Raw genomic sequence first — 143,330 nt, forward strand, 5'->3', positions numbered from 1 at the left:
CCACAGGGAGAAAAGCCTCGCCCAGACACACGCTGAGATGTAAATAAGGAGGAGACTTGAAGGCATCTCGTGGTTTCAGTGAACACCCAGCTGGTGGCTCCTCGGCCCCTGTGGATGGGCCCCCCCAAGCCCAGGCTGCTCCGGGCCCTGGTGAGGTCTCCCACGACAGTACGGGTACGGGCGTGAGGGGCAGGGTCTCTGGAGAGACAAGGGCCCTCAGGATGGCCTGTGACCTGCAGGGACTTGGGCCCCATGACTCGGGGCTCACAAAGCCACCGAGGGTTCTGGGGGTCATACCTGTCCCAAGCCAGCCCTTCACATCGGGGTCCTAACGGGAACGACGGTGTCCACGGGTCCGAGTCTCAGGTGAGGATTTTGGTGGCCACAACGCTGGGCTCCGAGCTCCGCTCTGCAGGGCCAGCGCTCAGCGGGCAGGTGACATGCAACAGCACCTGTGGATGAGGGTGGATCCACGGGAAACATGGCCACGAATAACCACACGTGTCACTGCACACACGTGTGCCTGTACCTGTGGAACACATTCACGGAGATAGAGTTCTGATGGACACGCCAAACCTTCGTCCCTTGAGAAGGGAGGGATTTCGTATTGCCTGCTCAGCCTGACCCAAGTGGAACATGGTCGCTCGGGGAGTTTTATGAGAAAAGCTGGGCATCTTTTCATTTAAGGGCGACTTCTACTTCCTTCTCGTGAGCTGTCTGTCACGTCCTTTGCCTCCTTTTCCTCATTGACCTATTGGTCTCTTTATTATTGACTTAAATAACAAAGAAACTCCTGTTTCTGGTATGAGTTACAAATATTTTTTACAGCTTATCTTTATCTTCTGACTGGCTTATGGTGATGGTTTAGTTCCATGCATTTTTATTCTTATGTCATCTTTTTGTTCATATCATTATGGCTTCTGGGTTTTGTGCTATATTTAGGCCTTCCATACAACATAAAAAACCCTCCTGTGGTTTCTTTCAGTACACGTCTGTTTCTCTTCTTTAGCATTTAGATCATTGATCTGTCTGGAATTAACTCTGATGAAGTATAGGGCCAGCTTTATACTTTTCCAAGATGTTTGTCTACATAACATCACTACAGGAAAATCATGTTCCCCCAACGATTTAAACACTTTTATCATAAATTACATGTATTCTTGGGTCTGTTTCTGGACTTCCTAATTATCCGTTTGCCAGTAACATAGAGTTTAAAATATAACTTCAAAATGTGTTTTAATATCTGATAGAACTAATTCCTCTATTATTTGTTTTTTCTCTTAGATTTGTCCTATTTTTATTTTTTCACACAAGTTTAGATTTAACCTGTCTAGTTAAAGAGTTAACATTTTAGTTGGGGTTGCACTATGTGTACAGACTAACTTTGCAGAAACTGGCATCTTTACGATACGCCCTCTCACCCAAGTGCACGCGTGCTGGCCCCTGTCCCAGCGTGTGCGGTTCCCCAGAGGTGCTGTACAGTTTGCTTGCTGTAGAACTTTCATATTTCTTCCTAACCACATTGTTATATAGTTTATCTTTTTTTTGATGCTGTGATAAATGAAGCCTTTTCTTCTATCATATCTCCTAGTGGTTCTTGTTTCCTGACAGGAAGCCTGCTGATTACTTTGCCAAATTCTCTTATATTTTTGTACATATTTTTCAGCTGCTTCTCTAGGGTTTTCCAGATATACAATGAAATAACCTGTAAGTAATCATCACTTTATCTCATCCTTTCCCATTTTTGTACTTTCTTTCTCTTGACTAAACTGCATGGGCCAGAACCACCAAAACTGTGTGAAGGGGCTGTGGGATTGTGAGGGTCTGTCTTCTTCCCAGTGTTTCCAGGGTTCCCCAGGATGTGAGCTTTCAGGCTGAGACAGCACTGATAATGTTAAAGACGTATTCATCAATTTCTGTTTTATTAGGAGCATTTTAAAAGCTGAGAGTGGATGTTGAATTTCATCCAATGTTTGTCAGCATCTATAGAGACATTTTTATCTTTTGCTCTACTAGATGGTGGTTTATATCAAAAGACCTAGTATTGACCCATTCTTACTTCACTGGAAAAAAAACACTTAGTCCCTTATTAGTATATAATCTTTTTAACACACTGCTGGATTCTGTTTGCTAATTACTTACTTAGGATTTTCACACCTGCTTATACATTAGTTGATAGTTTTCGTTTTTGCTGATCTCTTTGGTGTCAATGTTATGTTTGCTTTCTTTCTACATCTGCGATGGCTTAATGTTGGAACAGACAGGGTAAATGGCACAGAGGGAAATCAGTATTTTCCACCCTTTACCCAAGTAACCTGGAAATGGGTCTTTTATGTGCATCTGTTGGAAATTAAAAGATACTTGAGATATTATGAAGAAATTCCTATTTTAAAAAGCCGTTGAGATAATAAAGTCTAATAGGAGTTTTGCTTTCGGTAAAATTCCAAGTTTGACTTGCTCTTAAGGCCATTTGGTGCCCAGCAATGTTTGCTGGTTAATTTGGAAGCTGAAGGCCAGATTTTAATTTTATTTAAATAACACTATTTTATGCTCACAAGTGCAATGGTGAACAGCCAGGAAAATGTAACTTAATAAGCAGCCAAGCACCTGCTTTCTTGTTTCCAGGAAGCAAGGAGGACCTGCCTGCGGTCGAGCACTGGGCGGGTGACTGGAGATTGAAGGGAGCCTGGCAGGAGGTGGCTGGGGGGCCCGGCTGGGGGCCCGGCTAGCGTGCAGACGGTTAACTCCGGTGGGCAGTGCGATGCGGAAGGCTGAGGGCTACTGCCGAGCTTGGGGGGCCGTGCTGATGAAGTGACCGCGGGGACCAAGACCCTCCTGGTGACACGCAGCCCCTGGGTCTGAGGGAAGTCACGTCCTAGAGCCACAAATGAACCTTCACAGCAGATTTTGTGAAATTCTGGGGGTGCTGCAGCCATGGCAGCCGGGGGCTCTGTGTGCGGGGCGGGCATCTCAGGAGAGGCTTGGGTGGGTGAGTCTGGCCACGAAGGGCTGACTCCGCCCCAGAAGTGGCTTCCTATACCGCATGGAATCGCTCGGGTCCCTGGCTTCCCAGTGACTCCCTGGAGACCATGAGATGCCTCAGGTCTTGCCTGGGCATCCACTCCTGCCCAAGCCCAGGGTCTGGCTGACAAAGCGCTGAGGGGGCCCCAGAAACCCTGGAGTAGGTCCCGTGCTGCCCTCCTGCCTGGTCCCAGCTCTGGGTGGTTCCACCAACTTGGAGAATACGGAGGGCGGCCTGGCGCCCTTGTTTCTGGGAGGAACTGCCATGCTCTGCCCTCTCCTGATAAACCTGGGGGTGGGCCCTGCATGTGCAGCTCACCGGCCTGTGAGGCCTCCTCGTGCAGGTCTGCGTGGTGCCCGGTGGAAGCGCCTCGGACACACACGCCCGTCCTGACCGAGAGCAGCAGCCCAAGGTCACAGCCAGACCTGGGAGCTGGTCTCCCCGACAAGAACCAGCGGGAGAAACAGAATCTACTTTGTATCCCTCAGTTCTCAAAAAAGCAAGTAACTGTAAGCAGATGGGGCAGGGGGTCCCTGGAGGAAGAACCAGGCACGGCTTTCTTGACGTGAGAAGCCATTTTTGGCGTGATCTGAACCTGGACACAGTCCGAGTTATTCTGCTTGCCTTTGAACAGGTCTCAGCAGTCAATGACCTTAACGGAGGTGGGGAACGCAGGAACAAAGGAAAAGCAGTCAAGAAGCAATAGATCAGCGATAAGACAGAGTCCCAGCTCCTCCCCAAGGGATGTACACCGCGGCCCGAGCTATTCTGCGGGAACTAGGGACGTACACCGCGGTCCGAGCTATTCTGCGGGAGCTAGGGACGTACACCGCGGTCCGAGCTATTCTGCGGGAACTAGGGACGTACACCGCGGCCCGAGCTATTCTGCGGGAACTAGGGACGTACACCGCAGTCCGAGCTATTCTGCAGGAACTAAGTCCCCCACCCAGGAGGACGAAGAGTGGTGCTGCTGGCCCTCCCAGCTTCAATCAACTAAAGCTCGGGCTGTGTCCACCTTTGCCCAATTCTGTGTTGAATTCTCTTCTGCTCAAGCCCCCTCATGAAGATGCGGGTACCCTAAGCTTAAAACATCCCCAATATCGCTGCTTTGGGAAATATCCCTGGCGCTCTCCTTACTTGCTACAAGTAATAAATCCTTCCTTCTCCCGCGCTGGGCTTGGTTGTGTCTTCTGGCTTGACGCTCACCGAGAGGGGAACCCAGTTTTGGGGTAACACAGCAAAGGTCTGGCTTTGCCCTAGACCCCTCCTAGCCCCCCGCTGGGGGGCTCCAGTCTCACCACCTGACACCTCGGTGGAGAGGAGGCTGTGACCGGCCCGCTCCCTTCAGCAGCTCTCAACCCCAGTCGGAAACACGGACTCTCTAGGAGGCTCCGCAGCTGCGCCCCCTGCAAGGAGCCCCCTGGTGCTGCCGGGAGGGACGTGGATCCCACAACAGGGCCCACGAAACGGTCCTGCTAACAGCTGACGAAAGCCCACCCATTTGTCCCATTAAACCAGCTCCCCAAACTGCGTGGGTGGACGGACGTTCCCTGGCCGAGGGACAGTGTCCCAGCCAGTTGGAGCTCTCCCGTGCGGGCAGAGACTCAGCCCTCAGACACCAGCCTGAAATTTGGGGAAGGGTCCATTCTGGAGCCAGGCGCCAGGTGAACAGAAATCCACGGCCACCCAGCTCTCAGATTGGCCAGCTCTACTTCCAACCGTATGTGCTCTGAACTGGGGGGAGAGGGCCAGGCCAGAGGTGGAGGGAGCGCTGAGGGAGGGGCTGGAGGGCCGGGAGGAAGGAAGACCCGACCCCTCCCCAGCCCCATTCCAGAGCACAGATAAAAAGTGAAATCTGACGAGGGAGTGTTTGTGTTGCCACGGTAACGGGGACACTTCAGCAACTCGGAGCAGATGGTCAGTGAGCGACAGGCAGCATGTGCCCCGTAAGCCCCGCCGCGGGCACAGATGGAGGGTGGGCAGGGCGCTCGCCCGGTCCCCTGACGTCTCCTTCCCTGCCCTCCCCCTTGTGCTGCGTCACGGAGATTAGCGCGTGTGTGTGCAGCTGGGCTTCAGTCAGCCGAGTGGGACGCGGACGACCAGGGGCCCAGAGGCTGGTGAGCAGCCCTGCCAGCCCTGGGCTGTGCCTGTGGCTTTTACAGGAGCAGCACACTTCCCTGTGGGGTGGAGGAGAATTAAACATCTCCTTCAGCGTCTTCAGGGACGGGGTGGGGCAGAGACAGGTCCTCGTGGAGACTTTGGGGACTCAAGGGCGGGAAGCATGTGGTCACGCTGCCTGGCCACCGGCCAGTGTGTGACCCTGCGATTCTGCGTCTTGTGCTGTTTGTAAATATTCACCGCATTTGGTTTGACCCCCTTTGTGGGAGGTTTAAGCATCAGCCTCCAGCCCGGCCGACGGGAGAAGACCCCTGCACATGCCACACTTTCCTCTGTTCTAGTTGCATTTGAACGTGTCCTGTGGCCCCTATAAGTCGGACACTCCCTTTTCCTCGGGCTGCCCGACTCAGAATGAGCTTTGTATGGACAGGACGAGAGTAAATTCCTATCTGGACCCTGGGGACAGAGTCTCCCACACAAATGTCACGTCAGTACATCTGCCCACAGAACAGCTGCGTCAACCTACGTGCTTCCCCGCTGTCCCCAGGCTCCCACACCTCCATCCACGCCTCCTCCAGGCTGTCCTGCATTAGCTTTTGGCCATCTTGTTTCTGATGCTTTTTTTAATGCATTAAATTCTAACCCGTATCTCTTCCCACTTTCCCTTTCCAGAGGTGCTGAAGTTGTCCTTTCAGGGAAAACAACACAAAAACAGTTTTGTTGCCAATGATGAAATCTGAAATTTCAAGCAGAAATCAGAGTTGGGAGCCCTGTGTGAGCCACAGCCGCCGGAGGGCGTGCACATGGAAGAGCTCTCAGATGGGGCTGCGGGCGACAGCAGCAAGGGTGACTCTCGTACAAGGAAACATGCCAGCGTTTGGAAGGCCGCAGAACTCAGAGCGCCAGTATTTTCCACATGACCAAGCAGGGTACACAACTGTGCGCCCAGAGTGCAGGGCAGACCAAGGCCCGTCACACACGCTGGGCCGGAGTTACTGAAGCGCTTTCAGATTCCACGGCAGTTGCCTTCAGAGAACTCCTGCCTGTGGCGTTTGGGAGGACTTCCAGGAAGCCTGTCCACACCGTCTCTGAAAGGCCACCAAAGGCCTCCTGCTCTCGAGCCACAGGCTTGGGGCTGGTCCTCCTTTTCCCTCAGACGAATGGCGCACTGCTGCAGACGGTCCGCTGTCTTTCCTAAAACTGGACACGAAATGGATTTGCAAAAGTGCAAAAGAATGCTGCTCTTCTCACTAATTTGGGGGAAATGTTATTTTTAAATGAATTAATAAATACACATTTAAGGTTTTTTATCATTTTTAATTTTCAATGCAGTAACCTAGAGTCCTCAATAGTTTCTAGGTATAAAAGGGGTCTAAGACCAGTAAGAACGAGAACTGTTCCTAAGAGGATGAAAAGCACATTTTCTACGGTCTCTGTGTACTTGCTAGGGCCCACCAAAGCCTGGGAGTCTACTGTGATGATCTGCTGCTCCTCTAGCGAAACCCTTCAGTATCCAACATAACAAGGTGATTTTCCTGACATCTGTCCACACAAGCTCAGAAATATTCAGTTTGACAATCAGCTCATTATAATGTGCTGTGAACGTTTTCATGAGGGCCAGGGACTGAACCTCGCTACATACCATCCGGGATTAAAACGATTTTAATCCAGCTTTAAGACTTGGAAATGTCCAACTGTTAGAAGGAAATATGCTGAAACCCAGAATATCAGAAAAGAGCAAAGGAAGAGGATTTCTAAGGTGGGGGGGGGGGGAGAGCATGACTCTTTGGGAAAACCTTTTCAGAAAGAAATAAAATTCTGTAACCTTAAATTGGTGACTCATGCTGAGTCATGATTCCTTCAGCCACTGCAATACTGTCTTCTCAGAAGTGGATTGCTCTGAGACCAACGCCAAAGGTATGAGACAATTTCCTCCTTTCGAGTTGACCGCATCCCCCTCGCCCGGGCACACGGTGACCTGTCACTGCCCTGCTGCCTGGGACAGGAAGGCTGGGGTGACACCAGATGTGTATCAGTGGCTCAGACTATTTCAATATCTCTTCACACGTGACAGGCTTTTATCTTGGCCTGGATCCGAAGTTAAGGGCTGTGGCTTGAACATTCGATTCAACAGACAGGCTGGTGGCTTAATTTAATCGAATTATCTGCTTTTCCTGAATTTTAACAGCTACATGGATCAAGAAAAGGGAGAGTATATCTCACGCCATTTTACACAAACTTATGAGTTAGCTGCTAACGCAAAGGACTGACAGGCTGGAGAGGCTGAATCAAACCACAAAACAGATCTTGGACAGTGTTTTACTCTTGGTGCCAGGTTTGCCTCAAAGAAAATGGGTTTAGGAGACGACGAAACTGTAAAACAGCCAGCGAGAAAACCTACAGCCCATCGAACCTTCCTGGAAGAGGTTTCCCCCGGATGCTCAGCTTTACTAACATTCAGTGGCTCTAGTGGAGACAAGTGTCCAGGTGTGAAGCCGTGACCAGTGGGCCTCGCTCCCTCCTGCCCTCAAGTCACTGCCTGCCGGACCCCCTTGCCCTCCAGCTCTGACCTCCGGGCAGAGGTGGGCGCTGACCTGGGTGCCCGCGGGGGCCTGGTCGTCGGCACCAGCACACGTTTCCCCCGCAACTCCCTGCGTGTCCTGTGGGCGCTGACCTGGCTCCCCAGGAGAGAGGCTTTCCGGGAAAACCACAGAGATGCGAAGACCAGTCTGGTTTGGAGAGGCTGCTGCTTCTCCTTCTTTTTAGTTCAGAAAACTTGCCGAAAAGAGAAGGCTGAAGTCAACTTCAGTTTTTACCCAACCTCTAATAATGCCAGCTTCCGCCACCCACCTTCTCATTCAGAACGGTGACCACCCTGCAGACCCGCGCTGCTTCCGCACAAGGCGGGCTCGGTTGGGCCGGGGACAGTGAGGGGAGGCACGAGCCGTGGCCTTCGGTGCCACCGGAGACCGTGAACGAGTAGCTTTTCTAACCACACAGGACCTCGACGCGAGGGAACGTTTGCCAACTGTTGGCCGGTTCACCTCCGTGGATGGGGTCTCACCGTCAGTCTGCAGAGCCGGCTCCAGCCCTTCTTGACGCTTCACAAGGAGCTCCCAGAACATCTGGGAGACGGGAGTCACGGAAGAAGCCACGAGTCAGCTTCTGCTACACTAACAGGGAGGCAGCCGGCTCGGCCACGGGTTACATTGGCATCAAACAGGAGGAAGTTATGAGCATCAGGCCCTGCGGGGCCCCCCGAACGCAGCATCTGCGCGCAGGCCGGGTCCCCTCTCCCCGCACGGAACTGCGGCTTCCCCAGAGCACGGCATTCAGGGTCCCTCTTTCCACCAAGGGACGCAGTTCGTGGTCTGACAACATCATGGTCCGCAAGCCTGCTCTTCCCCAAGCCGGCAGGACAGTGGGGTGAGGAATTCACTGGGCACTAAGCCAGGCCGACACTGAAGACCGGCGAGGATGTCCAGTCACCTGTGTGTCGCCAGCCGAAGCTTCAACACCACGTACAAAACACAGACCCGCCTCACACATGTGCTTTGTTTCCCTTTTGCAAAAATTTTTTTCTTTTTTGTGAGTCAGGAGATAGTGGTGCCTGCTTATTTCTTTTTCTTCCTAAGTTGTGGCAGGTGCCTGAAAGAGCTCGAAATTTTAAACCAGAAGTTCAAAGGATGGAAAACAATGAACATAACCAAATGCTGGGTGCTGAAACCTGAAACAAAAATCAGATTTATAAAATCCAACTAATGAGTACTTGAGAAAAGTACACTTTGTCTCAGACGAAAACAGCGTCCCTGCCGTGCTGTGCTCCTCCACGGGACCACACACACGTTGCTGCTGCAGAAGTTCCCACAGCACAGTTCAGGCAGGAGCCCTCCTGAAACCCGGTCCCCCAGAAGCTCTACCAGTTCGGGGGAGCAGCGAAGGGGGGACTCCCAGCCTGGTACCGAGGGGCGCGAGGCACAGGATGGACCCACCGCACCACAGCTGCAGGGGTGGGTGGGCGCCCGGGGCAGGGTCCCCAAGCCCCGCTCCCCTCAAGGCTCCGCTCCCCCTTGCGCCGCCACCGCAGGCCCTGCAGGAGGCTCAGCCGCCACTGTCCCGGCGAAGCCCTCCTCCAGCACAGGCTACGGCAGCCCATGGAGAGCTACTGGGGCTGTGATGCTGACAGTATCTGCGTCATAATTTAGCTTCCTTTCATCTACATCACGTCTTAGACTGAAGGCTGTGTTAAGGAAGCGCTGTGAGCGTAAGGAACCTAATGCGAGTCGGCACGAATTTAAGTAACATGAGAAGAGCAACAAATCAGCACAGAAACCACTTCTTTCCTTTTAGGGAGTACGTGTGACTTACACTTGAAGATGAGGACACCAGGGCCACAAAGTAGGAGGAGGCCAGGCAGAGCCAGGACCAGACCGTGCTGTCGCCACGGTAACCTCATGGGAGTCGTCTGCTACCTACGAGGCCTGGGTTAGAGCCCCAGGGCCTTTCCAGCTCTAGAACTTTAACTACAGGTCCAAATGAAAAACAGAAGCAAAGAAGTCAGTCATGTTTTCTCATTAGTAACAGACTAATCATTTATATTTGGCATAAACCACAAACTGGTATCACAGATCACCGTTATGACATGAAGAGAGATGGCAAACCCAACCAGACCATCGGTACAGCTGCAGGTTTCCCTGTGGGCCTTGTGGCTAGTGCTGAGGAACAGAGCACATGGAGTGCGGCCCTGGTGCCCCCGTCCCGGATGGGTCACGGCTTTTCCCTGGTTCTTGCATGTGTCTCCTTTGATGATGAGGTCTGGCTAATTCCTAGGAGCAAAATGGTCACCACAAACCAGTCATTTCCACTCACCAGTGGAAAACTCTTAACTCCTGACAAAATGGCCTTTTGGACAAATTTAAACAAGGAATCAAAACCTAAAAGCTGTACCATGGACACATCAATGCATTTTACAAGGATCCTTGTACGTCAGAGGCCTGGGCCCACCACTGTGAGAAAGTAACTTTCTGTGAAATCGTGTTTTGAACTCAAGGACAGCTACATGAAGACACGTGTGTGCGCCGGGCTGTGTGCAAACGAAGCAGGAGCTGCAGCCACGCGCTCGGGACACACATCGAGGCCTCTGCTGTGCGGCCGACCCGAGGACTCCTGCAGCGCGGCCGAGTTCTCCACTCCCTGTTCTCTCCCACGAGCGTCTCTGCATTTACACTCACTGTTAGGGCGATACTTGTATTCGGGGTGAAGCTGCAGTGGTGGTTCTGGGCGACATGTCGCAGGTGGTTTTCCGTGAGTGTCTTCAGCTCCGCCTTGTCTTCCTGGCTCCCTTCTCTACCCGCTGCCTGTGAAATGCACAAAGGGAACGGAGTTTAAAACACACACCACGTCCCATGTACGTCTTGGACTGGGTGCCAGTAACGTGTGAAACAGTGTATTTTATGATGTGTCTTGACTGTAGATAAGCCAGAGGCACTATGTTCAATGTCCAAGTTTTAAAACAATTCTCTCTCCAATGGTGACAGCGTTCTGTCCCACCCAGCGGGCAGGCGTTGGCTGGACTGCGGGAACACAAGTGACTGCGTGAGTCTCCGTGGCAACCGCATCTTCTGAGCCAGCCCGCTCTCCCTGCCGGGACAGGAGACAGCCTCCTAAGCTGGAGGGCCTGGGTGGGCGGGGGGTGAGCGGGCAAGGAGGGGTGTGTCAGCTGCAGTTCCCTCCACAGGGAGCACCACACCTGAGGCCGTGTGTGTCGGCATGGGTGCGGTGCTGCCTGGACGTGGAGGAGGGTCTAGGAGAAGCCGAAGGACCCCCTGCCCCTGGGGCGCCCCCTCGCTGAGTGTGGCCCTGGAGGCCCACGATGGGTCTCCTGATCTGACGCCACCAACCATGTGCTTCTTCCGTGTGACCCCTGCTGTCCTCAGGGCTCAACATCATCCTTATTTTGTGGGTCACTCCTGCCTCGGTGATGCTGGAAGGTGCCAGCCCCTCTCCTCTGAAACGCTCCTCCCCGCGACCCAGGGCACTTGCACCCGACTCCTCCTGCCCCCTCCGGCAGCTCTCCCTCAACCTCCCCTTTCTCCGTGGTCTGTGGGTGCTGGTGCCCCAGGTGCTATTCCTAGTTCTCTACAAATGTGCTCGCCGTGTGTGCCTGCATCTGTGTGCGTGTGTGCCATCAGCGTCTCAAGGGCAACACACCCACAGGTTACTGCTGTTCTCCCCATGCTTCCAAGTCAACGGTACTGAAATCTTAACCCAACACAAGTCAGAAACCTGGGGGTTATTCCAAGGCCCCTCACCCTGCTTCCAAAGGTCACGCAGAGCTTCAGATTTTCTCAACTACATCATCCCTTCTGTACCTCCAGAAGAAAACTAGAGGTCTTTGCTCTAAGGAAAGTGACCAACCCGAGGTAAGAGAGCGAAGGATTCCAGCGTCAGGGCTTCCATGAGGGTCCCATGACTGAGGAGATGGCGGGCGGAAGCCCCGCCAGGCACAGACTTCCAATCCCCTTTTTAATGCCTGACTCTTCAACAAGAGCAGACACTCAAGAATCACCTGGCATCTGAGAAAAAAAAACTAAAGTAAAAACAGAAACCAAAACAAACATACAGAAAAAGAAACTTGGAAGGACAGTCTATGAAGGAAGAGAAACAAAATAAGACAAACCTACAGGTGTAATTAATCTCAGATGTGAGAGAAAACGTGCAGTCTTGACACAAAGAAGAAAATGTGATAAAAATTAAGTATGCTGAGCTTTCAGAATTTAAAAACAGCAAAATTAAAACATTAATAGAAAGGATGGAAAATAAAGTTTAGGAAATTTCCCACAAAGTAGAGTAAAAAGACAAAAAGATATTAGGAGGAAAATATAAGATAATTTATAGGACTCAGAATACAGTGTCTAACCTCTGAGACAAATAGCTGAGAGCAGAGAAAATGAAAGGAAGAAGTCATCACAGAATCATTTGAGAAAAGTTTTCCGGATCTGAAAGACGTGAATTAGCTTCATGTCACCGTCCACTCGGCAGGTGGGGCGCGCTGGAGATGGGCTGGCTTCCCCCACCGCTCTGAGCAGGGGCTCCTTGGAAGCTCTTGCTGGTGGTCAGGTGTGTGCCAAGAAGCTGGGCTGGGTGCTGGACCTCCCCGACTTGGGGCCCTTCAGGATGGCCAGGCCTAAGGCCTTTCCTTAGAAGCTCACCCACACCGACCTCCTTAGAGAGTGAAGGACACACCTTCCTCACCACAGGCCAGAGACAGACCCAGTGTGTAGAGGTTGTTAAATTAATTAAACAAAGAGGCCATCAGACTGACTTGGCTCCAAGGCCTTAGCAGCCTAAGTAAGCAAACCGAAACTGTAACCCTGAAATGCCTTGAAATGAAGGAATCAAAACCTAAGGACAACCCATCACAAGCAGCCAGAGAGGCTACGAGCTCCAGCCAGTCAGAAAGCTCCCGGCCTTGCTTCGCCTCTCTCTGGACAAGGTTCCCCTCAGCTCTTATTGGCGACGCCTCCAAACAGATTCTGCTTTGGTGCAGCCCAATTTGAATTGATTTTTTTCCTCAAATAAACTCTTAAAAATTTAATATGCTTTAGTTTGTCTTTTAACAAAGTGAAAGAGAGTTAAGTTAGCAAAGAAAAGACATGGAAAGTTGAAGCAAATGCGGCAAAATCTTGATAATGAAGTATCTGGAACATCCGTTCTGAAGCTGAAGCTTCCATTACTGCAAAACAATGGAAAGAATGGCACCTGCTAACCAGGGCATAAAGGTGGATGAAAAGAGGGAGGTGAAGAGCTGAGGACAGGCTGCGGGCCGTGGAGGGAACGGAGGATGTAACCGAGTCACTCACGAAGGAGGCAGACGCCTTCACACCCAGCTTCCTTCCTCTGAAAACCTCGGAGACGGAAACAAAACCTCAGCAGCGCGTGAGCGGCACTTTAGAAGCTTGAGAGCAGCCTCCACAATAAAGCTGAAGGTCAGAGGTGACCTGATGCCGTCGCACTGCTGTCTGTTGAGGCCAGTTTTAGCTGCCAGACACGTCTTCCTATTTCTTTGTATGCCTTGTGACTTTCCATTGAAAACTGGACATTTAAACCTTATACTGTGGTAATTCTGGAAATCAGATCCTCCTCATCTCCTGGTGTTTGCTGTTTGTTGTTGCCGTCTCTGTGCTGGGGACCAGCCTGAGTGGGACACGTAAGGCCTGCTCACATCTTTTCTGAGCCTGCACCCTTCCCTGGCCATGTGTGGCGGCTTTCTAAATTCCCCTGTATATATGCTTGTTTTTGAATGTCCTAACCCTTAAACGTCTGGCTTCCAAAAGAGCACAAAGGGAAAAAAGAGGAAACAAAAGCCCCACAGGGGTTGCTCCTTTAAATACTGTGGGGTTGAGACAGTGGCGGCCAGCGCCTGTCCCTCAGCAATCAAGAAGCCTGATGTGTGGCCCAGGACCTCACTGCCCATCCTGGCTCCAGCAAGCTGCACTAGGAACGTGGGCATGGCTGTCTGCCGAGGGCCTGGAGGATGGGCAGCCAGAAGGGATGGATGGAAATTAATCACGACTAACCAAGCCAAGCCTCCCCTGGAAGCTGCAAGCCTTCAGACTCCAGAGTTCCAGAACAGCTCCTTCCGACAGGTTCTGCCAGCACAGCTGCTGTCTAGGTAGATGGGCCCTGGAGCCTCCTACTCCACCATCTTCCCTGACATCACTCTCTTCCCATCAATTTTTGAATGCAGTACTTTTATTATTATTTCTAAAAGTAATTTTGATTTTGATTTCCTCAGTAAAAATTTAGAACGGTGGATTAATTTCCAAGTGGGAAGATTTCTGCTTTTTATCCTTCTGTTGTTGATTTCTTAAGTTATTTTCTTATGGACAGAAAATATGTCTTATGTGATTTCTGCTTTTCACTAAATTGGTTGAGATTTACTTTGGAACCTGTAATACCCAGTTAGATTTTTTAACTGTCCATTTATTTTTGAAAATAATATAAATAAAGAGGGCATATATTGTTCTGTATATTTCTATTACAGTAAACTTGTTAATGAAGTTACTCAAATGTATATCATACCTTTGTCTACCTGATCTGTTTCTCTCTGAGAGAGAGATGTATTAAATATACTCTTATTGGGTCTATTTCTCCTTGTATGTTGCTTATAATTTTGATTTATATCAGGTGCATAAAGGGTATGACAGATTTTCCTCTATCATTTTCTTTCTTCCCCGCTTTCTTTCCTCTAGAGTGTACCCCTACATTTTACAAACATACATAAACTTACATTTTTCTAAAAACAGCTAGATTTATTCAAAACCTATTCTCTAAGCAAGATAAACAATTTAATCTGCCTTTACTTTTCACTTTAAAACAAAAAAAAATTTATTTATTTATTTGTTTATTTATTTTTGGCTGTGTTGGGTCTTCGTTGCTGGGCGTGGGCTTTCTCTAGCTGTGGCGAGCTGGGGCTACTCTTCATTGCGGAGCGGGGGCTACTCTTCATTGCGGTGCGTGGGCTTCTCATTGCGGTGGCTTCTCTTGTTGCGGAGCACGGGCTCTAGGTGCATGGGCTTCAGCAGTTGTGGGATGCGGGCTCAGTAGCTGTGGCGCACGGGCTCAGCTGCTCTGCGGCATGTGGGAATCTTCCCAGACCAGGGCTCAAACCCATGTCCCTTGCATTGGCAGGCTGATTCTTAACCACTGCGCCACCAGGGAAGCCCCTATTTTTCATCTTATGCCCCAGAAACACTCATAAGTTTCCTTATAATACCCTGAGATTTCAGTCTCCAATTGTTTTTGCTTATTTATTTTTTACAGTTAATAATTATAGAGCAATAACTATACATTTTACTGTTTTTTTTGTTCAACACTTTCTTATATCCCATGCATTCCTGTTAGCTGAAGTGCTCATTTTGCTAGAGCATATCCACTTTCTTTTGGAAAAGATCTGTTGGTCAAAATTTTACAATTCCTGAAAGTGTATTAATTTTTTGCTCTGATGCTACAATGCTAATTTGGCTGACTATAGGAGTCTGGGCTCAAAATTATTTTTCTCCAAAGGAAAGCAAAGAAATGACGTGATTGCCGGAGAGAAAGTAGATTACAAAGGGTTTCTGCAAAATGGGAGGAATGACCAGGGGGTGTAGCGGACGCTTCGGGAGCCGGGCGGTGGGGAGAGGCTGTGGCGGAGCAATGCCGCTGACCAGGTGACGGGGACTTGAGGGCACAGCTGAAGAGAATCGTGGGCAGCTCAGCCACAGGAGGAGATGAAAAAGCAGATATTCCCTCTGTTATTCTGGATTTGTCTATTTCTCCTGGCATTTGCTTATACAATTTAAATTTGATAATGCGTTGATGCTCGAAAGAGGGCAAATGTGGCTGTAGGAATGTACAGAAAGCAGAGTTGTCGGCCGTGACTGAGGTCGGGGAGAGTGCTGGAAAACTAAGCAGGGAGGAGAGGTGAAACGTGTGACGGTGGGACAGAGTGGAGGCTGACTTCCCTGAGGTCGGCGAGCGTGAGTGTTAAGGTGGGGCTGGTAAGGTTGACTGTGGGTTTTTCTCTAGCCACAATACAAATGCAAAGGATTGGATTTAACCGAAGTTTGCAGTTTTACCACATAAACATAGTAAAATGAGAGAGGCAAAGCAGTCAAGAATAGATACAAGAAAGTCACTTTGATTACTGACCATGGAACGTAAACAGGGAGGGGACACAGCAGAGAAGGAACGTGAGGACCAGTGAAGGGGGCTGGACCAGTGGACTGGGGTCCTGATCTGACCAAAGGACCACCCAGATCTAGAGGCAGGGAGCTGTGTGGCTGGCAGTAGGTGTTTAAAACTGATGTTATTTTTTTAGTGACCACAGAAGGGACCCAGAGCAGACTTCTCTCCTTCCCCTGAACTCTCTGAGGCACTGGAACTTTGTACCACCAGAGGCCTCTTGTGCCTGTCTGCCTCCTCAGAGAGTCCAGATAAATTGGGGAGATCGGTTCAAGATGGTGGAATAGAAGGAGGTGCACTTACTCCCTCTTGCGAGAGCACCAGAATCACAACTAACTGCTGAACAATCATCGACAGGAAGACACTGGAACTCACCAAAAAAGATACCCCACATCCAAAGACAAAGGAGAAGCCGCAATGAGGTGGTAGGAGGGGCGCAATCACAATAAAATCAAATCCCGTAAATGCTGGGTGGGTGACTCACAAACTGGAGAACACTTATACCACAGAAGTCCACCCACTGGAGTGAAGGTTCTGAGCCCCACGTCAGGCTTCCCAACCTGGGGGTCTGGCAACGGGAGGAGGAATTCCTAGGGAATCAGACTTTGAAGGCTAGCGGGATTTGACTGCAGGACTTCGACAGGACTGGGGGAAACAGAGACTCCACTCTTGGAGGGCACACACAAAGTAGTGTGCACACTGGGACCCAGGGGAAGGAGCAGTGACCCCACAGGCGACTGAACCAGACCTACCTGCTAGTGTCGGAGGGTCTCCTGCAGAGGAGGGGGGTGGCTGTGGCTCACCACGGGGACAAGGACACTGGCAGCAGAAGTTCTGGGAAGTACTCCTTGGCGTGAGCCCTCCCAGAGTCGCCATTAGCCCCACCAAAGAGCCTGGTAGGCTCCAGTGTTGGGTCGCCTCAGGCCAAACAACCAACAGGGAGGGAACCTGGCCCCATCCATCAGCAGACAAGCGAATTAAAGTTTTACTGAGCTCTGCCCACCAGAGCAACACCCAGCTCTACCCACGACGAGTCCCTCCCATCAGGAAACTTGCACAAGCCTCTTAGATAGCCTCATCTACCAGAGGGCAGACAGCAGAAGCAAGAAGAACTACAATTCTGCAGCCTGTGGAACGAAAACCACATTCACAGAAAGACAGACAAAATGAAAAGGCAGAGGACTATGTACCAGATGGAGGAACAAGATAAAACCCCAGAAAAACAACTAAATGAAGTGGAGATAGGCAACCTTCCAGAAAAGGAATTCAGAATAATGATAGTGAAGATGATCCAGGACCTCGGAAAAAGAATGGAGGCAAAGATCGAGAAGATGCAAGAAATGTTCAACAAAGACCTAGAAGAATGAAAGAACAAACACCTAGAAGAATTAAAGAACAAACAAATAGAGATGAACAATACAACAACTGAAATGAAAAATACACTAGAAGGAATCAACAGCAGAATAACTGAGGCAGAAGAACGGATAAGAGACCTGGAAGACAGAATGGTGGAATTAACTACCGTAGAACAGATTAAAGAAAAAAGAATGAAAAGAAATGAAGACAGCTTAAGAGACTTCTGGGACAACATGAAACGCAGCAACATTCGCATTACAGGGGTCCCAGAAGGAGAAGAGAGAGAGAAAGGACCCGAGAAAATATTTGAAGAGATGATAGTCAAAAACTTCCCTAACATGGGAAAGGAAATAGCCACCCAAGTTCAGGAAGCACAGAGAGTTGCAGGCAGGATAAACCCAAGGAGAAACACGCCAAGACACATAGTAATCAAACTGACAAAAATTAAAGACAAAGAAAAACTATTAAAAGCAACAAGGGATAAATGACAAATAACATACAAGGGAACTCCCATAAGGTTAACAGCTGATTCCTCAGCAGAAACTCTACAAGCTGGAAGGGAGTGACACAATATATTTAAATGATGAAAGGAAGAACCTACAACCAAGATTACTCTACCTGGCAAGGATCTCATTCAGATTCGATGGAGAAATCAAAAACTTTACAGACAAGCAAAAGCTAAGAGAATTCAGCACCACCAAACCAGCTCTACAACAAATGCTGAAGGAACTTCTCTAAGTGGGAAACACAAGAGAAGAAAAGGACCTACAAAAACAAACCCAAAATAATTAAGAAAATGGAAATAGGAACCTACATATTGATAATTACCTTAAACGTGAATGGATTAAATGCTCCAACCAAAAGACACAAGCTTGCTGAATGGATATAAAAACAAGACCCATATATATGCTGTCTACAAGAGACCCACTTCAGACCTAGGGACACATACAGACTGAAAGTGAGGGGATGGAAAAAGATATTCCATGCAAATGGAAATCAAAAGAAAGCTGGAGTGGCAATACTCATATCAGATAACATAGACTTTAAAATACAGAATGTTACAAGAGACAAGGAAGGACACTACATAATGATCCAGGGATCAATCCAAGAAGAAGATATAACAATTATAAATATATATGCACCCAACATAGGAGCACCTCAATACATAAGGCAAATGCTAACAGCTATAAAAGAGGAAATCGACAGTAACACAATAATAGTGGGGGACTTTAACACCTCACTTACATCAATGGACAGATCATCCAGACAGAAAATTAATAAGGAAACACAAGCTTTAAGTGACACAACAGAACAGATAGATTTAATTGATATTTATAGGACATTCCATCCGAAAACAGCAGATTACACTTTCTTCTCAAGTGCACACGGAACATTCTCCAGGACAGATCACATCTTGGGTCACAAATCAAGCCTTGGTAAATTTAAGAAAATTGAAATCATACCAAGCATCTTTTCTGACCAACAATGCTGTGAGATTAGAAATCAATTACAGGGAAAAATACGTAAAAAACACAAACACACGGAGGCTAAACAATACTTTACTAAATAACCAAGAGATCACTGAAGAAATCAAAAAATACCTAGAGACAAATGACAACGAAAACACGACAGTCCAAAACCTATGGGATGCAGCAAAAGCAGTTCTCGGAGGGAAGTTTATACCAATACAATCCTACCTCAAGAAACAAGAAAAATCTCAAATAGACAATGTAACCTTACACCTAAGGCAATTAGAGAAAGAAGAAGAACAACAAAAAAACTCCTGCAAAGTTAGCAGAAGGAAAGAAATCATAAAGATCAGAGCAGAAATAAATGATATAGAAACAAAGAAAACAACAGCAAAGATCAATAAAACTAAAATCTGGTTCTTTGAGAAGATAAACAAAATTGATAAACCTTTAGCCAGACTCATCAAGAAAAAGAGGCAGAAGACTCAAATCAATAAAATTGGAAATGAAAAAGGAGAAGTTACAATGGACACTGCAGAAATACAAAGCATCCTAAGAGACTACTACAAGCAACTCTATGCCAATAAAATGGACAACCTGGAAGAAATGGACAAATTCTTAGAAAGGTATAACCTTCCAAGACTGAACCAGGAAGAAACAGAAAATATGAACAGACCAATCACAAGTAATAAAATTGAAACTGTGATTACAAATCTTCCAACAAACAAAAGTCCAGGACCAGATGGCTTCACAGGTGAATTCCATCAAACATTCAGAGAAGAGCTAACACCCATCCTTCTCAAACTCTTCCAAAACACTGCAGAGGAAGGGACACTCCCAAACTCATTCTACAAGGCCACCATCACCTTGATACCAGAACCAGACAGAGACACCACAAAAAAAGAAAATTACAGACCAATATCACTGATGAATGTAGATGCAAAAATCCTCAACAAAATACTAGCAAACAGAATCCAACAACACATTAAAAGGATCATACACCGTGATCAAGTGGGATTTATCCTAGGGATGCAAGGACTCTTCAATATAAGCAAATCAATCAATGTGATTCACCACATTAACAAATTGAAGAATAAAAACCATACGATCATCTCAATAGATGCAGAAAAGGGTTCTGACAAAATTCAACACCATTTATGAATAAAACTCTCCAGAAAGTGGGCATAGAGGGAATCTACCTCAACATAATAAAGGCCATATATGACAAGCCCACAGCAAACATCACTCTCAACCGTGAAAAACTGAAAGCACTTTCTCTAAGATCAGGAACAAGACAAGGATGTCCACTCTCGCCACTATTCAACATAGTTTTGGAAGTCCTAGCCACGGCAATCAGAGAAGAAAAAGAAATAAAAGGAATCCAAATTGGAAGTAAAACTGTCACTGTTTGCAGATGACATGATACTACACATAGAGAACCCTAAAGATGCTACCGGAAAACTACTAGAGCTAATCAGTGAATTTGGTAAAGTTGCAGGATACAAAATTAACTCACAGAAATCTCTTGAATTCCTATACACTAACAATGAAAGATCAGAAAGAGAAATTAAGGAAACAATCCCATTCACCATGGTAACAAAAAGAATAAAATAGCTAGCAATAAACCTACCTAAGGAGGTAAAAGACTTGTACTCAGAAAACTATAAGACACTGATGAAAGAAATCAAAGATGACACAAACAGTTGGAGATATATACCATGTTCTTCAATTGGAAGAATCAATATTGTGAAAATGACTATACTACCCAAAGCAATCTACAGATTCAATGCAATCCTGATCAAATTACCAATGGCATTTTTTACAGAACTAGAAGAAAAAAATCTTAAAATTTGTATGCAGACACAAAAGACCCCGAATAGCCAAAGCAATCTTGAGGGAAAAAAATGGAGCTGGAGGAATCAGACTCCCTGACTTCACACTACACTACAAAGATACAGTAATCAAGACAATATGGTACTGGCACAAAAACAGAAATATAGATCAACGGAACAGGAGAGAAAGCCCAGAGATAAACCCATGCACCTATGGTCAACTAATCTATGACAAAGGAAGCAGGGATCTACAATGGAGAAAAGACAGTCTCTTCAATAAGTGGTGCTGGGAAAACTGGACAGCTACATGTAAAAGAATGAAATTAGAACACTCCTTAACACCATACACAAAAATAAACTCAAAATGGATTAAAGACCTAAATGTAAGACCGGACACTATAAAACTCTTAGAGGAAAACATAGGAAGAACACCCTTCGGCATAAATCATAGCAAGATCTTTTTTGACCCACCTCCTAGAGTAATGGAAATAGAAACAAAAATAAACAAATGGGACCTAATGAAACTTCAAAGCTTTTGCACAGCAAAGGAAACTATAAACAAGATGAAAAGACAACCCTCAGAATGGGAGAAAATATTTGCAAATAAATCAACGGACAAAGGATTAATCTGCAAAATATATAAAGAGCTCACGCAGCTCTATATTAAAAAAACACAACCCAATCAAAAAATGGGCAGAAGACCTAAATAGACATCTCTCTAAAGAAGAGATACAGATGGTCAAGAAGCACATGAAAAGCTGCTCAACATCACTAATTATTAGAGAAATGCAAACCAAAACTACAATGAGGTATCACCTCACACCAGTTAGAATGGACATCATCAGAAAATCTACAAACAACAAATGCTGGAGAGGCTGTGGAGAAAAGGAAACCCTCTTGCACTGTTGGTGGGAATGTAAATTGATACAGCCACTATGGAGAACAGTATGGAGGCTCCTCATAAAACTAAAAATAGAATCACCATATGATCCAGCAATCCCACTACTGGGCATATACCCGGAGGAAACCATAGTTCAAAAGGACACATGCACCCCAATGTTCACTGCAGCACTATTTACAATAGCCAGGACATGGAAGCAACCTAAATGCCCACCGACAGACAAATGGATAAAGAAGACGTGGTACATATACACAATGGAATATTACTCAGCCATAAAAAGGAACGAAACTGGGTCATTTGTAGAGACGTGGATGGATCTAGAGACTGCCATACAGAGTGAAGTCAGTCAGAAAGAGACCAACAAATATCGTATATTAACACATATATGTGGAATCTAGAAAAATGGTACAGATGAACTGGTTTGCAAGGCAGAAACAGAGACACAGATGTACAGAACAAACGTATGGACGCCAAGGGGGGAAAGTGGTGGGGGGGTGGTGGTGGTGGGACGAATTGGGAGATTGGGATTGACATGTACACAGCAGTATGTATAAAATGGATAACTAATGAGAACCCGCTCCATAAACAATAAATAATAAATAAAAATAAAATAAAACTGAAGTTATGAAGGGGTTGAGCTGTTGGTAATGAGAAGGCCACGGTGGAAGACAAGACCACTGAAAGGGGCGTCAAGGGACTAACATTACGCTATTGGAAGGACTATCGAGTCCAAGGCTGTTCAAATTATTCCAAGAGTCATGCTGGAAAGAGTGAGCTGGGAGCCCGAATCTTGAAGAGTGTGAAGTACAACAGGAAGCGTGGTGGTGGGGTGGATGACATGAGATTTAAAGTTCATTGTTTTTATGGAGAAGGGAAATAGTCTGTGTGGGAGATTCTGTTTTCCAAAAATGGCCACAACACTACTTCTGGTCTCCTATGCTCTTCCAGAACCCTACTCCTTTCCCATCAAGAGGAAAGTCTACTTCATGTCCACCTGAATTTGTACAGGCCTTTCTGGTTACCTTTTTGGACAGAATATGGCAGAAGAGCTGATGCATGACTTGTGAGGTTAGGTTATAAAAGTCGACATGGCTTCTGCCTTGTTCTCTAGCTCTTGGGGTACTTGTCTTTGGTAGGCAATTGCCATGCTGGGAAGAAGCCCAAACCAGCCCCCACGGACCAGTGGAGAGGCTCATGTGGAGAGAAACTGAGGCCCCCAGTCAAGAGCCAGCATCAGCAGGACATGTGAGTGAATGAGCTTCTGTATAACGTCATGTCTTCAGCTGAGGTCAAAGACACGGTGGAGCTGAGACAAGCTGCCTGAATTCCTGACTCGGAGCCTGTGAGCATTTGACATGGACGTTCCATACCACTAAGTGTTGGGATAATTTGTTAGGTATAAAAATAAAAGACACATTTTTCATTTTCACCAAGAACTTTATTGCACAATATATTCACCCTTTAGTTCCACTGCCTTCTGCCATTTTTCAGGCAACTTCGTAATTCCATCTTCCCAAAACTTTTTATCTTTTTTCGAGCAAAGAACTGTTCCAGGTGTCTCTTACAGTCTTCCAGGGAATGGGAATTTTTTCCATTAAGAGAACTTTGTAAAGACCAAAATAAATGGAAATCCGGAAGTGCAATGTCTGGTGAATACAGCGGATGAATCAGAACTTCCCAGCCAAGCTGTAACAGTTTTTGCCTGGTCATCAAAGAAACATTGCGGTCTTGCATCATCCTGATGGAAGATTATGCATTTTCTGTTGACTAATTCTGGATGATTTTCATTGAGGGCCGCTTTCAGTTGGTCTAATTGGGAGCAGTACTTGCTGGAATTGTTTGGTTTTCCAGAAGGAGCTCATTACAGAGGACTCCCTTCCAGTCCCACCATATACACAACATCACCTTCTTTGGATGAAGACCGGCCTTTGGTGTGGTTGGTGGCGGTTCATTTCCCTTGCCCCACGATCTCTTCCGTTCCACATTATTGTACAGTATCCACTTTTCATCGCCTGTCAAAATTTGTTTTAAAAACAGAACGTTTTCGTTACATTTCAGTAGAGAATCACATGTGGAAATACGGTCAAGAAGGTTTTTTTTCGCTTATCTTATGTGGGACCCAAACATCAAAGCGATTCACATAACCAAGGTGGTGCAAATGATTTTCAGTGCTTGAGCTGGATATTTTGAGTATGTCCGCTATCTCCGGCATGGAGTAACGTTGATTGTTCTCAATGAATGTCTCGATTTGATCGCTACCAACTTCAACGGGTCTACATGACTGTGGAGCGTCATCCAGTGAGAAATCTCCAGCACGAAACTTCACAAACCACTTTTGGCACGTTCTATCAATCAATCACAGCACCTTCTCCATACACTGCACAAATCTTTTTTTGCGTTTTAGTTGCGTTTTTACCTTTCTTGAAATAATGAAGCATAACATGCTGAAAATGTTGTTTTTTTCCTCCCATCTTCAATGTTGAAAGGGCTACATAAAAATTCACCAATTTGGATAAGTTTTTTAAAGAATGCATGCTGATATGACAGCTGTCATAGTACAGTCTAACAAAGTTGTTCTGAATGAAGTTAAAGACAACTAAGCGCTACTAGAGCCATCTTATGGAAAAAACCGAAGGAACTTTTTGGCCAACACAACAATAGTGCTAGTCATTACCAGAGCAGTCCGGAAGCAGGCATGAGGACCACAATGGTACAGGGGAAACAGCTACCTTAAGGGAATGCCAGGTTTTCTGTTAGAGCAGGAGGTGAAGGGACAGCCAAAGAGGCTGTTGCAGGTCAAGGGATTTTGCTGTTTATTTATGTGGAGTTTCAGAAGCTATGGTGAAAGGTAAAGCATGGAGAGGGGATGGAGGCTTGGACTACAGTGGCAGCAGTGGGCACCATGTAGAAGAGTGTAAATTCAGGACATCTCTCTTCCTGACGGATTGGTTGTGAGGACGCAGGGAAATGGAGAAATCAAGGATGACTCCTAGGTATGCAGGTGACTGAGGATTTCCAACATAAGGAAGCCAGGAATAAGGACAGGGAAAAAATATTTGCCACATATTCTTCAGCAAAGGTTTAATACCCATAATATATAAACGGGTCCTACAAATCAATATTAAAAATTCAGCCAAGAAAAATCTGGCCAAGGATCCTATTTATTCTGTGAATAAATTGTTCACAAAAATAAATACTAAGGGCCAATAACTGTATGAAAATAGTAAGTGTTGTAAAAATACTAATATCCAGAGAAATGCAAACTAAATCAATGAAATACCCTTTTTGACCATGTGTAAAAATTAAAAAGACTGAAGATCAATGAGAGGTGTGGCTGTCAACATACTCATATACCAGCGGGAACGGATCCATGAGAGGTGGGTGGAAGTGGTACCACGGTTTCAGAAGGCAATTTGACAATATCCAGCAATTCTATTTCTACCAGTTTGTGCTAGTTGGTGGTTCAAATCCTATATACCATATATGTATCCAATGAGGAGTTCTAGCCAATAGAACAATGAATAAAGAAAAAATTTCTGTATCTTTGGGTCCCTTTCAAATTAATATTTTCCCTGATTATAAAAACATTTTTTCAAACAATAGAGAAATACAAGAAATGAAAAGTCTCTTGTAATTTCATCCCCACCTCAAAGATAACCACTGTCAAGCAGTCTGATGCTTATACATGACTGTTTTACATACATCTGCATTGTAAGCCATGTGTATATATATATATATATATATATATATATATATATATATAAAATTTGATAAAGTATACCTTGTGTAATGATTACCACAGTCAATCCAATTAACATTACCATCATTTCACATAGTTATCATTTGTATGTGTGTGGTGGGGTGTGTGAGAACTCTTAGGACCTATTAGCAAATTTCAAGTATATATTATGTTATTATTAACATGGTTACCATGCTATACATTAGACCTCTAGAACTTATTCATCTTATAACTGAAAGTTTGTACATTTTGATGTACATCTCCCCATTTCCCCAACTCTCCAGCCCCTGGCAACCACCATTCTACTCTCTTAAGTTCAACTTCTTTAGATTTCACATATAAGTGATATCATGCAACATTTGTCTTTTTGTGTCTGGCTTATTTCACTTAGCATAATGGCCTACAAGTTCATTCACACTGCCACAAATGACAGAATTTCCTTCTTTTTTATGGCTGAATAGTATTCCTTTTGTATACATACCATAATTTCTTTATCCATTCATTCGTCAATGGACACTTATGTTGTTTCCATAGCTTGGCTCTTGTGAATAATGCTGAAATGAACACTGGAGTGTAGATGTCTCTTTGAGATATTCATTTAGTTTCCTTTGGATATAGATACCTAGAACTGGGACTGCTGGATCATACGGTAGTTCTATTTTTAATTTTTTGAGAAACCTCTACACTGTTTTCCACAGTGGCTGCACCATTTTACATTCCCACTAACAGTGCACAAGGATTCCCTTTTCTCCACATCTTCACCGACACGTGTTGTCTCTTGTCTTTTTGATGACAGACATTCTGACAGTTGTAAGGTGATAATCTCATTGTGGTTTTGATCTGCATTTTCCTGATGATTAGTGATACTGAGCATCTTTTCATGTACCTGTTGCCCATTTGTATGTCTTCTTTGAAGAAATGTCTATTCAGTTCCTTTGCTCATTTTTCAATTGCGTTATCTGCTTTTTTGCTATTGAGTTATAAGGGTTCCTTATATATTTTGCATATTAACCCCTTATCATACATGGTTTGCAAATAGTTTCTCCTATTCTGTTGCCTTTTCATTTTTTCCATTATTTCCTCTGCTGTGCAGAAGCTTTTGTTTGATGTACTCCCACTTGTTTATTCTCACTTTTGTTGCCTGTGCTTTTGGTGTCATATCCAAAAACAATCACTGCCAAGATGAATGTCAAGATTATTCCCTATATTTTCTTCTAAGAGTTTTAAAATTTTAGGCCTTATATTTAAGTCCTTAATCCATTTTGAGTTGATTTTTGTGTATGGTGTAAGAATAAGGGTCCAATTTCATTATTTTGCATGTGGATATCCAGTTTTCCCAACATCATTTATTAAAGAGACTATTTTTTCCCCTTGTGTATTCTTGGAGCTCTTGTCAAATATTAGTTGATCATGTATGAGGGTTTATTTCTGGGCTTCTCTATTCTGTTCTACTGACCTATATGTCTGCTTTTACACTGAAACTGTAGTTTTGGCTACTTTAGCTTTGTAATATAGTTTGAAATCAGGAAATGTGATTCTCCAAGCTTTATTCTTCTTTCTCAATACTGCTTTGGCAATTTGGGGTATCTTGTGGTTCCATGCAAATTTTAGGATTGTTTGTTCTGTTTTTGTAAAAATGCTATTGGAATTTTGGTAGGGATTGAACTGAATCTGTAAATCACTTTGGGTAGAATGGACATTTTAACAACATTAATTCTTCTAGTCCATGAACATGGGATACCTTTCCATTTATTTGTGTCCTCTTCAATTTCTTTCATCATTGTTTTATAGTTTTCAGTATACAGATCTTCCACCTCCTGGTTAAATTTATCTCTAAGTACTTTATTTTTTTTGATGCTATTATAAATAGGATTGTTTTCTTAACTCCTTTTTTGGATACTCTGTTGTTAGCGTACAGAAATGCAACTGATTTTTGTATCTTGATTTTATATCCTACAACTTTACTAAATTCATTTATTAGTCATAACAGTTTTTTGGCAGAGTCTTTAAGAATTTCTATATAAGAGATCATGACATCTGCAAACAGATTTTACCTCTTCCTTTCTGATGTAGATGTCTTTTATTTCTTTTTCTTGCCTAATTGCTCTGGCTAGAATTTCCAGCACTACGCTGAACAGAAGTAGTGAGAGTGGGCACCCTCGTCTTGTTCCCAGTCTTAGAGGAAAAGCTTTCAACCTTTCACCATTCACTATGTATGACGTTAAGCTGTGGGTCTGTCATATGTGGCCTTTATTATGTTGAGGTACATTCCCTCTATACTTAATTTACTGAATGTTTTTATCATGAAAGGATGTTAAAAGATACATATGTAAATAAATATAAATGTATAAATGTAAATATATAAGGAAAATATTAACAAAACTAAAGGGAAAAACAGACAGCTATATAATAATAGTATAGGACTTCAATGCCCTGCTTTCAACAATGGGTAGATCATCCAGAAAGAAAATCAGTAACACTGAACTTGAACTACACTTTAGATCAGATGGACCTAACAGACATATACAGAACATTCCATCCAACAGCAGAATACACAGTATTCTCAGGTATAAACAGAACATTCTCCAGGACAGATCATATGTCAGTCCACAAAACAAGTCTTAAAAATTTAAGAAGACTGATATTACATCAAGTATATTTTCTGATAACAATGGTATGAAACTAGAAATCAATAAGAGGAGGAAAACTGGAAAATTCACAGATATGTGGAAATTAACACATTCTTGAACAACCAGTAGGTCAAGGAAGAAATCAAAAAGAAAACCAAAAGGTATCTTCAGGCAAACAAAAATGAAAATACAACATGCAAAAACTTAAGGGATGCAATAAAAGCTGTTCTAAGAGTGACGTTTATAGCAATAAACCCTTACATTAAAAAAAAGAAAAATATCAAATAAACAACATAACTTTACACTTCAAGGAACCAGGAAAAGAACACACTAAGCCCAAAGATAGGAAAAGGAAAGAAATAATAAAAGATTGGAGCAGAAATAAACGAAATAGAGATGAGGAATTCAATAAAAAAGATCTACGAAACTACACTGGTTTTTTGAAAGGATAAACAAAATGAACAGACCTTTAGGTAGACTAACCAAGAGAAAAAGAGAGGTGACTCAAAAAAAATTACGAACAAGAGATGACATATAACTGATACCACAGATATACAAAGAATTGTATAAGTGTTCCTAGTAAGTGACTACTAGGAACAATTATACGATTAGATAACCTGGAAAAAAATGGATACATTCTTAGAAACCTACAACTTACCAAGAGTGTATCATGATGAAATAGAAAATCCGAACAGACAAATCAGTAAGACGAGACTGTGAGTCAGTAATCAAAAACATTCCAACAAAAGCTTGGGACCAGACGGCTTCACTGGTGAATTCTACTAAACATTTAAAAAAGAATTAATGCCAACCCTTCTCAAACTCTTGCAAAAAACGGAAGGGAAAGGAACACTTCCAAACTCATTTTACAAGGACAGCATCATCCTAATACTGAAACCAGACAAGGACACCATAAGAAAAGAAAATCACAGGCCAATATCCCTGATGAATACTGATGCAAAAATCTTCAACAAAGTATTAGCAAACTGAATTCAACAATACATTAAAAAGGTCGTATACCTTGATCAACTGGGATTTATTCCAGGGATGCAAGGATGGTTCAACATTCCCAAATCAATGTGATATACCACATTAACAAAATGAAGACTAAAAATCATATGATTATCTCAATAGATGCAGAAGAAGCAACGGACAAAATTCAACATCCTTTTTCTTCACAAAGATCCCAATATGTTGGATAGTAAAATGTCTTCCAAATAATGAAAGAAATGTGAAATTACATTTCATTATGAGTAATAAATACGTTGTTTTAGTTTCATTTTTAAACTGATATATGGAACTTTCATCAGAAGACTTAACTGCAGAGATAATTTATATAACAACATCAAGATTACAAAAAAAATCACTGCACTGTATTTTCAAATTATACCAGCTCAATGGCTTACTTAAGCTTGCTAAAGGAACACCAATATTTTACTGACAAGTTACAATTTACTTATTATGAAGGGGGAAAATGACATTCATGGAAGTCTACTATTTTAGTCTAAGGAATGACAAATTTATTACAAAGTTACGCAAATAAGCAGCAAAGAAACAAAACTTCTAGAAGCAGCAGTGGTCTCAAATTAGCAAAAATGAAAGGAATAGAATGTTAAAATTTAGATAGGAAACATTCACATGAAAAAAAAGATCTATTTCCAAAGCTGGGAAATAAGGTTGTAGGTCCTACAAGACTGAATGAAAAGAGACTAGACATGCAGATGTCCTTAAGAAGGACCAGCAGGAAGTGGTGAGGATATTTCAAACGTAAGAGATATAAATGTATTAAAACGGCGGGAGACTATATCCCTTTTTGGTCAATACCAGATGGGATTCTAAAACAAGACTAAGTCCGGAACTGTGCACACAGAGCCGTCAGCCAGGGGAAGCGTCAAGTGCAAGGATGCAAACGGGACTGTGATTCATTAGGGCTTCTTTTGTTCGTAACGACGTCAACTGAAGGGCACATCCGACGAGCGCCGGTGAGCATGTCTGACAGTGCTGGGGCTCTCCTGAGTCGTGGCTGTGGCCCAGAAGGGGACTTGGTAGTCACAGCAGCTCCAGGCCAAAGGGAGACAGCTGCTAATGAAGGGCCTGTCTTCTAACCCCTAGATTTTTTTCTATTATCGAAATCTCAGGGGTTGAGTTCAGAACAATCTGGGGCTTAATATTTCAATTTTTGGATTATCTGAAAATTCCTCCATGAAAAGAATTTCTCTGAACTTGGATTCATTTAAGATATTTTTTAACAACAAGAGCCCTGCAGGGCTCACAGATAAAGGGCAACAAATGTACCACTCATTAGCGGCATCATAAATTAGGCTTCCTGCCTGATGCCTGATGTCTGCTGAGAACCCAGGTGTGTCTTCACATGCACAGGCTCTGGGCTTGAGCCTAACCAATGCAAAATGAAAAGGATGACACAACAGAAGCAGACCCATGAGTCTCACGCTGTGTCAAGACTACGCAGTTACCTCTCCCACCAGGAAGGTGAGAAGGAAGCTGGTACCTCTTTCGCTATACAAACACTTCTGAGGACCAACAGAAGATATGGTTGGAAACTTTACTTTTGGTTAGAATTTATAATTAGAAAACAATTCCTGGAAAATGACATAGCTAGTAGACATCACGTCTTCAAAGACAAGATCATCTGGGAAACATCCTCACTATCTAGTGTTAAAGTTAGAAAAAGTGGGATATAATGAGATTCCCACTCATTAAAAGAAACTAACCATACCCACATCACAGATGAAGACACTGGAATGAAGATGTTAACAATGACCGTCTGGGGCCATGCAATCTGTTTGGGGCCATGGAATCAGGCATGATGTCTAAAAATAAGCCAACAAAGGCTTTCTTTATATGATACGAGGGAGAAGACTGACAAGGATGTTTTTCCTCTTTATGTGATGCTGGGTCTAGAAGCCACAGGTCAGCCTCTCCTCAGAGAAGACAGGCACTGTCTGATTACTTCACCCTGAAGGAGGGTGCTGGGTTTTATGGCCGGACTCTGCATCTTTTTCTGTGCACACTTTTTCTGAAGGAAGCAAACTCATCTTGAAACCAAGTTAACTTAGCTCCTTGTTGGGAGGTTTTAACATCTGAATTCTTTTGAAGTTTGGCACTTGATATGAAAGATGTATGTTATAAAGACAGATGTTTTACTTCAATCTTTGATAAAGCTGATTTGTTCTAAAGATATAAGTGGTGGACTTACCCAGAAGATGATTAATATCTTCTCCATTGGTCAGGGTCATACTGTCTACTTCCTGCACCAAATAAATATGAAAACAAAAAATAAGAATCAAATTTCTCTAAAATTCAAACAGAAAAAATGGCACATTTCTAAGTATGTATAAAAGCAACACCTGAGCTGTATTTGGGGCCAGAACTTTATTCTCTTTTCAGTTCTGGCCACCATAATTGTTCCATTAAAGTAGGAAGCAATTAATTAAGAGGCAGCCCTGTGAGTGGAAGGAAGCAGTGTCACACCTGCTCCCCTCAACTCCAGTTCCAACCGTCTGCACTGCGCCTGCACAGTGGCTGCTGCCAGTGAAGTCTGGAAGTGGCCTTTCACGTGGAGACGGCTCGTGGGACACTCTGCTGAGCGCAGAAAGCGCGAGTGGGGTTCCCTCCGCAGCAGAGCCAGGGCTTCCTCGCCCCTGCCCGTGGGGCTGCCGCCCACTTCCCACCGTGCTCACGGGTGATGGGCAGTCTTGTCCCCCACACCCCCAGGAGGGTAGCAGGGGGTCACAGCAGTGGCCAGAATGAGGTTTCCAGGCCCCACCCTTGTTATCACAGACGATTGGAGGCAGCTTTACAACAGCCCAGGCCTCCTAAGAATTACCACAGAGAAGTGAAAATCTGAAGAAATCACAGGCAGATTTGTGGCTACTGACTGTGGAATTTAACACATCATTTCTCACCAACAGCATGGAAGAGGTTAAACCGTTCTCACTTTAGCTGCCGGCTAGCATTTTAAAAGTTCCGAAAGCTTTGATGGTCGCCCCCTTAGTGAGTGGAGGTTCACACCTCTGCTGGTCCAGGGTCCCACCCCTAGCGCACTGGATCGCAGCCCAGAAAGGTCTCACAGGCTTGTGATTCTCACCTCTCTCAGCTGCCTGGGCCCAAATGGAACGGCTTGCCTCTCATCAGGCCAGGGGGCGGCCGTGGGAAACCTCCCAACTTCTGGGCAGTAACTGAATACTCTCATTTTGAGGCATTCTTAGTTCTTCACCAATAGGAAGAATTTTGCCTGTTAACTCTGCCCTGGAAATAGTGACAACTTTCTGCTTGGACTACCTTAGTATCTCCAAAAAATACTAAAACAGGAGTTCAAAAGTAGACAAAACCCAGCAAAAAAATGTGCTGGCCAAGTGAAGGTGACATAATTCAATCATAGCATAAAACTGAAAAAGTGGATTACCTAACCTGAAAAAACACATTCCTGTCCCAATGAAAGACTTTATGTATACATATGTGTGTATGTGTGTGTGTGTGTGTGTGTACGAAACATATTCTATATGGAAACATCTGCAATTAGGAAACATACGTGCACGGCAGTAACATTTTTTGAGCACTCTCCATGTCAGGCAACATGCAAGTGTACACACTCCGGCCGTTTATATGTGTCCTGTCGGAACTTCCACCACCCCACTCCTAAATTCCGAACTCTGATACCAACTCGGCGCTCACCACCTCAATTTGCCTCTGACCTGAGGCCTCCCAGAGGAAGTTTTTCAGCCCCAGCCCTCTGGCACTAGCACCCCTTGACTTTGGTGTGGCTACTGTGGCCCCGACAGAGCAGGGGTTTCCTTCAAAGACCCCTTATCAAACGTATGCACTGGGTCTACAGGGAAAACACCCCCAAGGCACCGGCACCAGCTCGGGAACCACCGACACCTGAAAGATGAGTCGCAGCTGCACCTCTGGCCTCATTCCCTGAGTCGATGGTTCCGTAAGTCCATGTATCGACCTGGGTCCTGTGACCTGCACTTGAGGTCTGGTAGTGAGACCTGTGGGGCCGAGCTCAGGTCACTGGCAGAGGGGGAAGAAGGGGAGAGACAGCACGTTTCCCCAGGGGCCTCTGCTCTGCCAACGTGCCTGAAGCCCGAGACCAGGCGGGAAGACTCAGCAGACACGCACAGGCCTCGCTGGCACGCGTCCTCGACCCCTCTCATCAGCCCAAGGCGGTGGCAACACCTGGCCTTGCGCTCCTGCAGGTGACAACCTTCCACCCTCCTTCCCCAGGCCCAACCACTTCCTTGAGTCATTCCTCCCAGCACCTTAAACCCCGCCAGACCAACGAGGAGCCCCTCGTTCTCCAGTCACCAGCTGCCTGCCAGCCCTCTGGCCCAGTCCCACTGGGACGCTGCCGCCCCCAGCCTCCCAAAGGCCCTCAGCGTCCGGGTGTCCCTGTCCTTTTGCACTGACCTGCTCGCTCTCAGGCTTGCGTCCATCCACTGCTCTCTTCACCGACACAACTCAGCCTGACCTCAACCTCCACAGGGCCCGTCCACACACGTAGGATACGTGAACACGGGCAGCACCTGGGCCTCCGCACGACCAGCAGGGCTCCGGCCGCTCCCCAGGGGGCCAGCTGTCAAGTTACGTGGGGTCTCAAGAGGAAGATTCCTCCCCAGCAGGGAACCAGGGCCGATGGTGAGTACCTACGCTTCCACCCTAAGGAAAGTCACTCTGTTTTTCTAATTTGCACAAGGAGAAATTGCCGGACACTACTCCTGTCTGCCAACAGAATTTGAAGAAACCTCTTTGTTTACAGTAGATCCAAGGAAAACTGTTTCTCCTTCTTCAATGTGAACATGCTCCTGAAATTTCTGCCATCACAAGGAAGTAAGGACGAAGTCAGCATTCACGACCTTTTCTCCGTGGCCCTTGGCCGGCAACCAGAGGAAATTCTGACCAGGTTGAGGGCAACGCCCTGGATAGGACTTGGTGTTTAAGCAACGGCTTCTGGTCTTGTGGTCAAGTGATGGCTGAACCCACACAGGCCAAGCCTGCACAGTCAAGCTTTGCTTTCGTTCCTTCCTTTATTTTATTTTTAAAAAACAGCTTTAACTGAGGTATAATTGACTTTGTTTGCTTTTTGATAGAAAAACAACTCTAATAAAACAGATCAACGTAAAAATATTAAGAGAAACACTAGAGTTAACACCAGGAGAGGAACAAGATCTAAGAAAGGACAACGGTAAGGGCCACCAGAGGCCGAGTCCATTGATACTTTCTCTCCAGCCCTCACCACAGCCTGCAGGAAGAGCCCGGCCCCAGGTCAGAGGTCAGGGAACAGCCCCAGGGGATCTGTGATTTGCTCAGGCTAGGCCTCTGGCAGGTGGTGGACCCAGGGTTTGAGACAGCTTCTGCCTGTCTGGACCCAAGTGAAGTAAGAAAAGAAAGTCTGTAGCGTGTACTATTCTACAGGCTTCAAACTCAAGGACGCACCAGGCCCAACGCCACCCGGCGTGGGGCAACACGAGGCCTGCACCTGATGGTGCGTCCCAAGGACACAGGTCTGCCTCTTACGCACTCTGCAGGGCCACTGTCCCAGCGTGAAAACGCAGCAGCAAAGGACCTCGGGGCTCAGAGCTAGAAGGACACTAGGGGTACCTGGGCTGGACACCCGATGATGAGGCCCGGGGGTGGTGGAGGAGCCGTTAGAGATGGCACGCCCTCTAGAGGACGGCCTGGTGTCGGCCAAGTGCTCCCCCGCAGGCGCCCGAGGTCACGGCCTCTTCCGCCCGGTGCCCGTCTCAACCTGCAGCCTCCCACCCTCGCTCTCCTGACCCATGAGGCCCAGCAGGAGGGAGAGGGCACAGGCCCGAGCCAAAGGGGCGAGAGAAGGTGGCCGTTCACAGCACACCAGGCCCCGACGGGGAGCGCAGGGTGGTGGGGGGAAGGGAGACGGCTGGAGAGGCGCTGGCAGGGGCCTCTCTCCTGGCTTTGGGAGCGGGACTCTGGAGGGAGGGCTGACCCTGGCCACGCCGGGCCAGGCAGCTAAAGATGGCCCCCAGCTCCCCCGCCCTCCGCGCTCTCCTGGGGGCCTGACTCCAGGGGGACCAGCGTCGCACTCGTATCTGGAATGGGGGATCCGGGCCCCCACCCGGCTCCAAGCCCACCACACACCTCGAGGCCCCAGGGCCAGCACCGAGACCCAAACCCAGTGAGAACCGCACGACGTTTCCTCCCTGCTCCGCACTGAAGGCTGCGGGCTCTGGGCACGTGGGTGACAGTCTGCTGACTGACTGCCGCCCCTCCTGGCATCACCCTGCTCAGGACACCAAGGGCGTCTTGTCCGGCCCTCACGAGGGGAGAGCGCGGCCGGGGAAGGCTGCTCCTGCCCCTCCACGGCTGTGGGCCCTGCTGTGGCCTCCTGCGCACGTCCTTGCCCCTCTCCTCGGACCCCTCCTCCTCAGACCCCTCGTGTAACCCAGCAGGTGGTGGGGGGGGGGTGAGCCCCGCCTTGTTCCTTCCAGGCCTCCGCATATCTGTCCAGGTTACTCCTTCTCTCAGAAACACCTTCCCCCTGGTTCCCCTGAGGAAGGCCCATCATTCTCAAGAGTCAGAAGCTGAAATTCGGCCTGTTTCCAAGCAGTCCCACCGCCCAGCTAGAGGGGGATGGGGCTGACGGATGAGTGCCACCGGCAGCGTGTCCCTGTGCACTACGCGGGTGTGACGGGTGGACAGACCCCCACAGGCCCCAGCCGGTGTCTGAGGGGCTGCGCGCTCGGCCCTGAGTCCACAGCACTGCTATCGCCTTCTGATTCCAGGGCGTACACGGACCTGCCTATGGGTTTCTGGGTGCCCTGTCTGCGATTTAGTCAACCTCAGCACCTTCTCACTGTGAGGTCACGGAAAGGAGGTATTTTCCCTGCTCAGTGACACGGCGCTACGCGATCGCTCAGATGACTCAGCTGGCACTGGGGCGAAGTAACCCCGTCCCAACAATGGACCAGGGATTCTAAGAAGATGGAACGTTACTCACTTTGTTCAGCCAGCCCACCTGGAAGCTTCAGGTGACAGTGGGTGGCGTCACTTGTGAGGGCAGAGACTGCAGGTGAAGTGAGCTCAAAGGAACAGCTGCAGCCACTGCGAGTCTAACCCTGGGAAGCTTTCCTCTCCCCTCGGGATGGGCATTTCAGAAACAGTCATCATAAACTTTGGCCTCACGGAACCGTACAACCGACTCCTAACATTAGGTAAGCGCAGATCCTACCAAGAACCAGCGGGAAGAGCTCAGCCCCCCCACAGGCCACCGCGGGCCGAGCGGTCCACACACAGCCTGACGCGGAGTCCACGTGGCCACATCTCCACGACGACCGGCAATGGCCGCTCACAGAAACGATGTCTGGTTAAAGACAAAGACCTCTGTGCGGGGCAACCTGTAAAATCTCCACACATTTCAGAGGTTGCAGAAGTGACAGAAAAAATAAAGGTGTGTTTGTATTTGGAAGGATAAAATTATAAATCTTAGGTAATTCAAAAGTCTATACATCTTGGCTCTCAAAACTGTAAGGGATTTGAATTTAAATACCAATGTGAGGTTTTCTGTGTATTTAAAATGTACATTACAACGTACTAAATTCATCTTTATGCGTTCAAACCAGGTTATCTGTATTACACACATAAGACGCAAAGGATTCATCTTACTTCCCGGATCACACCGTTAAGGCTCTTATGTATAAAAACCAAGTCATAGAACATAAGAAAATGCTTCTACTGGTAGAATGCTACTGTTTGTGTTCTTATTTTATTAGAAGGATGTATGTATATGTAGCCTTTACAAGAGCCTTCTTTTGAGTAAATTACCAAAAACTGGGTCTTGAACAGATGAATAAATTGACAGAAAATGAATAAAGCGGTGAGCAGAGGCAGGCTAGCACCGAGCACGGCAATTACGTCTCTACTTCACTAGGCAAAGCAATTAGATCTATCAGTACATTTATCTGTTTATTTACTTGTAAACATACAACCTATTTCCAAAACAGCTGCGAGGCAGTCTCCGGAACACTGCCGCCACCCCGCCGGCCTCTTACCTGGCCCCTGGTCCCTCCAGTGCTGTCCTTGGCCAGACCGGCTGTACCCAGAGCTCGTCCTGTGGGCGCTGGGTCCCTGTCGGCCCCTCCGCCCTGTGGGGACACGTGATCAGCACGTCAGCAGCTACCAGACGCTGAACTCCAAATGGCAGTCGTGTTTAAGAGTAGAGCAAGGTGACCCTGGACTGGCAGCTGCCAAACTTCTGACATCCTTACCATCACAGGGAAAGCCCCTGAAAAATGCAGATGCTAGGGCCACGGCACCATGGCCGGGTTGGGTCAGGGCTGCACTTAAACCTGTTCCCAGGAGAGTCTGTGTGGGGGACGAGCAGGCTATCTTGCCAGGTCCCTCAAAGCAGGGCAGTAAGTTCTCCTTTCTGCCTCCCCGGGCAGCGGCCCTGGGCAGTGGCCACAGGCCCAGGCCCGCACTGCTGGCCACCAGCACGTGGGGCTCTGGGACACGGTGGGCCTGACCAGGCCGCCCTCTCCTCCCAATCCCCAGCAAACTTCATCGGCACGCAATCGGCTCACTCTAAATTCTTCTCCTAAATTCCTAAACCCTGGCGCCTTCTGTTTGTCTCTACTAGAATTCACTACTAGCAAGTCTAAGTACATATTTAAATGTGATTCTACACACTACCTTGGTACCTCACGCTATTCCATAGAGAAAGGAGGCCAAGCCTGCCCGGCACCAGCCACAGGGGCGAACCAGCGCTCTGAGGACACGGGCAGGCGGCTGCGTGCTGGTCCAGCCCCGCGACCCCCGCCCTCCATGCACACTCTTGCCAGCCGAGGACAGGGAGCAGCCTGAAAGGCACCGGGGCAAGTGTCCACGCACCAGCTCGTCCCAGGAGGAGGCGACAGAGGCTTGGGTGCAGGTGACTGAGGGACGCCGGGCTGGGGCCAAGGGGCTGGGCTCTGCCACTGAGAGCCTGCGCGGTGCTGGCAAGCCACCAGGGCCCAGGGGAGTAAACCACAGAATATCAGGCTGTATTGTGAAGAAAATGATGACATCGAGGACAGAAAAAAGGAGCAGTTTCCAAATCACGTAAATTGACTCATGCTATCTGCTGAAACCGTTTCTTCCATAATCTGGAGTAACTCGACAGGATCACCCAGGTCTGCCATCTTACGGACACTTCACCAGAAAGAGATCACAGAGTTTTCTGTCTGTATTAGGAGCGACTGTACTGCAGCATTAAATTCTGTGAAACCACAGGCTGTCTTAGGGCTTTCAAGAAAACTTGTCACACATACGGTCCTCTTTAAGCCCGAGTGTCGGACTCTGAAATGCAGAAAGAGGTTCAGGCATCCAAATCCCAGTGACTACTGTAGCTGACAGAGCCTGCATCCTGCCATCTGCACGTCCGCAGCCAGCCTGTCACTGCTCTGCTAACAGTCTCACTAGTGACGGGAATCCTGGTACGGCGCTCACAGGGCAGACGGCCTGAGTGACGTGCTGCCAACAGATGTGGGGAACAGGGGACACAGAGAGAACGCTGCCTCTTTCTTCTGCAAGGAATAAACTCTTGCTTTGGGGTCTCAAATGCTGCCTATCTCCAGGCAGCTGGAGAAAGGTACAGGACGGAGAGGGGGCGAGGCCAGGAGGGACTCTGTCACTGTTGGGAGTAGGGAGGGGCCGGAAGCCCCTTTGCACAGCCCTGACCGGCGGGAGCTGGACGCGACCTGAGGCCTCACTGACCTCATGGCACAAAGTCTCTCGGAGTGAAACGTGCAGGGCTGGTGTGAGAACCCAAGACAGTCTGCGGGGGTAGGAATTTGGGGTAATTCTCCATTCCATCGAGAAAAAATGGGGCTGCTACAGTTACAGGTATAGATCCTACCCAAACGAGGACATGAGAACATGACTAAAATGAACTCAACACAGCAAGCTACTGAACAAGATGTCCGACTTCACTGATAAACAAAGAGGCACCCAATCAAGGAGACAGGCTTTTTCATCTATCAAATTAGTCAGAAAAACAAACTTTTAAGTGGTGTCAAGAATGCATGAAACAGAAACTCTTAATCCCACTGGTGAAGGTGTGAAGTGACCATGTGTTTTTAGAAAACAAGTCGGCAACATTTATCTAAAATCCAATTATGTTTGGATCTATAATTCTGTGAACAACGGAACTCTATCCTAAGGAAACAACACACAGAAAAGCATCAAGCATAACGAGAAAAAAAGGAAGCTCGAGGCGGGGGGCTGCGATGCAAAGGCAGCGCGTGTGGCGGTGGGGATTCTGTTCAAGGGGAGCCTGACCACCCTGGCCGCGACCGCGCTGGGAGTCAAGTGCCGGGAGGACAGGGCACACGAGCGTGCAGGGTACCATCATCATGAGACCGAAACCCAGGAAAACATCTGTCAGCCCCAGAGGAGGGTCCTTAACTCTCAGCACATGAACCCTCTGAAAACTCCCTCCTGAGGGGACCAGAACTTAAACCGCACAGCAGCACACTATCGTCTTAATTTTGTTTCTTCTTCCAATTTTAGCAGCCTCTCCTTGCAGCTGCACGTGGCAGTGGGGCCCCTCCCAGGACCGAGAGGCTGGGGCCCACCTGAGTGGTGTGAACGCCAGTGCCGCCGGCTGACGATGGGTCTGTTCTCCTTCATGCAGGCCTTGCACACGACTGACTTCAGGGCATGGAGTCGGGTGAGCCGGGACCTCTGCAAACAGACCAGATGGGGCAGAGCAGCGTCAGACACAGGCAGGCACTCGGGAGGCGCGACCACGTGAGTGAAACTACACGGTATACTGCGCCCAAGGACGCTGCAGCAGCGTGGGCGAGCATGGCTGCAGTTTCCCTTCCACGCTGCAACTCAGCAAGACGCTCTTAGAAACTGATCTTCTCCTGTGTGCCCTGGAAAGGCGACAGTGGCAGCTACACCTTCTCTGTCCTCTGTAGGTTATACAGGCATTTCCAAAAGGGCCCTCAAGTTCCACTGTGACATCTATGGCCCTAACACACCATCATACCTAAAACATCCATGCCGGTAATGTGTTATCACCTCAGCTCCTCCCGGTTGTAAGACAGTAAGTGGAAAGAGCAAGGCCACAGGCAACGGATCGACATGTGACCTTCCCTTCCAGCCTCATCTGTACTATTGCATATTCGATCCTATCTGCCCTAACTTGTTTTAAAGCAGTGAGGGTGAACCTGTAATCATTTTGTACTTGGTCAAGACATTAGGAAGGAAAGGAGGGAGGGGTCCGTGATGGGTGATGTGCAGGCCATGAGCCTGGCCTACTGCTACCTTTCACTGATTCGGTACTAAAGCCACACCTACAGGACATTTTTGTCAGCACTCTGCTTTTGTTGACTGCACAGAATTTTGGCTGCTTCTAAGTTCTGAACACTTACATTCCTATGACTCCCTGGATCGTGTCTGTGCGTGAAGCGGCACTGCCGACACGTCAATAATGTTTTCCATCTGATGTGAAGGCGTGGAGCGCTGTCCTGTCACGGGCCAGTCCGCTCTCGCTGATCACAGGGTCCCGTGGGTATTAACACACGTTCCAAATGAGCTTGGCCGAGGCCCGACTTGGAAATCTTCCAGGACCCGTGTAGCAGTTGTACTTACAAAGCCAGAACAGCAGCCAATGACCCCAACTAAACTGTCAGCCTTCAGGGAATATTTTCAAGTAACAAATCATCACCGCTCCTATCGAATTAGTCTGATGTCTGCGGAGGCAGCTCTGCAGGGAATGTGCATTCTTAATTCAAAAAGGGGAAAAGGAGTGAAAGCACTCGAAAATTTAAAATGTGCAAGACTGGGTGGGACGCTGCTCGCCCGCCTCCTCACAGGTTCTGGCAGAAGCTTCAGCAACGCTGACCCTGAGGCCTGAGGCACAGCCACAACGGAGGAGGCCACCGGCACCAGCAGCCGCACTGTTTTCTGGGTCAGTTTCAAAGCCTGGGACCTGCGGCTCCTCAGAGTGGATTTCTGGGGTCTGATCCTAAAGTACAGTGACCGTGAGGACAGACAGTGCCGCTGACCCTTTTGACCGCCAGCCAAGGACTCTTGAGTTTTCATGATGCATTTGAGCAACTGATTTCAAACCTACTTTTTCTAAACGTAAAGAAAACTGTGAACTCACGTTTTGTTCCACAAGCGCCTCTGCTGTGTACCCTTTCTCAGACTGCAGGTACTTCTGATGAAACAGCTTCCCGTCGAACAAATTCCAGGGCATGAAGTCCGACGTCTTCCAGGGGAAGCCGCAGGCACTGTTGACCAGCACCAGGGTGGTGAGGCCGCGGACCAGGAGGGTACCCAGCTGCACGGCCCTGGGGTCGACGTGGTCGAGCTGTGGAGACACGACGCACAGAGAAGGTGAGGAGGCGCCACTCGTGCAGAGAACCAGAGCCGCTGCGCCCTCGGGGTGCGACCTGCTCTGCACACAGACACCCTTGGAGCTGCAAAGGCCAAAGTTCTGACCTGCCAGGAAGGTGACAGGATCACAGCCTCGGGCCTACTGGGAAACTTTCTTTAAAAGCAAAGGCAAAGGAAGAGAAGCCAAGACAGGGTCATTTTAGACACTGATGAGTCACTGCATTTTTAAAAATCACACTGAGTTCTGTGAACAGTATTAGATATGTTTTACATGAATGTCTATCATTTAAGAATAAAACGGCTTATTACTGCATAGGGTTGATGGTCTGTTACTTCTTACAAATTAAGGTCACACCCATACAAAATATTTATTCTGTTGTCAAACCTCCTTCCTGTTCTTGGACACAGCAGGGGCTCCGCTTGGTGAGAACCTGCAGAGACACCCTTCACCTTCAATCGCTCGTGTTTCTGGAATTTGTGGCCTGTGCTGACCACACACAGTGAACCGACAGCCAGCAACTGTCCACGGGGTTTTGTTAAAAAGGGAAGTTCAACTCAGTCTGTCAGCATCGGGTGGATCTGTGTTGCTCAAAGTAAACAGCAGCGATTTTAAATGTCATTATGAATCTCACATAGTTTATAAAATTGAAGTAAACCAGGAAAAGGGACAGATGTTCATGCCCTTTCTAAGTCAGGTCTCACCTCCCTTATTGAGAGAAGCGTGGTCGTGACCCTCAGGTCTCCCTGCCCGCGCCCTCACCAGGCCATCCGCCCCTCGCCGTCGTCAGCACCTTCCACCGTCTCCCTGTTCTCCATCGCCGAGCCCTTGCCCTGTGCACCCACGCACACGGGGTCCTGTCTGTCTAGAGCTGCACTGTCCACACCAGCAGCTGGGGCCCTGGGCGAGGTTTGAATTTAAGTGCAATAAGATCAAATGCTCCATTTCTCAGAGGCACCACCCTACTTCAAGTGCTCGGGGGCCCGAGTGGCAGTGTCAGTCGGCACCTTCCCGCCTGCCCACCGCTGGACCCTCTCCACCTCCCACATTCCCCTCTTCGCAAAGCGCCCAGCCCCGAGGCTGCACTGCAGGCCGCACGGGTCAGGGCAGGTCTCAACCCCAGGTCAGTGCACCCACCACAGCTGCTCAAGGTCAGGTGAACTGACGCAGAGGCTGCGTATTTTCTGAGTATTGGGGGCAGTTCTCGAATGAAGCACATTTTCCCCTAATGGAGTCAGTTTCTGTTCATCTCTTCGACACCTGTCTGTCTGTTTTAAAGTAAATTTTAAATGAAGTACACCACTCCGCAAAGCACAGATCCTATGTGCGCCATTTGAATTTTCAAACAAACCAGGCAACCAACACCTGGGCCACGAAGCAAATGTCACCAGGGCCACAGAAGCCCCCCTGCCCCTGCCTGTCACACCCACTGTCCCCAGAGGTAGCGCTAACCGACTCCTCAAAGCAGGAACGGGCCTGCTCGCCAGCGAGCTGACGGAACCGGCTCCGGCAGTGAAGCGCACACACGGTCCCCGGCCTCCCCGGGCTGGCGCTGCTGGGGTTTCCCCAGGCCGTCCGCCCCTCCGTGCTGTCACACGCCGCTGTATGCGGGGCTCACTGGGGATGCTCCGAGCCTGCAAACCACTCTGCGGACAACGGGCCTCTTCAAACAGTGAGCCTTTTTCCAGCCCAGGAGCGCATCCTGCCGGCAATGCTTTACGGTTGCCAGTGTGGAGACTTTGCCCAACTGTTGATCCTTCCTAAGTATTTCATATTTCTTCTTTGATGTTAGTGTAAACACAAAAAACGTGGGGGTTATTTTCACTTGTTATTGTTTCTGTAGAATATACCTGGATAGTGTATGTGGACTCTGCACCAGCCCCTGTTAAATTTGCTTAGTAATTCTAATGGTTGCCCTGTAGATCTGGATTTTCCATATACACAATCACGCCACCTGTTGATAATGATAGTTTTATTCTTTTCTTCCAGTGTAAGGGAAGTGGTGAAAGAAGGCACCCCTGACGCACTCCCACCAGAGTGGAAAAACTTCCACTGTTTTACCATCAGGTCTGACTTCTGTTGTAGATACTCTTTATTGGATTAAGGAAGTTCCCTTCCAGTCCTGGTCTGCTGAGACTTTTTACGACAAACAAACAAGTACTGAATTCCACCGAATACTTTCTCTGCATCATGCGTGGTACTAACGAAGGGAATCACACCGGTTTTCAAATGTTAAACCAAGTCTGTATTCCAAAAATAAACTGTTGGTTGTGTTGAAAGAGCAGAAGATTTTCACAGGCTGCAGAATCAAAATCTGAGGCTCTGAGGTTATCTTCCAGCAACAGAGAAAGTCACACAGCAACTCTTCTTCTTCCCCAAAGAATTGGAATTTAGGGAACAAGTCAGTGTGGCAGAAGGCTGACCCTGAATCCGGACTCAGAGTCGCTGGTGAGCATGGACTAATTCCACGTGGCTAAGGTATGGCCTTACCAATAAGAGTCATACATAGAAGTGGCCCGTATTTTGGAAATAGGATTTAAGGCGCTTTGGAATGAAGACAAGGGGGAGCTGAGCCCTGGGCGCTTCCTGCTGAGGCGATGGAGCGTCTAATGGGGACACAGAGACCAGAAAAACCAGCTCTAACGCTGCAAAGCCTCACAGTAAATATTTAACAGTAAACAGCTCAACTGTGTGGTGTTTATATGCTAAGGTATTAGCAGTTATGTATACATGGAGGCCAAAACCCCCAAGTCAGCTGATGCCCTGTTTCAGGCATTGCTTCACCAGAGCGACTGTCCTAAAACTAGGTGGAAATCCAGACACGGCGAGGAGAGCACTGCAGACTCGTTACCACTCGCCAGAAAACAAAACAAAAGCAAACTTTGAGTTTCTCTGGTCTGAAAGGCCGGTTGGACTCAGGAGGTTCTGCCCCTAAGCTCTCTGTGGCTACAGTCAGGCACAACTGTACAACACAAGCCCAAGGAGGCCGCCTGAACCCTGCTGGGCAGGCGCACGAGGAACAGAGGGGCTGGTCCGGCTTTTCCTAACATCCGGCTGCCGCTCAGCCCTCCCGAGTCAGACAGGGGTCCCGCGGCTTCCGTGAGAGCTCGTTAAAGATGGTTTCTGAGGGCAGAGACCACCCAAAACGGGGCCAACCGTCTGCTGAGATCCTCCCCTGGAGGCTTCTCATGTTGCACTGGGTAACTTACCTGTCCCTTCTCTTAATACTTTTCATTCTCAAAAGAAACCTTTTATTTGCTGAAGGACGCTGTCAGGGACACCCACCTAAGCGAGTCATACTGCAACCCCCAGACTCTCCGCCTCCAACAGGGCTGGCACAGGGCTCGAATCCGATACTGATGCTCCCCCGTAGCCCAGCAGCTTCCCCAACTTTACCTTCCAAACCTCCCACCTCTGTCCGGTGCTCCCCCCTGCCGTGAAACGAGACGTGATGCTGCTCAGGGGCCGGGGGCCGGGGGCAGGAGGCCGGGGTCTGGGGGCCGGGGTCTGGGGGCCGGGGGTAGGAGGCCGGGGGCTGGGGGCCGGGGGCAGGAGGCTGGGGGGCCGGGGGCCGGGGGCAGGGGGCCGGGGGCAGGAGGCCCGGGGCCGGGGGCCGGGGGCCGGGGGCAGTAGGCCGGGGGGCCGGGGGCAGGAGGCCGGGGTCCGGCACCTACACGTCAACCGCACAACCACGCGCCAGGTGCCAGACTCAGCTCAAACCCCCAGGACGGGGAGAGACGCGAGCCAACAGGCAGGTGTGTGAACACGCAGGAGACAGGGAGCCAAGCACGTGACTCGTGATGAGTGCGTGGGGGGAGAAGACGGGAACCGGAGGAGCAGGGCTCTGCGTCTGTACGACGGGCGCGGACACTACATGGGAGGCCCTGGAGAGCCACTCTCCTTTAAGCGGAGGCTAACGCGACCGCACCTGTCTGACACACAGATAAGCCTGTGAGAACACAGCAGGGGCAAGCGTGTCAGGCGGGTCACTGCAGGAGGGCTGTCCACACAGTGGGTACTTTAAAAATAGCTGCTGGATTTACATGTAAATAAGTGACATGTGAAGGCTGCGTGGGGAAACCTACCATCTTCTGATCCGACCTTAGAGGGTAAAAGAAATCAGAGGCAGGGTACCATTTAACAAGGCACCCAGCAGTAGTGCATCCAGAAACCTCTTCTTTCTCACGACGCACAGGGGCAGGGCTGGGTTCTGGCGAACACAGGGTCACCATGAGAGACAACAGGTGCTGCCCTGCCCCGAGGGGAACATCGAGGCCTGCGTGGGCAGTCATTACACGGCTCCTGCCCTCAGCAAGCGAGATAAAAATTCCATTTCTCCTGTACACTTTCTTATCCAATGTCGTTTTTACACCACATCTTTAATCCAGGCAAAAGTAAACTGTGTTGAGATGCACCACTAGAATTTAAATGGACGCTTGCAAGGAACAAAAGGGGAAGAGAGTAAAATGAAATAAGTGAGAAACTGGCAAGGGCTGCCTGTCATAGGATTGGGCCAGCTGCAGCACCCTGTAACATCACTAAAATACCCACAATACCCAGTGGAACAACTGCAGGTTTTCTGAACTCACCACACATAGAAACAAAATCTCCACCCAGCCAAAGTCAGTGGCTTTCTCAGGCATGCTGGGTCCGGCAGGACTGATAGGCCTGCCAACCGTAACTTTCTGATCTGCAGCCCCCGAAGGTGCAGGGCACGAGGAGACAGCCTCTGAACACACATGTAACTTACAACTTCATCCTGACCTCCACCTAAGGTTCAGAATGGATGACCACAGATAACAAACAGGAAAAACAATTTCTACTAGAGTGCTTTCTGGCTCACAGAAAGGACCCAAGAACAGAGGAAAGAAGAGAACATGCAGCTTGGTCTGAAGTCAAGTTTTCCTTCACGAAAAACGATGTGACAGAGGAAATACCCATGGGAGCAGCACAGCCCACGTACGGCTGGCAGGGTGAAGCCTGCTTTTCCCACAGTGTTACCACCCGCACTGTCCACTCCAGACCGCCTCCTCGGTCCTGACCCCTCTCCAGACTCAGAGCCACCTGCACACACGCAGACGTCCTATGGCTTCCAAGCTGGACTCACCTCCCCCGCCCCGCCACCTCCTCTCAGGCAGCTCTTGCAGCCTTGAGCGATCCAGTCAGAAGGAAGGCGCGCCAGGGTCCACGACCACCATGAGGTCTGCCATTATGTTTACAAGTACAAAGCCGCAGACAGGGCCCAGGACTGAAAGAATGGTAAAAGGCTGATCTTTACAAAAAATGTAGTAAGGTAATTCTAACCATAATTCCACCCTTCTTCCCATTCTTCCTTAAGGCCTTCAGTCACCTAAGACTTTGTGCCATCAATACATGGGGACAGGAAAGGGTAAAACTGCCAAGTTCCGACCTCTGGCTTTCAAAAGCCTCACCCCCGGAGAACCTGAAAGACCTCCGAGGTGCCCCAGGTGTGAAGAGCCTGGGCAAGAGGAAGGGGCAGGCGCGGGGCAGGAAGGGGAGGGGCCTCGGGTGCGTGGAGCTCAGAGGCCGCAGGGGGACCGCCAGGCAGCCAGCGAGCTCCGCCTCTGGTAGGTGGGGTCTGGGGAAGAAATTCTGTGCAAGGTATCTGAGCTTTGCTGCCCAGCTGATGTGGGAGGTGAGCAGGCTCGGGGGCAGCGGGGCGGGGGAGCCCGGCCCCCACTGGTAGAGCGAGTGGGCACAGTGTCTCGGGGGTGCCCACCTGCTCAACCGCGGGATACATACCACAACCAACGGGATGGGGTTTGTAAAAGAAATCACATTGCTGTAGAAACAGAAAGGTGAAACTGAAATTACATCTGAGGTCCGTTTCTGCTGTAGAAAAACACATTTTATGTGAAAGGCTCTTATTCGTGAAGATAAAAAGGACATCTACCAACACCACAGCGGTTTATACAAACATTAAGCAAACTGACAATTATTTGAGTACATACGACACACAAGGGGGCTCCATGGAACTTATAAACACTCGGCCTGCCCCTTACTCTGCCCCAGGAAGGATGTATTTCAATTCATTTGAACAAATACTAGCTGAGTACCTGCTAAGTTACTCAGAAGCATAGGTACCAGAGAATACACAAAGATGAATAAAGCGGAGTCCCCACTCCTGAAGAAGCCACAAGCCAAGGAGTTTAAGAACAGTCTGAATGACATGAGAAAGGGGACATGTATCCAAGAGCAGCGTTACAGCAAGAGACCCTCGCTGAGAAAAGGAAGAACATGGTTCTGAAGTAGATCCTGCAACACTGGAAACGGGATCACACAGCACCTGTGTAATTGCCCCAAACAGGTAACCAGGAGTAACTACAGGTATTTATGTGTTATTAGCAAGTACAGGTAACCAGGAGTAACTACAGGTATTTATGTGTTATTAGCAAGTACAGGTAACCAGGGGTAACTACAGGTATTTATGTGTTATTAGCAAGTACAGGTAACCAGGAGTAACTACAGGTATTTGCAGAAGGAAAGAAGTCACCTTGGTAGTGAGCGCTGGGTCTTGGTGGGCATGGAAAGCTGGGGTCTGTGGAGGGCCTGCTTCATGGGGGCTGGACTGCAAGACAGGCACCAGGGCAGACAGAATCAGAGGGCCTGGAAGGCCAGCCTACTTGGAAAAGTGCAGATTCTGAGCGTCAAAATCTTTAATCTACCCTGGGGTATGAGTGGCCTGGAAAGGGGAGAACAGAAGCTAGAGACAGTTTCAAAGCCAGAGTGGTGAAGTCTTAATACCTGAATGTAGTAAGAAGCAGTAAGAAGTTGTAACATCTGCTTATGATTCAAGACAAAAACAGGAGAGGGACGAAAACCCAAATGTGAATAGCTCAGATTCTAAAGTTGGGCAGCTGTGAACACTGCCAGGCATGCACACATGGACCCCTCCTCTGACCCTGAGCGTCCGTGCCCACCAACCAGCTCTCAGGTTCACGCCGAGGGCTGCTGGCCAGCTGTCTGGGAAGGGCAGAGAGCATCTATCGCAACCACCTGGTTTTGTGGCTGTGATGTGAACGCGTCCACAGACAACGTGTGAGAGACTGAGCGTGGCTGCGTCGGGGGCGGGCGTGGGGCGGGGGGGGGGGGGGCGGCGGGCTGGGTTTGGCCCTCCCTCGCTCTCTCCTGCCCGAGTGCACACCCTGGGTGTCTGGTGGGGAAGAGATCGACCCTTCTGAACCGTTACGGGCCCGGAGGGCAGGCCAAGATCTCTCCCGACTCTCAAGGAGGCGTCCCACCTGCTCCGTTGCTGCCCTCACACCCACACGTCTTCACTTAACAAGGGCCCCCAGCCCCCTCCCAGGGGCGCAGCCATTCTCCCCGGGCTCCTCTCGCCCGGAGAACCTGTCTGAGCACTGCAGACGGACTCGGGGAGGAGCTGGGACCAGCCCTCACGGCCAGTTCCCTCAAGGGCTCGTCAGCCGCGTTCCCCACTGCCCACCTTGTGGTCTCTTCACAACGCTCGTGCTCACCCGGAGAGACCGCATCTTCTGGACCAAGTACCAGGACCTGTACTGTGATACAAAACACGTGAGACTGGGACTGCTGCCACCGCTGGGCACCGGGCCTTCTGGACTCTGGGTTCCAGGCACCCTGAGCCCTCTCGCTAACCTCTCTTCCCTCCCAAAGTCACTCAACAATATTCTGCCTGGGAAAAGCATTTGAAAGTCATAAGCATGCCAGAGAGAATAAAAATGAGGAAAATATGGAAACCAGGTTTCCTACCCATTTCTTTGCCATCTTGTTTATCTAATTTAATCTGTCTGGAGCACTCATCTCCTATGTTTACATATCAACTTTAAAAAGCCTACTAAAACTTTCAATAGATTCTATTTCTACTATTCACTCATTCATCCAATTTTGAGCTGCCTAATAATGAAAGCATTTTTCTAAATCTCTGAATGTACTTTTACACAGTCCTGTGTTTCTGTGGCTGTTTCAGTGATTTAATCAGCAAAGCATACTATTTTGATGTGCTGTAAGAATGTGATCTCAATACGTCCTCAAAGCACTTTGATTTTTGCCTATGGGACTTAAAGTGATTTAGAAAGTGAGGATTTATCAGCCAGGGCCATGTTACGTAGAGATCTCTCGACGAAGACTCTACACCTGCTTTTCACACACGCTGCGTTTGCTCCCCACTTGAGAGGTGCATGGCTGCTGGGGGGATGACGCGACGCTGGGGAACCCACGTGGAAAAGGAGCTGTGGCCTCTCGATGTGGCTCAGCCCAAGACGCAGGGCTCTGACAGAACTGCCTGTGGCCCCGAGCACTCAGCGCCAAGGCACAGCACTGCCTTCAATACGAAATGCGCTGAGCGCTGGACCTTCGCCCAGCACCCGACAGGAGGCAGAGAGGGCCCAGCCGTGGACCAGCCCCGATCGTCACGTGTCCGGTAAATCTTGAAACACCCTCACCGGGGCGATGAGATGCTATGCTCACAGCAGACCCCTTGCTAATGTGGTACAGCTCGAATTTCAGAACAGAAATTTCCTTTCCACTAACTCTTAGTTCTTTTCCTTTTAATTCCCCAATCAAAAATGACCAAGAGGGCTTCCCTGGTGGTGCAGTGGTTGAGAATCTGCCTGCCAATGCAAGGGACACGGGTTTGAGCCCTGGTCTGGGAAGATTCCACATGCTGCGGAGCAACTAGGCCCGTGAGCCACAACTACTGAGCCTGCACGCCTGGAGCCTGTGCTCCGCAACAACAGAGGCCGTGATAGTGAGAGGCCCGCGCACCGCGATGAAGAGTGGCCCCCGCTTGCTGCAACTAGAGAAAGCCCTCGCACAGAAACGAAGACCCAACACAGCCAAAAATAAATAAATAAATAAAAGTGAAATTCTTAAAAAAAAAAAAAAAAATGACCAAGAACTTTCCAAGGAGCCCTGGTAGTGCCAGGAAAGGTGCCAGCCTGTAAGCTAGGCTTCGGCGTGGCTCAGATAGGTCTCCCCGAGCGCCAGGGGTGGGAGAGGTGAGCCTGGGATGTTCCAGCAGTTGAGGGCCTCCCCCTGGAAGGAGATGGTTTATGGTTTTGTTGGTTTCAGGGACCCAATGCAGCGGAGAGGAACTGACAGGCAAAGAAAGCCCCAGTGTCTCTTTGGCTCATTCCAAAAGAAGAGAGTGAAAGCAAATTTAAACCACGGAGCACCCTGGGGCGGAGCAAAGAGGCTCTGAGAGCACGCAGTCTGGCTGGGACGCCAGGCCTGGGCTCCGCTTGGCTCAGTGACAGTAAGCTTCACAGAGGACTTTACACAACACTCTGGGCACGTGCCCAAGTCTGACAAAACCCTGGGGGTGAGCAAGGCAGCTACGTGCACCCCTTTTACATTCCTGGACAGGCACCCAGGGCGCCCAAGTTAGAGGTACTGCTCACAGGACACAGCAGGAGCCAGGGTTGCTGAGGCCCAGGGCTCCTCCCACCACCGCCCGATGGGCAGCAGCCAGGAAAGGACGGGGGCAAGTGACCACAGGAACACACACATCATGACACGTGACACCTTACCTGTGAGGACTCTCTGGCTGAGGCATCCCTGTCTTAAACGATACAGACAGAAGAATCTAAGAATCCACCCTCCCCCTTTCAAGTCGCTTACGGCGGGGGACTTCACGAGTTACTTATTCGCTATACAATTCAGAATATTACTTAACTGACTCTCCCTGCTAGCCATGCACCTGCATCTCTATCTATACGCATGCACGTGTGTTCACATGGGCTGTACAAACCAAGTACGAAAGGACCACGTGAGCAGACCCCGTCCTCTAGAGCTGTGGGCTGAACGCACACGTGGGCAGTTATGACGCTGACAGGAAAACTAGCAAGTACATATCCCGCATTCAGAGAGGACAGAGCAGCGACTGGAGACGGACTGACAGACGGACGGCCTGGCCCCACCGCGCTCTCAGCACCCAGGAGACCAGTGTCCTTGGTCACTGCCTTCCCTGCTTTTTACAAAGCCTGTCTTTTTTTTTTTTTTAATGCCAAGTAATACTGTTTTTCTTCTTTCTTTTTTTATATTACTGCAGATTAAGGGTTCCTGTATGCTTTGATTTCATATATAGCAGACTTCTATGTCTGTAAATGAACGTGTGTACAGTATATTTATAAAAAATGTGATATAATCTTTACAAATACAGTCTAATCACCTGGATTTTTAATAAACATGTAAATACGCATATCATCTAAAAGCTATACTTGGGCCGCTGGGGCAAGAAAAATAATGCTGGGTAAAAAACTAAGAGAGTATTTTAAAAATTCCCCATGAGCAACGGTGAGCAGGAAGGCCAGGCCCAGTGGCCATGTGGCCCCTTTGCTCCTGTAGAGACCGGGGTCTGGACCAGGGGCTCCTCAGAGTCAGAGCCGAGTCGAAACCTCTCAGCGGGTTAAACACTTCCCACGGTGGCTCTGGCGTCACGTGTGGAGAGCACATGCCAGCCGGTCACGGGACTCAGAGGAACTGGTGGGGAGTGACGGCCGCGCAGGCCCTCTGCGCTGGAAGCAGCCGGGACGGGGCGGCGCCTGGCGTGTCTGGACGCGGCAGTCCGAGCGCGGTGCTCCTGCAGGGCCCCTTCCCGAAGGCCTCCCTCCTCCTAGGAACGGGCATTTCTCACAAAAAAGGGCAGAGGCAAGAACAGAGGCTGGGTGTCAGGAGCCCTGATTCTACTTTGGCTCTACCAGTAACAGATGGGTGGGACCACACATCCGTGTTGACAAAGACCCCACAGCCCTGCGCCCTGACCTGGCAGCAAGCAGTGTGGAGTCCCCTTTATTCTACAAAAGAGGCAAGTTAGGTTCTGCTGTACATTCATGAGAACGTGTTCCAGGTCACAGAGCTCGCCAGGGACATGGCCCCAGATCGCTCTGCTGCCCACAAGGCCTCAAGTTTCCCCACCTGAACAACAAAACAGGATCCAGCATGACCTCCAGCTTCCTTTCTCCCCCTGCCTGGCTGTTTGGTTTTCTTAGGAGGGAAGAGGATAGCAGGTGAGGGCCCAGCTCTGGTGCGAGTGGCCAAGCAGCTGCTGAGGGGACGGGCAGGCTGATGGCAGCAAGAGAGGAGACCAGAAGGAAGGCCGTGTGGCTGCGGCTACAGCCTTGTATTAAGAATTAGTACTAATACCTCAACATTAACTCTTTAAAATTTTATTTTGCAAACAGAGGAACAGCTAACAGCTATTCATACTCAAGAGTAAAAGGTTGAAAGCATTTCCTCTAAGGTCAGGAACAAGGCTGCTTTTATTCAACACAGTCCTGGAAGTCTTAGAGCAATTAGGCAGAAAAAGAAATACAAGGCATCCAGACCAGAAAGGAAGAAGTCAAGCTGTCACCATTTGTGATATAATACCACATGATATTATATGTAGAAAACGCTAAAGACCCCACCAAAAAACCGTTACAACTAATTGAATTCAGTGAGGTTGCAGGATACAAAATCAACACATAGAAATCTGTTGCATTTCTATACAGTAATAGCAAACTATCAGAAAGAGAAATTGAGAAAACAATCCCATTTACAATTGCATCAAAAAGAATATAATACCTAGGAATAAATTTAACCAAGGACGTGAAAGGCCTGTACAATAAAAACTATAACACACTAACGAAAGAAATTAAAGATAACACAAATGGAAAGATATACCATGCTCATGGATTGGAAGAATGAATATTGTTAAAATGACCATACTACCCAAGGCAATCTAGATTCCATGCAATCCAATCAAAATATCAATGGCATTTTTCACAGAAATAGGACAATCCTAAAATTTGTATGGAACAAAAGACCCCAAATAGCCAAAGCCATCTTGAGAAAGAAGAACAAAGCTGGAGGCATAACAATCCCTGACTTCAGACTGTATCTCAAAGCTACAGTAAACAAAAGTTAGTACTGGCACAAAAACAGACACAAAGATCAAGAGAACGGAATAGAGAGCCCAGAAAAAAATCCATACGTAAGTGGTCAACAAAGGAGCCAAGGATATACCATAGGGAAAGGACAGTCTCTACAAGTGATATTGGGAAAACTGGACAGTAACATACAAAACAATGAAACTGTATCTACACCATACACAAAGATCAACTCAAAATGGATTAACGACTTGAACATAAGAGCAGAAACAATAAAACTCCTAGAAAAAAACATAGGCAGTAAGCTCCTTGACATCAGTCTTGGCAATGACTTTTTTGGATTTGACACCCAAAGCACAGGCAGCAAAGCCAAAAATAAACAAGTGAGAATACAGCAAACTAAAATGTTTCTGCAGATTAAAAGATATAAACTACTATGTATAAAATAAATAAGCTACACAGATATATTGTACAACACAGGGAATAAAGTCAATATTTTATAATAACTATAAAAACTATAAATGGAGTATAACCTTTAAAATTGTGAATCATTGTGTTGTATACCTGTAACATATACTATTGTACATCAACTATACCTCAATTAAAAAAAAAAAAAAGAAAAGAAAAGAAGGGAAAAAAAAAAGGAAAAAAAGCTTCTGCACAGCAAAGGAAACCATGAACAAAATGAAAAGGTAACCTACTGAATGGGAGAAATTATTTGCAACTCATATATCTGACAAGGGGTTAATATTCAAAATATATAAATAACTCATACAACTCAACAGCAAAAAAACAAAACAATCTGATTAAAAAATGGGCAGAAGATCTGAATAGACATTTTTCCAAAGAACACATACAGATGGCCAACAGGGATATGAAAAGGTGCTCAACATCACTAATCATCAGGGAAATGCAAATCAAAACCACAATGAGGTATCACCTCATAACTGTTAGAATGGCCATCATCAAAAAGACAAGAAATAACAAATGTTGGAGAGGGTGTGGAGAAAAGGGAACCTTTATGCACCGTTGGCGGGAATGTAAACTGGTGCAGCCACTCTGAAAAACAGCATGGAGGCTCTTAAAAATTAAAAACAGAACTACTATATGATCCAGCAATTCCACTTCTGGGTATTTATCAGAAAAAAATAAAAATACTATCTCGAGGAGATTTGCACCCCTATGTTCACTACAGCACTATTTACAACAGCCAAGACAAGCAAACAACGTAAGTGTCCACCGATGAGTGCAATGGATGAAGAAACTGTTATACACACACACATACATACACACACACAATGGAATATTATTCAGCCGTAAAAAAGAATGAAATCTCGTCATTTGTGACAACGTAGATTGAGGGCATGACACTAAGTGAAATAAATCAGAGGAAGACAAATGACATATGATTTCACTTCTATGTGGAATCTTAAAACAAAACAAAACAAAAACAAACTGACAGACATAGAGAACAGATTGGTGGTTGCCAGAGGTGGGGTAGGAGGTGGGCCAAATGGGTCAAGGGGTTCAGAAGGTAAAAATTTCCAGTTACAAAATACATAAGTCATGGGGAACGTTCCTGTAAAACACCAACCAAATGTAAAGAAGGCTGGCAAGTGTGCCACCCCTTTGGTCAGCTGGGCCATCCTCAGAGGTGTGACAGTCAGTACCTGCAAGTCTGCAAGCTCCATGGTGGTCTTTCCTTCGAGGCACAGGGCCTGCGCAATGAAGGCGTGCAGATCCTCCAGACAGAGGGTGTCCACCTGCGTGGGAGAGAGTGCCAGCGTCAGCCCCAGGAAAACCAGCTCTGACCAAATACAGGCATGGGACACATGCATGTGCACATACACACGTACACACGTACACACACACACACACTGGCAGCAGAAGAGACGTCAGTGGAGGTGAGCAGGGTCTTTTCTCCCACCACCCACAGTCCCTGGTGTGAAAATCTCCACGACACCCAGGGCCAAGCTGGACAGGGGAGCCTGTTACTCACTAGCAAGGCAGAACGCTCCAGAACGCCTGGGGAAAGCCTGAGCTATGACCAAGTCTAAGTTTTGGAGCAACACAGGTCATCAAGTTTTGACACAAATTTCCGGAACTGACAATTCAGGGGTTTGCAGACGGAGAGCACCCACAGCTGGCCTGAGCCAGAGTGGTCAGAGCTGGGATAAACACCCACCCTTGCCAGCCCCAGACGTCAACTGTGCCCTCAGATCCCAGTTTAAAGGAAACCAGCGTACCCCAGATGTGAGTCCCCTCCCATCCTTTGTGGAATCAAAGAGTCTAACCAAAGTGTGAGTGAGAAGCAAGGAGAGACAGAGACATGGAGAAAGCGATGGACCATGGAAAGGAGGAGGGGATGGAGTTCAAAGACGGCGCCAGGCCCGGCCATCGGCAACACCTCTGCACCCTCCTCACAGGGTCACGAGGCTCAGCCACCAAATGCCACACTGGTCCCGTCACTATCCATTTCCATGTTTACTCCAAAATAGTTGTTGCCTTTGTATAAATGACAGCTGTAATTATTTCAGGGAAAAACCAAGAAATCTACAAATGTGCAGCACTCGTGACCAAGAAAAAAGATCCCAATCCACAGAAGCAAGACCAAGCAGAAAGTATTTCTTTTTAAACCCATAAACCCTCACCTCTCTCTGCTTAGACAGGTTTGTTGGCATACAGTTAGTTCTACTTCTTGCCATTAGCAACTTTTGCATAAGGCTGATTTTAAAAGACACAACCTATGAGAAAGGAATAACTCTTTCATGTCATATTTTTTTCAGTTAACCTATTTCATACTCTGCCACCACCTTTGTAATTAACAAATCTATAACATATCAGAGGAGGCAAGAGTCTTAGTAATACCAATTTTTTAGAATTTCGCATAAAGGATATTATTATTATAAAGTATTTGCCCCAGTATGGATTATAAAAAATATGTAAACTTTCTATGATGCAAACTTACACTTCCAGAAAAGCTTCTCAGATAAGCCTCTGATAAAAAATGCTGCTCACTTGGAGGTATGACTCCAAATGAACAAAAGAGAGGGTTTCGTTTCTCTACATGTTCTGTACACTGAACAGTATGTAGTTATCCCATATGGCACATCAAAACATCTAATTTAAGCTTAACTATATAAAAGTACAGTATTTTTTAAAAATTACCTTTTTAGTCTTATTAATCCTGAGAGAACAGTTAACCCCGTGAATAATAACACAGTACAGTACCTTTTGATCTGAGGGACAACGCTGATGCGTCGATTTGTTTTCTAGTTTTAAAAAGTTCCAATTTGAATGTGTCCTTGCAAGTCAAACCAACACTGAGTCTATCTCATGCTGACTTACACTAAAGAGATCTTCACTGAAAAGGTAGTTACTGGTAGAAAGAAGGTAAAAGTAGAAGTTTTCCTCCTGATGCTTGTCTTGCTTCAGGTTTATATAAATATGTGAGATGTAAAGTGACTGTTCTGTGATTTGGGATTTTTTTCCTGCTGCAAGTGGATTTTCATAACTAACAATCACTTGCACAGCTGACAAGAAAGCAGAGCTGTGTCGGGTGACTGTGAATGGGTTCAAGGACCTATCTCTACTGCTGGAAAAAATAATGCAAAACATAGTCCTAGGAGTGCTAACACATGGCATCACTATCCGTATGTTCACATGGAGTATTGAGAAGAAAACCACTGATCTTTCTGGAGGAGAAAACTCAGCTATCGGTCATCTACCACTTCCCAATTCCCTCTATGGGTCCACCTCAGCCACCTGTAGATTCATAAACAATGGACAGAAAATATTAACTGATAATACATGCATGTACATTTAGTAAAAATATAAAAAGAAATATATTTTTACATTTAAATACTAAATAATCCTGCCATCATTTATTGATTTACACTTTGCTGAGTCTGGTGCAAATAAAGGAAAGTTCTACTCAAAACTAAAGTTGATACTGGTGCGTGTGAAACCAATAAAGAAGCAATAAAATCTCTAAGGGTGATTTAACTATATATACCACGTTTGTACAAAATGCAAAATACAGGACTAGCTATAAAATGGCAGAGGACTTTTAGAAAGGAAAAATCAGTATATGATTCCCCTGAAATGTAATTCTACCATAAGTTTCTTAAAGACAATCAATGATTCCTAAAGTGCATTCAGGTTTGAAAAACAGAAACATAATTTTCTATTCCAGACAAATGAAAACTTGATGGTTATGGCAAAGCAGACGCAGACCTATCACCTATGGAGACCAGAGGAGGGGACAGCTGCTGGGGATCAGGAAAGCTGGTGAGAAGGTCTAAATGGCTGAAGAAACAGACACTTGATGGCAAAGGACTTTTACAAACAGTTCAGCTGGGGAAGGGAAGGGGAGATGGAAGGTACTTAAGCCCTTCTTTTGTTGAGGTGTCCCAACGTTATCATGCACATGGAAACTAATAAAAGGCGAATGTTTTCAGTGGCCCTTGTAAGCTCCCTGCATAAACTAACGAACCGCACGAACGAGGACCTGGCGGCGCCTCCCCGCGCGTGGCTGTGGCCTTCTCCACCCCGCGCGTGGCCCAGCTCCGCGGGTGGGGGTAGCTGACAGTGACAACCACCCTGGTGGGCTTTTCTCTGGGCACCTGTGCAGGACACTTCTCACCTTCTACAGCATGCCTGGCCAGTAGCCTCAGGAAGAAGGTGTGACCCCGTTCGCAGGTTGAAAAGCGAACATTTGTTAGATGACTTAGGAAAGTTGAAGTAGTCTCCCCAGAAGCACAGAGCTACCAAGGAAGAGCTGTGACTCTAGCCAGGTCAGCCGGACTGCAGCGCTGGACCTTCTCACCATTACATGAAACCCCACCAACAGGAACCACCACCCACGTAGGGACACGGGAACAGTCCAGAGCCCAAAAAGCTCGGCAAGCGTGAGCAAAGTGCAACAGGGTTCCTGCACGGGTCAGACGCCTCAATCCTCTATCACACTTAGGTGCAGGGCCCACCTCTAAGTCTGGCAGCAGACGGGGCTTCGCAAGTGCACGCCCGCACAGAACCCTCACTGGAGTCCGAGCATTTCGAAGGACTGGAGTTTATGGCACAGACACTGGGCGGAGATGGTGCAGGGGACCAGCCCACGGCTACATCCCAGAGCACCACCCCCCACGAAAGGCAAGGGGTGACAGCAGCGGCTTCGACAGGAAAGGAGGTTACCTGCACAAAGAGGTAGATCAGGAGGCAGCACAACGCTTGAAAGGGGCTCTCGACCACCTGCAGCTCTTCTCGCGAGAAGGAAAGGTCAAAACAGGCCAGGAGTGTGTCCAAGCGCTGGGCCTGTAGTCCTGCCTCTTGGCCCAGCCACAGGAGCTTCAAACTAGGCGTTCCCCCTAGTTAGAGGAAAGTCCATTTACCGTGATTCTTTGCACTAGCAGGTTATAACACGCGTCTGCAGAAATACAATAAAGGAATAAAGGGCACTAACCTCTTCCCTTCCCAGTATCCGTGGGCTTTAAAGTGTAAAGCAACTGGAAATAAACGTGAACAGAACTTCCTGGTTTTAACAAGCGGAAACCCTAAGAGGTCAGCATATACGTATTTCACTGAAACCAGTCTTCTTTTTTCAAATGGCTACGTTGTGGGGGAAGCGGGCTTTCTCCTACCTGCGCTGCGCGCTGTGCTGTCTTAGGGCGTGAGGCACAGCACAGCTGCGATGGGGTGCTTGGCGGAAACACCACCGATCTGCTGTTAGTTTGCTGTTATTTCCCCAGACTAGTGGTTTTCAAACTTCAGTGTGCAAAAGAACCAGCTGCCAAAACTGTACAAAATACATTTCCTGGGGTCTGTATGCAGAAATTCTGCTTTGCTAGGTAAGGTACCTGGGAGTCTGCACTGAACAAACTAGAGACTGGGATAAGCAGGGCATCTGTGAGCCCCATGCTTTGGAAAGCCCATCCCTAGAACTACGAAACAGAAATTCCTAACATATTAATATTCTACTAAATTTGTGTTTTATTCCTACATTTCATATATATGTTTAAATTATTAAAATCAAAGAAAAGAAAAACTTCTCACTCATCTACCCAAGTCACCATCAATGGCAGCACGAGTCTGGAGGAAGACACGGCAGCCCTGCTCCTTCTGCCCAGAGGCGCCAGGCCTGGGCTGGGCCAGGTCCTGCCAAGAGCAGCAGCTGTGACTTCCTGTAGGTCCCGTGGCTGTAAGGCATCCTCAAGTGCAAGGACGGCTGGACCTAACCATCCCACAGCTTCACTAAGAAAACAAAACTCACTAACCAAATGGTATCAGAATTAAGTGACTCAAAAAAGGAAGTTCTTCCCCTTTTCTGTTTATGCTTCTCACAATGTCATTCAATATTCTCAGGTGTGTATTTCCCACCATCAGAAGTGAAACAGCCCAGCAAAAGTCACTTGCATTTCTGATATGGCTGAAGTGTTCCCTCCTCCCCGAAATACTTTTTCATTATTTATTAAATCATCTTTTCCCTTGGAAGAAAGAAAATGAAGGTAATTGGCAAAAAAAAAAACAAAAAACAACAGCACTCGTTTTTAAGATATATTATTCCAAGAGAATCACAGGGTCAGCTATTACTTCTTAGAAACACGCTTTTCTGGAAAACAATCATCTTGCAGGGGTCTGCAAGTAGCAGCCTGTGGGCAAAATCCAGCTCATTGTCTGTTTTTGTACAACCCATAAACTATTAGTGACTTTCACATTTTTAAATAGCTGAAAATAGCAAAGTAAAAATATTTCACAATATGAGAAAATTGTATAACTCTGCCAGAAAAGATCAAGGGTAGCCCTTACACTTTACCCAGAGCTCCATGGGCAGCTGAGATGTTCCAAAGAACAATCCAGAGATCTAAGCAGGTGATCTGGTCTGTAGGTCACCAACTACAATACACTGCCCCTGAAACACATCTGCTTCAAAAACCAAATTATGTCACTTGGCAAAGGTTTTTGCGTGAATCCACGGACAGACAAGAAAGTCTCAAGGCTTTTCGGAGCAACCGAGCCCTGAAGGGCCGCGCAGAGGGACAAGGAAAGTGGTCATTTCTGTGAACGACAACTTGGAAGACTGTCTGAGATGCCTGGGAGGACCCACCCCAGGGGGTAGGCTGCTGGATGCCTCACTAGTAACAAAGCAACAGTCCCGTGTGTGCTTTTACTAAATGCACGAGTGAATGAATACACTCCTACACTCTAAGCCGTGGCATTTCTGTGTGCTTTCTATATGGAAATAATATAATCGTTGGGTTTTAGAGTTATCCTACGATTATTTTCCTTGCATATTCCTAGGGTAAGAAACCATAAAACTGTCTGGTTTGTGTGCACTCTGAGAACAAGAGAGGTGACACTTTCAGAAATTAACCTGCATACACTGTGTGTCTCAAATTTACTTCTGAAGGTTTTAATTCATAAGTCTGATTTAAATTAATATTTATTTAGCATTCTGTTTGAAAGAGCACCCCTGGCCAAAAAAAGACAAAATAAAAAACGCTGACTACTCACATGCAAACTGAATCTTTATTCTGGTTGGATAAACTTCAGTAGCCTATTTACAATAAGCAAAAAAATTCATTCAGATATAAATGGACTAGAATGAGTTGACATCTCAATGTATTAAACTCTAAACTTCCATGGATGAGCTAATTTCATGTTTTCAAAATAACAGTGTTATATACTGCTTCTACCTAACACATTCAAAATATAGTGAATTAGGTATAAAAAGCAGTCAGTGCAAAATTCAACCACTGGCTTGTGACTCATACGTGTATTTGTAACATTTAGTTGACAAAGCTTACAATTATCTTTACAAATGGAAGAAACACACGACTGAGGTTTTAAATCCATTTATTCTAATCCACAACATCAGGGAGGTGGCTTCAGAGGCTGGGGCCCTGACAGCATCTCCTCACGAGGAGCACATTCTCTCACCCACAGAGCAGGTTGGTGACCCCCAGTTACCACCCACAGAAACCGCCAAGATTTGACAACACTTTTTTCACCTGTATTAACAAGTGTCAAGATGGAAACCTTCAACAGTACATGTAAGAGGAGCTGAAACAAGAAAACTTCACTACAGTTGTTCAGCAAATGATGGAAGGAGTCAAATATAGCCCTTTCTTGTCATAAAATATACCACTCCACCTCACTTCATTTTATAAAATAGTCTTCTAAGATGATCTGCAAGATTCTAGTGAGTCAAACATCTTTATATAGCCAAGAAATACTAAGTTTACTCACTGATTCTTGAACAACACTTTAAAAAATCATTCTATTGGGTTGGCCAAAAAGTGCCCTCAGTTTTTAAGTAAAAATAAAAGACACATTGCTCGTTTTCACCAAGAACTTTATTGAACAATGTATTCACCCTTTTGTTCCACTACCTTCTGCCATCTTTCAGGTAACTTCATAATTCCATCTTCCCAAAACTTTTTATCTTTTTGAGCAAAGAACTGTTCCAGGTGCCTTTTACAGTCTTCCAGGGAATGGAAATTTTTTCCATTAACAGAATTTTGTAAAGACCAAAATAAATGGAAATCCAAAGGTGCAATGTCTGGTGAATACAGCGGATGAATCAGAACTTCCCAGCCAAGCTGTAACAGTTTTTGCCTGGTCATCAAAGAAACATGTGGTCTTGCATCATCCTGATGAAAGATTATGCACTTTCTGTTGACTAATTCTGGATGCTTTTCATCGAGTGCTGCTTTCAGTTGGTTTAATTGGGAGCAGCACTTGTTGGAATTAATCGTTTGGTCTTCCGGAAGAAGCTCATAATAGAGAACTCCCTTCCAGTCCCACCATATACACAACATCACCTTCTTTGGATGAAGACCGGCCTTTGGTGTGGTTGGTGGCGGTTCATTTCCCTTGCCCCACGATCTCTTCCGTTCCACATTATTGTACAGTAACTACTTTTCATCACCTGTCACAATTTGTTTTTTGTTTTCATTACATTTCAGTAGAGAATTACATGTGGAAATACAGTCAAGAAGGTTTTTTTCGCTTAACTTATGTGGAACCCAAACATCCGCATAACCAAGCTGGTGCAAATGATTTTCAACTCCTGAGTTGGATATTTTGAGTATGTCGGCTATCTCCTGCATGGAGTAACGGTGATTGTTCTCAATTAACGTCTCGATTTGATCGCTATCAACTTCAACTGGTCTACGCGAGCGCGGAGCATCAGCCAGCGAGAAATCTCCAGCATGAAACTTCGCAGACCACTTTTGACACATTCGATCAGTCACAGCACCTTTTCCATACACTACACAAGTCTTTTTTTGCATTTCGGTTACATTTTTACCTTTCTTGAAATAATAAAGCAAAATATGCCAAAAATGTTGTTTTTTTTCTTCCATCTTCAATGTTAAAATGGCTACACAAAAATTCACCAATTTTGGTTAAGTCTTTTATTAAATGCGCATTGATATGACAGCTGTCACATACAATCTAACAAAATTGTTTTGAGTGAAGTTGAAGACAACTAAGTGCTACTAGAGCCACCTTATGGAAAAAACGAACTTTTGGCCACCCCAACAGACAGACAAATTACCAATTAGATACATGCCATCAGCTTTCCTAGGTTTGTCAAATAAGGATATGCTTATTATGACTAAAAAATGGCTCTGTGAAGAAAAAAAAATCATCTACACTTTGTCTAAAGAAGAATCTCCAGTTCTAGAGATAGAAAGCTATTTCAAATGCTTGCCTGTTACGCGGTCCAAGACTCACACCACAAAATGCAGAACATTCGTAAGTGAGGTGTGTTCAGAATGAACAAACACACATGGACGCAAGGATCCTGTAAGGGTCGTCTGGGGAAAGGAAGCTAAATTTCAAGGTACACCCTTCTTGTGTTACCAGGAACATCATCTTTCATGACATATTGTAAGATAAGTGGAATGTAATATCTATACAATTATAAACATAATATAGCTAGTACATCCGGATGTGTGTATATGTACACACACATAAAGATGGGGATGCGGATGGAGTATATGCATGTAAATGAGCTCCCTGAATAAAATATACCAGTAATGAAATTTATTTTTCTGCTCCCTGGCTGGTCATTTATAATTCTTTCCCTTTTTAATTCTTACCTAATTTTTAGGTAATCTTTATAATTTTTCTGCTCCCCTTCTGTCTCCTTTCCACTTTGTTAAAAAACATCTGATTTATTTTTTATTTCCACCATTTAAGAAAGCAAGTGTTAAATCATGTGTGCTGTTAGAGGAAAAAGTCTTTTTTTCTACATTGGCCACTACATTGGGAGACTCACTGAAAATGTTAACATTCATGATATCAGCCTAACTGAACCATCTCAGGAGAACAAGAAGGATCAGACATGGTCTCCCAAAGCAACAGCTCTAGCAGTGCCGCTGGCCTTGCTGGAAAGGACGGCTTTAATCAGGCAGCAAGGACACCTTGCACCTGTGCACAAGGGGCCTGCCAAGGTGAGGCTCAAGCAGCAGGAGTCCACTGTTTTTAATCCCACATTGTCAGGGTGGTGGAAAATACCTGAGACAGGAATTGGATAGTCCATTTTCCAATTTAGTCTAAAACCACTTGCCATTTTTTCCTCATGGATATAGAAAGTTATTTATATATAAAAATCTTGTCATCTTGTATCATTATTAACATAAGCATGAACAGAGTCATTCATCTAAACCACCTGCAACAAAAGTTCAAGATCCCATTTCCAGTTTCCTAGTGATGGCAGACGTGCCGTCCCGGGTTCCTTCTGGAAGCAGAGTCCCAACTGCAGTCTGGGTGTGCCACACGCACAAACCTGTGGTTCACAAGACCCAGAAGCAGTCTCTCTGATAAATGAATGACTTCTAGAGCTTATTAACACCTTATATGGAGTGGTCTCTAAAATTAACTCATAATCATGAATAACCAAATATTCTCCATAATTCAAATGAGGAAAAGAACTATCGTAATCACCTTCCACATTATTTTTGGAAAGATCCTATAAAATGAAAATTACACATATAACAGAACACTTCTGGGAAACGATTTTGGCTCTCCTTTCAAAATACTTCTTGCTGTAAAACCAAATGTCAATTCATCTTAATTTGTTTTTGTGATCAGCACCTTTTTAGGTTCGAGTATATCACTCACCAACTGAGAGAGTAAGGAAATATTCCTTCAACTTCTCTCCCTACACAATTCCACCTATAAGAAAAATGTTTTGCAGTGCTCAAATCCTTATTTGGTAAATTATAGGCTTGAGTGATGGAAAACAATAGTGACTTGAGAGAATTTAATACATACAAAAACGGAATATAAAAGTTTTAGAAAAGTATTTGTTCTCTGAAACAGTAACGAGGGCCACTAAAATAAACCCTAAACCCCCTCTTCTTCAGCTGTCTGTATGTAAAACACTATCTCCTACAAACATGCTTCACCTTTTTCAGATACTAAGAACTCACAGGAAGGAAGGGTTTACTTCAACTAATTTTTAGGAGAACTTTGTTTTTTCCTCCCCTCCCATTTCGTGTTTTAAGATACCTCCCTTGAAAAAACTTTTTTTCCAGTTAAAATAGCTTTTCTTCGCCTCCCCTCCCCAGTTCCTCAAGCCCACCTCCAGTGGTGGGAACAAGACGAGAACTGATTCAAGCAGAGTAGCAAGAGCCCAGCCTTGTTAGTTGGGTGGGTTTCACTGAGTGGCAGCCAGGCATCAGGCACTGGGGCCCGGCCCACGACGACCTTTCTTTCTCCCCCTGGCACGGACCCTGAGCAGCGGAGGGGAGCGAGACAGGACGATTTGGCAGGCGGGCCCCGGGGAAACCGGTATAATGCCCTTTCCTCAGTTGTTTTAGAACTTTATTAGATACACTGCTCTGGGACCCATGGTAGAAATGAAAATTAGTACGTGTACAGTTCTGGAAAAGTATGTTTCCACAGAGATCAGTATTGGACTTGCATCACATGGTGAACAAATCAGTGATTTATTTCAATCAGGGCTGTCTGTACCTGGAATGTTCATCTGCAGAGGCCTGACGAGGTCCGGCTGCCTCAGTGGGTTCCCAGAGTACACAAACCACTCCTTGACAGTGGGGCAGGTGCTGGCACCACCTGAGTAAAAACAGCTGCATCAGTGGACATGCGTGAGTGCCAATTCATCACCAGGCTAACACTGCACCAGACCCACGTCGGCCGGGACCAACTCCACGCTGGTGAGCACAGTGAGTTCTCACATCCAAGGTCACTGAGAGGCCTTGGGCTTCCAGCAGTGGGTCCCCTACCCTCTGATCTGACGGCCATCCGTTCATTCCAACAAGAACGACAACCTTGGGAGGGGGGATGGTAGGATCACCTGGGTAAGTGACTATTGGGGGCAAAGAGGTAGCCACGGAGATGACTCCTGCAGCATTCTGCCTTCCTTCCTTCCCACCCTCCCACCATTCCAGAAAACATTTACAGAGAACTGGAGGAACAGGACAGTCCTTTCTGTTCTTAAATTCACTACTTTACGCAACTATCAAGACTATTGTTATGTCAGACAATTCAGAAAGCTGACAGAAATAATCTAGAATTAAAGGCCTTTCTGTCTGTTGCTGGATTATTAATTGCTACACAAGTTCAGCTGGCTTCCATTCTTCTACCGTCCTCAGCAGAGCGGAGGTGGCGGAAGCCTGTCCTACTCAGCGTTCCCTCTCAGCCTCTCGAAGCCATCAGCGCCTGGCTCCCCTGCGGCCTCCAGACCCTGTCCGCCCCCAGGGCCCTCACCACAGCAGCCCTGGCCTGGGCCACAAGGGGAACTCCTGGCCCCCCCCCCCCGACGCCAGCACCGCCCCGGTGAGAGCAGGCCCCTCTTCAGCCTCACCCCCTTTCAAGCCATTCTCCATGTCAATGGGGGCTTTGGGGGTTTTGCTTTTTTAAAAATGAAAATCTGACCAGGTTGGTCGCTCTTTCTAATTAAGATCCCCCAATAGCTGCCCAGGGACCAGAAGAAAGTGCGGACCCCGGAGCCCAGCAATCGCCCAGGGCCTCTGAGTTGCTCGGGGGTTGGTGACCGGTTCCCGGGCAGCTGACGCTGCTGGTCTGGGGACCCCGGAGAACCATGGCTCCGGCTCATGTGCCGTGCTCCACTCAGCTGCAGCCCCCCAGGTCCCCACGCTCACCTTGTCTTTTCTTACCTCTGCATTTGGTCCGCACTCTCTTCTCTGCCCCCCACCCCCCAGAGGCCCACTTCCCTTGACGGGCACGTGGTGAACTCCCCCTTTCCCTCACTCTCAGCTTAGGCGTCAGTCCCTCTACTGCGGGCCGGCGCCGCCCCCTGCACCCCCCAGCACCCCATGCCTCCCTCCCTCAGTTCTCTGGCCAGAGTCCCGCATTATGCCTGCATATTTCCCGCGCTGCCCACCCTAACTGTGAGCTCCCCAGAGCAAGAACTGTGTCTTCTTCATATAAAACAAGGCCCAGAGCAAATATTCATTAACTGTTAAGTTTAATGAGCAAATTCATCTTAGTCTAAATTTCACACATACCAAAAATTTTTTAAAAAGAAAGAAAATTTGAGAAGTATTCTTAATGTTGTTAAAAACAAAACAATCCACTTTCTATATAACCCTCTTGGCCTAGGTTTTCACTACATTAAAAAATAGCCAACTGAGTGAATACTGTCCTACTCATGCCAAGAGACAAACCTTAGTAGGTTTGGTAACTCACACTCAACCGCTGCCATTAATGAACCTAGCCTGCCAACTGACTCCTTGGGAATCACTAAAACATTCACAAAGCCACACTTCACACCGCGTGGAAGTGACCATCTTTCATCTAAAACTGTTCACAGGACAGAGGTTCAGAGTTGACATCTCAAAGTTTTAATTCTAAATAACACACAAAGAAAGTAAAGATAGGTTTCACGATGGGAACTGGTATCCTTTATTTAAAAACACCTGATAGGGGCTCCCCTGGTGGCGCAGTGGTTAAGAATCCACCTGCCAATGCTAGGGGACACGGGTTCGAGCCCTGGCCCAGGAAGATCCCACATGCGGCAGAGCAACTAAGCCCGTGCACCACAACTACTGAGCCTGCGCTCTAGAGCCCATGAGCCACAACTACTGAAGCCCGCGCGCCTAGAGCCCGTGCTCCGCAACAAGAGAAGCCACCACAATGAGAAGCCCGCGCACCATAATGAAGAGCAGCCCCCCGCTGGCCACAACTAGAGAAAGCCCACGCGCAGCAACAAAGACCCAATGCAGCCAACAATAAATAAATAAATGAATAAAAATTAAAGAAATAAAATAAAATAAAAACACCTGATAGACCTTCTGTTATTTCCTTTCTTGTTAAGACCCAGGGAAGTCATCTTTTGGACAAATATTCCAGGAGAAATGCCACACAGTATCAGTCGTTCAGCTGCAATCCAGGAGCAAACAGCTGCCCATCGAGACGAGTCCAATAGGAGCTGTGAACCCACCTCTGCATCAGGCCCGGCAGAGAAAACAGGCCCAAGGCCAGCACCAACACCAAGATCTCTCTTCCCTCAAAATTTAGAACACCACTGATGCCCAATCCCCTCTTTGCTCATTATTTTGACCAGCACTGACACCAAATTCCGTCTTTTCTCCATAATTTAGACCATTGAGGGTTAAGTGAATATTTACAAAGTATTTCTTAATTAACAAAAGAAGGGAAGCTTTTGCTTTTACAAGAAAATGATTAACTGACATCTGATGAGTTTAACTGACTAGGTCTCAGAACAACAAACTATGTTGCTTAAAACGCAGTGCTTACAGCTATCTACTTACAGAGCCTTGAATAGGAAACTCTTAATTTTCAAATAAAGTTAACTAGCCAGAGCATAGAAGTTCAATCAGAAATGCTGATCTGAATTTTCATTCCCTAAACATTTTATAAATTGTGGGGAAGGATACAGGAAAAGAGGGATAAAAACAAGCATCTTCTCTGAATGGAGGGCAGGTGTCTGCAGGTTCTTCTGCGTCCTGCCCTCACCTGGTGAGCTGCCCGGTGACAGAGACCCTCAATACGCCTTCGTTTCCTCCTTCTGCCAGAAGAGGGTAAAAAGGCAGTGCAGAGCAGCTAGAAAATGCTATCAACATGGCAGAGTAAGTCTGTAGTCTGGATAAGGTCTCTGTCCAGACCTAAACATTCATTTGGAAGCACTTTCACTGTTAGTTCAGACTATGCCTACCACAGACACAGTTACAGCCCACTCCTTCTAAAAGCCACAGCCGGATGCAAAGTGTTACCTGAAATCTTCTTAAAATAAAAATAAATGCATTTTGCTTGAAAATCCTATAGTTTAGCACATTCTCTGGGGTACCACATAATTTCAGAGGTTTTAATCTGGTATGCACTTTGAAACAACAGCAGGAATGTTTGCAATAATTTGGTTTGTCTGAATTAAAATAATCTTCTTAAATGCCTACACATCAAGAAAAAGAGAAGAGGAAATTGAGTTTGGTAATTCCTAAAAGAAAAGGTTGATTTTCTCACTTGAACTTTCAATTTGCTAGGCTCTGAGTTCAAAAGAGCAAAGTAAAAACTCAAGTAAAATTTCTTTACTAGTTTTACTCTCTATTCACGCTATAACATTTTATATGGAAAACAGAAAAACAGCATAATCAAACTTGTTCTTCTGCTATTCCCAAAGAACAGACACATTATACTGCTTTATAAAAGTTTCTAGTATAACTAAGACATTTTCCCCTGCGAGCAAAACTGTGGCACTGTCTACACGTCCAACCGCTCTCCCATAAAAACTCTTGATTATGCCAACACACAGACTCTCAACAGTGCCCACTCTTCTCACACAACCTGGAGGGTCTGTGAGCACTGGGAGGGGAAAAGAGAATGAGCGGAAGCAATGTCAACTCTAACCGCTCAAATGCTGGGATTTTCAAGTTTGATAACAATCCTCCAGGCTTTAAAAAGTATGTATGTGTCCTTAGGATCCTGTAATATTTTTTATATTGCTGGTTTAATCTATAATTATGTGTGGCTTTAGTCCTTAAAAAAATAGAAAAACTCTCCATTCTTTTTTGTATACATTTGAAAAAAAAAGTCACCTTTTAGGTCAACCTCTAGGACTTGGATGAGCTGATGGCCTATAGGCGCTTTGTAAAGGTGCCACACGGATGACATGACTCCCTAACCGCCCATCACAAGACCATCATTCTCCTGCAACTCCCATGGATTCCTAGAATGTCTGCTAAGTGAAAACGAGGAGAGAATGACAAGGAAAAAGGACAGTTAACCTTAATTGTTAAAGACTGCCATAGGCGTGGGCTCTTCTCCAGAGCTGCAAACCAGTGAGACAAGAGGAGGAGAGCAGAACAGAATCTGCCTTCTTGCATCTTTCTGAGTTCCTTCTATTTCCTAAAATATATCAAGCTTTACGGTGATTTGACCTAATTTTATCATTAGGGAGACTACAAAACGGAGACAGAGTTAAAATCCGTGGTAAGAATGGGTATGAAGCCAAGGATGGGCTAAGGTCTGAGCTGATTTCAGGGTTTCTCCCTACTTTTGGCCATGATGCCATTGAGCTGTCTAAATACCATATATTCAACCATATAAAATACATGTAGGAGTGACAGCAACCAACCACTCCCTGAAGGGGCACCCTCCCACATTCCAGATGAACTGGAGTATCCAACAGATCCATTATCCAAATCTTGCCCATAATTAGGAACTCCGAAGTATGAAGCCATCAATTCGGTGCTGTGCAGACCTCCAGGGTCCACAGCTGTACACCTGCAGGAGCCCTGGTGCTGACAGTCGATGACCGTGGAGTTAAAGGCACCTTTGATTCTAAACCTCACTCCAAATGAGTGGGCTCCTGCCTGCCAGTCAGACGGGGCTTAGAGACAGCTGCTTACCTAGTGGGATTTGTGAGACCATCGCTCTCCCTCCCCTCCCGTGTCTGAAATTCAACCATTAGGGTAATCGTTTTCTATGGAATGCCTTGCTAAATGCAAGTACTCCTGAAAAGGTAACATTTTAAACACACACTCAACACACATATATCGGTCACCTAATTCACCTGAGAAATCTGCCAAGTGCGGCAAAATGCCCCCTGAACAGTCCCTGCTCTCTCAGCCTAGTGGGGACGAGGGCCACTGGACAACACCCATGTAAACAGGGTGCAAGGACAAACTGTAATAAGCTTAAGAATGAAAAGCACAAAGCATCTTCAGAGAGGAAATCAATTTTGATGATGGCGTAAGGGAGGAATCTGGGGGAGTTAGTTTTCAAGGGCATGAGGGATAAAGAGAACTGATCAGAAGGATGGGTCATTTGTAAACATGTGGAGGGACCTGGAGTCTGTCATACAGAGTGAGGTAAGTCAGAAAGAGAAAAATATCGTAGATTAACGCATATATGTGGAATCTAGAAAAATGGTACAGATGAACCTATTTCCAGGGCAGGAATAAAGACGGAGACGTAGAGAATGGACATGTGGACACAGGGGTGGAAGGGGAGGGTGGGACGAATTGGGAGATTAGGATTGACATATATACACTACCATGTGTAAAAGAGATAGCTAGTGGGAACCTGCTGTATAGCACAGGGAGCTCAGCTCGGTGCTCTGTGATGACCTAGATGGGTAGGATGGGGGGTGGGGTGGGAGGGAGGTCCAAGAGGGAAGGGACATAGGTATACATATAGCTGATTCACTTCGTTATACAGCAGAAACCAACACAACATTGTAAAGCAATTACACTCCAATAAAAAAAAAAAAAAAAAAAAAAAAAGGATGGTCTGAGCCAGAAAAATAAATTTTGTATTTTTCAACATGGATTTAATTTGGTTTTTAAAGCAATGCAAGTGAATGAAATCACCTGTGGATAAAGGGGACAAACCCAGCTTTGATGGCCTCCCACCAACAGAGCCACAGAGAACAGGAGCCAGGCCAGCAACCTGCGGCTTCCAGCAGGAATTCAACGGTCCAGGAGCTTCAGGAGGGAGAAGAGAAAGGCCCCGATGGAGAGAGGAAGGAGAGAGGGACACTTCTCCAAAAAAGCTGAGGATGAAGTGGTGAAGTGTTCCCCAAATGCAGGAAAAGCAAACCAGGAAGTAGAAGATGAAGAAACAGAACATCAGACCAGAAAGTGCAACATCTCTTAGCAGTTCCAATAAAGGAAAGCGGACATATGGATGGGAGAAAAATGTATAAACATGCAGGACAGAACTCTCCAAGGGGAAAACAGTCACAAAAAAGGAACAAGAACCACACTCGCACTCAACTCCGTCAGCACCCAGAACACTCGAGGAGGGTGGGGTTGGCTGAGACAGGGCAGTCGTGCTGAAGACTCTTCCCTCTCCAACAACTCTAGAAGCCACCACATTCTCGAGTGGACACCTTTTACCTCGAGGCACCGTGCAGACAGCAGCCTAGGGCGGGACAGCCCGGCAGAACAAGCCACTCTGAGAGGACGAGGCTGCCGTGACAGCAGGGGCTGCAGGCAGAGCCAGGAGCCGGTGCCGTGCAGAGAGGGCTCCAGAAGTCTGCAGAGGGGCACGCTCGAGGTCCTGGCGGGTCCAGGGCAAAGCTCAGTGAGGCCAGACGAGACAACCATGGGGAGCCCTGCTGACCGACCCGCGAGCTGCACAGGGCTCCGCGACACGGGGCCGCCCGAGGCCAGTGTGCAGAGACGCTGTCAAACACCGGCACTAGGGCGACAGCCCAGGAAGGCCCAGCCTCAGGAGCAGGGCCACTCTACCTCCTGAAATTCCCTATAAGGCAAGCCCTGAAAGGATTAGGTAAATGAACTGCCCGACAGGACAGAAATCGAGACCCTTCACAGATCCAAAATCTTCTAGAATACAATAAAAATTACTGGACATCAGAAGAAGCAGAAATATGTGGACCCATTATAAGGAGGAAAAGTCAATAAATATACACAGGCCCAGCAATGACAGGGATGATGGAATTAGTAGACAAGGACTTGAAAACAGCTACTGTGAACAAGTTTAAGTATTTAAAGGAAAACATGAAGACAGGGAAGAAAGAAATGGAAGATTGTTTTAAAAAGCTGAAAAACACAATATCTGAAATGACAATTTCACCGGATGGGTTACCAGCAGATTAGACATTGCAGAGGAAAGACACTGTAAATGCGAAAACAACAACAAGAGTGACCCAAATTGAAGCACAGAGAGAAGAGGCATAAAAATGAGCCTTGGTGCCTGAGGGACGCCGTGAGGTGTGAACCAGGCACGTAACTGAAGGCCCAGAGTGACAGGTGAGAGAGAGACTGAAAAGGTTGAGCACCGTTTCATGAAATGTTGTTTCTAAGTCAACAGGGAATAGAAATGGACCCAAAGAGCTCAAGAGTTGCAAGCAGAATAAACAGAGAGGAAACGACTCCAAAGCTCAGCTTAAACAGTGGCTGAAAACCAGAAATCAAGAAGAAACCCTAAGGACAGCCAGAGAATCACACACTTGCAACCTGTGGACACAACACTCAGAAGGACCATCGTCAACTCATGAGAAACACAAGCCAGAGACAACAGAATGACACCCTGAAAGTGCCCAACAAAAATACCTAAAATTCTACATCCAGCAGAATTATATTTCTGAAATAAAGAGCAGCAGAAATGGTGCACACAGAAGACCTCATCTCACCTATTAACTCCTTTAAAAGACAACTGACTGGGACTTCCCTGGTGGCACAGTGGATAAGAATCTGCCCGCCAATGCAGGGGACACAGGTTCAATCCCTGGTCTGGGAAGACCCCACATGCCGAGGAGCAACTAAGCCCGTGCGCCACGACTACTGAGCCTGCCCTCTAGAGCCTGCGAGCCACAACTACTGAGCCCACGTGCCACAACTACTGAAGCCCGCACGGCCTAGAGCCCGTGCTCCGCAACAAAAGAAGCCACCGCGATGCAATAAGAAGCCCGCACACTGCAACGAAGAGCAGCCCCAGCTGGCCACAACTACAGAAGTCCTGCACGCAGCAACAAAGACCCAACGCAGCCAAAAATATAAATAATTCTTAAAAAAAAAAAAAAAGACAACTGACTGTTCAAAGGAAGGGTTGGAAAACTTGGCTCATAGGCCAAATCTGGCTTGCTTGCTTTTATACAGTCTGAAAGCTAATAATGCTTTTCATATTGTTTTAAATGATTGGAAAATTATCAAAAGAAGAATTTTCTGTGACACAGACCGATGACATAAAATTCAAATTTTGTGACATGGGAAAACTAGATAAAGCATCACTGGCACAGCCACACCCTTCTGGACGTAGGTCCACGGCACTTGACTCAGCAGGGCTCAGCACTTGTTACAGACTGTGGGGCCCTCAAAACCTAAAATATTTATTATCATCTGGTCCCTCACAAAAAAGTTTGCCAACCCATGGTTTAAAGTAAAAATAAGAATCGTGTGTATGGGGTTCAAAACATATGCATAATCTCAAAAGGTTACCTACTATGTCTCCACTTATGTGACATTCTCAAAATGACCAAAATGTTGAGTTGGAGGACAAACTAGTGGTCACCAGGGGACAGGGACAGAGGGCAGGGTAGAAAGGGGCAGCATGAGAGAGTTCCCTTGTGGTGATGGACCATTCCTGTACCTTGACATGGGATAAAACTGCAAAAAACTATACACATACCAAATGAATGGGTGGACAAAATGCTGAAAAGTGAATAAGGTCTATAGTCTAGTTAATAGTACTGTACCAATGTCAAATTCCTGGCTTTGATATTGTACTTTATAAGATGTCATCTTTGGGGAAGTTGGGTGAAGGGTACATGAAACCCTATGAGCTATTTTTTGCAACTCCCTTGAGTATATAATCATTTAAAGAGTTTTTAAAATATACAGAATAGCAGGGAGAATGAAAGTACACTGTTGTAAGGTTTTTACAATACACATTACGTGGTATGATACTGAAGTCAAATTGTGACACGTTAAAGACATATATTATAAACCTTAGAAAAACTGCTAAAAAAAAACAAGCAAACAAAAACAGGTAAATCTAATAATCCAAGTCCAATAATAAGCCAATATAAAACAAAATACTAAAAATTATTCAATTAATCCAAAAGAAGTCAGAAAAGGAGAATATAAGGGAAAAAAGAACAGAGCAAAGAGCAAAATGAAGACTTAAACCCATGAAGACATTACATGTACTGTCAATAAGTACAATAAGTGTAAATGGCCTAAACAGTCCAATTAAAAGACAGAGATTGAAAGACTGTATATGCTGCTTAAAAGAGACATACTTTAAATATAAAGAAATAGTTTAAAAGTAAAGGGATAGAAGATACACCATAGTCATAAGAAAACTGGGGTGTGTATACTAGTATCAGACAAAGCCAGCTTCAACATAGGGAATATGATCAGATTTTCTAAAAAAGGGAAATCTCATAATGTTAAAGGAGCCAATTCATTAAGAAACATACAATCCTCTATGTACATTCACTAACAACAGAACCTCAAAAACATCTGAAGTAAAAACTAACAGAACTGAAGGGAATAAATAAAAACATCCGCAACAGTATCTGGAGATTTCAACACTCTTTTCTTAAAAACTACTAACAAGCTGACAGAAAGTCGGTGGAAGACTCTCATAGCCCTCTTCACAATACTGGCATTTATAGAACACCGTGCTCAACTGTAGAAAAGACATCTCTTTTAGGTGCATGTGCAATAGTAAGCCAAGCCAAGCAAACAGCACAGAATACGCTTTATTATATTCATCATAAATAAACCTGCAACAGCAGCTTTTTATGTTTACATCCTAATAATGTAGACTTCATGTAGAAAGCCAAAAAGTTGAGAAAGAAAAAAGGAAAGTGAGGATCAGTTGTGAAGATAAGTTCAATCTGAGTAATTTTCCTGTTATTGTGATTATCTAATAAAGTTATCTCTTTGGCTGTCAATAAATTGTATTAAGAAAGTATGAGGGCTTCCCTGGTGGCGCAGTGGTTGAGAATCTGCCTGCCAATGCAGGGGGCACGGGTTCGAGCCCTGGTCTGGGAAGATCCCACATGCCGCGGAGCAACTGGGCCCGTGAGCCATAATTACTGAGCCTGCGCGTCTGGAGCCTGTGCTCTGCAACAAGAGAGGCCCGCGCACCGCAATGAAGAGTGGCCCCCACCTGCCACAATTAGAGAAAGCCCTCGCACAGAAACGAAGACCCAACAAAGCCATAAATAAAAAAAAATAAAGTATGAAATTTAAGTTATGAAGTTTATATATTTTAACCTCATTTAACAAAATACTCTAAAAATAATTCTAGGCCAATATTATTCTATAACATAAAATTTTTTCATGATGAAGATATCTTTTCTTTAATCATCGGAGTCAATGTGCCATCATTCATACTAAGAAAGAGTATGGGCAGAGAACCACATAAGAAAAATAGAAAAATTATTTCAATAATATTTGGTTTCAAAGTTTACATAGGTTCTTCTGTTTCTGTCTTCAAATCAGCTTAAACACCTTTCTCATGTCCTCCTTAGGCCACATCAGTGTCTGAACTCTCACAGCACCTATGGGAGAAGGCAGCACATGCTGGGTGGTGCCGGGAATCTAGTAAAATCTGGGTGCAAAGAACCTGCCACTCCCTCTGCCCAAAAAAAGAATAATCCTAACACTTCAATCTGATGATTTTATCACCACCTTTAGATTATGTAAATGTTTCCTTTCTGGAATAATATTAATAGTCATGTTGGTAGGTTTGGAGATAATGGAGTTTAGGCAAATGGGCCACAGACATCCTTTCACCAGGACTTTTCTGCTTCAATCCTTGCCCTGATAGTAGTGTGCTAGACTCTGTTTCTCATCCCAGCACCATCCGATCAGACCACGATGTTCCAGCAGCCTGCCTCAGGTCAGCAAGGCCTTGCACAGAGGTAACTGCATGCATTAAGCATCACTAGCCTGTGCTACAGTGCTCTCCGGCACTCCCAATTCCCCCAGACTGTTCCTAACAGAGGGTTACAGGGTCTGATTAATTTTACTCCTGGTGTTAAAGGTCCTCCCAATTTTACTGGCCTAGCCATGGACAGTCCTCTCCTTATATTCTTTGTTCCTACTGTGCGATTGAAATACAGATTGAAAAACATAAATTTAATAACAAAAACTCCAAAGGAAAATTTTGTTTATATTTTAAAATATGATGTACTAGATTACATACAATCATTTTACGAAACTCACATTTTGAGGGAGAGTAACTAGACGCTGTCTTCTAATAATAAACACGCTATACTCCTACGGGAGGAAAGGGTTTTCACATTTTTTAAAAAGCACGAATCCTTTTAAGGCATAAAAATACAACATTTTAGGGACTTCCCTGGTGGTCCAGTGGCTAAGACTCTGTACTTCCAATGCAGGGGGCGTGGGTTCGATCGCTGGTTGGGGAAATAAGACCCCATAAGCTGTGCGGCCAAAAAAAAAAAAACCTCGACATTTTACAGAAACAATGCACTTCTCTTTTAATGAATACTGGTCAACTGCTTGCTAATTAGATATAGACGTCCCAAGGCATTTACCCTTTATTCTGCACAGATGTGAGTGGCATTCTCCATTACAGATTTCACAGAGAAACAAACCCCAAGTCCTGAAAGAATGCACTCTACTTTGTCTGGCCAGTTCTCAGAATTCAGCTCCATGAGCACAGTCACTGCGAGACCACGACTCACCTCTGCCATCCCCCAGCAAGAGGGAGTACACCCGCTGCCGCACTGGGCGGTAGACGAAGGCCTGGCTGGGCAGAGCTTGGTCCATCGCGTCCTCCAGGCTGTTGCTGCATTCGACCTCCCCGCTGCTCATGACGTTGTACACCAGGTAGCTCTCTGCCTGGACGTGATGTGCTCTGGCGACCTGCCCGAAATTTAAATGCAACTGGTTTCTCGTTGAAAACAAAACAGTAACCTTTAATAGGAAATCCAACGCCTCTAAGGGCTCAGAAATAGAGTAACTATCACTTGGACTCATGACGTCAAGCTGGCCTCTGTGCCTCCTTTCCTTTGGGCTTCCAGCTCAAAACCTTCTATTACCCCTCTTCCTCCTCCTCCAATTTCCAACCACCCACCAGACTTGTCATACTTCCTTCTGCCGTCATTCATCACCCCGTCCACCTGACAGGGAGAGATGCTAGCCAGGGCTCCAGCCGCCCCCGCCAGTCACTCCTCTCTCCAACCCACCCTTCATCCCAGCGATACTCTGCCTTCCTGGAAACAGAGGCCCAATCAATACCTCCTCAAAGCATCTGGCCGGCTACCACAGATTCTTCAGCCTGAGAGTCAAGGGAGGCCCCGCGGAGGCCTCCATCTCCTTTCCCGCGTACACCACTGCCCCTCGCGGACTCTCTGGGGCCCAACCTCCACGGTTCTGCAAGAACCCTCCCTGTGCTCCGGGAAACTGACCTCTTTCAGCCCTTCCCAACCAGCCACTTCCCAGTCTCTGCCCCTTCGAGGTTCCCCTAAAGCGTCATCTCTCCATAACCCTGTCACCCTCTTTGAGCAGCAACTCACCTACCCCTGGCCTGATGGGCTCAACTCACATTTACCCTACACTGGTTACCTGGCCTTACTTCTCCTATGAAACCATAAACTCCTTGGGATTAGAAACTGCGTCACGTTCATTCAACTGTTCAGGAATTTTTTACTGAGCAGAAACTATGCACTGGGCACTCATTTCTTTCTACTTCGAATGCAGCACAGTGGCAGCACATGGTAGGTGATGAGATGGATGATTTAAATGGATACCACTTTCTCATTCAATGAGTAGTTAAGATCAGATGGCCTATAATATCCTCCATACAGGTTTCATGTTCCTGCAAAAACATTCTTATTACTGCAGGAATAAATTCATCTAGATTACTCTTCAGAATTTAAATCCAGCCTACCACTAATGGCCCTTAAAGTGTGCTGACAATAACCTGGAACATTAAAACCTCTGTGTGTCAGTGTCTCCTTATTCATACACATGAAGCAGCTCAGTCACGCCCATTCATTATTGTAGACTTGAGTCCTAATCCCTTTAACTCCTCACTTCCTTCATACGTAAAATAGGTTTAACAAAGGTGCTGACCTCACAGAACTATTGTGAGGATTAAATGTGTTAATATACGAGGCTGGCACATAGTGCACGGCCAATAGGTGATAACTTCTGCTCTCAGGCTGGACATACTCGAGTGTCTATCTCATGGCTAAAATTTCTTTAAATCAGGATGGCAGACAAGCTAGCAACTTTAAGGTCAGCAAGGATTCCAAAAGAGTTATTACCTGATGCTCTAACCAATCAAAGATCATTAGAAGTAACCTATTTCTCTGTAATGCCCCTTTTGATACAGAATCTATCAGAAACAATATGGCTAGATATTTCATGATCCTTTTAAGGCAGAATACCTTCTAATTTATTCTCCTATTCCCTCTTCCACTTCTTACTCTTTTTTTATTTCAAAAGAGTTAGTATTTTGACAAATTTATGTATATAGCTATAATAAGTTATACTCACTCTACCAAGAAATCTTCAATTTTGGCAACTCTATAGAAATTGAGATGTAACGTTCTTTTCTGGGTATACACAGGGTTTTCAGAGAAGTTCTCTACAAGCATAATATTAATTCATTAATTAGCTCATCACCTCAGCATCTTTTTATCTCTGCCCTTAACTGCAGATATTATATAGCATTCCACACTTGGAAAACCTTTACCATATGCACCTAATCTGAAAATTCTAAAGCAAGAATTCAGTTTATCCAACAGTGTGTAACTCTGGAGGAAAGAGCAATGGTTGTGGGTGTGTACTCAGGTAATTGCTGCATTCAGCAACTTTGCACCTAAGGATTTCTAGGGTGACTATGTGTGGTCAAAATGCACACATCTGAATTTTGGTTACCTATTGACAGGGCTGGAAGACTCCATTGCAAAAAAATTTTTAAGGAAAAATTAAGGGAAACTTAAGAAACTTCAAAATTGTTTTCAAAGGTATCACTAAGCTCAATAAATGCGAGTGTCACTGGAACAGCACACTATCTGCCCTTACCCTCCCCCCACCCCCGCACCGGCAGACAGGCCTACCAGATTCTCCGGCCTCTTCCCATCCCAGGCTCTTTCTGCCAAACCTCCTGAAAGAGCAACCCCATCCCCAGCTCCTGCCTTTTTTCCCTCCAAATTGCTCCCCAAATCCCTGTAATCTGAACTCCCCCAGGCCCCTGGGTGACCACAGCTCTCTGAGGCCGCCCAACCCTCCTATGTGCCAATAGCCATTCTCTGCCGTGTACCCAATGTTTCAAAAAACAAAGATCTGATCTCACCACACCTCTGCCTGATAGCCAATGCCTCCTTAAAGAGTGTAAGAACTAAGTCCTGAACTCTTTCAGCGCGCACGTGCTACCCTTGGCAGTCAGACCCAACCCGTCCGCACTCCCCTTGCAGGAGACCGGGTGAGATGGCCAGGGCGCCCATGAGCACAGCGGAAGCCCAGGTGGGTATGGGGTGGGTGTGGCGAACGAGCCAGGGTGCGTGACGAGGAGCCCAGACGGGACAGGGGCAAGGCGTACACAGACGGGAGACCGGGGCGGGAGTCGGGGACTGGCAGGGGCCAGGGCAGAAGAGAATGAGCAGAGAGGGCCTGGATGGCGCTGTGGATGTGGCAGGTGATCGCTCCGTCAGAGTCCTGGGCTGGCTGAGAAGCAGACACCACCGCCTCTCGAATGAGACTCAGAGCAGGGGGGTTTCCTTACAAACTCTTCCACGCTCCTGCTTCTAGACTACTGACCATGACTGTGTCACCTCTCTAAGCGCCAATGAACTTCTAAACCAGCAGGGAAGGCGGCTGTGATCTTGTAAAGCGTCAAAGGCTTGGGTTCAACCCCGGGGTCTGCCAAGCACTAGCCGTGTGACTACTGCAGGCCATGTCACTTAACCTTTCACACCTGTGTCCTCACCCGCGCGTCTAGCGACAGAGCTGTGCGATGATTAAAGGAGACACAGTGAGGAACGCCTTCTGGGAACCATGAGCAACTACATAGAGATGTATCACTGGAGAACCACCTAAGTAACCAAACTGAACACGTGCAAGTCGAGCCCAGGTTTAGTTCTGTCCTTCCTCTATGCTCTTCTCCTTCTTCCTCATCAGATGACCCCTCATTCTCTGCTGAGGCCCACCCGTCCCCGTGCTGTCATGTTCTACTCATGTCCCACTGCCTGGCAGCACCTCCATGTGGAGGTCCACTTCTAACCTTCCTCCAATGTCCACCCACATTCTTTTTCCTCTAAAAAGCAGTTAAGAATGCTTCCCAGTAGAATAAATTTCTTAACTTCTTAGTACTTTTTCACCTACAACTCTCATAAAATATGTATCACATTCTACCTCTTAGCTCCTCTGCTACAATATATGTAACAGAGAAAGAGGGGAAAGACTTTGCAGACAGGAGAACCCTTGCAGTTGTACAGGAAGGAGGGAAGAAGTCACTAGAGAAAACCTAAAGATGCAAGAGACAGAGAACATCCCCTCTGAGACTGAACTAGCAGCCCCTACCAGACAGACAGCAGGACAGGACAAGGGGCTTGGCAGTGACAAGGACAAACAAGGTCCTGCCCTCACAGAACCGCCCCATCTAGCAGGAAAGACAGGAACCAGACACGACATTCCAGGGGCACGTGCTGCAAATGTCAGGCACCCACACACAGGGTGGGCAGTCAGGGGGCTTCTCGGCGTGTGTGGTGGAAAAGCCGAGCAGGCGTCGACTGGCGGAAGGGGGCAGGAGAGCCGTCCAGGAGGGCAAAGAGCGCAGGCAAGGCTGCAAGCAGCCGAGGGGCAGACAAAGGTGGAACCGCAGGTGGCGGCTGGGTGATGGCTGCCAGCCTTGCTCCGGTGACTGTGTCCCTCCTAAGAGCTATGGAACGCAAGTAAGAGCTTTATTTCTGTGTGCAGCACGACAAATGGACGGGAAGGGGCAGAAGTCTGTTTAGGAAGAGCGCTCAGAGATGACTGCAGTCACTCACATCAGCGGTATTTTGGCCTAGGGTGGTAAGAGCCACTGAATAGATCAAAGTAACAAGACTTGGGAGAGACTGGTTATGAAAAATGGGAGAGATGGTTCCCAGGTTTTTAACTTGTGCAAGATGGTGACAGTCAAGGCCAGGAACAATGAAAGGTTGTGGTCATGTTTGGTTCTGCACTTGCTGAGATGCCTCGGGGCATTCATGTGGACATGCACCTTCTCTGTAACCCAAGGAGAACGAGAGGATTCAATGAGATAAAATACACGCACTGCACGTACACAGAACCTACACGCAGCAAGCAGTTAATAAACAGTGGCTCTCCTTCAAAAACGATCAAGGCTCTATATTACCTTCAGGACTACGTCCAAATTCCTAGCATGGCATGTACTAAAATCCACCATCTGGCTGCAGTCTATCTTTTCCAACTGTTTTCTCCTTACTTAGCCCTTCAAACCCCATGCCTCAGCTACGTGCCCCAGAACTGTGCCTGAGGGGACAGATTCTACACGCCAGCCCTCCAGCGCTCCCACAGACCCCAACTTCACCTGTTCACAGCGAATCTCAGGCCCCATGAAGGCCTGGCTTCCGTTATCCCTCCTCTGGGAGCTTCTCTCTGTACTTAACCCACGGTGATTCCTCTCTTTCAAATTTCGAGCACTCTCTCGGCAACAGTGATGTAACAACGTGAGACAGAGTTTATAATGTGGGTTTTCACATGTATTGTATCTTACTTCCTAGCTAACCTCCAAGGGTTCTGTTCTGCGTCCGCCCCCCCCGCCCCCACCCCAGTGTCTTAACCACTGCAGGCAGTCAATAAATATTCACTGGCAAATCTATCAGTGGGTACACTTTCAATCATGACATATTAGATTTGGGTGGGCACATCTACATACCTTTAAGATTTCAGGATCCGAAACCATAGTTATTTGTTGCTTGACTTCAGGCCCCATATTTACAGGATCTTCTTGTTTAATTTCAGGGTTTGTACACAGCGGTGCTTCTAGGTTAAATTCAGGGTCCATACCTACAGGTAATTTCTGCTTGGATTCAGGGTGTGTGCATAAGAGAACTTCCTGCCTGGATTCAGGGTGTGTACATAAGGGAACTTCTTGCTTGGATTCAGGGTCGGTGTACATGGTAACTTCTTCCTTGGATTCAGGGTGTGTACACATGGGAACTTCTTGTTTGGATTCAGGGTCTGTGTACATGGGAACCTCTTGTTTAGATTCAGGGTGTGTACACAAAGGAACTTCTTGCTTGGATTCAGGGTCTATACACATGGGAACTTCCTGCTTGGATTCAGGGTGTGTACACACAGGAACTTCTTGCTTGGACTTAGGATCTGAACTCATGGATAGTACCTGCTTGTCCAAAGTTACTACACCTTTAGGTTTTTGGAAAAACCATGGAGATTTCTGTCCTGGCAAAAGATATGATGCCATTCCTTTATAAAAAAGAGCTTTGTTTGGCCCCAAAGGTAACATCTCTTCCAGCTTCTTCTCACCTTGATGCAACCGAAGAACTTTACATATGTGGTCTGCTACAGCTAAGATAATGTTACCTTTTTTGTCAAAGTTCTCTTTCACAGAGGTATAAGAAGACAAGCACTTGTAACGAAAGCTTTCGAACATGCCTTCTGGGATGATGTCGTTGCCAAGCAGGCAGGCCAGTAGAGGAAGGTCGGACAGGCTGAGACCCAGGCTCTGACAGAGCTTCTCTCGGCAGAGCATGACGGTGTCCAGACTGTCAAGGGAGAGCTCACTGATGGAAAAGTAGGGACAGGTGTCATAAATTAAATAGTCAGTGTCTTCTCCAAGAATCCCAAGACAGTTGTTCCGGAGGCCGTAGGAAGCCACCTCATAGTCGGCCTCCTGTAACGAACACAGAGTTTCCTGACCCAGGGCCTTCAAGGCAAACTGAGTGAATATGGCCAGCCCTGAGGGGATGAAGAACATGTTTCTGCCAGGCTGCTCCCTGTGGGACTTGATATAATGGAAGATCTTGGCTATCTCCCTGTTGTTCTTGAGTCTTCGTTTCACCCACTCGTCTCTCTTGGACTGCTCCACCATGCCATCAAAGAAGAATATCAACTTGATGCCAACAGCTGTAAAAGTTTTCACAAATTCTCGCAAAGAAGAAAAGTATTCCCGCCACTGGCCACCACAGATCCAAGATTCCGGCGTGTACCAGTATCTGAGGCAACACATGGCGTCGACCACAATGGTAGGAGTCCCTCCAGGATGCCTGCTTCGGTGGTGCTCTGCCAGCTCTTTGAAATTTACTACCATACATATATGTGGGCAGCTACTTCCCACAAATCCATGTAAGCCTCTCACACCCATAACTGACCTCCTGGAAAGGATCTGGAAAGGAAAAGAAATGAGTACTTATGGCATTATCTCCAGACATATGGCGCCTTTCAGAGCAAACACAGACAATATTTAACATTCACTCTCTGTCTCCAGCATGACACAGAGCACGTCACGCTGGTCAGGAGCCTGAAGAGGCTTCCCCGGACACACCCGTGGGGCTGCACCTGCGAGTGAGGTGCTGAGTCGGACTTCCACCAGGACAGCACAGGGCAGCACTCTTTTAAGATTGTCACTAAGACTACTATTCAAGAGATTTCTCAACAAAGTTCGAAAACAGGTTAACGATTTCAAAGAAGTTAATACTGCCCATCTAGGAGCTCAAACAGAAGTTAATTTTGAAAACGTAAAATGTAAAATCGGTACGTGCAACACTGATGTTTCTCAAAATAATTGTGCTGAGTGAAAGCTGGACCAAGGAGTGCACACTGCATGATCCCACTTACGTAAAAGCCTAGCCCACTGGGAGCTGAGCTGCCCGCAGTGGCGAGAGCCCTGTGGTCGCCCGCAGTGGGGCAGGAGGAGACAGGGACTGACAGAGCGGAGACAGGGTGATGGGACACATTCACCACCTTGGCTGTGGGGATGGTGTCACGGGTGAACGCATGCTCAACCTCTCGAATCATACACTGTACATACGTGCAGTTTCCTCTGCATCAAGTGCATCTCAATAAAGGTGTTAAAAAGAAAACTACATGAAAATTCACTAGGCCAAATGCAGCAACATTTGAGGTGGTGACTGACTGACTTTGGATGGAAAACTGCCCATTCTAAAATGTAAAAACACACAAAATAGTTCAAAGGGTCAGAATTCACACTCTGGAAAAAATTTAAGCAGAGTCCTTTATGTAATAAGTATGATGTCCTTACGCATAATAAAAGCTGTAATATAGCCAGTAACATCCATCAGTAGTCAGACATCTTTTATCTTAACGGCCTATTCTTTTCATCAGGGCTTCCCATCCTCCAATAAAACAAAACAAAAAAACCCTTATTATGCAAACAGCAGCACAAGAGCGAATGGTGCCTCTCCCAGGCTGGGGACTGAGGGCCGGAGCCCCAGGCTGCCCACGCACAGCAGTAACAGGTCCTGTCTGTGCCCACTGCCTGCCAGACAGCGCTGCGCACTCAAGGCACGTCTCCACTCTTCACGACAACCCTGGCGGGTAAAAAACTATTAGCCCTATTTCAGTAAATAAATTACTAGGCTGGGAAAAGGCCCCCTCGTGATTTATCTTTTAAGAATGTGCTGCCTGTTAATGGACCCTTGCCCCTAAGAGAATTTGAAGTTATCTGTTTAACAGCCATTAATGATAAAGACTATCTAAAAACTGAGTGGACACAAATAGCACACATTTAAGTTGAAATTGAGTGAGGCCTTGCTCATTAAGTTGTTACACATAATGGATCCATATACCCCAAACCACTGTAGACCTATTACTAGCATTGGGTTCATCTTGGGAAGGTGTGTGTTTCTGAAGCAGACGATAGACTTCATAACATGATTATCTCAGCCATAAGGTAGTTCTCCAGTCGGGCCCTCTGGGCCTGGTGTGGAAAGGAGGTATGTTTCAGAACACAATGTCAGACTGTACAAAATACCAAAATGGATTTAAAAAAAAAAAAAAAAAGGCAAGGTCTGTGGACGACGAGTGGATCCTGGATCCGAGGTAGGTCTTACCCAGCGGGAGGCTGCCTCTTCTATACTGTGAGAGGAGGCCTGCTTCTTTCCCCGGGCTCCGTGAGGGGTGCTGAGGACCCTCCCACCAAGCCCACGTGGAGACGGAGCCAGGAGGGCAAGCCCCGGCACCGCCTTCACTCCCACCCCACACAGACGTGGGTCCATTTGCGCAGCAGCTCTGCCACATTTGCGTTGGCTGCCTTCCCGCACCGATAAGAAGACATTTTTGTTCCAAGCATTTTTCTACTAAAACTGCAAGTGACAACACTGAGTTTCTTGAAACACTCCCCTCTTTATTCTGCAAGAGGTCGGGCTCAGCCTCTGCTTTGATTTTATTCAAATGTTTTTCCTCCTTGCTTACCCCAGTAGTGAAAAGCTCACTATTTTTTAAACATGTACTGGTGTTTCCTGTCTTTCACACTGCCAATTTCTCACAGTTTGAATCACAAATTACCTCAGGAATGTCATGTTACAATGTGCTCTTCTATGGCACTCACAAAGACAATTTTGGATAGGCAAAGGTTTGGGGACTTGGGCATTAGAGGAGGATGCCTTCCGGCACTTCGGCTCTTCAAAGCGTTAATGCAGTGTTAGCCCGCCATCAATGCAGTCAGTGTGGTGTGAAAGGAGATGCTTAAAAAGAGAAGTCTGTGGCTATCACCTTTTTAAATAACTTTCTTCTGTTTTTTAAAGTCTTTTATTGCTAACAGCATATACTCTAAAGGTAGTTTTTAAGATGATTGCAAACACATATAATATGATTATATAATATATATTGTAAAATTATACCTGTATATATACATATATAAAATTTCACTTATTCTACCTGCGAATTATACAGGAAATTGTCATTATCTAGATAACTGTTGTCTGGAAGGAAAACAAAATTTACGTCTCACTAGGCAGGAGTCCCACTGCCCAAAACACCGTCTGGGAGTCACATGCGCTAATGCGGGCCTCAGGGCAGAAGATGTCACCCTGTCAGATCCCTGACACCCAGCACAGTATAGGCACATGAGGGCCTGGCAAGCACTTGCGAACGAATAAACAGATAAAGGCATCAAAGGGCAAGTGTATAAAGAGAAATCAGGAATCAACAAGTTTATAGATTCCAACTGCGGGCAAAGAAGGAGTACAGAGTAGAGTCTGCCCTTGAGTAGCTGACCAGCTGGTTCGGGAAACAAAGCATCAGTGCAGGAGATTTTAGGAAGCAGCAGCAGGCACACAAGTGCAGCTAGAGTGTGTAATACGGGAGGAGGCCTCGCTCCTAGCAATGGCTCCGTTCTCCTTACACCCAGACCAATCCCAATGTACTGGGCTACCAGTAAATGAAGCCTGGAGAGAAAAGCCCAGAAGCTCCTTTATTCACAGTCTTTCAGCGGACACACACTTAGAGAAATGAAGAGAGAGGCAGGGCTCAGCAAAACACATATGCACCCTATCTGCCACTGAGAGAACGGGGTCAAAAGCTACACATGGAGAGTCACTCTGGACACAGGGACAGTGAGCCAGTTCCGAGCGCATCTGAAGAGCTGGCCAACCAAAGTGAGCTTTTTAAAGTTGGAGACGAACTGGGTTAATGTCCTACAGAAATAGAACCATAACCTTTGAATAGATCTTTATCAGACAGAAATAATGTCTCGACAAGACAAAAATCTACAAGTTAACATGTAACATCACGGTGTTTGAGCTCTCGTGAAGAGTAAACAGCAAAGTAAAACAGAGAGGGACCTTCTGTTAGAAAACTGAATAATCTTGGAAGGATCTCTTGGACAATGTCCCAGGATTCAGTGAAGAACATACAGTCCTCTTTTTCCGTTGCTTCGTGTCTGAGTCTTGGACAATTGTTCTCTCAGTGGTAACCTGCTGCCTGGGCCTGGGCCCTCTCATGAGGCCCCTCACACCTTGAAGTGGAGGGTCTGAAGTCTGCTCTCTCCTCTCCTCCCCCTTAGCCCCAGCTAAAAAGAGGAACTTACAGGGACCCTTTCAACACAGCAGGGTTAAGAACAGGGACTGAAAATTCAGAGATGAAAACGTGTCCCAGGCCAGCACACGATACACAGCAACTGCCCAGTGTTTGCTGGAATTCACGAATGCACAGCCAGGGCAGCGGTTCACCGAGGGTGGTCCCGGGGGGGCTGCGCCCAGGCTGGTCTCCCTGCGTCAGAGGCCTCCACACGGGACTCGCGGAACTACTGGCCAACACGCTCTCCTTGACCAAACTTAGGCTCCTGGGCCCTCTTCTCGACAGGCCTCCACCTTGAGCTGCAAGGTCATCCTTACCAATTTCAGCCAGATTCCTGCTGAGTCAGCTTGAGCAACCCCCCCCCCTTGACACGTGACCCTCCCCAAGATCGGGTCTAGCTGCTCCCCCGCCCTCCGGTCCCACTGGCCCTCCCTCTGCTGCAGGCTCTCAATCCCCCGGTGTCTGTGCTGTGTTCGAACTTGAGCCCGCCTCTCTCCCCACTCAAGTCTTGAAGAGAGTCCTTCTCACTGTCTTAACAAGTGTCAGGGGGATGTTTTAACGCTAACTCCAACCTCAATAAAGTTTATTCAAAGTAGAAATGGAAAGCCTACAGCCGTCATGACTCCAGACTCAGGGTGCCCTCCCTGGAGGACCCTCCGGACCACAGTCTGGCCATGACCACTGACGCCAACATTCAGAAAACCGTGCGTGGCAGATGGAGTTGGGAGCTCAACCCCTCCTGGCTGCGTCCTAGGGAAAAAGACAGAACACTGGGCAGCACAGCACTGCTGACAGAAGGGAAGGCTCTACAACAAAACTGAGCTGAGTTGAAATTCTAACCTCCACGCACTAGCAGTGAATCTTGGAGCAAGTTAACTTCATTCTTCTTATATGCAAAATGAGGTTTATAAGACTCAATTGTTGTGATGCAATTTTATTTATATTATAAATTTGGTCATCAAACATTTTTCATTAGTTGCTAAAGTTTAGTGAAATAAGCCCAGCACAAGTCAAAATTATTAAATTATCTCAAAATTTAAAACAAAGCCATATAAATTTTAGTCAGGCTTTACTGTATTTATGATTTTTACTACCTATATTACTTTTTAATATCAGGAACGTACTTATTTATAAAATTTTTTTTTCTGATTAAAAAAGTAGCCACGAAAAAAAAAGTCGCCATGTTCTTTGCAGAAATTAAGGACAGCACAGAAAGAAAAAAAACTACTCATAATCTCATCTTCCAAGGATGACTACAACAAACATTTGAGTACGTATTTCTAGTTTTTTTAATTATTCATTGTTACTAAAAATTGGGATCATGCTTTTCTATGATCTACTTCTGTGTCTTAGTTTATTATGAATATATTGCCAAGTCATAACGTTAACCTTCTCCTGCAGTGTCACTTTTAATGGATGCACCATGTAGACATAATAGGAGTTATTTAACCCTACTGTTGAACATTCATTTCCAATGCTGCATGCCATAAATAAGAATGTCAATCACATCAGTGAATACACATCTCTGAACACACTATCTCTGATCATTTCCTTGGGATTAATCTTAGATGTGAAACTGCTGAGTCAACGCAAAAGCACATATTGGTCATTTTTCCCCAGCTGTAGTTGTAACTCATTCACACTTACTTCTCCTCAGTGACACCAGGTAACTTTATTTAGACATAAATCGGGTTTATTCATTCAGCAACTACCTTTGTCATCACTACAGCAGACGTGGAGCTATGACTAAGACAGATTAGGGTCCCTGCCTTCTGGCAGCTTATGCTCCAGCAGGAAAACCTCCAACAAGCAATGATCACTTGGGTATTACTATAGGGCAGAGAAAAGCAGAGAGCGTGCATAATATTCAGCAGGAAGACCCAACCCAGACCTGGGATCCGCGACGGCCCTCCCGAGGAAGGGCAGGCCAAGCGGCCCTGACATGAGGCAGAAGAGCCAGCAGGCACAGCCAGAGGGAGGGGGAGAGCAGGCGGACGGGGGGCGTGAGCGAGAGGAATAAGGGATGAATCTTTTTTAAGTCCATAAAGTGTCTTTTTTATTATTAAATCAGTGTTTCTAAGGTGCTTAAAATATCTGTTCTATTAGGTAGTTTAACCTGCAACTTTATTTACTGTATCATAAATGTGTTCTTCAACATGGAAAATGGGGGAAAAAAAACAAAAACAAAACCCCTCAGTCTGGCCAGAACCTCTGCAGTAAGGGAAGAAGAGTCTGGAGAGATGAAGAGGCGCAGCGACCAGAGTCTCCACAGCCGCACGCACGTGTACACTGCATCCTAAGGGAAAGCAGATGCTGCTCAGGGCTCTTAAGCAAGCGCTTTTTAGAAGCACTGCCCTGCCTGTGCTGCGGAGGAGGGAGAGAGGCAGGCCGGACTGGAGAAAACCAGCTACCCCGGGCACCGCCCAGCACCCTCCCTCACGTGGATGTGGAAGAACCCCAACACTGCAGGGAGGCAGAGCCCTGTTTCCTGCTGCAAAATACAAAGGAGGGTACAGAGAGGCTCTTCTGCTCCCCCCCACCCCCCCATATACCAAAGATCTAGCAGCTGTGGGCACAGCAACGAGCAAGACAAAGTCCCTAAGACATGCACCTTGAAAGAGGGAGCAAAGGCTCAGGGTCCGTCAGGAAAGAAGCAAGCCTGGGGGTGCGCAAACACATGTCAAAACACACCAAGCCGTACACTTTAAATACGTGCAGCTTATTCTACAAGCCCCACGGCAGACACCCCTCTCGTCCCACTGGCACACTATCAAGTTTTGTTCAGACTTCACTGTGAGGCACGCCTGCCAGCGACGAAGGCAGGAATGGCTGCCTGCTGGGCGGCAGCCAGCAGTGTGTGCTGCTCAGTCACCTGCCTGAGGTCACAAACAGCAACGGCAAAGCCGGGATTTGAATCCACCTGCCTCCGAAGCCGGTTCCTCTCACTAGGGGAGCCCCCACCCCAACACTGCACTTCAGAGTGATCTGGCTGCCGGCGCGCGGAACACCAACTCGCATGGCAGTCAGCCTGCGGGGCACGCGCTTAGCCCAGAGCGCTCCTTTCTGAAGGTCCTCCCAGTCCCAGGGGCCCAACAGAACATCTGGACTGAAGGAGCAACCCAGAAGGCTGGACCCTGGGCCTTTCCCCACCCGACTGCAGCGCTACAAAACCCCTTCAAGTCAATGAACATAGAAAAGGAAAATGTCTGCCACCTACAAAAACTTACGCCTCATGTATCCAGAATTTAGGATAAGACTCCAATATAAATTTTAAAATTCACAGGTAAAACTGAAATAATTTATTCATAAACGACTTCTCAGGCTCTGATTTATCATCTATAAATTCTTTTTCTCCATAGTTCTAACAATTAGCTCCTAAGTCCACAGTAAAGGAAAGTATGGAAAGGGCATTTGCAGGCATGCACATAGTGACAAGGGTCAGAACCTCTAACAGCTGACCTGGGGAAAGCAAAGGGACAGAAAAACTGAAAGGGGCCGAAAGACATAAAAACTCCAAACAAATAACAGGGAGAACAGTTGTATGTGCCTCAACGAGCCCGAACACCGTTTGCATCACAAATTTTATGTTTAAAATGTTTACTTGAGATCATATCACAGGGGTTAGGGAAAGTTCATATCACATTTAGCACACTCTATTAAGAAAGTAGGGAATGGCTCCAGCGGTTAGGACTCTGCGCTTCCACTGCAGGGGGCCTGGGGTAAGATCCCGCAAGCTGTTGTGGTGTGGCCAAAAAAAAAAAAAAAAAAATTTTTTTTTTAATTTAAGAATAAAAAATTTTTTTTAATTTAAAAAATGTTTTTAAAAATTTTTTAAAAATGTAAAAAGCAGGGAAATACTCTATTTTAGAAAGATTTCCATCCTAAATGTGAAATTTTGGTGCTTAATGGGCAAAAATCCAAAACTGAACTATCCAGCAAACTCTGCTGTTCAAAGACTTACTGTCCCCTTGTCCTGGTTGCCAACCGCTTTATTATAAATGACTTACAGTAACTTACACGAATCTGTACTGAGTTGATTCTTCGGGCTCAAGGACTGATGGGGAAAGCATCCATCTCTGCTGTGTACTTTCTACAGCCTAGCATGCACACGGGCGTGCAGCTGGACAGGTATGGGGAAATATAAACTCGGTCCATGCTATAGTAAGCATTCGACAGTAAGAGCTGACTTAAATGGACTCCTCCTTCTCTGGACCATACGTTTTTATAAGGAAAAGGGTGCTTAGGACCTGGCTTTTTTAGCTAGCAATGGCCCTGATTTACTGGCTGACTGAAGACAAATCACTGACTCTCTTTGTACATCATTGATTTCCTTATTTGTAAAAATAAGGTAATGATTTACCTCTCAATTTGGCAGATTTTAAACTACTACTATAAAATCCTTTAGAAGTATCTTATTATATTTATATAAATAATTTAAACCTTAAATAACATGTTTTAACTCTGAAGACTTTTCCAACAGAACACCTTGTAAAGAAACAGAAATTTGCTTCTAAAAGCAAATGAAAATGTAAAAGTTATTCACACTTATTATAAAGCTCTATAAAAGTAACTGATAGCATAAGGGTTGCCTCACTTTCAAACTAATAAAATAAGGATGCAATTAATTCCTCTGAATGAAGTTCCAGTGTATGATTCTAGTTTCCATAGAGATAAGAATTGCTTTTATGATCTCAATTAAGTGGACTTCCCTTCTTACTTTCAACCTTTTCTTGAAAGAGATGGCAACCCAGCAGACAAGCAAATCAAACACATGCACTGCTGTGAAGATTCTGCCCACGGTGCTAAGTTGCCAATCTGACACCTCTCTTCCTGACCCAAGAGCAAACCAAAGCCAGGTTACAGCAGGAGTTTGACCAGCTCCATTCATTCATATTTTCTCTCTAAGCCTCAATAAGAGGCACACACAAGGAGGAGTAGGAGGTGGGGAGGGGAAAGTCTGAAGGACAAGAACACAAAAACCAAGACAGCAGGATATGACTAATGGCCAGTTTCGTAGGGATCCAAGTACTGTAGGGCCTGAAACATATAATTTGAGGTCCCTCTTCTAAAAAAGAATACACTATTATGGGACTTCCCTGGTGGCGCAGTGGTTAGGAATTCGCCTGCCAATGCAGGGGACACGGGTTTGATCCCTGGTTCGGGAAGATCCCACATGCTGCAGAGCAACAAAGCCCATGAGCCACAACTACTGAGCCTGCGCTCTAGAGTCCGCGAGCCACAACTACTGAAGCCCGCACGCCTAGAGCCCGTGCTCCGCAACAAGAGAAGCCACTGCAGTGAGAAGCCCGCGCACCGCAACAAAGAGTAGCCCCCGCTCGCCGCAACTAGAGAAAGCCCGCGCGCAGCAACGAAGACCCAACGCAGCCAAAAATAAATAAATTTTTAAAGATAAATAAATAAAAATACAAAATTATAAACACAAGACCCCTGAGGTCTTTCCCAGTGCCTTGGAAGGGGCCTGTGAAAGCGAGGACCCTGAAGCCTGAACTTCATTAGCTTTACAGTAAACCTGCCCCATAAATGACACTGATTCAGGCTCAGGGAGTAGGGAGAACCTCAGAATAGTAAAAACTGTAAGTGACCTCCACCAACACCTACTGCGGTCTTCTCAGTTCACAGACGAGAAAACCGAAGGCCAGAAGTGATTAGAGATTTCCATGTCTGGAAGATAGACATGCCTGTTCGAAATTACACAAAGAAACTGGGAGGTAAGGTGGTCAGGAAACGGTATGTGTGGAGATGAGTAGTGTGCGACCCGACACAGCCAAGGTGTTCTCACTGCTTTCCTTGAACACAACCAATAAGGAATGCACCACTGCAGTCCTGGGAGGGAGAGATGGCCAGGTTGGGGGAAAACCCCTACGGCAGAGCTTAGAGATGGCAGAGATGGGGTGATGGGGAAATCGACACATAGAGAATGTGTGAAGGCTGTGGTGGTGCAGGAGTGGTAGCTCCTAACAGAAAGGCCCAAACGTGGGCAGGCCACAGAGCACATGAGGATGGGAGGCCACGATTCAGAAATGACAGAGATGGAGGACGAAACAGGAGGAGGACACCAGACACGGAGGAACCAGAGCGTAATACATTTGGGAGGCGACAGGTGAGGAACCTGATGCTGCAGACCTGTCCCCATTCTGTGGTTCTCATTCTCTGCATCACCTACTCAGGCGCTCAAGCCAAAAATGTGGAAGTCACTGGAAATACCACGGCCTCACTTTAACCCCATCAAACTCACCTCCAAGTTCTCCCCACTACCATTTCCAGGTTTTCAGTCCTAAAACTTCTTCCTTAAATGGCTGCAAAAGCCCTCTTATCACATGCAGTCACCCAGCACCACCATCCCTACGCCTGCCAGATGACTCTTTTAACACTACGATCCGATCACATCACTTCCCTGTTCCCAATTCCCCTGAGTTTCCTGCCATCCCCAGCTCTAGCACCCTGTCTCTCCCAGAATATGTCAGGCAGTCTCAAACCTGCAGGTCTTGAGCATTCTGTTCCCTCTGAAGGAATGAATGGCCTCTTGCCCCTCAGCACCTCCCAACTCCCACTTATTCGAAACTAAGCTGGAATCCGCCCCCCCCCCGTATAGAAACTTCTGGCCCCTCCTTGGCCGACATGGACATATCATCCTCTCAGCCACCTAGGCGTCATCCCGCCAGCCTTTATTCCCCGGAGGGCATGGTGCTTGCTGGGTGCTACGGTCCCGGCTCAGAACAGACGGGTCACTGGGGAAGGCACCCAAGTTCGGAGACGCCAAGTGCAAAGGTCAGAGGACACCTCCCTACGGCCGACAGGGACCACACGGCGACCCGGAACTGCACATCTCTTTCCGGGGAGGGGTCGGGCCAAAGCGGCAGCGGGAGGAGCAGGCAGGGCGCACGGCTGTGGGGACATGCGGTGAGGGAGACGCGGCCCAGGGACCGCGACGGCGCAGAACCACGAGCGCAGCCGCCGCGCCGAGGCGACGGCCGAGAGCGGCCCAGACGCGCTGGCCCCACAGGCCCGGCCCTACCTAGAGATGCGCCAGCACAGCCGGAGACGCGCCCGCACAACCCTCGGCCCGTCGCAGCCGCCGCGCACTTCCGCTTCCGCTCGGGCGTTTCCGCCCGAGAGACCGCCCCGCCCGCTCGGTGGGCGGGGCCTGCGCGGCCGGGCCCCACAGGCGCCGGGGAGCGAGATGCGCAGGCGCAGCGCCCGTTGCCTCGGAAACCGCGCGGTGCGTGGAGGTCGGGGTCACGCCTCGCTCGGCTGCCGCTGGCTCACCCGCTGGCGCTTTGGGCCACTGGTGGTGCGGACACGCGAGCCTGGGCCCTGACGCCGCAGTTTGGCGGAAGAGCGCCGGGAGGGCGGTGCGGGCTGCTAGGAGACGGCAGGCTGGCCCTGAGCCCGGGCCCCGCAGGAGGCAGGCGGCCGGGGGTCCAGAACGGGTGGATTTTCCAGCCAAGGGACCTTGGCGCGCTGTCCACCTCGACTCTGGGCCTCGGTGTCTGTACTGTCTGGAGGAGGGCGGCGCTTCCCAGCGCGGGCTGACCAAGGACACAGCAGAGCACAGCAAGCACTAGGTAGAGAGGAGCCTTGCTAGCATTGCTGTGACGGCGGCGGCCACCCGAACTATTCTGGAGCCCACAGTTTTAGTGGGCAGGCTTGCGGTCTGGAACGGGGCATGAGAGCTCCGGGGCGGGCAGCCACGGCAGTGGAGGAGGGGAGGAAGCGAGGACGCGCGCTTGCCTGGTCGTGCGGTGTCTGCGTCTCACGTTAAGGAGTTTGGACTCTGGAAGCCACCGCCTCGACTTTGTTTCTGCATCTGCTTTAAGGCCAGTAAGGTTCCCATTAAGGACATGCTCCCCTGGGCTGGGAGATAGGCAGGCTTCAGATTATACACAATTCCCATTCCTCTAGTCACAACGCCACCCTTTTCTCTACAACCAAGAGAACATTTTGGTAGCCAAGTGTTATGACAGAAGAATAACTTTGAAACCAATCTAACTTATTTTTTAAGTAAATACTTGACAAACTTCAATTAATGATATCAAGTTATTTAAGATGCATCTCAAAACCTATCTTTACACATGACATATTTCAGGAGGGCTGCTGCAAGCCCCAGGGAGCTGGAGGCTTCCATCAGGGAAATAAGATGGTCAAATATTGTTCCTGCAGAGTCTCTTGCAGATCAAGCACTCAAAAAGCATTACCAAATTGATGGGAATTCCCTGGTGGTCCAGTGGTTAGGACTCAGTTTCCACTGCAGGGGGCATGGGTTCGATCCCTGGTCAGGGAACTAAGATCTACCCGCCCTCCCACCAAAAAAAAAAAAAAAAAAAAAAAGCATTACCAAATTGAAGTGACACCATATGTATGTATTAAATAATTTGGGAAGCCATCTCTTCGGCATACAAGGCTTTCATTTCCTGTTGATATTTTTTTCTAAAATCAATAAAGAGCGCTCAGCACCTAATACTTGCTGGGTGCCATAGGGTCACACCAACAGTATGTGAAATGGTCTCGAGCCTTGAGTGCACGGGTGGTTGGGGAGACAAACACACACTTCAGGTATCAGGGAACAAGTGAAACATAAAGTCTTAGAACACGTGGATGAAGAAGGCAGCAAGGAGACGATGTGAGAGCTGAGCCTGGAAGGGCAGGTGGGGCCTGAGGCAGGATTAGAAGAAGGAGGACTTGTGGGCAGAGGGGCAAACGGAGGAGAGCGATGGAGGTAGGGATTCAGGTGGTGTGAGGGAGAAGCCAGGCATCCCGGACTGTAGGAGCAGGAGCCTCACACAGACAGACAGCGCAGACCCCCGGAGCCAGACCGTGGAAGCAGAGGAGGCAGGCCGACCACAGCCCCACTCACCGCCCTGTGTGAGCCCTGCCACTCGGCGGCACTTGGCTCTGCCCGTCCTAAATATGCACAGATGACCAAGGCCAACAGACGTTGGAGGAAGACAGCAAAAAAGGGAACAAACAAACTAGGAAGAGGAAAAATATTATGAAAAACTTCATGATCTGCAGTCTCTGAAGATCATATACCAGGGAAAGGAAAAAAAGTATATAAAAGAACATTCAGAAAATGTGCTCTTGAAAATTAAAAAAGCAGTAGTTGAAACTTAAAAACTGATAAAAGAGAAGATAAATTTGATATCTCTCATGACAGAAGAGAAAAAGATGGAGAAAGAGAAAGACATAAGAAAATTAGAAGATTAAGAAGTTTGACATCTGAAAAATAGGAGTTACAGGATAGAGGACAGAAAAATGAAGTAGAGGACATTATTCAAGCAATAATTCAAGAACAGTTCCCAGATCTAAAAGACATGTTCTCATATGGAAAGGACCCACCAAACGCCCAGCACAACAAACTTACGACGATTCACATGAAGGCACATCATCACAAAATGTCAGGACACCAGGGGCAGAGAAAGGACCTTAAAGATTTTCCATAAGGAAAAGCAGAAATGTCACATTTAGGGATTGGAAACCAGGATGGCATGGAAAGTCTCAATAGAATTACAGGAAACTGAAATTCAGTGGAGCACTAAATTTCAAAATTCTGAAGAAAATAATTCTAACGTGGAATTCTACTCAAAATCAAAATATTAGTTATAATTGTGAGGGTAGAATATTTTCAGATATGCAGCTCAAAAATATTTTCTACCAAATACTTTATCTCAGATACCTGCTGGAGGATATTCTCCAAAACTAAGAGGCCAAGAAAAAGGAATATTTAGGACCCAGACAGTAGGGAATCCAAGTGAAGAGAGAGGTGGGAAATCCCAGGAGAAAGCTAGAGACACATCTCCAGGAAAAAGCCAGTCCATGGAATGCCTGAGGTGTTTGAGTGTTTTTTTGTTTGTTTGTTTGTTTTAATTTATTTTATTTATTTATTTATTTTTGGCTGCGTTGGGTCTTCATTGCTGAGCACGGGCTTTCTCTAGTTGCAGTGAGCGGGGGCTACTCTTTGTTGCGGTGCACGGGCTTCTCATTGCGGTGGCTTCTCTTGTTGCGGAGCACGGGCTCTAGGCGTGAGGGCTTCAGTAGTTGTGGCTCGCGGGCTCTAGAGCGCAGGTTCAGTAGTTGTGGCGCATGGGTTTAGTTGCTCCGCGGCATGTGGGATCTTCCCGGACCAAGGCTTGAACCCATGTCCCCTGCGTTGGCAAGTGGATTCTTACCCACTGCGCCACCAGGGAAGCCCTGTTTGAGTGTTTTAAAAGGAGATCTTCAGGGTTTGGTGACAATATGTAATAGGTACATAGAAAAGTCAATAAGCAAATAAATTCGGCAATTGTTGAATCCAGTAAAGACAAAATTGTACAAAAAAGAAAACGTAATCGTAGCATATGCCTCAGCTGTGAATAATGATTCCATAATTTTAATGAGGTAAATGCTGAATGGTAATTTAATCAAAAGGGTACTATAATTATTTTTGAAAAAATGGGAGGTGATCTTCTATGCGTTCATAAACATGCATGTGTCTAGGAAATCAGGTGGAAGTGTTAAACCTTCATCTTCTAGAGTTAGGAAGTCCATAGACAATGTACACAACTGAAAAAGACATAGCATTAGAAAGTTTTTTAAAATATGAATAAATTTCAAAAGTAGCTACGAGTTAGAAAGGAAAGAATTGGGAGTGGGAATGCGTCATGTAGGAAATTGCTGTTTTTTGTAAATCTAGAAGTACTATTTGAATTTTAAACTCTGTAAGTATATTACTTTGATAAAAGGAAAATATTATAAGTTTTAAAAAGTGATTAAGTAACTAGTACAATGGTAGTAAGTGGCACAATTATTACTCAAACTCGAATCTGTCTAAATTCTAATGGCTTCTTAAAATTTTTTACGACTACCATACACTACAGTGAAGGAAAGGAAGAGCCAAAGATTACTTCCAGGTCTCTTTCCTAGGACACTAAAGGAAAAGTTGTACATAGAAATCAGTGTAAAAGGAGCACAAAGATTTACAAGAGACTCTTCACATCCTTTTCCCCACCTTCTGTTTCATACCACCTATAGACACTTTCCTGTGCCCTACTGTACACATCAGATTTATCAGTTCGTGGGAGAATCTAAAAACAGGGGATGAAGGATTTACATAAGAGAGAAAAACAGGGACAAAAAGAAAGGAAGAAAAATAGAAAACTGTAGGTTGAAAGTAGGGAGAAGTTGGGAATTAAGGGAGAGTAAAATGTTTCCCAAAAACTGGGAAAGAAAAAAAGCTACAACCGTTAAAACATACCGACTTCTACATGGCTGATCCACATTAAATATTACAGAATTGTTTTATCACTGACAAAAGAGCATCATATAGAAAGAAATTGTCCTCTTCCTCTACTGGCCATCCTTGTGTCTGTTTGTGACTTCTTGGATCCCTGCAGGCTTCATGCAGTCACCAGAGAGAGCTAACCCATGTTGGAAGCCAGCAAGACAGGAAAGGTGGGGCAGAAAGATGGAGGGCACATTGTGCCTTGACGACATGGTTGAGCCAGAAGTTAACTAAAACCACTCTACCTCCTCATTCTATGAGATGATGTCTTTTCCTTACAGTTAAGAATATTAAATTAGGGTTTTCTGCTATTTGCAGCCAAAAGTATCGTAACTTTCAGCTTCTGCGCATGAAGGAATAATTCCTACAGAACTTGTCCTTCCACTGTAAACAACTAGAAAACTAGATAAAATATATGAGATTACTATTTTTAGACATTAGGCAACAGGCAGTGAAGGATGGAGATTCTGAAAGAAGACTGTTCTTTGATAAGATCAATTAAGCTGATAAACCCATAGCTGTACTGATCATGATAGAAGGATAGGAGACACGGATTACCCGTAATAAGGATGGAGGATGGTATCACAGATTTTACTAACACCAAAGGGTAAAAAGGAGACTATTTGAACATCTTTAGATGAGATGAAGAAATTCCTTGAACCATATGAATTACCAAACCTGACCAAAGAAAAAATAGGAAATCTGAGTAACCCTATATTTCTTAAACCCTATATTAAGTTGAATTTGTAAGTAAAAGCCTTCCAAAAAAGAAAATTCCAGACCCAGGTCGTCTCACTGGTGAGTTCTATTCAAACATTGAAGGAAGACATATTAATCCTACAAAAACTCTTTCCGAAAATAAAAGACCAAGCGACACTTCTCTACTTGTACTACTCATCTAGTGGCAGGAAGCAGGTCTGATTTCACTCTGGATCTCCAGCCCCTTGAGCAGTGAGTGGATGAATGAATACATGACTAAATGAACTGGCCTTCTCATTGCCATGTGCTTTGGGTCTGACAGTCGCCCCAGCTGTGAACTGTGATTGAGATAAGCCAATCGTGGTTCTCCCATTTCCCTTGACTGCGTTTGGGTCGGTGGTGGCCTATGACTTCGTTTTGGCCCCTGAGAAACGCGGGTGGTGGTGGTGGGTCATTCCCTAATGTACTCGAGCTGGGCCCTTGACCTGAAAACAGCTATGTTTCTTGCTTCAGTTAACCTACCTATGTTAATAAGAACAGTTCCAACTACCACGAAAACAATTCATAGTTCATGATTGTTCCTTAAATATACAGACTCACCAACCCTGCCCCTACTTACCTAGCAACACCTCCAGGCATTCATTTTGAGAGCAGTTTGCAATCCTTAGTTATTAGCGATGATGACTGATAAACAGCCCCATGCCCCATTCTACTTTCCTGAGACAAAGCAGCATTTGGAAACAGATCTCAATGGTGAGCCAGTGCTGTCCCCACTCTGCGTCTCCTAGGAGGTGTGGGGGGTCGGGGGGGGGGGAGTAAGAATTACAGTGACAAGAAGGAAGGAAACTGCTGGAAAGTATGTCTTACGGTTTGAGATTAGGAAAGGTGTTGGTGCGAAGGTGGAAAAACATTTGCCTAAACTTGTCCCCCTTTTTTCTCCAATACTTAGGCTGTTTATTGGGGTCCCTTTCTCTCCAGCCCATTTACTGGAGTAGGGCTTTGCAAAGCCGTCTCCTAGCAGCCGAATGCAGAAGGCCCATTCATAGTACAATGGACGGAAAGGAAAGAAAGAGCTTGGTTTGTTTAAACTGCCTCTGTCTTCATTCACAGCCCGATGTCCGTCTGCATTGTGACACCCACAATGGCACTAAGGGACTCATTGTGACCGAAAACAAACCAAAACAGAATACGGGATGCTAAGATAAAAGAGTCATGCAACAAAATCGCTAAAAAAAATCTAAGTCGTACATCTGAAATTTATGTTACCTTTTGGCTGTGTGGCCTATTGACCAGTGTTTATAATGACCATCAGAGTTTAATAAACAAAAAGATAAATGGGAACGTGTACATTTTCAAGGCGCTTCCACGGAGAGGATGGGAATGCTGGGCTGCTTTGGAAGCTGTTTAATAATCATCGTTCTTTGTTTGCCCAACATTCGGGAGCCACCCTCGCACGTTGCGCTTACTTTCCTTCTGGTGCACAGGCCCTGGCGGTGCCCATGTGGCCAGGCAGCATCCCCCGCACAGTCGCCCCCGCCCGCCCCCAATCCCACCTCCACCCCCTGCCCCGACCGACATCAGATGCTGCAGGAACCCACGCCCAGTTCAGCAGGCAACAGGTGGAAGGTTGAATAGCTTCACACGTTTTTCGGGAGGGGGTGGGGAGAAAGAGGAAAAAAAGGAGGGCGGGAGGGCAGGCTTTTGGGAGCCGATTTAAGGATTAGATCAGATGTTATTGCTAGTGAAAAATTAAACAGCCCGGTGCTCTGGGGAGTGCAGATTAATATATTTAGTGACTGTGCGCACAAAGGCCGCTCATTGTAGCCACGTCTGAATGCCTGTGAATAGGATGGAACATATGCGGCCTGTCACCGCAGGTGCCCACATCTGTTCCTCTGCGGGCAGATGCTCGCAGAAAAGAGGTGGGAGGCGGGGAAGGACGGCGCAGTCGCGCAGGGCAGCTCGGGTCCGGCTGGGACGGGCGGGCGGGGCGGCCTCCTCGCGGTTCCGGCCCGGCCCGCGCCCCGCCCCGCGGGCCGGGTGATTGACGGGCGCCGGGACCGGCGACAGGTGCCCGCGACCTCCGGATGGGGCGCGTCCCGGAGCGAGGCCTCGGGAGGGCCCGGGTCGCTCTCGCCGCCCTTTCTTTCCCATCCTCATTGTCTGACACGGTCACGGGCCGGCGACTCCTAGGTGGGGCCGCGCCTCGGTGCAGGTGACAGGGTGGGCCCCCCCCCCCCCCCACGCCGCACGCCCGGCGGCCGGGGGTGACCCGCTGACCTGGCCCTCCCAACGCGGCGCTCATGCCCCTGCGGCGAGTGCCCGGCCCGCCGCCGCCACCCACTCCAGGCAGCCCTCCGGAGCGCCCACTGGCGCCGCACCCCCTCCAGGCAGCCCTCCAGAGCGCCCGGCCCGGCGCGTTCAGTCGGGGGCCGCTCGGGCGGGCGAGCGGAGCAGCTGCGCGGTCATCCGATCGGGACAAAGGCGCCCGGAGCCGCGCCAGGTAAACAGCGCTTTGTCATGGAGATGAGCGCGGACCGGCGGGCAGATGATCCCGGGGTCGGAGGAGCGGACTCCGCGCCGCCAGCTGAGCCACGCGACCGCCTTTCTCATGCAAACCAGCGCATGCCTCCGCAACCCCGGCCCGCGCTGCGCCCCAGGGCGCGGGGTCCCCGCTCCGGACCACGTGGCCGGGCCGTCCTTCCTCCCTAGCCGCGGGTGTCTGCGCTTGGCGGGTGGAAGGGAGGGCGGAGGGGAGGCGTCAGGCCCACTGGGTCTTCCCGGGCTCTGTCCTCCGGTCCCGGCGCCCTCCGCCCCGCGCCAACCTGCCGACCACCAGGAGTGGTCCTGGGTGTCTGCAGGCCGCCCCTCCTCCGAGGGAAATGTCCCAGGGAGGGCAGGGGAGGCCGAGCTGAGGGGCCGTCCTTGGTGTGCCGCGTAGCGTTTATCCTTAGCGAGAGGGAAGCCTCGGAGCCTGAATATAAAAGCTAGATCTGTCCCTCTTTCCCGCCGTGAACAAACGGATGGCTTGGGTTAGGATGTATCTTCAATAGAGTGATCCGGAAGGAACTTGATCAGGTGCAAACACACCGTGTATACATTCGGGCCAGCGCGTCTTGTAAATGTTCACGTGTCTCCGGGGTTCGGTCCTTAAGAAGAAGTAAGGAACTATCCGTCATAGCTACCCGGCACGGGTGTGGTTTTACCCACAGATACGTGTAGGAGCTTCCTATGTGCAAAGCAAGCAGGCCAGTCCTGCTCTTTTACCCACTGAAGGATTCCAGACCTGTGACTGATGGAGAATGGGCAGAAGGGTGTGCTGGTGGGAGATGTGATACTAATACCAATTCATAAACTTGCTTTAGGTTCCCTTCATCATCTTCTTTTTCAAGTAAGCTGGCATGTTTGATCAACACCAGATTTGCTGCCTGGAAGTTTTTCATTTTCTTGTTCTGAACAAGGACCCTAATTCTTCTTAGGAATAAGAGAACCTCTCTGTTGGGTATACAGTATTCAGTTGGTCTAAGAAAACACAAACCCCACTCAAGTCTCCAGACTTGTTTACACAGAAAACTGAACCTGGGGCTGGCTTGGAGTCTGGAGCCTATTCTGGGCATTGTTTATTGCAATCTGCCCAGGCCCTCCTCCCCCGGCCACAACCTCCGCCACACACATACCTCAGGGATAGAACCTTTCTTTGGGCAAAGGGGGAAGGAAACAGGATTGGGCTGACCACAGTATGAGTCACACTCACTGCTGAGGATGGGCATATTTAATCTGATAAAATGATGGTCATGAGCTTTTATTCCCAAGTGGCCTAATAAAATGATGGGTAAAATGATCAGGGTCGCCAACAAACAGAGAACTCAGCTGTAGTTGATGCGGCTGTGGTTCTGATTATACAGCTAGGCCTACCCTGGTTGTTGGGGTCATTCAGGCTATAAGCTCTGAATGCCTGGCAAAAATAAAACACCAACACCAGGCGGTAAATCCCACTCTCCACTCCTGTGTCTGATATATTGGGTGCCTTGGAAGCCCTAATGAGTCTCACTTTGTACAGTAAATTTGCTGAGACATCAAAAAGTATTTAAAAGAAAGTTTCCTGCTTTTTCCTAATGAGCAAGGTGAGGATTTATGGTGTGTGTGGGAGGAGGGAATCGCTGCTAAAGCCAACACGGGGGCAAGTCTATTTAACATAGTCGAGCTTAAGCTCCCTCCTGCATTAGGGGGTTCAGAGCGATTAGCTGCAGGAGTATACAGACATGCAGTTAGGGAGTGAAAAAACGCCATTTGGTTTGGAGCAGATGGCTGGCTAGGGGGCTGATGGCGTCGAAAGGCGTGTCGTCCCCCTTCAGCCTGAATCCCTAAGGGCTCCCCTTGTCTTCCCAATCAATGAAAATTAAAGTGCAAAGAAAGGATGAATAGTTGGACCTCGAGTCTCTCCTTTGTTCGTCTCAGCTACTGGTGTGCAGGAGTTAAACTACAACAGACTCCTATAGAAACACTGAAGTTAAACAGTCTCCCGTTAGCTCAGCTTTGAAAGGGAGAGGGGGAGAGGGCCCAACGCGGGGTGGGGGGAAAGAGAGAGAGAGAGAGAAGGAGAAGAAGATGGAGAGAGAAGAGGAGGAAGAAAGTAAGGAAAGAAGAGCCGGAGGAGGAGGAAGGGCAAGAAAAGGGCTTTCTGCTTGATTTCCCCAATACAGAATTGCGTGGCATAAATTAAGTTGGAAAAGAATGAACGCTTTGGGCAGGATTCTGATGGATTTTACGATGCCTTTCAGTTCCGCTTTGCCGCTGTAATCGAGAAATCTGTGCCATGTCAATTTAACAAATACTTGATACTGAGGCGGGTTTGTTAAAGATTTGGGGCAAGTCGTCCCCCCCCCCCCCCCCCCGCCACAAGGTTTAAGCCCTTGGGCGTGGAACTTTTTATTTCCAGTTTTCTAAACAGGCATTCAGATGAGTCTCTTTCCCACTTCCATTTTCTAATTAAAAGGTTCCCGATATTTCATTTCTTACTGAAATCTACTCTCAGTCTGGAAGCACAGAGGATTTAGAGTTCACATTCCTTTCTTCTTTTGCCCTCTCCTGCTCCTGGAACCCTCTTACCTCTCTCCCCACCACTGTCTCTCTCTCTCTCTCTCTCTCTCTCTCTCTCTCTCTCTCTCTCTCTCTCTCTCTCACACACACACACACACACACACACACACACACCAGCTTCCATGCAGTAGGGAGCAGAGTTCTCAGAAATTAGCTTTCAGAGGAAACATGGATGTAGTGAAAAAAGGATGCTGACACTAGGTGGCAAGATTAAATTAGGATTCGCACTGGCCCAGCCCTGTGGTGATGCAGCGAGTCCTCGAAAAGTCCCCAGAGGGCGGCCACGCTGGGACTGCCACCGTCATGGGGGCACAGGAGGTTTTGAAGTCTCCATTTGTTCTGAACCAAACCGTAGGGGGTTCTGGTGGGGTCCAAGCCTGCCTTTCTCACCTCAGCCTTAAACATTACATGCACATTACTTTTGATTAATTCTTTGCTTCTCTGGCATCAGTGGAAAACCTAAAATCTGTCCTGAAGGTATTTGGGAGCCTGTTGCCTAACAGCTGGAGGGATGGCCATGAATGACTTCAACTGATTACTTGGTATTTGAGAATTTTCCCTCTTCCCGTGCATCATATGGTACACTGTGATCTCAACATCTGCCTCAATGAAAGTCACACTTTGCCAGGACAGTGCACGTTCCCACTAACAAGGCAGCTGTAGCACACCTAGAGCAAGGCCCTTGTGGCCAGGCGCCCTGGGGCTGTGCCGCCATCAAAGTGACATGTACTCCAACGCTGACACCGCTCGTCCTGGATGAAGCTGCCCTAGGTGTTGGGGGGAGGCGGGAATGAAGGAGGAGCAGATAGGGGTGGGAGAGAGACCTCGAAGTGCGCCCAGCACGAAGCTGGATGCCGGAGTAGGAGTCCATGCCCCACCTTAACTCTGCATTGCGCCCGCAAGCATAAGAGCAATTTAGATAGCTCATTGTGTGATAACGTGTGTTCTCGGCCCTCCCAATAAACTCATTTCCCTTAAAAAAAAAAAAGAAAACAAAAGTTCTAGTGTCTGATGGACGTGTAAACCCTAATAAGGTGATGGTCGTGCGAAGGTTGCGGGTTGAGGCGGCCAGGCTAGAGGGTCTTTAGAACATGTGCCGGACATTGTTGCAGAGGCCGCGGCGCGCGCGGAGGGGAGCTCTTTCTCTCCGCATTGTGCGGGGAGCAGGTGCGGTCTGCATTACCATACAGCTGAGCGCACAAAGAGCCACTGATTCAGCCTCGCACAATAACAGACTGCCTTAATGACAGCCACGCGAACGACACACACCAAACTCACTTTTTACCAAGCAGAGGGAGGCCGAGGGGGGAAGACACAGGAGAAAGGGGCCGGAGACCCAGGAAAGGTGTCGGAGGCCGAGAATAGCACCCGGAAGGGTGCGTGTGTGTTTTTGGGGCGGGGGGGGGGGCGGTGGTTTAAGGCGTCAGGATCCCGGGCGCTAGCCGGACCCCGCCCCCCAGCGGCCGCCGACCAGCGCGGGGACACCCCGAGCTCGCGGCAACAGGGTCCCCGGGGGCGCCGCGCTCGCCCCTGTGTTCCCAGACGCAGAGTCGCCGTCCTTGCCCGGAGACGTCTGGGTGTCAGACCTTCCCAAACTTCCCGAAACTGCCGCTGCCCTCTCGCCACTCTCTGCCCGCCGCTCGCGCCTGCCCCCTCCCTCTCGTGCCCGGTCCCCCGCCCCGGAGACTCCTCCTTAGGAAGAGGCTGCCCGGGAGAAGGGGCGGCCCACCGGGAACTGGGCCTCCGACTTCGCCCCCGCCGCCAGGCCCCGGCCGCGGCGCGCAACAGGGACGAAGGCGGGCGCCGCGGCGACCGGAGAGTTCCCGAGGCCGGACGCGGCCTCACCCGCCGGGTGGCTCTCGGCAGGGCAGGGGCGCAGCGCCACCCCCGCGGGTCCCGGGGCCTCTGCGAGCCTGTGGCCGGGAGGGCAGCGCCGGGGAGCCCGGGCGGCGGCACCAGCCTCGGGCGCAGAGGGGATTCTTGCGGTGGACGTTTTGCAGGAATGTAAATGAGTGCGTTTCGTGCGGTGGGGGGCTGGGGGCGGGGGCAGGGGAGGGCCGGGGGCGGGGAGGGTGGGGGCGGGGAGGAGGGTTGCACATTTTACAGCTCACTGACCATTTGGCGATCCATTGAGAGGAGGGTTTGGAAAAGTGGCTCCTTTGTGACAGCTCTCGCCAGATTGGGGGGCTGCTCATTTGCATCTCATTAGCCATGCGGGCGGCCGGCGGGATATAAGGCGGCGGCGCGGGGCGAGCCGGAGCCCCTGCGCGCCCGCGGAGCCCCGGCCGGCGCCGCACCGGACGCACAGCCTGGCGCGCAGCCTCCGCCGGGACCCGGTCCGGGACCCCGGGTGTTGACCTGGATGGCACTGGCTGGGTCCCTGGGAAAAACTCGGGTCCAGGGCGCTCCCCGGACCGTGGCCGCCGAGTGAGCCGGCCGGGCCGCACCCGCGGGCGCTCCGCCGGCGCCGGATTACCGCCTCGCGCGTGGGATTTCCAGACCCCGGCTCGCTAATCGGACTCGCGGGGAGCCCTGCAGCTCGTTGGGAATTGGGCTGAATAGCTGGACGCTTTCTCTCCTTTTTTTCTTTCTTTCTTCCCTTTTTTTTTTTTTTTTTCTGCGAAGAATCTTGAGACAAAACCAGGAAGCAGACGACCCCTACCTACTCGTGGATTGGAAGAAAGAGGGGAAAACCGAAAGTTGCCGCGCCAGAAGCAATCTCTCCGGGGAGCCCTTTTTTTTTTTTCCTCGCGCATCCCCGGAGCCGCAGTCGCCTCCGCAGGGAGGATCTAAGGAACCTCGGCCTCCGAAAGAGCCGGAGACCGACGCTTGAGGAAAGAAGTCCGGATAATCCCAGCCCGAGGCAAAGCGGCGGCGCTTTCCTGCCCGCGCTCCTGGAGACACGTTCCTCCCCGAGCACTCCCTGGCGATTTCGGAAGAGAAGGGGGACGCGAGGAGAGCGAGCGCGGCCGGCGGTGCACCATGGGCCGGCGGTGCGCCCTGGCCCTCGCCGTGCTCTCGGCCCTTCTGTGCCAGGTAAGTTGCCAGGCGGGGTCCTAAGGGCCGCGCCGTCAGGTAGGCTGTCAGCGGGGCTCTCCGGCTCCCTGTGGCGCCAGGTGGGGGGACCCGGGGCGCGGGCCGCGCGGGGGGCAGGGCCCGGGGCAGGACGTGGCCGGGCGGGCTCCCCGCGCCCGGAGCCCCACGCCCTAGCCTCGCCCGCAGGTCTGGAGCTCCGGGGTGTTCGAGCTGAAGCTGCAGGAGTTCGTCAACAAGAAGGGGCTGCTGGGGAACCGCAACTGCTGCCGCGGGGGCGCGGGGCCGCCGCCGTGCGCCTGCAGGACTTTCTTCCGCGTGTGCCTCAAGCACTACCAGGCCAGCGTGTCCCCCGAGCCTCCCTGCACCTACGGCAGCGCCGTCACGCCGGTGCTGGGTGTCGACTCCTTCAGCCTCCCGGACGGCACGGGCGCGGACCCCGCCTTCAGCAACCCCATCCGCTTCCCCTTTGGCTTCACCTGGCCGGTGAGCGCCGCACCTGCGGGCGCGGGGCGGGCGGGGCGGGCGGCAGGTGGGCAGGTGGGCGCCGCGGTCCGCGGGGGCCTGGGGCATTGACTCCACGCCCGGGTGATCTGCAGGCGGCGGCGGCGGCGGCGTGGGGGGGGGAGTGTGGGAGGTGACAGCCGAGGTAGAGTGAGGCAGAGAGGCTGAGGACCCAGGACATTTCCGTATCCGGTCTCTGCCCCTAGCCCCCAAGTTGAACGGGCCCCTTCACTTGGGAAAGTTCTAGTTCCCCAGCTCGTGGACCGGCTAGTTGTTCAGTCGCCCTCGCAGCCTGACAGCCCCCAGCCCCCTCTGCTTGGCTCCTTCACCAGAAGACTCCAGACAAGCCCCTCCAACCCCGCCTGCTCCGCGCAATCGTTTTTCCTTTTTTCTTTTCTTTTTTTTTTTTTTTTTTTACCGCGATATCCTGTATTAACAGGATGAAAACACACGTCAGGAAACCACTCTTTAAAATGTTCTTCCATTTCCTTAAGGAAAGTGAAATCAGACAAGAGATGTACAGAGACCCTCCCCACGACACACTGCACACAGATCTGCGACGACTTGGTTGTCCCGAAAGCTTTGATTCTTTTTTAAACATTTCTGGTTTATCTTCTGTCTCTTCCCCCTTCCTCCAGGGAACCTTCTCTCTGATCATTGAAGCTCTCCACACTGATTCTCCTGATGACCTCGCAACAGGTAAAAACAAACCAAAAAACTCCCAAACTGTGCAAACTGCGTCTCCGGTTATTATGTGTTTGAGTTCACATCTCCCCAGAAACAAACGTCTGCGTCTTTCATTCTGCAAGTTGCTCTGGAAGGTTGAGGAGAAGGGTCTTCAGCCTCCTTGCCCAGCATCCTTTCCACCTCCCTCACTCCCCAAGCCTCTGGGTTCCCAGTCAGAGCCAACAGACCGTCCTCTTCCTGCAGAGAACCCGGAAAGACTCATCAGCCGCCTGGCCACGCAGAGGCACCTGACGGTGGGCGAGGAGTGGTCCCAGGACCTGCACAGCAGCGGCCGCACAGACCTCAAGTATTCCTACCGGTTTGTGTGTGACGAACACTACTTTGGGGAGGGCTGCTCCGTCTTCTGCCGCCCCCGCGACGACGCCTTCGGCCACTTCACCTGCGGGGAGAGAGGGGAGAAAGTCTGCAACCCTGGCTGGAAAGGCCAGTACTGCACTGAGCGTGAGTCCCTCCGGGAGGCCGCTACTCCCTCGGTCTACCCCTCCCCGGGCCTGCGCTCCCCGGCGGTGGGGACATAGTCTCTGAGCTGCTGGCATCTTGGGACCTTAGCCCCGGAGAGATGTTCTGGTGGGGAAACCTGGGGCCGGGGAGCCAGAGAGATTTGCTGAGACCTCACGGTTAGCCAGTGGCAGGTGGGGGTCAACTTAGACGTTTTAACTTCCGCTATGGGAAGCTGCCTTTCTTAATCAGGGAGGATTTTGGACACAGGGCCAGGGGTCAGGAAGTAAGCCTGAGGGAAGGGAGGGAGGAAGGAAGGGAGGAACAGAGAGGAGGCTGTGTGCAGGGCCTGCTTTTACCAAAGGAGTTCTCTTCGCCCAGACAGCTTCTCATTGAAAAGTGCTTCATTTTCTCTCCGGAGTTGGTGTGCTCAGCCTGTTTAAAAACATTCCACTGTTCGTGACATTTTCACTCGCAGGGTCTATGGACGTGGGTGGGTGTGTTTTGAGGCCTGGGCCTGTCAACCCTGCTTGGGGAGGGCTCTGCTTGTCCTGCTTGTGGGATGCTCACATAGCACCCTGCCTGGGAGGGGGGACATGCCTTTACAAGAGTGACTTAGGCCCTGCCCGCCCGTAGTTCTGTATTCTGCAGGCAGGCAGGGCAGCTGCACAGGTGCAGGGGGAGTAGGAGGGTTGTGCGGACCGGCTGGCTCCTGGGCCTGGTTCAGCTGGACCCCAGTCGCCTCACTGCCACCTCGCACTCTAGGTGTCAGGTGGGGTGGGTCCTAGAGCTCCCCAGAAACCCCAGGGAACTTTCCTTCTGCCGCTGAGCCTGGGACCCTTCTCTGGCAGGACAGAACCTCTCGCTGGGAGGTGCAGTTTCTCAGTTTTGATTTGCGCCTACCTGCAGCGTCATGGTCGCTCGGCCTGCTCAGCTTTCCACAGCTCCTTTGAGCTCGTCTTGGCCTGAGCTGGCTCTGTTGTCTTTAAAACTTGTGGGGCGGCTTGTTAATGAGTTTCATAACCAGGAGAAGGAAGCCAGCTAGAAACCTCAGCCTCCAGCCTCCCCACCCCCTCCGGGACCTCTGGCCGGCCTGCCGCCTCCCTCCTGGCTACCCTCCCTCTCCTTCACCGTGGGGTTGCCATAAACTTAAACTTTTTTTCTTCTTATTCAAACACTGGAGTCTCTCCCCGCCCCCAGCTCGCGCGTGCCATCGATTAGATCTCTCCGGGGATAGGCGGCTGGGACGCACGCCTGTGCCCATTGGTGGAAAGGGTGCACGTGTGTGTGTGTGTGTGTGTGTGTGTGGTGCACACGCTGGGGTGTGTGTGAGGGGTGGGGGCGCGGGGGGCGAGGGGGAGGCCGGTATTGTTGCACTGGGGCAGCTGCGGGGAGAGAACAGACAATAGAGCAGCTGTCTGGCCCTGGTACTCTGCATACCAGCTGTCCACCCTTATCTACACACACACTTTCTGGGTATTAAGAGGTGGAGCTTTGTGCATAGAATTGGGAAGTGGGGGAGGAGGAGGGGGAAGGACTTCTGACCCTCTCTTAGAAGAAAAGGGGCCGGGTGGGGGTGGGCTTCCGCGCTCTTTTGTCCTGGAGCCGCTGTGTTAAGAAGAATGCTCCTCCTGGGCTGAGTGAAGTCCGCGGTGGTTACCGGGCAGGACGGTCGATGCCCGGGGCTCGGCGAGGCTCTGTGGTGGAGCTGGGCGCGGTCTGTAGCCCTGTTGTGCTGGGGGCCACTCTGGTGGGCTTGACCCTGTGCCTTTTCTCCTTGCAGCCATCTGCTTGCCGGGGTGCGATGAGCAGCATGGGTTTTGTGACAAGCCCGGGGAATGCAAGTAAGTTTGCAAAAGTTGCTCTTTTCTTTTTCTTGCTGTCCTTTTACACCTAGTGTATTAGTAAAGCATCTCTAGATGCTCTTTTGAAAACCTCAGGTAAGATTAGCTGGTTGGAGGGAGCTGTTTTTCTGTGTTTCTACTAAATAAATACATGGACGGGCATAGGGTCAAGGGTTGTCATCCATCTAAGCTCCTCGATGGTTGTGGAACTTACAGATGGAGATTTAAAAAGAATTGGCACAGAAGAGGAGAGAGTTTAGTTGGTTCTCAAACTTCGCAACATGTTAGAATTACCTAGAGATGCTGCCCTGGTTGGCCCTTGTACCCAGAGTCAGACGCTCTTGACGTGGGACGAAGGCGTCCATGTGGTTTAAAGCTCCTGAGGACGGTCCAGTGTCCTGCCTCATTTGAGAACCAGCGGTGTTGATGCTGTTGGAAGCCAGTCTCTCATGAGTGGGAAAGGTGTTGCTAGGAACCCGGTAGCGTCAGTGTCCACTGACTCTGTCCTCTCCTCTAAGGTGCAGAGTGGGCTGGCAGGGCCGGTACTGTGACCAGTGCATTCGGTACCCCGGCTGTCTCCACGGCACCTGCCAGCAGCCCTGGCAATGCAACTGCCAGGAAGGCTGGGGGGGCCTTTTCTGCAACCAGGGTAAGCCTCCCGTCCCCCACCAGGCAGCCTGTCTTCCCTGGCTCTGTCACGGGGCAGTACAGTCTCCCGAATTTAACCCTGGGCCTCCCTTCTCCTCCTCTTCCTGTCTCCACTCTCACAGACCTGAACTACTGCACACACCATAAGCCCTGCAAGAATGGGGCCACTTGCACCAACACGGGCCAGGGAAGCTACACTTGCTCTTGCCGGCCTGGGTACACAGGGGCCAACTGCGAGACGGAGGTGGACGAGTGCAGTGCCAGCCCCTGCAGAAATGGAGGGAGCTGCACGGTGAGTCTGGCCACCGTGGGCTCTCCTGCTGAACCGGGAACCCTGGTTTGAGACAGACCGTGTGGGTCCCTCGCAACGACGTAGGAAAGCTTTCTTCATCTTCTCCATTACTCAGGACCTCGAGAACAGCTACTCCTGCACCTGCCCGCCTGGCTTCTACGGCAGGATCTGCGAGCTGAGTGCCATGGTGTGTGCCGACGGCCCCTGCTTCAACGGGGGACGGTGCTCGGACAACCCCAAGGGAGGGTACACCTGCCGCTGCCCTGGGGGCTTCTCTGGCTTTAACTGTGAGAAGAAAATGGATTCCTGCAGTTCCTCACCCTGTTCCAATGGTAAGGGGGCCGCCTGACCCATCCGAGACTTTGTCCAGAGGTCCACACTGGTGAGAACGTGTCAGAAGCGCATGAGTTTAGTTTCAGGCTGAGTTCATCGCTTTGTGAGTTGCCTTGAGTTTCAGAAGCCCTTTTGTCTGAACAGTGAGAAACTGTTCATAGCAATCTTATCCTCGAGTCTGGAAGCACCCAGGGAGCGAGGAAGGCAGGCAGGAGCGTTCCTTCTCCGCAGGGCCTGGCTCAGGTGGAGGTGCAATGACTTGCTCGCGGTCCTGCGGCACCTCGGGTGCCCGAGACTCCGAACGTCAGCGGGTCAGCCCCAGCGCCAGCCCAGCCACTGCGCTTTTGGAGGGAAGCCCAGCTCTGCTCTGTCACCAAGCAGAGCCGTCTGCTGCCGAGGATGTGTGGTCTCCACGAGTGGGTGGGATGCCCTAAGCAAACTCACAGAGGGGGGAAGCTGGGCCCCAGACAGGCTGGACCATTCTGGAAGCTTCTGGAGCTTCTGCGTTGGGTGTGATAATCAATGGAGAGGAATCAGCTTGCTTTGCTCTCCATATTCTGTACAGAAGGTGTGGCAGTCTTGGGGTCAAGCTCTTTCTCCTGTTTGTTTCCAGCCACTGAACCAATAGAGCGGTGGATGCTTCATGTTTAGAGGGGAAGAATAGGGAGGTTTAGCAGGCTTGGCTCTGGAAGGACAAAGACCAAACCCCAGCCTCCTCCCTCCCTTCCTTTCTTCTTTTCTCTTTCTTTCTGTTTCAAGTCTTACTTGTCACTAACTGTGTAACTGTGGGCAAGCACGTCATCCTCTTTAAGCCTTGGTTTCCTCATCTGTAAACTGGGTCCTTTGTTGGCTTGCTGTGAAGGTGAATGCAGCACTGCAGGCAAAGCGTTTTGCACGGTGCATGTCAGGAGGTATTAGCCTGTATTTTTTATGTAATTTATGGAGCTCGACCAGAAGTCCCACCCCGGCCCTCGCCGTGGGCTCGTGTTTGATGTATGTTGTCTTAAGCGGTGGCCTCTGTCCGGTCTGCCCCTGCGTCTCTGCTCTGGTGTGTGACGCAGCGGCCGGGGCAGCACGTGCTTCAGGGCATTTTCTGGGTGACAAGCCGCTGCCCTTGTCCGTGTCCCAGGTGCACAGTGCGTAGACCTTGGCGATGCTTACGTCTGCCGCTGCCAGGCCGGCTTCTCTGGGAGGCATTGTGATGACAACCTGGACGACTGTGCCTCTTCCCCGTGTGCCAACGGCGGCACCTGCCGGGACGGCGCGAATGAGTATTCCTGCACCTGCCCCCCCGGGTACACGGGCAGGAACTGCAGCGCCCCCGTCAGCAGGTGTGAGCACGCGCCCTGCCACAACGGGGCCACCTGCCACGAGCGGGCCCTCCGCTACCTGTGCGAGTGCGCCCGAGGCTACGGGGGCCCCAACTGCCAGTTCCTGCTGCCCCCGGGCCCCGTGGTGGTGGACCTCACCGAGCAGTACGCGGAGGGCCAAGCCGGCCCGTTCCCCTGGGTGGCCGTCGGCGCGGGCGTGGTCCTCGTCCTCACGCTGCTCCTGGGCTGCGCCGCCGCCGTGGTCTGCGTTCGGCTGAGGCTGCAGAAGCGCCGGCCGCCCGCCGACCCCTGCCCGGCGGAGGCGGAGACCATGAATAACCTGGCCAACCGCCAGCGGGAGAAGGACATCTCTGTCAGCGTCATCGGGGCCACGCAGATCAAGAACACCAACAAGAAGGTGGACCTCCACACGGAGCCCGGCACCGAGAAGAACAGCCTCAAGGCTTGCGACCCCGCCGTGGGCTATAAGCTGCTGCAGGGCCTCAAGGGTGCCGCTGCCACCGGGGAGCCCCCCAGCAAGCGTGATGCCAAGTGCCAGCCCCAGGGCTCTGCGGGGGAGGAGAAGAGCGCCCCGACCCTCCGGGGGTGCGTGCTGTGGGCCAGAGGGGACGGGCGGGGAGGCCAGCTGGGGAGGGGGCCCGACCCTCGGAGGGTGCCTCGGGCCAGGCTGGGCAGGGCAGGGGGACCAGCTGGCTGTGTTCCTCTGGGCTCTGGCCATTGTCCTGTTCAGAAACGTTTCCTCGTGTTGACTGTGGTTCCCTTTCATCTCCCTTCTAGTGGAGAAGCAGCTGAAAGAAAAAGGCCGGACTCTGTGTACTCCACTTCGAAAGACACAAAGTACCAGTCGGTGTACGTCATATCCGAGGAGAAGGACGAGTGTGTCATCGCAACTGAGGTCAGTGCGCGGCCGCCCGACCCACCCCGGCCTGGCCGGGTCGGGCCTGGGCCTCTGACCGGCGCTAACCTCCCCGCTGCCTCGTGGCCCCTCTAGGTGTAAAGCGGAGGTGAGGTGGCGAATTCCCGTTTCTCTTGGAATGCGTGACCCTCCAAGGATATGTCCCCGACGATGCTGCTGAGAGGAGCGGAGCTGCTCGTGACCTGCTGCTGGGAAGCCGGGCCCGCGTCCCGCGAGGGCCGGCCGGCCGGCGCTCCGGGCGCCTGCCGCACTGCCTTTTAGGACGTTTCCATTGCACTATGGACAGTTGCTTTTAAAAGATATATATTTAAATGAATGGACTTGATCACTACGTAAGAAGCACGCACTGCTTGAAGTGTATATTTTGGATTCTTATGAGCCAGTCTTTTCTTGAATTAGAATCACAAACACTGCCTTTATTGTCCTTTTTGATACTAAAATGTGTTTTTTCTAGGTGGAAAAAAATGTGCGTTATTTTTTGGATTTGTAAAAATATTTTTCATGATATCTGTAAAGCTTGAGTATTTTGTGATGTTCATTTTTATAATTTAAATTTTTGGTAAATATGTACAAAGGCACTTCGGGTCTATGTGACTATATTTTTTTGTATATAAATGTATTTATGGAATATTGTGCAAATGTTATTTGAGTTTTTTTTTTTTACTGTTTTGTTAATGAAGAAATTCCTTTTTAAAATATTTTTCCAAAATAAATATTATGAACGACATCCAGAGGTGTACTTACTCACCCCTCGTCAGAGCAGACTTTCACTCACACTCGTCCGAGGCCGTGAGGACAGAAACGGCCTCTGCTTTTCTGGTTCTCAGGTCTTTGCATAGTTCCGTTGGATTGATGAAAAGCAACTTTCCTCGCTCCTCTGCCCACCTCAAAGAACCCTCCAAGGGTCGCCATCAGGACAAGGAAGGGGCAGGTGTAGTGTTGCTGGTCGCTTGGTTCCCTGCGCATCCCCTGGGATGCATCCAGGGAAACCTGAGGGCACAGACACCCGCGCCTCACGTCTGGTCAGTGCTGAGAAGCCTCGGAGCTGGTCACCTTCCGTCTGAGCCTTATTTTTATCAGGACTGGAACAAAGCCTCATTTTGGATTAAATACCCACGAAGCACTTTAATGTTGCCATGACAAAGGCTTTCGGTCCTAGAATAATACTCATTCATTGGTTTGTGGGTTTATTTCTAGCTAATTCAAAAGAGTTAGTTGCCTCCTAATTCAACCACAGTTGCCATGGGACAGACAACAGCAATGATAAAAACACTCTTCTTGAGTGGTTGCTACCGGCCAGGCCGCGCCTCCACGTGAATTATCTCATTAATCCTCCGAGATAGTAGCTTTGTTACTCCCATTTTATAGCTGAGGAGACTGAGGCTTGGGGAGGTGAAGGTACTTGCTTGGGGTTGGTAAGTGGCAAAGTCAGCATTCAAATCTGGGCAGTCTGGCTCCAGACCCTGGTTTGATCATTATCTGTCAGAAACTCAGCTTCTTATTGAGAACAAGACAGGGATTTAACAGACCCCATCACTGGTGCCATTCAGTGGTTCCAAAGGATCCGTGCAGATGGTCAGCTCTCGAAGACAAGTTACTGTTGGGGAAAAGTGGTTTATTCCTGGGGTCAGAGGGGAACAGGCAGAGGGCTTAACTAATTAGAGGGAAGAGGTTGCCTTTGTCCCAGTGACTGTGATGAATTTATTCCGTTGGTCGTTATTGTACAGTCAGAAATTCTGGACTCTTCTTGCGGAGGAAACACAAAGCAAGTTGTGTGTTAACCGGTCCTCATGCCCATCCTCGTGTGTGTAAAGGATGGAGATGCATGTGCAGTGGACTGGAGACCGAGAAAACAACATCAGGGGCCAGACGGCCCCCAGGAGCCACCCGGCTGGGGCTCCTGCATCTGAAACACAACCCCACCCATTCCCCACCCCTCTGGCTTGTTATTTTGGAATAACTGCTCACGGGCAGAAACTCCAGTGGAGAGATTGCATCCACGGAAAGAAGTCAGTGTCAGGGCCAAGTGCGGCTGAGGGAGATTCAGGCTTCTAACCCTCCTCCACACTCAAACTGTCCCCTGCTGACTTTAAGGGTTAGCAGCATATTCTAGAATAACTGAGGGTGTCACCAAGGTTTCTTTCAAGAGTCTACAGGATCTGGTGACAGAGTGGGGTGAACTCAATCCAGTTTACGCTTGTTAACCTGGAGTCATTCATAGCTCCCTCTCACTTTCAGCAGTGACCTGACTTGGATAATAAATTAAATGGCTTATCTATTTTCAAGAATATGGAATATTCTGGGATTCTTGCAAAGCCCATTCCATGAAAGAACCTCAATGCACTTAAAGATAATCTCACTTTCATCTTTCCCAGCCTCCTAGTAAAATCAGGGAATAAATTCATCTTTCATCTAGGTAAGCAAGTAACACGGCAAACTGAGACTTAAAGGTGCAGCTTTGGAATTGCCAGCCAATTGGCAGTTGGTGCACGTGGTTCCCTGGGTCCCTCCTGAGACTTACGTCTTAATTGGACATTTAACCAGATGGTCCCTCAGCTTTCAGGGTTTATGTCATTTGCAGGGGGAAATTCAGGTACATTGACCAAAGACATCCACATAAACACACGGGTATTTACAGAAATATGCACAATTCACCGCCCAAGCGACGCCCAGCATGATTAGCCTTGCTAGGGACCAGGCAGGAAGGAGCATTGGTGCCAAGAGCAAGGAGGTGAAAAGGCAGATCCCTTCAGCAGGGGCGAAGCTGGTGCTGGGCCTGTGCTCCCAAGTTCTGAGGAGCACCCGAGCGGGGGTGACACCTGCCCAGGGGCCCGGCCTGCAGGCCTCAGCCCCACGCTCCAGGCACCGCCTTCCAGGACTTTGGTGAGACCGTAAGGAGGCGGGGCGCACATACTTTTCCCTTTAACTTTCCATAGGGACGTAATTTTGGACTTCCAGAAATTCTGCAAATAATTCTCGTTATGACGATGGATGTCACGTCCATCCTCCTTCCATCCTGACTGGTTGGCCGTCTGCAGTCAGGACGAGCGGTCCCTCCCTGTCCACAGCAGTGTAGGTGCCGGCGTTTCTCAGTGGCTCACAGTCTGCTGCTGCCCCACGGTGGGGTGGTTCCCACCCTCCCGGCTGTGTCTTACCTTCAGGCTCACAAGCCCTCCTGGCCCAGCTCTGGAGCTGGTCCCCCTCAGTAACCCTGGTTCCATCAGTGGAGGAGGGAGACAACCTGTTTCTCATTTTGTGCCCTCGTGAGCCTGACAGCAGCCGGCAGTTACCGAGACGTAAAGTGTGTGACCCGTGTACAAGTCCCAAACAGGCCCTTGAGCGAGTGTGACTCAGGTGCATGCTCTGAGTCGTTGAGTAGACGGCCAGCGACACAGTGGAGGAAGTATTTTTGCCAAGAGAATTGAACTTGAATCTGGTCAGACGCCTTGATCGAGTCACCTGTTGACAGGAGTCCAGGGGGCTGAGGACACAGTCCGGACACCAGTAGGATCTGCTTGGCCGAGTCCAGGGCAGAAGGAGAGGGATGAGGGGACCCACAGATTAGAAGCGACTTAGTTAGAAAACAGTTTAAAAATTCATGAGCCGACTGGAGCGATGTAAAGCCCGACTGGATGTTTAATGATGTTAAGCGGTACTTGTAAATTTTTTAGATGTGAGAGGCTATTACTGTTAAGTTGAACAAAAAAGAGTACTTAACTTTTAGAGAAAAATTCTGAAATATTATGGATGAAACAGTATTATGTCTGGGATTTACTTAAAGATAACGAGACGGGGTGCTGGCAGCGGGCGGGGTGCAGGTGAAACACGAGGGCTGCTAGTGGACCGTCGCGGGGCTGGCTGTGGGTGCACGGTGGAGCTGGCTGCACCCTTCTCGCCCCTTGTGTGTGTGTTGGAAACTTTCCATAACTAAAAGCATTAAGATGACTTACTTACACAGTGAGTGCACGCACCCAGGTGACACAGTCACAGGCGCGCGTGTAACGCTGTGTCTCGTAGATGTGCGAGCACAGTGGGCTTTAGGGAGGTTTCCGGTCTTTGCACGTTCAGATGACAAATCTTGTGAGACCGAACCAAGCCAATCCAACGGCTCGAGACGCAGCGGGCTTTGCTCAGGGCTTTGGTGCCAGATCCAGGCCCTGCCCCTGCTGGCCGGGCTCAGTGACTGTCAACTCTGCTGAAAAATGACGGTCTTTCCTGAGCAGCTTTGTGAGGACCCCGTTCTCCACGTGGCTCCAGGGGCTCCCAGAGCACAAACCCGAGAGCGTCGTTCCTGCTAAAACCAGCTAACATCTGCTTTTAGCACAGAGTTCAAAATCCTCACCTTGGTCTCTCAGGCCTCGGTGTAATCTGGCTCCTGGCCGTCTTTCTGCCTCGGTTTGTGTCATTCTCTCCCCTGTCCCTTCAGCGCTCAGCTCCAGCCATCCTGGCTGTCGGCATGCGGCTCTGCACCCCTCCCCGGCTCCGAGACTTGGCTGTCACCTCCCGCCTGCTGGGCCGTGCTGCCGACAGGGAAGACCCCGCTGGGCCTCCGGCTGGGGTACCTGGCCTGTCGCAGCACTGTCTGTCCTCTGGCCGGCCTGCGGCTGAGTGTGTGCGGCGACTTGTGGAAGGCCTGTGCGTCCCGGGGGGCGGGCAGGGCTCCCACCACCTCCAGGCCCAGCCCGGAGCTTGCACGAGAGCCGTCGTCTGTGCACGCTTACCGCACAGGAGGGAAACGTGCACAAGTGTGTGAGGATTTGGTCACGACAGAAGTTTTATTCCTCCCAATGTGACTGGTACTTTGGGACCATAGCATGAAGCCAAACATAGATATGAACTGAGTGGGAGACCATATTACTTTGTTTTTATTCTAACAAGTAAAAGGTCACCTAGACACAGAGTGTGCTGTGAGGATGTTTGCTTGGTATCCAGCCAACGAAGCCATAGGCGGTTAGTAATTTCTTAGGCTGTGAATTTTGTAGAAAAACTGTACGGAAGTTAAACGATTTTCCTAAAGGGCAGCTGCTGGATGTCTGTAGAAACACTGAAAAGAAGAGCGGGACTTGGAACTCGGGCTGAGCTGGGCCCCAAACGTGTGGGTGTGCGTCTGTGGGACGTCAAGCCGCACGCGACAGGTGTGCGCACCACGGTACACTCGACCGTGTCAGGCAGTTGTCATCTGGAAGTAATTCGGAGACAAACTTTGTAAAGATGATCTGTGTCCATGCAGAATATCAGCATTTCCCCCCAGAGCAGCCTTGAGTTGCATCCATTTGCTCGAATAAACCCATGTTTCCACTTTGGAGAACCCTAACTGACCTGCGTCACCCTGGGAGGCGGGGCGGCGGCGTCCTTGCCTTTTCTTGCTAGCAAGACTGGAAAAACAACCACACCCTCTTTCTCATCTTTCTTGTTTCTTAAGAAAACATCCACTGCTCCGCATCTGGCATTTGCTGTTCCGCGTTATGGAGATTATAACCTTAAAAGAAACGGCAGCGGTGTCCCTGAAGGTGCCAGCATTTTAAGAGGTACTGCGACACGAGAATCAGGATCTCTTTGTTTTCTGAAGCACACGAATGAACAGCGATGACGTCATGGGCAGCACTCCTAAAAAGGGAACCGGGTTCAGGGTAAGAGGAGAGAGTCCAAACCAGAAGGGAGAGGATCCACGTGGGACCAAGGCATCGCCCGCAGCCTCGGAAGACTGGCCGGGCTGGTGGTGGGTTGTTGTGGCGACTGAATGTCCTTGTGATGTGACCTCTGAAAACCACATAAACGTACAGTGGAAACAAGCATGAAGACCTAGACAGCTGCGGGCCTGCTCAGGTTCAAATTCTCCACCACCAATTTCTGCTGGCTACGTCTGTGCTACACACGCACTGGCTTCTACCGCTCATGTGCTCAAATCAATGTTAACAAAAAGTTAACAAATCTTTAAGTTAACTTGAACTTGAAAAAGACTGGACCAGAAGGGAGAGTGTCAGTCCTGGGCACTTGACCAGAACCTTTGTGGCTTGTGAGCTCGCATCTTCGGAGACGGAATTGGAAGCTGAGACTCCCTGGGGCTGCCGTCAGTGCCTTGCCTACTGCGCCCCTTCTGCTTCTGGAGACTGCTCCCTCTCTCTGTTGAGGGCCAGGCCTCTGGTGGACGTGGGGTTTCTGATGCAGTTGGGAGAACAGGATGGGAGTGGCCGAGGAGGTGGCCTCTCCCAAGCGGCTGCACAGAGGGATTAGGACGCAGCCAAGGTGCCCCTGCTCTTCCTCGTGCTGTTCCTTGTGGCGTCTGCGTGAACTTTCATCAGTCGCCACCAAGACCAGGGTCACGGGGCGATGGGTTGGGACCAGGTGGGGAGGCAAGATGGGGGCTCAGGCTGAGGGGTCAGGGGCAGCGAGAGGCCCAGAGGGCAGCTTTGCTTGAGTGGAATAAATGAAACTCTACAAATCAGCCAGCAGGGATACAAAGGACCGTGTTCCTCCTTACCTGCTTCCACCCACCCCCCTCCTGGCTGTTGGCAGAGAAAATATAAAGGCACCCGCTGCAGCACAAACCAGCAGGAGTTCTGGGTAGCGCGTCTATCGTGTTTCTCCTGACAATGCTGCCTCACCCCTCCAGGCCTTGCTCCATGCCCCTCATACCCTCCGTAACTTAAAAAGGTTTTGAGACCTAAAGACACCTTTTTAGACAGACCATCTGGTGAAAGCAAGGAGTTCTGCCTTGGTTCATTTCACCCGAATTCAGTTTACATCGGAGCACTTGGGCTGCACTGCTTCTCCCTCTGGGGCCTGAAGCTCCAGACACCTCACCGTGAGCATCGTGGGTCGGCCAGGTGGCTGCCTCTGGGGTTTGCTGACCCCGTGGGAATCCCAGAGGACATGCCCCATGACCCCATGGAAACTCCCACAGGACACGCCCCGTGACACCGTGGTGGCGTTCGTGAAAGCTCCCAGCCTGCGGCTTCGTCAGCTGACATCGGGGACATAGCGCTGGGTCTTCTTTGCTGGAGGGTCAGCCTCAGGAGAACTTGGGAACACTCGCCGGACAGAGAAACAAGTGGGGTTTGCTGGCCTGTCGTCCTGCCTGAGCCCAGACGGCAGAGTCAGATGGTAGTTTTGTCTTCTGGTCGCAGCTGGAGACAAGCTGGAGGCCAGAAGTCCTGCGCCTGCGGTGCCAGCCACCCGGTTACTCTTTCTGCAGCCCTCGTGCACGAGGGGGAAGGGAGGCACTGTCCCTGCAGCCAGGGCACGGGCCAGGCACCGAGCCCACAGCCCGAGGGGCCCAGGGGAGTGGTCGGGTGGGACCTCGGGCCCACGTCGGCCACGGCATCAGCTGCTTGCGAGGTGGGATCTCTGTGTCGCCACTCTGCAGGCGGGGACACAGGTCACTGTCACAGGAGGCCGGCTCGAGTTCCTGTATGCTGAACACCTGCCCCCAGGCTCTTGGCATCTGACACAGCGAGATAGCGTTGGAGCAATTCTCCACTCAACATTAGGGTTCAAATGATCTGATCACACTGATTAAATTAGGCTGTCATCACAAACCACCTTTTGACGCTGCGCTGTGCAGTCTGGTGTCAGTAAAGCGTTAGTCTGCAAAAATAGAAGATTCAGGAGCGAGACACTGAAAATTGCACGGTACTCTAATTGTGAGTTGACGGGTGTCCGTGGCCAGAGGGAAACAGTTTCAGAATGACAGTGACTGCTGGCGTGTGGTCCCGCCAGGACCGGAAGTGAAAACGGCAGGCATCAGTGCTGCAGAGGCGGCTTCCGTGCCCGCCGTGCCAGCCGCTTGGATGGCCGCGCAGAGGGTGATACCAGAGGGGCCCTGCCTGGGCCCAGATGCCGGCCAGAGGCCAGGGCCTCCCTCCTGCCCTTTAGGGTCAAGCCTCCAATCCGCTCCCCAAACGTCCACCCAGAACCGGGGTCCCTGCTCTGCACCAAGTACATTTCATTTAATCCTTATTTTCAGAGGTGGAGGTTGAAGCCCAAGGTCACAGCACCAACAGAGAGACCAAATCCCAGAGGTTTCTGAGCTTCCCCCACCGCACGGCTTCCCGGTGGCCAGTGGCAACATTTAAACATCTTTTGAAAAGGATTTTTAACGTGCTGCCATAGTTCTCGGATTCTAAGTGGGAGACACAATTTCTATCCTATCAGCAGGGAAACGGAGGCTGGGGCTGCCTGTCTCCGGTCCACAGGGCCTCTCCCTGGGTCCCCGTATGTCCCCACTTATCTGCAGGCCCACCCCTTCTGGGGGGAGGTGCCGCACTCTGCACCATGGCCCAGGAGGCCTGTTCCTTTATGCCTCATAAAGCTGGCATCCCCTCCCTATGCCTGGCCTCTCTGTGGATAAGCGCTCTCTGGTTGCTTTTGTATCTCTGGTGCCCATCATCTCTTAGGTCCCAGTAATCATGGAAGAGAGACAGGAGAAGCCTGGGAATACAGCCAACATACGGGGCTGATGGGGAACTTCTTTTCTCTCCTTGCGACACCTGGCCTCTGTGTGGCTTTATAGCCACACAGTAGTAGTAGTAGTGAGGAGTCACTGCTGGTCCTCTGCCCATCCACCCGTTAGGTGTGCTGAGCTCAGTGCCACCAGCTCCAAACACTTACAGGCTAATCTTCTCAGCAAGGTCTTCCTTCCAGCATCAAAGCCCCTCAGGTCCTGGGATTAAATCTTCTCAGCAAGGTCTTCCTTCCAGCATCAAAGCCCCTCAGGTCCTGGGACTAGCCTCCTGGAAATGACCAGAATTTACCTGGGATATTAATAGCCCTCACCCAGAGCTCGCTGACACTCGGCCCTGGGTTAAGGACTTTAGAGATGGAAAAATTGAGGCAAATAGATGTTCAATCACTAGGTCCCACAGCTCGCAAGGGGTCCTGTGGCCGTGAGACCCAGGCCGTCCAAGCTTGACTCAGAACAACAGACGTGGATGCTGAGACACCATGATGATCCCAGTTTTCCTGGGTCGCCGGCTCTACTCAGTGCTGACAGCCTGCCATCTCCGCAGGAAATCTAACGACCTCTAGAAATTTGGGAAGTTCTAGCAAGTAGGTCTTGACCTCTTGCTACACTTTCACTTTCTTGCTTTGGTCTACTGAGGAAGTGAAAATTCCAAATTAGCATGTGACACTCATTCAGATCAATGGGATTTGTGTTGTTGGTGCATTTTCCCACAAAACTGGCAAGAAAGCACAACCCGAGGGAGGCTCTGTTGATCCAGGCTTGCTTCTGGAGGAAGGACATGCCCACTGGGAAGCTCTGTCCCTGCGGCTGGGCTATACACAGCACGCGGGTCTCCTGACGGCCACCCAGGACTGTGTCCTGCCCACCTGTGGCCTCCTCATGGCCCTGGTCACCCTGAGCCCGGCGTCTTCCATGGCAGGTGCTCATCAACACTTGTTGAACAAATTATTGGCAGAAAGATGTAGGTGGAAGAACCCCTTCTCAGCTGTCCTTTCTACATCCCAGCGTCCTAGAAACAGAACCCAGGGAATGGTTGGGTGAAGGGCGTCAGTGGCGTGGATGACAGAAACTGATCCAATTCAAAGAGGTCATTTAAAAACTACATGGATCAAGGATGTGGTGGACAGAAGAAGGCCCAGAGTTGTCCACCTCCTGGGCCCCCAAACCAGTGAATATGTTGCTTCATGTGGCAACAGGACCTGCCTTTGTGATCAGTTAAGGACGTGGGGATGGGAGGTTATGCTGGGTTACTGGGTGGCCCGACGTAATCAAAGGGTCCTCGTACAGGGAAGAGGGCGGCAGGAGGGTCAGGCAGGAAGGAGAGGTGATGGTGGAAGCAGAGGTTAGGACAAGAGAGATGGCAAGATGGAGGAAGGGGCCAGGGGCCAAGCAATGTGGTGTCCTCGAGGAGCTGGACGAGGCAGGGAACCAATTCCACCTGGAGCCCCCAGAAGGAGCAGCCCTGCTGACACTTGTATTTAGCCCAGCGGGACCTGTCTCAGACTTCTGCCCTTCAAAACTGTAAGAGGATACACTTGTATTGTTTTGAGCGACCAAGTTTGTTACCGCAGCAAGAGGAAGCGAGTATGCGTTTAGCTCCGCAGGGGGACTGCGGACTGATGCAGGGAGAAGTGAACCTGGCTCCAGCAGCGGCCAGTGTCTGAGGGTGGATCCTTAGAGCGTCTCCAGGGCCCTGAAGACCCTCGCTCCAGATATTCATTCTATGCGAGTGAAAACTACAGATAGGTGACACCTTAGTCCTTGCAGAAACGGGCCCAGGGAGGGGCAGGGAAGCAGGGAGGGGGCCAGGAGGGGTGGGATGGCTTGCGGCCTCCCCTCTCCTGCGGCCTGGCGGAGGCTGCTTCTGCCCGCGGTGAACCTCATGGGCCCTCTGTCCCCTCAGCAGTTGGGTGCAGTCAACTGTGTGCTCCAGAACCTGGAGTATTTCTTCAGGGAAAATGCTCAGTTCTTTCCAAAATGCCATGAGAACTGTAATGATGGGAATAAATAACAGGTGCTGGGGCAGCTGCTACTGGTTCCCGGCGCTTCTTCTTTAAATCTGTTTTCTGTGGGGGACCCAAGGGCTTGCAGAAGCATTTTGCTCGGAAATATTCAAGGAATGCTTCTTGCTTTTTCTTATTACAGCAACAGCTTTAGTATTTATAAGCTGATTCCTGAGACCTGCAGCAGAGCTGGAGAGGTGACAGGTTGGGGAGGGTCTACACTGCAGCCCCTGCAGTTGCTTTGAAATGGCATTTGGTTCTTCACGGCATCTTTCTGAGGTGATTGTTGTCGCCTAGGCTGAAACTGCCCCCCAGAGCTGTGTAGACGGTACGGGCTTCACACACAGGCGTGCCGGGTGAGGCGCGTGGGTGGTGTGTCTGCTCCCTGGGCTGCCCCCTCCAGCTCCCACTTTTCTGGTGGGGTCTGTCCTGAAGGTGGGTGGGTCGCAGACAGCACCCTCTCCCTCACCGCCAGCGGCATCACTTGGTGCTGGGCCCGGATGAGCAGAGCAAACGAGACGCTGGTGCTCCTAGCAGAGCGCTTGTGGCCATGAGACAGCTGTGAAGTGTCCTGCGTTCCCTGCACAAAAGACAAAACAGGTCACAGTGTTTGCTGAGCTGGGTCTCTGTTATTGGCTGGGTTCTGTGCTCTTAGACTCTGAGATACCAAATGCCAAGAATTTCTGCGTGATTTTCTCACTCGCTTTTTGTGTGCTTCCTGAAAACGCGATTAAGTCACCTGAGTTATTTCTTTGGTTTGATGACTGCGAACTCCCCTCCTAACGCCTCGGCCCCGACACCGGCTGCGTTCAGGGTGAGGGCCGCAAACACTCTTCCTGCCGAGCTCTAGGGCTGCTCGCCAGCGTTTGCAATAACAGGGCTGCCTGTTTACCACGGGTTCTGACCTGTTCAGTGCCATGGGGTTGAATGTTTGAGATCAAGAGCCAGGAGCGTGCTCACCCCGTCAGAGTTCAAGTGCCAGGCAGCCCCGGGCGTCACATTCAGGGCAGGACCTGGGCTCCGAGCTGTGTTGTGCAGAAAATACCCAGCAGCCACATCCTTGACTTTGAGTTAAAATCTCTGGGCTCCTTTGCGGTGGGAGAGTGAGAGTCTAGTCTTTTGCCTTTTCCTGCTGTTTATCAACTCAAAATGAGATGGGAAACTCGCCAATCCGTTCAAGCCACAAACTCCGAGGCTTCTGCTGAGGACATGTCCCTTTGGGGTCCTGGGCAGTCCCGTGGCAACCCCCCTCACTGAGCCTGCTGGGTGTGGTGGCCAAGTTCACCCCACAGGGCAGCCCCCCAGGGGTGCCCCGTCCTGGGGGTCCTTGTGGCTGCAGCGGGTCCCGAGGGGCGGGGGGTGACCCGAGGGCCGTTCTGGATGCGACTCTGAATCACTGGTGGGTTTGCAGGCTCTTCTCTCAGGGGCAGCGGCTTCCCTTAGAACCAGCTGTAACTTGCTGTGCTTCCTGGGTCCTGGGTTAGCTCCTGGGGCTGCCATAACACGGTACCTCAAGCCGGCTGGGTTTAAACGACAGCAGTGTGGACTCCCACAGTTCTGAGGCCAGAATCCGATGTCGGTGGGGCAGGTCCCTTCTGGAGGCTCCGGGAGGCCCTCCCTGCCGGCTTCCGGGGGGGTGACCACCTTGGTGTTCTTGGCTTGGGCGGCGTCACTGCAGTCTCCACCTTCTCAGGGCCCTTCCCTGTGTGTCTCTCTGCCTCTTATTATAAGGACACTAGTCACTGGATCTAGGGCCACCCCACTCCGGTATGAGCTCACCTCCATCCTGAATTATCTGCCACGACCCCATTTGCAAACAAGGTCACGCTCTGAGGTGCTGGGTTTGGAGGGATATCATTTAACCTACTATAGAACAGTCATTATAATAGGTGAAATGGCTTTTAAAAAGGCGTTATCTGCTTTAAATTTTCCTCAGTGAGTATTTTCTGAGGACCTATTTGTTCAAAGCACCCAGGGAGTAGAAATGAAATAGAAAACACAAGAAAAGACAAGACGTGGAAGCTGTACATGAAACTAGGAAAACACCCCAAGACAGTCTATGTGAGTAGACGCATGATAGAATGTTCTAGACTGGACACCAACAGATGCTGCAGGAATGACCGGGAGCTTCTAAATTGTAAGGAGATTGGTCTTGTGCCTACAAAATCCCAAGACAGAACAGGCAGTAACAGTGGCCTCATTTCTGGTTCTGCTGAAGGACCTGCCGGTGGATGTGGGATTCATCCAGGGGGTGCTCCCGGGAGCAGGCAGGAGGCTGGAGCAGCCCTCCAGTCTCTCGGGACCACGTCCAGGCAGCAGGGAAGAAAGTCACCTTTCTCTTGGTCTAGAAAAATCCATTCCACAGTTTTCACCATCCCTTACTGACAAATAGGATTTTAAATCCCTTTATCTGGAGACAGAAAGTGTGTGCTCGTGGCGAATAATTTGAGCTGATATTCTTGCCAGCTGTTAAGGGACACATGCAAAAAAAAAAAAAAAAGCCAGTGACATCTGGTCAGCATTGATATTTTGTGACAGAAGTATTTTTTCCTGGGGGGTGTTTTCTAAGAAACCACATCTCAGAATCCCCAGTCTCTCCAGCCCTCAGCCCCTGACCTTTGACCTCTTTGAAAAACAAAGAAGAAAGTGATCATGTTGACGGAAGCCCCTGGGCCCAACCTGGGCACGTAGCTGGCGACACCGGGTCAGCCAGGAGCCGGCCCAGCACTTGCTTCCAGGTCCTGCCGCAGCCCTGCCCTGGTGGGGGGGGGGGGGGCGGGAGGGGCAGGCAAAGCCCCCGTGTGCCGCCTGCTGGGCTGGCATTTCCCCCAGCTCCAGACGCCACTCCTCCTCCTCTGCCCTCCTAACCACTTGTGTTCTGGGGGGTTTAGACTGTAACTTTTTAAAGTAAATAATGTCCAGTAAATGCACTAATGAACACTGATTTTTTTTCTGTGGAATCGTCAAGCCTTCTTTGCCTGATCTTCCCAAGAGTGCCAAGGAAACAGGCCAGTTTTGAAAGGGAAGTTGAGGAGAATGCGCTGTTTCCAGACTGGTGAGCCCCCTCCCCCAGGAGCTGGGGCTGCTGGGATGTCCCTCCGAGGGGCCCCTGGGGGTACGGGGCGTGAGCTTGGTGATCTGCCTGAGGGCAGCTCTGGGCAGGGGCTGGGCCCACTCCCCGTGTGTTCTGAGAACCGCCCCCATGCACGAGGACTGGGGGTCCCCTTGCGGGGGACCACACACCCCAGCCTCTCATTTCACAGACGGGGGGACCGAGGCCAGCTCCTGCCGCTCTGAGATCCCCTGTCAGCCCTGCAGCCCCAGTGCCCCCGCGGGGTGAGCCCCGGGGCACAGCGTCAGGGCTGCTCCTGCCCCCTCCCAGCTGGGTCTTTCCACGGAAGTGCACACCGCCGGTTTGGTAGATGATAGAAGCCTCGGAATGGCAACGTGTGGGGAAAAAGCTCTTTCCTGGAGTCAGCACAGGACAGGAAAAGACTTGGCAATTACTCCAGTAACAGAGTTCAGAGAAACACAAATCTCTGTACAGAGCAAGTTTCCGAGTCCTGGTTTTGGGGGCCAGGGAACAGTTAATAAACCCCCCAACACCTCCTACCTTTGTCACCTGGGGGCGGCCGGGCTGCGGAGCCGCTGCTAACATGAGGTCGCCTGCAAAGCGGCAACGGCCCTGTGGTCCTGCCTGTTCTGCTGCAGGTGACGCGCCCCCTCCTCCGTCACCTGGCTGCCAGCTCTGTCCCCGGTGAGAGCCCATCGTCTTCTCCTTTTGAAATTGCACAGACGCCCAAGGTGCCCCGACGGAGCTCAGAGAAGTGAGGCTTGTTCCGCGTGGGAGACCCTGAGAACGGATGTTGCACGATGAGGCTCAGGTTACTGAAAAAGGCCCAACTCTTCCTCAGGATTGACTCCAGAGAGCGGAGTCGACGGAGGGGCCTCAGCGCCCGTGAGGAGCAGGGGCCCGGCGGGAGGTGACCGCCCCAGGCGCGAGGCAGCGGGCGCCGTGGTGGCTCAGACTCGAGTTTGTCACTGTCCGCCCAGTAAGTGTCTGCCGTGTTTTGAACGGATGATACAGACGATAAACAGGTTGGAACAAGAGCTCCCACTCCATCGAGCACGGGTGGCCCAGAGCGCCAGCCTGGGTTGATGCGATTCCACGGCAGGGGCGTTGGGACCGCGTGTGCCAGGAGGGCCCTCGTTTGCGGCGCGTCGGCAATGTTTGCTGCTGCCACTGCTGCAGCTCTCGCAGCTGTGATGTGCCGTTGACGTAAAGCCTCTCTGAAGATGTGACTTCGCGTTGCTGGCGCTGCAGTGTGGCAGATGGACATGAGGAAGAGGGTACAGGCCTCCGCGGTAGACCGAGAACTTTCTTCCTTTCAGGAAGATGCTCAGGTCGGACTCCACCCCGGCACACGGAAGGTTCTGGACTCAGCCCATGGCCTCGTCCCTGAGAAGCTTTGTGTGACAACGTGAGTCGTAGTCTTCAGGTGTCGTTCTGAGGGTTCACAGGGAGCGACGCTCGGTCTGGAGCTTCTAACCCACAACCCGCACTGCACGTGCTGCACAGCTGGACGGCAAGACTCGGACCGGCGATTGGGCACCTCAAGCTCACGAAACCTCTTGTGCACGAGAGTGGCTGTGGCCGCTCACACGCTAGCAAGGAAACTGCAAGTTTGGAATCCTCACCTGCCTCCCTGACCACGCCTGGGCCTGGGTGTGAATCCTCACGACCAGCCCCTCTTCCTTCCTCGCCCAGATCTCGAGGATCCGAGAGATGGGTGAGGCCCCTTCCCAGCTGAGAGCCGGCCACGCCTCCCTTCCCCTGGGGGCAGGTTTCCGATGTTTTCCAAGGAACAAGGAATGGCTGTTTCCACACTGATCTCTGGTCGTCCTTTAATTGGCTTTTCTCCAGGCCTTGCCCAGTCTTTAGCTGAGATAAGTGACTTTTTCCTGCTTGTAGAGTCTCATTCATCCTAGCCCCAGAGCCTCCAGGACACAGGCAGCTGGGCTGAGCACCTGTGGATTCCACGTGGGGTCTGTCTGTGGGATTCAGGATGGTCCAGTATCTCTGAGACTTGACTGTCCAACAGTAGTGACAGTGGTACGCATTATGATGGCCAGAGTCATAGTTTCACCTTGTTTTACCTCTTATGAATCACTTATGCATATTTTATCTCATTAATCTCAGGAAAACCAGGGCCTTCGAGTTCGGAAAGAGCCACGTAGGGAAGGTAGAGGGATATATAAGCATGGAAAAAATATTTTTAAGGACATTTGAGTTAGTGAATTTTTGAAAGAAGGTACAGAAAACGTTTTTGCCTTATTTTATGCTTGTAACTGTCACTGTGAAAAGAAATGTTTTATGGAGTGAAATAAATGTGAAAAAATGGTTATGTTTAAGAAGATAAACACAGGTCCAAATTACACATCAAATGTTATTCAACCTGGTGGACCGTGTGGGCAGTTTTCCAACAAGGTAATTTCAACCTTTAAGTTGTAGGTCAAATGAATCAATTTTATAATGGCTTTTTGCTAGGTGCTGTATTTGTATTATGCAATGTTTATTTTCTGTTATGTTGTTTTTGAAAGTCTTGCTTGGGCTTCCCTGGTGGTGCAGTGGTTAAGAATCCACCTGCCAATACAGGGGACAGGGGTTCGAGCCCTGGTCCGGGAAGATCCCACATGCCGCGGAGCAACAAAGCCCATGCACCACAACTACTGAGCCCGTGTTCCACATCTACTGAAGCCTGCGCACCTAGAGCCCGTGCTCTGCAACAAGAGAGACCACTGCAATGAGAAGCCCGCACACCGCAACGAAGAGTAGCCCCCGCTCGCCGCAACTAGAGAAAGTCTGTGCGCAGCAACAAAGACCCAATGCAGTCAAAATAAAAAAAATGAAAAAAAGAAGTCTTGCTTATTTCTGGCCCTCAAGCAGAGGAGATGTCCTCTGCGGGGGGTTCCCGGTGTCTCGAAGCTGCGTCTGGATGGGCTGCCCAGCACACCTGCCGTAGCGCTCAACTGGGCGCCACCTGGAGTTCTCACCAGGTGCTGGTGTGGCTCACCCATGAGCCTGTGTGCGGTTTTGGCTTGGAGCCATCTCTTAATGCTACCAAGAGGGAAAAACCCAAACTCTCTTTTGTTGGAAAAAGTAATTTTTGTTTGAAATTCTAAATTGATTAAGCCGTGTTACAGAAAGTTTGGAAAAACAAAACTGAATCCTAGCTTTCTTACCCTGGCATTCATGTCATTTGCTATGTTTTCTTGCATCTCTTTCCTAGTGTACTTTATGTTAAGTTGTAATCATACTCTGCGAACAATTTTATATCCTGCTATTTTTAAGCAGCATTATATTATCAGCAATTTCTGTGTTACGCCATGGTCTTCAAAACCATCATTTTAAAAGGCTACTTAATACTCCATAAAGGGTTTATTTAGAAAATTCTCGCTACTGTAATGACACTGGCCAACAGCTCCTGCCACCTGCCACACTGATTACTGAGTCAAAGGACCTGAGCTGATTCTGTTCTCGGCACTCATCGCCAAATGTCAAATCTCTTCCCCCCCAGACGGAACCAATTTCCATGCCCCTGATGTACGGGACGCCTGTTTTACCACAATATACTTATCAAGGAAATTTTATACCATAATGGGTAAGCAATCATTTTAATTACACTATTTGATCATGAGCGAGTTGGGCTGTTCGCTCACTGAGTTATGATTTTCTGTCGCCTTCCTCTAGTGGAATAGTAACGGTTCTCCTATCAGTTTGGTTGACCTCGTTACGTGATGAGTGACCCCTTTTTCAACGTGGCTCTAACTCCTCAGCCTCTCTCGTGTTGTCAGAACTTATCAAGGATGGTGATATTCTCAATCTTTTCGTCATCAAACACCCTTTTTATTGTTTTCCCCGTAGAGCCTATGTTCATTTTTATGTTGGTGTGTTTTACCATTTTGTTGATCAAAGGCACATTTAATTGCCAAAGAGAGCAGCTGGTGAGTGTTGGATGACCTGCGTACCAACCCGATTTGATACAGTTCCACCAAAAGTTAAGACGCTGTTTTAGCACATCTGTGCAGTTTGGGTGGTAGGTTGGGGTCCCCGTGACAACTCCCACCTCTCGGATGGTCAACTCGGGTGGGTGGAACCTGTGCCATCCTCTTCTTGGATTCACTGGGGGTTCAGTTCCTGCTGGTGCGCCAGCTTCCTGGGGGTTGGGGGGCGTGGAAAGGAGGTGTCTGTCCATCCTGCCCCCTGGAGCCTCAGGCGCCCAGATTTCACCCACTTTTACAAAGTCACGTTAGGACTCAGAGCTTTGGGAAACTCACGGAAATTCCCCAAATAACGCTTCTGCCCCAACATATGACGAGACGGGTGGGATCACGGACGGTTTCTCGTGGGTGGCGGCCAGTTCTCCACGTGGCGTGAGGTGCCTGGGAGCAAGAAAGCTCTTTGGTTTGTGATATTCACTGAGGCCCGGCTCTTGGCAGCTGAAGTGTTTTATTTCCCTTAGGTCTTGGGCCTAGACCCACAAGAACCAGCATTTAATGACAGTGGTAGCAGGTAGGCCCGACTGGCACGTGTGCCGACGGCCTGCCCGCAGCAGGGGCCCTGGACCAGGCAGACCTGCTCTGGGCGTGGCCTCACCTCGGCCAGGGTATTTAACCGCAGTTTCCCCATCTGAGGAAGGGGGTGATAGTTCTCTCTTTAGAGTCGCTGTGAGGTTAAATGAACAAACACATATAAAATGCTCAGTAGACGCGTGCTTAGTATTAATTCTCATCACTTTCATTTCTGCCATCCAGAAAAAAGAGCTCTCGACTGAGTCCAATTTTACCTATTTCTCAAGGCTCAGACCAAACCCCAAGTGGTAAAAAGCTTACAGGAAAGCTTGCTGACATCCCAGCTAGAAACCCTCTCTGACTAAAATCCTTCAGCAATTACACCCGGCCTCGTGCTGCCACGTGCCGGCCTGCGTCTGCGCCTGACCAGCAATTCCAGGGCAGCGACTGAGCGTCAGCCGTGCCGGGAGATTCATGACATTTGGCACAGGGGCTGGTCCTCTCGTGCCGGTGCTTCAGGAGGTGGACGGACACATATGCTGCCCCTCGTCCCACCTAAATTCTCGGGGGTGGGAGCAGGGCAGGACCAGGTGTTTGAGCACTTGTGTCAGCTGATTCTGAAGATAGGTCTTGGTGTGGCAGCAATGAACCAAAAAAAGAAATTCTATTTTGATTTGGTCACTTATTGTCATGGAGTTTTATTTTTGCCACGTTGTGGTGAACCAGACCACTGCTTTGTGCTCGCCAGGGGCACTGAAGCCCCACCGTGCCCAGGATCCGGGACAGACGGTAGCAGCTGACCGCGTGGAGCCCGGACCTGGTTTCCAGTTGGATGAAGTCACCACAAACAAGCACACCATCGTCCACTGTTTGCAGCGAGCACCACTTGACCTTAGAGTGGCAACAAGGAAAGGATACAGAGGCAGCAGTGAGGGCCTGGCGGGCTGTGTCGACACCTTGCGCACAACTTTACATGAAGAAAAACGGAGGAGAAGGAAGAAATAAAAGGAGGAGGAAGAGGGATCAGGGATTAGGAAAGGAGTGGTGACTCCTGCTTCTAATTTTCTCTTCTTCAAAACCAGTGTTCCCGGGGCTGCTGGCTCCTCGGGGGCCAGAATTTTAGTGAGTGGGACTTGCAGTTCTAGAATATAATAGATTTCACAATCATAACCTACCTCTGTCTTTCTTCCAACACGTCTAAAGTCTGCAAAAGATTATATCCCATCAACCTTCATACTGTTCAGGAGATACAGTCAGGAAATAGGTGCTATTCTTCTCAGCGTCTTTGCGAGGGGTGAGTGTGAGCCAGAGGGGGGACACTCTGCAGGGACCGATCTTCCCACGGAATCTGGATCTGTGTCTCAGCAGCTCCCAAGGCTCTGGCACCATCCTGTCGGCTGGAGCCCCCTCTACTCTTCCTGCCGAGTTAGGGCAGGTGCCAGGGCAGCTGTCCTTACCTGACAAGCTAGAAGCGGGGCTTCCTGTCTCTCAGGAGGCCTGGGAAACTTGTCAGCTTGTAGACTGTGGGTGGCTTAAATTCAGGGCCAGAGCAGGGATCTTATCTGAGGTCGTGTTGTCCACTCTGGTGGCTTAGCTTAGCAGCTCCTGGGGCAGCAGATCTTCACAACCTTGGCCACCTGCCCCTCGCCCCACGTTGGCACCAGACATGTTGCCAGCGAGAGTGTCTGACGTAGAAGAGCAAACCTTGTCTTGACGGGGACAGAAATGCCGTCTCCACCGCAGGGCAGGCAGGAGAGGAAGCCCCCACAACCTGCCACGCTTGGCGTGTCCTCCGTGTGGAAGCGGCGGGGGGAGGGTTCACAGCTGATCAGTGCAGGATTCAGGAAACGATGTTCTTTCTGTTTAAATCACCTTCTTCCTCTAATTATTCCAGAGCAGGCATCCTAGAATAGAATAGTGAAAGTGAAAAGGATGGACGGTCACTCAGAGGGGCTTCCTGAGGTGACACTGCCCAGCAGACAGTCCTTGTGGACCCTGGGGACGAAGGCCCAGCCCGTGTCTGGTTCATGGTAACTCCAGGGAAGCCCCCCCCTCCCAGGGACGCCGAGTCACCCCCTGCCCAACAGGGTCTGGTAAACAAGTCAAGTGTGTTACCAGGCAGCAATGGGGTCCACGCGTCACGACACAGCGAGACCCAGGCAGACGCTGGATGGGGCGGCACACACACTGGCCTGGGGACCCAGGACGATTCAGCCTGCAAACCCGCGGCATTCCGCTGTGTTGGGAGGGAAGCCGACAGGAGCCGGCTGGGCCCACAGAGGACAGGGCCCCAGGTGGGGAGCCCCTCTCCAGCCCCAAGGGTCTCAGTGGCAGGGCCCTCAGTGTTCTGTGGTCTCGGTTCCACTCCTGGAACTGGCCTCCTCCAGTCCGGAAACAAAGTGCAGGGTGTGTGGCCTTTGCTCAGTCAGATATCACTTGTTCAGTGGGCCACCCCACACTGGGACCTCACTTCCTGGCCTGTGTCATGCCAATTTAGACAACAGATCTTCCTGGCCTGAGCTGTGCTGTTCTCTACAAGCTGTGCCGTTTAATGTTTGCTGAAGGAAAAGGAACTGCAATGCCTTAGGGATCCGGGGGCCTCATGAGATCATTATGTTCACCTCCACCTGGAGGTGGGACCCCACCAGACTGATGAGAATCTGTTTGTAAAGGCCTCACAGGGCAGGGCTGCCGGATAAAAATAGGAGGCTCAGTTAAACTTGAATTTCAGATGAACTAGAAATTTTTTACTATAAAGTGTGACCCAAATATTGCATGGGACAAAGTTAAGCTAAAAAAAAATTGTTTATCTTAAACTCGAAATTTAATTGTATGTCCTGCATTTTTATTTGCTAAATCTGGCCATGATCCCGAGGACCCTCTCTGAAGCTTCATTTCGGGAGAAAATGGCCCAGAGCACAAAGCTGACCCCCGGGGCCGCCGGGAGGGGTGACAGGTGACAGAAGTGGCGGGTGCAGCTCCAGCAGGGCTGAGGCACTGATTTATAGTAACACAAGGTGAGATATTTTAGGCGTCTGCTACTGGCTGGGCTTAACTTGGCCTTCAGAAGTTTCTCTCTGAAGCAGCTGGTCTATTTCTAGGGAGCGACTTTCCTGCACCGTGAGTCTGCCTGTTGCTTTTAAGGGGCATTTGGCAGACACAAGGGCCAGTGGTGGTCAGAACTCATTTCTGGTAAATAATTGAAAGAGAGGCGTCAGCTGTGCTGGGCAGCCCTGATCACATTCGTGCTTAAGGTCGGCCTCTCCAGGGTGCGGCTTTACTAACCTGAAGAGCACCTTTTATTAGTCTTCCAGGATTAGAAGGCCGAGCGCTGTCACTTCTCGAGGTGACGGAGAGCCCTGCTGAGTTTTGGGAAACTTCCATTCTGACCCTATCCTATAAAGAGCAGCTTCAGAAGAGAGATGCTGAACAATAATGATGATCATAAACGCTACATTTATTGAGCAAAGCATTTAAATATGCCGATGTATTCATCCTCAAAGCAAACTTACAAGGAAGGTAGGATTTCACAGATAAGAAAAACCAGGTCAAGGACTGCCCAGGACTCACGGCTGAGCCGTGACAACGGCCCTGCAGTCTGGGGTCTAGCAATGTCTCTCCTGTCCTGGAACACGAGGAGAGACAGAGACAGAGACACAGAGACAGAGACACAGAGACACAGAGACAGAGACAGAGACACAGAGACAGAGACACAGAGACAGAGACACAAAGACAGAGAGACTGAGACAGAGACACAGAGACAGAGACACAGAGACAGAGAGGTGATAGAGACAGAGAGACTGAAGAACTGGGGCCCGAGCACGCCCAGAACACCGGGGGCTCCCAGCCTTCACTCCTCAGACATCCTGGGCCTCAGGTCAGCCCGCCGGCCGCCCCCAGTCAGCTGCAGGGACCGTCTTGCAGAGAGCGCTGCCGGCCAGTCTCTGAGCGGATGGAGAGCTTCCCGCAGGCGGGGCAGCCCCTGCCTCCGTGCTGCTTCCCCGCACAGGCTCCTCGAGCCCCTGTCTGGGGGCCCCTCCAGTCGCCCTCAGCTTGGAGCCACTGGGCTCGCTTCCCAAAGCTTCCCAGGCGCAGACCTTCCCGGCCTTGCCTTTACAGCCCACTCCCCCGGGGCTCTGTGGCTCAATCCCCAGGAAGCCGCCCGGTTCAGACCACCACGAACTCTTGGTCCGTCTGTCCTGAGTGACTGGCTGGTCCGCAGTCGCGTAGGCACCCTGTGGTCCACCCACCTCATCCTGAAGGACGAGGTTCTCCTGGCCCTGCAGTTGCTGCCCTGTGAGATGATGATTCCTTGGTGGGGGGCTTATTTTATGTCTTACGTTTAATCTCTAGTGTTCACTGCAGTGCTGGCATATAGTAGGTGCTTAATAAATGCTGATGGACTGATTGCCCTCCATGGAGAAAAGCATAGTGGTGGCACCCTCCTGCTAGCTGCGTAAATGCGTAATTTAAAAATGTAACTGCTGTTTCTTTTTTTTCTTATTGGAATACAGTTGCTTTACAATGTTGTGTTAGTTTCTGCTGTACAGCACAGTGAATCAGCCACACATATACATACATCCCTCCTTTTTGGATTTCCTTCCCATTTAGGTCACCACAGAGCACCGAGTAGAGTTCCCTGTGCTGTACAGCGGGTTCTCATTCGTTATCTATTTTATACATAGTAGCGTGTATATGTCAGTCCCAATCTCCCAATTCATCCCTCCCCACTTTCCCCTCCTGGACACAGACATAGAGAGCAAACGTGTAACTGCTGTCTCTATGACGGCATATCTAGACATCATTTCTCCTGATGGAATTGCAAGGGTGTTCTCGCCTCTGCGGGAAGACGCCAGCCTCCCAGAGGTGCCTCCCAGTGCCCAGGGATGGGCAGGTCTCAGACGGAAGCCAGCCTCTGAGCCGACAGCAGCCTTAGGAAGCGAGAGGGCTGGAGTGACTTCCCCAGCTTTTCCAGAGCAGCTCTGGGAAGGAGGTGGTCCCTGGGCCTCTTGTGAGCAGCCGGGGGACCTCCACTTCTCTGCCACACGTGCTCCCCTCCCATCCGGTGTCTGGGTCCCTGGCTGGGGGCTGGTCCTGCAGGTCTACATCCACCACGCGGGCACGAAGGGTCCATTTCGCAGGGCGAATTTAGCCAAATCTCAGTGTTTCTGTTCAGTTGGAGGGAGGCTGTGGAAAGTAGTAGAAAGCCAAAAAGCTTTTGACATAAAATACATTTTTTTAAAAAATGCAGTTTATTATTTTAGGTATAGTAGAAGTAAGAGAAAATTTTAAGAAAATTAATGTGGTTTCAAAAGAAACAGTAGGTGATAATTAGAGTATCTCTTAGAGGCACATTGGTACTTCCGCAGCTGATTTGCCCGGAACGGTCACACTACTGCTGTGCTTTTCCTCGGGGAAATCCAAGTAAAGGTCAACCTGCCATTCTGGGTGGGTCATCTCCCGTCAGGTGCTTTGGTGATCTCATTGGTTGAAGGATAAAATCACGTTCACCTTGTCTGTCCCCTCCTCTCACTCTACCTGCAGTGATACTGAACGCAGCTCTCTCCTCATGGAAAACTCCTATTCATCCTTCAGGGCCCGGCTCACAGCACCTCCTCCTGGAAGATGTTACTCCTTCCTCTGGTGTCGTTCTCCTCTCCAGTCTGCAAACTTCTCTGGGATTGACGTGTCTTTCGTCTCTTTCCTCTGCTTCTAGCACATTCCTGGCACATATTAGGCACTTATTGAATTTGTTTGTGATCAATAAGTTTAGAAGGTGAAAAGTACTGAAGTTGTATTTGTATCAGGTTTTCTCTGTATCAGATTTATAATTCACGACCTCGGCCATGCACAGCAAAAAAAATAACTGGCTTTGTAAGACACGCCCCAGGTTTGCTCAACTTGTGGTCTGCGAGGGGCCGGGTGGTCATGCTGTTTCCACCCGTGCTTCTTTCCCAGAAGCATTATCCTGGCTTCTCTGCTGCACCTGGCTGGCAGGGCATCTGTCCTCCGCTACAGATGACGGCTGTCCCAGGCTGTCCCCACCACAGCCACAGCTCTGTGCCCCGGAGCTCAGGCTGAGACCCAGGGTAGGGGAGGTTGGAAGCTGGCACAGTTATGTGGCTTCCTTGCATAAGGATTTGGGTGCACTTTGGTTACACTTTGGTTCTCTTGGAAATTTCAACTAAGAATCTGGCAGTGTCTTACAAGAGCATACTGGGCAGAGAATTTAAATCTTCACTTTGGGTTTAGATAACAGAGGACAGAGTGACACTTCTTGTTTAGATAACAGAGGACAGAGTGACACTTCTTAGGGTCACACAGAGAACCTGAATTCCTGGTGCCTATTGTATCCAAAGGCCACTAGCCACGTAGGTTTGACCTCTGCATTTCCTCAGTGCCTTCGTCCCCTCCGTGAGAACAGGAGGTCAGAAGGTATCATGCCATCTCTGTGGATTGTCCTGTCAGTGTTGAGAGAGATTTATATCCTGATGGATCTCAGGATTGGGCTGATTTGTTTCTGCCCCTGTGTCGGGGCCTGTGGATCTGATTTCCAGGGAGCCAGGCCGAGGGTTCTCTGTGCAAGGTGAGGTCTCACTCAGCACTTAAACCTGGGGGAGGGGTGCATGTGAGTTTCAGCGTCTGGGGTCGGATCCAAGGCTGGGTGTGAATCCACCCCACCTCCCTTCTTTCCTTTACCCGAATCTTCTATTGTTGAAGCTTGAACTTGCCCCTCGATGAGCAGGTGGACCTGGGGCTGCAGATCCAGGTTTCCAGGAAGTTGGTTTAGGGTCAAGTGGTCATTTAACACAGACTCTGATACACACACTAAACTGATCAATGCAGCCGATTAATGATTAAGATGCCAACGTTGCCCTAGGGGACAAAGGCTGGAGAAAGGCCATCTTAAAAATGTGTTTGTTCAACTGCTGTTATCGCCTGGGGGCTGGGCTGCAGCTCGGCACAGAGCGGACCCCAGCGTGGCTCTGCCTCTGCCAGTGTGTCCACTTTCCTGGTCTGAACGGGGATGGAGAGGCTCCTTGGATAAAAGGACAGGAAGGGTGCTCGTGGGGGCGGCGGTAGGTGCTCCTGGCTTTCCCCACAACGAACATCTGCCCCGCCAGTGGGACCCAGCTTCGGGGTGACTTTTGCCCTCCGGGGCCCCAGGGTCAGATCTGAAAGCCTGTTGGCTGCGACACAGACTCCCGAGGTGCAGAGGCTGCCCGGGGGGTGCCTCACGGTGAGGGGACGGCCCAGCCTGCTGTGGGCTGGCCCCCAGCCTCCCCGAGGTCTCCTGAGTATCCAGCCCTGGGTTGGGGCCTTTCTCACATGGTAGGGCGGCCTGTCCCTGGAGACACGCATGTCATTCCTCGGGGCTGTCAAGGCCACTGAGCTTGGGGCCGACACGCCACAGCACCAGGAGGCTTCAAGCGCGGCAAGTAGCGCTGTGTGCTTGCCGAGGGCTTCCCCATACAGATGCCCTGACACACGCGCTCGATGGGCGACTGGGCACGAATTCCAAGTAGCACAGCCAGGACACTGGGCGCCTCTCCGGGGAGGGGAGTGGCAGGGAGTCTGGCATCTCCTGGTTCTTCGGGCTGCAGCCGCCCCACCGCCGACCCAGCTTCCGATGCGCGAGTTCCCTGCTGCTCACACACTCGCCCTTTGCCTGGAGGATCAAGTGGCGGGGACCAGAGCCAGAGCCGCGGGAGCTCTTGGGCTCTCTCGGAAGCGGCCTAAACGGAGGGCCTGTGGGTCCTGTGGAGGGTGCGGGGAGCCTGTCCCCTCCTGCGTGGATGGCAGTGGGGCCCTGGGCTCGCGTGAAGCAATGCTCTCCTGCTGGACACTCATCTTGCTCACAAGGGCCACGGCTACACCGACCTGCGGGGGGCTGTGGATCAGACAGGTGATGTTCCTCGGGCTCCACCCCAGACAAATAGTTGTGTATCTTAGTTCCATCATGTTGTTTTCCAGACGAGAGGCGTCCACGGTAAGGCAGGAGCGACGCAGCCCCGGGTGCAGGAACAGAAACAGCGTCTGGACCTGCAGACCCCGGCTCTACTGTAGGAACAAGCTGTTATCTGGTCCCGATCCAGGTAGGGTCTGCTGGCTTCAGCTTCATCTTAATTTTATTCTAAACAAAGAGCAATCGTTGATGACTGTGGGTCTGAGAACCTCCCTCGGAGTCCCTTCCCCAGGGCCGAGCTACTACAGGGCCGCGCCTGCACCGGTACCCACCCCCTTCCTTTCTTTCCCCTTTTACCTTGGACGTCTGAACCTGAACATCTGCATAGCTCTTAGAAAGAGTGTCAGAGCACAGGCTTCACTGTCATGGAGAAGCTCTGAGGCTTTTAATTAAAAAAGAAATTGGACAGGGCTTCCCTGGTGGCGCAGTGGTTGAGAATCTGCCTGCCAATGCAGGGGACACGGGTTCGAGCCCTGGTCTGGGAAGATCCCACATGCCGCGGAGCAACTAGGCCCGTGAGCCACAACTACTGAGCCTGCGCATCTATCTGGAGCCTGTGCTCCGCAACAAGAGAGGCCGTGACAGTCAGAGGCCCGCGCACCGCGACGAAGAGTTGTCCCCGCTTGCCGCAACTAGAGAAAGCCCTCGCACAGAAACGAGGACCCAACACAGCCAAAAAAATAAATATAAAAAAAAAAAAAAATAGAAATCGGACATAGAAAGGAAAGCCCCAGGGTCTCATGGAAACCAAAGGTTTTCTTCCAGACTCAGTTAAGTGGCTCTGAATACAGTCTTGGGAGATTTACCCATTCTCTGTGCCTCAGTTTCTCCCACTCAACATTGGTCTTATGAAATAATTCCCCTTCACACCTTGGAAGGCCCTGGGATGGATGAAGTCATTTCTACACACAGTACAAAGTCTAGCCAAGAGTCGGAGGCTGATTTGTACACCCTTCATGGGAGGTCACCTGGCCCTGCCCGGCGTCCTGGACCTTCCGCAGTTCAGGGCATGCAGTGGGCCTGCCCCTTCTGCCCACCGCCTGATGGGCCCCTGCATTCCTAGGACTGGTCTCTGAGCCTTTGGAGTTAAGACTCTGAACTCTTTTCTTAAAAGTAAAGTGTGCCCAACAGGAACATTTAAAAAGTTAAGTAAACAAGAATTATTTTTCTTTAGATAAATTCTAAGAACCCTTAAGGAAAGTGGGAAAGCTCCGTGGTCCACAGACCAGGTTTTGGGGTGAATGGTTTTTCAGGGTCCTCTGTGGAGCCGTGTCCAGGCCTTTCTGCCTGTGGTGGGCAGGCGTGCTCCTGCCCAGGGGAGGGTGTGACACGGGCCGTGGGTTCTGTGTGGCTCGGGAATGACTGTGGCAAAGCTGCTTCTCTATCACGAGATGGAGTCTTGGAAAAGCAAAGATGAGCAGAATCTGCCTTGACAAAACCCAGGATGGGCAGCTCTCAAAGTAGAAAAGTGAAGCAGAGAGAAACGCACCAATTCCAAAGCAGAGAGCAGCAGGGCGCCTGCCACGTCCTCCCCACACGCGGGCACCTCAAGGTCACTGCAGGGCGCCCACATCAGGCTGCCCCCCTGAGCGTGGACACCTGCGAGTGGCGTTCTCCACTGGGGGCTGTGAAGAGTGGCCCCTGCCTCAGTTTCCCCACCTGGTAGCCTCTTCAAGAGCCACCTGGCGACGCCCATGACTAAATCCCTCCCAACTCTAAGGGAGGGTTCTGTCTTTCAGGTGAGAAACAACGCTTGAGTCAGAGGCCAGATTTTGGTCTGGGTTCTGGGTGTGGTCTGTATCTCCCTAGGCCCGAGCGCGAAAGGGCATCCGGATCCTGGGTCGGGGCAGGCGGCCTCCCACCCTGGGTCCAGCCGATGGTGTTTAATGACCAGTGGAAGGTGGGAGACGAGCAGAGGCACCCGGGGCCTCTGGGTGGCGGAGGGGTCCCTCTGGTCCCCCATTAGTGTGACAAGAGGCTATTTTACCATGTCAGCTCTGAGCATCTCCTCCGCTCCCGGCTTAGAGGCTGACGGCCCAGGTCCCCAGCCTGTGACCCCAGCCAACGTGCCCACCGCTAGGATGGACAGCAGGGAAGTGGGGACACCTGAGGGGCTGTGCAGCTGAGCCCCTCTCTGCGCCAGGGTCACCTGCGCTGGCCTGGCTTTGGGGACGCTGGCGGCCAGAGTGGGCAGGTGGTGGAGTAGGACCTCCCGCCCTCTCTGTCTCATCCCCCGCCCCGAGCCTTTCCCTCTGGGGGCAGAAGGGGGAGATACCTGTGCAACTAGACGTGAGCAGGAATGAGGCGGGTGGGCTGCAGCCCAGCACCGACACTAGAGGACGGGGGCGTGCGAGTGTGCCTGCGTGTGCGTGGGGCGGGGCGCTGGGGGCGTCAGGAGCTGAGAAATCTGGCAGGTACTGGAGTATTCAGAGGGTTAGGACCCCTGGGCTCCAGGCGAGACCCCCCGGCAGGCAGGGCCTCAGGGCCGGGCAGGGTAGGGTCTGACCCCTGATGGGAGGGAGCCAGCCCTCCCCTCCCAGCACCCCATCCCCTTGGTTGTCTCGTTTGCTGTTGGCCATGGGGACCTTGACTTGACTTGGGGTGAAACTTGTGCTCCCTGTTCTCCAGGGCTGCTGTGCACCTGTGTGTGCAGCCAGTATTCACAGAGAGAGGACTTTTGGCCCCTTCAGTCGGGGTTAAGGCAGCGTGGCCTTACAGACAGACCAGCAGCTGTGCGCTGCCCTGCAGAGCCGTGACAGCCGCAGCACCGTCTCCTGGTCGGTCACCCAGACAAAGCCCGCGAGCCACACCCTGGCATCTGCTTCCACATTCTGCCGGCCTGGCCCCCCCGATGCCTGCTGTGTGCCCAGGGCAGCTGGAGGCTTGCCGACGGCTCTCCCAGCGCTGCTGAGAGCGACTGAGCCGTCGTTTCTGCCCCGAGCTTCCCGTCCAGGGCCGGGGGTGTCCTGTTGCTTCTGGGCGGCGAGGAGACGAGGACTCAGGCGCACACACTGCCAACGAGAGACGGGCCGCGTGGCCCCAAGCACTGCCTTTTCTGCCGGCTCAGATCCGCCGGGAAGGCCACGCCTTTCCTGTTCTTTTCTGTCCAGCAGACACACGGTGTCATCCCAGACTGGAAAGAGGT

At 49.3% G+C, this 143,330-nt stretch overlaps 2 protein-coding genes across 4 annotated transcripts; one reads left to right on the plus strand and one right to left on the minus strand.

Moving 5' to 3' along the window:
* Positions 1-9,704: 9,704 nt before the first annotated feature.
* FAM120B (family with sequence similarity 120 member B) lies at positions 9,705-94,137 on the minus strand. Its single transcript, XM_068551107.1, has 11 exons — positions 94,054-94,137; positions 81,895-83,364; positions 76,688-76,868; positions 65,029-65,130; positions 58,240-58,412; positions 54,717-54,809; positions 40,949-41,155; positions 39,408-39,516; positions 36,846-36,938; positions 31,013-31,064; positions 9,705-10,497 (listed from the first exon to the last, which is right to left on the minus strand). The coding sequence occupies exons 2-10, from the start codon at positions 83,341-83,343 to the stop codon at positions 31,024-31,026; spliced, it is 2,448 nt and encodes an 815-aa protein (XP_068407208.1). The 5' UTR covers positions 83,344-83,364; positions 94,054-94,137; the 3' UTR covers positions 9,705-10,497; positions 31,013-31,023.
* An 11,497-nt stretch (positions 94,138-105,634) lies between these two features.
* On the plus strand, positions 105,635-114,699 carry DLL1 (delta like canonical Notch ligand 1). 3 transcript variants are annotated; one of them, XM_068551369.1, is made up of 12 exons: positions 105,635-106,106; positions 106,720-107,130; positions 107,317-107,613; positions 108,270-108,330; positions 108,562-108,819; positions 110,600-110,660; positions 111,179-111,309; positions 111,431-111,600; positions 111,716-111,932; positions 113,063-113,849; positions 114,042-114,159; positions 114,256-114,699. In XM_068551369.1, exons 2-12 carry the CDS (start codon positions 107,077-107,079, stop codon positions 114,259-114,261), a joined length of 2,160 nt encoding a protein of 719 aa, XP_068407470.1. In that variant the 5' UTR covers positions 105,635-106,106; positions 106,720-107,076; the 3' UTR covers positions 114,262-114,699. The 3 variants fall into 3 exon arrangements, with proteins under 3 accessions (XP_068407470.1, XP_068407471.1, XP_068407472.1); XM_068551370.1 differs by having other exon boundaries at positions 105,635-106,098; XM_068551371.1 differs by lacking the exon at positions 105,635-106,106 and having other exon boundaries at positions 106,211-107,130.
* Positions 114,700-143,330: the final 28,631 nt, after the last annotated feature.

Source organism: Eschrichtius robustus, chromosome 9 (assembly GCF_028021215.1).
Source record: "Eschrichtius robustus isolate mEscRob2 chromosome 9, mEscRob2.pri, whole genome shotgun sequence".
Classification (NCBI taxonomy): Eukaryota; Metazoa; Chordata; class Mammalia; order Artiodactyla; family Eschrichtiidae; genus Eschrichtius; species Eschrichtius robustus.

Excerpts from the sequence above, each read along its gene's own strand:
- DLL1 (XM_068551369.1), top strand. The coding sequence starts at position 107,077 with ATGGGCCGGCGGTGCGCCCTGGCCCTCGCCGTGCTCTCGGCCCTTCTG. Across the intron at positions 108,820-110,599 it reads AGGCCAGTACTGCACTGAGC|CCATCTGCTTGCCGGGGTGC; the intron begins GTGAGTCCCTCC and ends TTCTCCTTGCAG. Across the intron at positions 110,661-111,178 it reads GACAAGCCCGGGGAATGCAA|GTGCAGAGTGGGCTGGCAGG; the intron begins GTAAGTTTGCAA and ends CTCTCCTCTAAG.
- FAM120B (XM_068551107.1), bottom strand. The coding sequence starts at position 83,343 with ATGGGTGTGAGAGGCTTACATGGATTTGTGGGAAGTAGCTGCCCACAT. Across the intron at positions 41,156-54,716 it reads TGGAGCTTGCAGACTTGCAG|CTCGACCACGTCGACCCCAG; the intron begins GTACTGACTGTC and ends GTGTCTCCACAG. Across the intron at positions 31,065-36,845 it reads CTGGAGGGACCAGGGGCCAG|GAAGTAGACAGTATGACCCT; the intron begins GTAAGAGGCCGG and ends TATTTGGTGCAG.